Genomic DNA, 121,896 nt, shown 5'->3' with positions numbered 1-121,896 from the left:
GTTTTCTTCTTCATTGGCCTCATTGATATCTGCCGAGAGCTGCATTAGGCCTTGTTGCTTGAAGATGGATTCAGGCAAGAGACCAGAAGGTCTTGAGTTTGGAATGGCAATTTCAATGAGGCTCTCTTCATCTTCATCTTCATCATCTTCTGAGACTGAGTCACTTAAATTCATCATCATCAACATCATCTCTTCTTTATGATCTCCATTATGAACCCAATTAAGCTCAGGATTTTCGCTAGAAGTTGAGTCATTATCTTCAACAGTAGTTTTACTTTCTGATACAAAACCTGAAGGCTCATGAATGAGGCCAAGAACTTCACTTTCTTTGGCAGCTTTTTCTGCTGCAACATTTTGTATTTTCTCCTCAGTCTCATTCTCCAGAGGGTCTCCTGCTACATCCCATCCAGGTTTTTCGTGTTGAACTTGATTCTCCAAAAGGTTTGTTTCCTTCTTCCTCTTGGTGAATGTGACAAGGAAAGAAGTTACGAGAATCAGGATTGGGACTGTAACTACAAAATCGGAAAAGCTAGAGCCTTGCAAGTAAGTGAATACCAGAGAAGGAAGAAGAAACACAACCACAAGACAAAGCAATGGGGGTTTTGACAAAAACAGTGAAGAAAAGCTCTCAACTTTAGCTGGTTTTCCCATGTTTAGAGATCCTAAAATAGCTTAAAAAGACTAATGAAGAAGAAGAACAACAACAACAAAACAAACAGAGTCTACAGAAAATGAAAGCCAGAAGGAGTAGGGCATTTCAAAGCCTTCTTTCACTTCTGTCTTTCTCAAGAACCCAATAAAATTTTGGTCTTATGAGCAAATGATTCTGTTGAAAGAAGCAAACTTAAAGCTTTGGGATTGCTGACCCATGCAAGAAACCAAACACAGACCAAAATCTCACTCAATTGACAATGGTCTTGCATGTAGCACAAAAACTTAAGTTAAAAAGGGGTGGATTTGATCCGGTCTGATTCAATCCCAATTTAGGATAGGTTTGATTGGATCAAATCCATAATATTTAATCTGATCTCAAATTTATTAAAATTAGTGATTAATGTTATCAGAAAATTAAATAAATAGGATTGTCGAAGAGAATGATGAAGTAAAATAAACAATGTCATTGAATCAACGAACAAATTGTTTTCGAATCAAGCTGCCAAATTAGAATACTATGTCAGGATCGATTTGTTTTAACCAAATCAATTCGGATAGGTTTCACCTATGGTGAAGATACTAATCAAAACAGGATTAATACCATCTGCCAAAAAACAACAGTTTCTCAGTAATAATGGCGAACCCATTTGCTTCTGTCTGCAATAAAAACTCATCAAAACATGATGATTTAATTGGCACAGTAGGTATATTCATGGATGCCCACTGCATTGAAGACACCCTTCTGGATGGCGATGTCAGGAACCCATTACTTGTCTGGTTTTCTCAAGCAAGAAGACTCTGGAAACTCGAATGTAACGTGAATCAAATCAACCAAGTACATGGCATTCTGAGTCACTAGCTTCATGACAAAGAGAAACCACTGCCACCATCGTGCCAACAAGAGAGAATGAATATCGATTCTTCCCATGTGCATGTTTAGTATAAGAATTCAATGAATCTTGAGTTAGATTCAATACGAGCCATTGGAGGTTAAATTTAAATTTGAATATGGAATTGATTTTTTGTATTTTAATTTATCTCGAATTAAGAGTCGTTTGGATTTAGTCCAAACCAAATTCAACCTTAAAATTATTATTGTATGGATTGACATCTTAAATACAATAAGGCAACATAATGATGTTACATAACTCGTAAATTATTTTCATTAGATAATATTGATGGTATATGTATTTTTACACCTCAATCTTGAGTTCTAATCTCTTTATTCTTAAAGAGATTGGTCCAACGATCCAAATTGACTCTTGATTCTCAGTCAATCCATCCAAATTTTAAAACATTTTTGCCAAAAGTTGAGGAGCAATTTGCTTTATTGTCTCCTAATTAGATAGGATTGGTGCGTTAGTGGAAGGCAAATGAAGTGCAAGAAACCAAAGTACTATAATGAAAAGATTGACTTGCTCCATATCAATGATCATTCTCACATTGGTAATATATGCATTACCAAATTCTATGTCCCTTTAATATACAATGTATACATTCTGAATTTCAATTTTGGTCTATCAAACATACAATGCAAATAATTGAATTTGAACTGGTTTAGATTAAATTTAGATAAATTATATTTTAATCAAGGTTAAATCTAAGTTTATGATACAAATTGAGATCATTTAGACTCTTTGGAGTAGAATCTAACCTTTCTCAAAATCATCACCACACATCAATCTAAGGTGTAGAACATTGTCCCCAACTAATCACCTGGTACTCTCAAAACTTGAAATGACAAAACTACCCTCCACACTATGACCAATCCCTAAACCAAACCTGTCCCAAGCAAGAGGGCAATCTGGGAATCAACTGATTATACATAAAGGAATTTAAAAATTAACACACCGACCTCATACTTTTCTAGGGTTAGGTTCTTAGGAATTTATTCCTTTTGTAATTTCATTTGGCGTCACTATTTGAGCTCTTATAAAATATACGGTCACAGATTGGCTTTTATAAAACCAGACGGCCACAAATTGCTGGCTTTGGGGTTTGGTGTTGGTGATTGGTTCGATCTGATTGCTCTCTCTCTGGGCTTTTATGCCCTCTGGCCGTTGAAATCCCCATGATCATCAGCGTCTCATGGAACCCTCTCCAGTGTGCACCACTCCTCCGGTTGAAGAAGAAGATGAGTGGGGTATGCAATTATAGTTCCGTCCTTCTCTTTATCCGTTTGGTTCCTCAGAAAAAAGGCTGGAATATTTGTAAAAATTTTGGATTTTTATATGATATCTGTATTCATAATTCATTCTGCTAATTGGGTTATTTTTTATTTCTTTTTAAATGTATTTATGACTTTTTTTTTGCATACAAAGTGATATTTGATGGAATTTATTTTGATCAAGTTTGAATCTTTTAGATTGTGGGTATTGTAATATGTGAATTGTGAAATATGTCATTTGAAATTTATTACTTGATGAAATTTGGTTTGATTTTGATAGTTAGGTGATCTGGGTATGTTGATTCTGATTAAAGGTGTGTAAATTTTTCATTTTTGTGTTGATTTTATATGGGAAATTCATGGTCCAAGGGCCATAGTTGAGGATTGGAAGAAATCAAAGTGATATTGTCGTTTGCATTTGCATTGTAGCTGTGATGGTGTGGTAAGATGAGTAGTGGATTGTTTGTAAATATGTCATTGTTTATATTGCATGGATTGGGCAATGCTTGAGTTAACCTTCTAATTGAAGCTTTTTTTTTTTTTTGGTTGGCCAAATTGAAGCTATAGGATGTTGTAGAACTGGTTGTTTTACTTCCTTTTTTTAAGTATCCATTTTGTCAAATTGGTAGTTTGTATATCTATTTGTTGCTGCAAATTGTTACTTTTTTGATGATCAGAGCTTGGATTTTAAGTTTATTTACTCTAAATCAATTTACATCAGACGATGTTAGTCATTAGTTCTAGGAATTGCCACTAACAAGGAAAAAGTCTACGTTGAGCAACCACCAAGATGGGTACAGGACTGAGAATCCATGAATGAAGCACTGCCCGGAGAAGAAATGACATGACAATTTCGCTCACACCCTATATCGCTTGGGGATGATAAAACAAAACTATTAAAATAGATTATGAGCTCTTAATTAGTTAAGAAGCATCTTGAGTTGTAAAACCCAAAAACAAAATTGTGATGAATTATGTGTCAAAGCAAACAATATCTTGACAATAGGACACGTTATTAGATCAAGATGTTATAATTGGTATTAAAGTTACTTTGTCTGTCTTTTTGAGCAATAGTGGGAAAAACCTCAACGAGGAAGCTGAGTCCTATAAGGAGGTGAATGTAACACTCCTAAACTATCATGACGTTTTTTGGTTACCAATAATATCTTGATAGTAAGTTAGACTATTGAACTAGGATGCTACATATGTATAGTTTCCCATGTTACTTGAAAGTTTAGTTCTATGAGGATCAGATGTGTCTTGCATTGTAGAGGATATTTAGGATGCATTTTTTTAATAGGAAAACGATTAGATATTCTCAAAACCTTTGTGTTTTGTTTCAATTATTAGCAGTTGTACTTTTGCATAACATTAATGCTGTTTTCTATGCACTGTATGTTCACCTGTGTGATGCTTGATGTGCTAGACACTGATGGATTCGTGATTCCAAGCTTGGGAATAGGAGACCCAGATGAAAGTAAACCTGGTGGTGTAGAAGAAGAAATATCAAAACCTCCTTCTCCGAAGGTTAGGCAAGAGCTTTATCTCGTTAAAATGATCATTTTAAAGCACTATAGTTGATATGTTAAAAGTTTTCAACAATGTTTTAGCACTTGATCAGATCATAATCTTTGTTTATTCTACATGTGCAGGCAAAAAAGGAAGAGAATATCTACTTAGGACCACATGGTGCCCCTCCTTCGCAATCAAAGCAGCTGGAGCTGAACTCATCAAGCCGGAAGCAGCGTTTTAAGCAGAAACTGAAGGAAGCAGATAGGCGGACCACTGGGACAGGGCGGGAGAATAAGGTGGAAAATTTGAGAGAGCTTGTGGGCGGTGGAAAATTAGGCATTAACATGTCAAAGGGCACTTCCAAGGATTGGCTAGACCCTCATTGTCATGAGTCTCAGTTTGAGAAGTGGTACCCCCAGTAACTGGAGTTTCTGTTAGCATTAGTTATTTGTCTGTTGACAAACTTGACTTTGTGGCAATCCACCAGCATATGAAGTTATGTATCTCAACAATAATTGTTTAGGTAAACCTTTTGCAATGACAGAAGTTAAATTTTTAGGTCAAGGAATTGTTTTGGTTTCTGGTCGTATGTTGAAGCATCAAGTTGTATTTCTGTTTTATCAATATTGCATAAGGTACAAACTAAAAATTTTCACCCTTGTATTGTATGGACAATTCCGGATGTACAATTTCTGGATCTCATATATCAGTTAGATCAGTCTATCATAATATTCTTAGCTATGAAATTAAAAATAAGATTCAAGCTTAGAAAACTCAGTTATAATATTATAATATTAATAAACTTTTAAAAGTTTAAACTTATTATATCTTAATTATCACAAATTTTATTTGACTTCTTAAGATTTCAAAAGTTGCACGAAAATTTCAATGTCAAACTTGGACTATCAAGAATTAATTAATAAATACATAAATTATGAGATTTAATTAGTTGACACCTCGAGCTCAAGCCATGTGAACTTTCAAGCTCATTCAGCTCACATGTTACATTAACTCAATAGAGCTAAGCTAAACCTCAAGAATATATTAGCTTGACTCGATTTGGTTTGATTGCATTCCTAAATTTAGGTCAAATGTAGAAGTGATTCAATTTGAGTACTCTCCTTGAACAAGGATTACTAATATAGAACTTTGGACCAAAAACAAACACTTGATTCTATATAAAAACCAAAATCGTGTAAAGTTTACATAATCGAAGTTGATGGTAAAAACTATTGTCACTACTCAAATGAATCAGCATGTATACCTACCCTGAAAAAATGGATTTTACTAGATCCTCTGTGTTGCTTTCGGCTCAACACAAGACAATCAAAATTTTGCTAAAGAATAAAGCTAATTATGCTATGCAACTCTTGATAGAAACTCATTTGATGCGAAGGAACTCTAGTCCAGCTGCAGTGGGAGACAAACCAAGCTGAGAAAGATACTGAGCATCATAGAACTTACTCAGATGCCTCATCCCACTGTCACAAAGAATGGTGACTATCGTGTGACCAGGGCCAAGTGACTGTGCCACTCGCACAGCTCCTACACAGTTCATGGCTGAAGAACTCCCTAGGAATAGACCGTCATTCTTCAAAAGAAATCTGGAAAATAAAAGAGGTTACCAAGTTAACGACATGTAAATCTTGAAGCGCGTCTCTTGTTGATTAGATATCATCTTTTCCATAAAAACGAAATTTGTTATGGTGGGAAGAAGCAAAACCATTATTGATTTGATAACATAAACAAGTGTACTTTTTGAACTCAAAATTTTTGTGTTCTTAAGAATGAAAGCATAGCATGGACTGACCTTGACATTTCAACAGCCTCCTTATCAGTGCCTCGAAAAGCTCCATCAAGTTTTGCCATGGCAAAATTTTCTGTTAATCTATTGATACCAATTCCTTCTGTTATTGTGTCAAAAGGATTCTTTAGTCTTTTTCCTTCGGCTTCCTCTCTCGTGTACATGACCCCTCTTGTTACCTTATTAAACAAACTAGAACCGGGAGGATCAACCAGGAAGCACTTGATGCCTGGATGCTTTTCCTGTTTAACAGGTTAAACACTTCAGTAACATTCAAATAATAAAAGAACAACAAATGCAAAGTAGGAAAGAATTCAACCTGGAGAAACCTTGAAACACCAGCTAAAGTGCCACCTGTGCCAGCTGCTGCAACAAATGCATCTAAATGACCACTAGTTTGCTCCCAGATCTCAGGCCCAGTACCCTCATAATGGGCTCGGAAATTCGATAAATTTTCAAACTGATCAGCAAAGAAACCACCAGTACAATCACTTGAGAAGATGGAACTTTTTTTGGCTTCATCAGATCCATGACCATTAATTTGCTCTGGCTCCTTGCCATTCACCTGGTCACCTTTTCTAAGCTTTGATGCAAATTCATTTGCTTCCAATGCACGTCTCCTAGCGATATTGACAAAGTGATCTCTATGCGTGATAGACACTGGTCTTACTCTTTCAACAGTTGCTCCAAGGGCTTCAAGTATTTGAGACTAGTAAATTCAAGACAGACAAAATTCAATGTCTTGCAGTAAAAAGAAAACTAAGGGTAAAGCAGTAATGAAGAAACTAGGTACAGACAGATAACTTCCTCATGCAAAATACCTTAGTACATACCTTCTCAATGGCAGCATCATCGGGGATAACCACATGGCATTTGCATCCATAGGTCGGAGCAACTGTAGCAAGGCTAATAGCAGTACTTCCAGCACTTCCCTCAGTAACTACTCCGCCTCGACTCAGCTTGCCAGATTCCAAAGCCTGTATTGAGCTCAAAACTAGAAAGCTTAACACAGAAAGATTACAAACTATCAAGTTGTTCTCACTTTTCTCAAGTCTCAAATAAATGGAAAATCTCCAATTCATCTATTCTTTTTTTCTTTGATAGATAATGAACAGAAACAATTTACCTCTTCAATTATCTTCACAGCAACTCTATCTTTCACACTGCCTCCTGGATTCAAAAACTCACATTTACCAAGAATCTGAACAACCCAGAAAAGAAAAAGAAAGCAATGTAATATTAAAATCAATATTCCTCCAAACATAGATTAGAAAGAAAATAGCAAACCAAGTATCAAGAAAATATAATAAAAATCTGCATACTATTGGCTCTGTGCATTATGGATTTTAATCAAAAAGAAAAAGGAAAAAGTATCATTTCTACAATATATATGCATATATAGAGGGACCTACAATGGAAATTCCTACATATTTATCATTAACTAATGCAAATTAAAAAAAAAAAAACTGAACAAGTTGCTTCAAAGACAGAATTGATGCTAATCTATGGTGAACTGGTATGAATATTTATTTATCTTGCCTTGGTAACAAAATTCATATATTAAAAGTGGAAATGAGAAAACATACACAGAAAAAAAATTAAAGCTTGAAAACAATAAAGCATGGAATACGCAAGTGTATCATCCACAACAATATAAAACTTGAAATTATTACAGAATGAATAACATAAATCATACACAATACCTATACAAACTTAATAAAACATTACAGAAGTTTATGAATTATACAAAAAAAAAAAAAAAAAAGGATCATGAACCACTACAAGATAACAAAATACAGCTTTGACAAAAGAGACAGAATGAAATCACAACTTGAAGAAAACAAATCATGCACAAGTACCTATACATGTAAGTTACAATACATCACAAGTTCATGAATCATACATCGCAGGTAACAGTACATCACAGGTCCATGAAGTATAAAACTTCAATTTTTAACAGATTGAATAAAATTAAAACATAGCATACACAATACCTATACAAACTTGTAATAAGACATTAAAAAGTTTATGAATCAAAAAAAAAAAAAAGATCTTGAACCACTATAAGTTAACAAAATAAATCTTGATGAAAGAGAGAATGAAATCACAACTTGAAGAAAACAAAAAATACACAAGTACCAACACGTGTAAGTAGCAATACATCACAAGTTCATGAATTATACATTAAAAATCATTTTGAACCATACCCAGAAAACAAAATCGCAGCATCAATGAAACATATCGTACACAACTACATATAAATCAAAGCTCACGAATTATGAATACAAAGAAAAAAATGATTTTGAGCCATACCCAGATAACAAAAGCGCAGCTTGAATAGAGAAACAGAAAAAAAAAAAAAAACTTACTTCACATCCAGTGGCTTCAGAAAGGCTGTTGATACGAATCAAAGGGGTGTTTCCAATGGCATCGACAAGTCCATTTCGTTTTAGTTTCTTCTTCTTGTTGTTGAAAGAGAGGGACAACTTGGTCTTTTTATTGGATTTACAGAGATAATAGTAAGATGCTATAGCTATGGAGATTGCAGCAATAGCAGCTACAATAACTCCTCTGGGTTTCACAGGCGCCATCATGGCGGCTCGAAGCTGAGACCATCGAAGTTGTGAAAGTTAATGTAAGTTACCGGCTACAACCGACAATGATTTGTTCTCCATTTTATTAAAACGACATGTCGGTTTTCTGGGTCGGGTTACCTGCCGATCAAGGATGTCCACGGGTTACCTTAATACTTTCCCTATTTTCACCTCATCTCCATTTTTAATAAAATATTTATTAAAGAATATAACATATTTTTAAAATTTAAAATCTTATGAGCAACTTAATGTTTAAGTACTTAACAATACGTTAAAAAGAGAAGGGATGGAAAAGTGATAAGTTAAGATCTTGTTTCTAATTAAAGGGATTTCACTCATCTATATCTATATTCTTATTAGAGAATTTTTCTCTAAGTTATTTGGATCAAATTTAAATTAAATTATTTTTAATCAAATTTTATTTGTTAATCTCAATTTGATCTTAAATTAATATTTTAAATTTCAAACTATATTTTATTTATGTTTAATTTATATTGAATTTCACCTTAATCTACGGTCACACCAACCATATATTAAAAAAATATTAAGAGGGACTTGTTTTGAACTTAATTACAAAATTTGTTTGAATGTGAAAGTATTCTCAAGTGGAATAACTTTTAAGCTTTGATTACTACAGAATCTACAGAGCACCATTAATGCTTTTTGATCTCATCTTATCTTCCCCACAAACTTACAAAAAGTTCTGATTAAATTCTAAATCCAATTTAATTTTTATTTGAAATTTACCATAAGCTTGTCACATCATCCAAGTGATAGGACAAAAGGGTATTTTTGATATACAATAATTTTTATATTTGAAATGTCAAAACTATCCTTCATCTACTATATCTTAATTCATTTTTACATGGTAGATAGTTTGTCAATTAAACTATATGAATAAATCCTATACATAATTTTATATATAATTAATAACATATTATTATATAATTTAATATTATTTTATTTTTAATTTTAATATATATATTTATGATTTTATTTTTAAATCGTATATAAAATATTACTCATAATTTATATTAACCTATCAACATAAAATTCTCAATACATGCCTTTGGATATACAGAGGAGTAATAAAATTAAATAGACTCAAACTTGAGAATTTAATTGAATATTTAGATAATATATTATCATATAATTATATAATTTTAAATTAATTCTCAATCATATAATATATCATAAATATATATAATATTATTTTTTATATCATATATATTTTAAATATCTAATTAAATATTTTAAATTAAGTATAAATATAATTGCTTTACATATAAGAAATGCATTGAATTTCGTAGGAATCCACTTGTTATAACCGCATGTAGAATATACTTGTTATAAATCTCTCATAAATTTGCTATTTCTGAACCAAAATATCGTTTTAAGCCCACTTAAGCAGTATCAAATCTTTGCATCAGGGGTGGATTGTTGAATTACATTAATTGTTTAATATTATCTAAAAATATATTTAATAATTCCATTTTAAATATTTTTATTAAGTCATACTGATGTCATTGGTTCACACAATTCTGCAAATCAAGTCACTGAGTCAAGACTTGCACCGAGTCTAATTTGGAATTTATAAGTCAATCAACGTCACTTCAAACCCTATTTAGCCTGACCAATTCACTCACAAGCCACCGATTTATTCATTAACCCTTGACAATGAACTCTATTATTTATTATAAAATAATACGTACACACAAATTTAAGTAAAATATATATATATATAAATGATTTTTATTATGCTATTTATGTAACATGATGTAAATTTGCAGAGATAAATCAGTTTTTTTTTCTTATAGTTTTATTTAAAAAACCCATCACAAGGGCAAGTTAGGAAACTAAAAATTTACCCAGCCACTCTAATGATTGAAAGAAAGAATGAAAAAGTGCCCTAACTATTCTCTCTCTCTCCATAAATTTACATTTCTCTCCCTCCCCTTGTCTAAAACCCCATGAATACAAACATATTTCCTCAGAGAATCTCTGTACAAATCCATACAGGTAAATTTACAATAACAATAATCACAATCAATCAATCAGAATCATCCCTCCTCCCTTTTCTCTCTTTCTCTTTCTTTTTCTCTGCAGTTTGAGGCGAAACCCTCCATGGAGATCCAAGAAAAGCTTCTCAGGTTCAAGTTTCATATATTGTTCACACTGGTTTTCATGGGTTTGGCGTTTTCTTTACTCGTTTTCGCTCCAAGTTTCTTGACCATTTTGGCTTATTTCTGGCCTCTCTTTCTCTCCACTGCTTTTTTCCTCGTCGCCGTCGTCTTCTTCGGGAAAACCACCTCCCTGCCCGCCTCCGACTCACATCTCGATCACCACAAAGCCGCCGCCGAAGACCTCCTTGATTACGTTGCCGGCCAACATCAAGCCGTACATCAACCACCAGCAGAAACCGAACCCGAACCTGAACATGAACGAGCTCCTCGAAGCTTCAACCAGACAGAGCCAGAGAGTAGTAGCTCTAGCCAGTTCTAAAATTTTCAGTGTAGCAATCTCTAGTCTTTTTGTTTTTGTTCTTCTCATGTCAGCTACGGAAATGTAGAATATTTTGGGCAGAATAATAAAGAAATTATTTATATATTTATTGGCTTAATTTTCAATATGGGAATTAATACTACTGTTGAAATTAAAATTATATACAGTAAAGTAGGGTCTTTGAAAAATATTCAATTATTGACAGGCATGACTTTGGGCAGGTCGAATTCCCATTATCCGTTCCCTTTTTATTACAGGGATGACAATCAATCCACATATATTCCCGGATCGAACGGTGGTAAGTGAGGCCTATTTTAAGGAGCAATTACCATATCTAATTATAGATGTTGATGATCATGACATCGGTACGATAAGCAATTCATTGTTGCGTAGGGGATTATTGAAGAATTCTATTTTCCACATTTACAAGAAGCAAATTATGAGCAATAATTTGTTCACTATTTATGAGAATTTTTTTATAATCTTTAGAAAATTAATTCATTAATACCAAAAGTACCCATATGTGCTATAAGCCACGTCAGCCCTAAAATTCTTTACTCTGTATGGATTCCTTAACCAATAATAATAATAATAAATTGATCTAAATATTAATATTATAATAATATATTAATAATCATAGGAATTCTCATATTTGTACTGTGGCATATCATATGCATCTCACATGGGTGATAAAGCTGTGTGTTAAGGTACTACGCAATCTATTCTATAATTCCGTCTTTGAATCTGGAACGTTGGATACTCTTTGCGGGCCAGGGGGTTGTCAATAATCAGCTGACTTTAATTGACTGTGGTTTAGGGTCTTGTGGGCCACTCTTGCGGCTGTGAAAAAAAGGCCAAAATACTAATTCCCACCCAAGGTATAGTGAACTTTCAACTCCCACCCCCAACTTTTAAAAACCCAACACCGACCCATAATTTGGAAAACTAACATCTACCCTCCAAAATTAAGTTAAGATTAAGGACAAAATCATCATTTAACAATAATATTTAACGTTTATATTATTTTACCCCCTTAATTTAAAAAACTAACAATTTTTTTCCAAAATTAAGTTTTGAAAAGTGATATTTTTCTCTTACCTAAGGTTTCTAATTTCGCCTATGAATTTTCGACTAATGATGGCCAATCTCTCTCCTTCTTAATGTCGTCTCTCCCTCTAATGCTCAATATCAAACTGACAATATCTAGATTTGATAAAATCGAGACATCTAAACAAAGAGTCGAAACTTTTCGTCTGGATCTTCATCATTCAGAAGAAGTCAGCTTCGTTTGAACAATGACAAAGGTTCAGATGAAGAGATCGGTCTCTTTTGGACCGTGGTCATCATCCAAACAAAGTTAACTTTGTCTAGATAACAAAGATTCAGACGAAGAGTTTCGACTTTTCATCTAGATTTCATTTGGATTCCATCGAATCTAGATATCATTGATCTGATATTGAACACCGAAGGGATAAACTACATCGGGAGGGAGAGAGATTTGCCATGTTAACTAGAAATTCATTGACGAAATTAGAAACCTTAGGTAGAAAGAAAATAACACTTTTTAAAACTTAATTTTAGGAAAAATTATTAGTTTTTCATATTAAGGGGTTAAAATGATGTAAACTTTAAATATTATTGTTAAATAAATATTTTATCTTTAATCTTAACTTAATTTTGGAAGGTAGGTGTTAGTTTTTCCAATTATGGGTGAGTGTTTGAGTTTTTGAAAATTGGAAGGTGGGAATGGGCAGTTCACTATACCTTGGGTGGGGAAGCCTTTTGGCCTAAAAAAAATTCAAGATGTTGCATGATTGGTCGATTGTGTTTTGGCAAGGCATGTGCTCTGTGGACCTTGCAAGAGCATGTTTGTTTTCATTCTGCTTCGCTTAGTTGAGAGGTGATGGATAGGAGGCGTTCCGTTCATTTTGAATTTAAATAAAGTCTAGTTTGAGATTAATTTAAATTTAATAAAGTTAATTTAAGACTCAATCTCAATTTAAAAAATAATTTAATTATTTATGAATTTAATATAAATCAATTTAAATTTAAATATTTAAATTAATTTGAATTTAATTTATTTAATGAAAATAATTCCAATGCTTGCCCTAAACTCAATTTACTCTATCTAAACTCGAATTTAAATTTGAATAATTCGAATCAAATCCAACTTTAATTGAAATAGGTGATTTCTTTTAAAAAAAAAAAGGCCAAACGACTATTTCCCACCCAAGGTTTAGCATTTTCTCAAGTGTCCCCACTTTAACTATAGAAACACCAAACACCCACCCATGGCCGGTTAGATTTAACAAAACCCTAACGCCTAAAAATTTACCTCTTTTTACCCCCTAAACTTTAAAAACTAATATTTTTTCTTAGCCTAAGTTTTAAAAAACCGCAGTTTCACCCTAGGGTTTGGTTTTGAAATCTCCGACGACCTCTCTGGCTCCGTTGCCGACGGCCTCTCCCTCCCGAAGCAACCTCTCTTTCTGGCAATCTCTTTCCTCTCATTTGGAGGTCCGATCGACGCCCGGAGACGCCGTGAGAGATGAAGAACTTCGTCTTCCCGACGAAGTTCTTCATCTCCCACGGCGTCTCCGGGCGTCGATAGGACCTCCAAATGGGAGGAAAGAGATCGCTGAAAGGAGAGGTTGCTTCGGGAGGGAGAAGTTGTCGGCAACAGAGTCGGAGAGGTCGTCGAAGATTTCAAAACCAAACCCTAGGGTGAAACTGCGATTTTTTAAAACTTAGGCTAGGGGAAAATTTTAGTTTTTAAAGTTTAGGAGGGCAAAATTATATTCTATTTTAGTTTATTTTTAATATTATAGTGAAAATGACGATTTTATCCTTATTACCGTTAGAGTTTTGTTAAATCTAACCAGCCATGGGTGGGTGTTTGGTGTTTCCATAGTTAAAAAGGGGATATTTGAGAAAACGCTAAACCTTGGGTGGGAAATAGTCGTTTGGCCAAAAAAAAACCATGCTTCTTGTTTTCGTGAATAGGGATTTGAGCCACGACTGAGACCCATCCAAGCTTAACTCAAATTTATAATGTCAAGTTTGAACTTATTTGAATTGAAGCATAATATTACTATAAGACTGTTATTGAAAAGATAAATAATATCATTCATTATATAAATAATACTATTGAATGAACAAATAAACTAATCTCAAATCAATCCACTTAATTTTAAACCCTAACTTAAGATTGACTCATTTGAGTCAAGGAAGCCCGAGTCACATCCACCTTCACTTGTGAAAATAATATCAAATTGATGTAACGCTCAAATCCATCATGGGCGAGAGAGAAGGGAAGGATGCACAAGGACAAGGTTTAGAAAGACCTTCAATTTATTTCCTCAGAAGAAGGACACCGATTATTATTACAAAGTTCCAAGGAGAACTCAGAAGCAACAAGTACAACCATAACCATGATACATTGACAATAAGAAGTTGACACTGGTTTATGTTACAAGAGGATCAAATTCAGCTCTTGGTTTGTGTATTTTGTGCAAGAATTATATCAGACGTTGACAAAGTTCCAGATTGATCAACATCAAGATCCTCAAACTCCTTCAATAGTAGTGAAATGTCTTCTTGGCAAATCTTCCCCATCTCTCTAAGTTTATATACAATGAACTCCGCTGCACTGAGGAAATAAGCAATACATGCAAATGGGATATAAGTGAGAGACTTGTGGGATAAAAAACATCAGCAAACTAGAATTCAGAATTGAAAACAGGCAAAATAAGCTTACCTAACATCACCATCACCATCAAGATCGGCTGCCTCCAAATCTACGGAAGTTATTTGTTGACTAAGAACCCAGTTGACCAGTTTCATTTGTCTCTTTTCAGTGTTTAGCTGAGCAAGGTGGAGGTAAAATTGACCTAACGATATGGTACTAGTGAGGATCCAAAATATTCCAAAAACACGGCCCCCTGTAGTTGAGAAGCTCTTGTCACCATAACCTAAAGTTGTGATGGTAGAACAAATACAGTAGAAAGAATCAATGAAGTCTAATTCCTCAACTAAGATGAGGAAGACTGTCCCAACGATGATGAGCACCAATATGATGATAACAAACAGGATACATTTGTACCTCACTCCGTTGATTTCAACCTCCTTTAGCATATCCATAGGACCAAGTTTATGACGTATATGCAGGGCCTTAATCAGCAAGATTTCCTGCTTCTCAACCAAATAGTCTGCTGCTTTGCTGAGTATTAGACCTCCCACAGCCATCCCTACAAAGACAAAGGCACAGGCGAGTAGCTTTGAAAGGACACTATCAGGCACAAGGTCTCCATATCCAACAGTGGTCATCGTCACAATGCAGAAATAAACAGAATCTACGATTCCATTTGTTTTCTTTCCCTTGATTTGGCTCTGCATGCTGTAGAAGCAGACGGTGCCTGCACTGAGGTACACACTCAGGTATGCAGCCAACCTTAAATAATGTGGATGGGGTTTCCCAAAAAGGGATTCAAAGCGTGGAAGGGAGTTCAAGCCAATTTCTGCAGGAAGAATATCAGCTAGAGGAGCACTTTTACAATGACGATATCGTCTTGTCTTGGAAGCATTTTCTTTACTTTTTGGAGATGTAGGATCTACTAATCCTGAGAGCAATGACTGCTTTGTATCGTTTGACTCCATTAAAGGATTTGCAAATGATCAGGCAGATCAAAAGTTAAAACTAATTACATCAGTTAGGCTGTTCAAATGCATCTTCCAATAAGTAACATCCAGAAAAAGCGATTACATTTGAACTTTTAAACCATAAACACTGTAAGCAGCAAGCATATATATAAATTATCTACTTTTTGAGCATTAAACTCCCAAGTTATCAATATAATTTACCGTCAAGAATTGGCTTAAGTTCTACTTCCGTTCATCTAGCAAATAAACCATGAACTACCCCTTTAAAACAAGGACTGACCAAATGATTAAAGACCCCTGTGCATCAGAAACAAGAAGCAAATTGTCGGCATTGATTGAATAAATGATTTGCTAGCGCTTCTTTTTCAATCTTTTTCTATGGAAACATTAACTGAAACAACTACAATGGGTCTAAACACAAAAACAACCTTCACCAAACATAATTCCAAGACATTGAAAATTTCATCAGTGGTCATCATGTTGAATCGATGATGATGATGATTCTCTAAATTAAATGCGAGATAACAACATCAAATTTACTTCTATAAGCACCAAACAAAGGAACAGAATTGGAACTATAATCAAACCAAGTAAGCTAGATGGCTTCATAATTAACACACAACAAATGGGTTTCCATAAAAAGAAGTTTTTGACTTCACAACAACTCTACACAGATCGAAATAAACGCTTGTGTAAAAAAGAGTGAGTTGTGTGTTGTGGCACTTACCAGTTGAAGCAAAGCAGCACCTACTTATAAACCCACTACCCAAAAGTGCTTTCAGAAGAAGGTATTCAATAAGCAACTTCCTTGAATTTTCCAGGAAAATTCAAAACTTTAGTAGTTACGCAAGTTAAGCCTCTGTGTACTTATGTAGAGTTCAAAAAAGACTGTTGTTTTGTGGTCTCTTAAACCGACAACACGAAGCCGATCCCTGGGTCGATCTAGGATCTAGGAAATATAAAGAACTTAGACGCTTCTTAAAACCCCTAGATCCGTTGATATAACCGACCCAACCAAGATCCTACGGTCAGCTCACTTTAGACTCAAGTTAATACTCTGCATATAAAGATGGTAATGCATAATTATCCAAACAAATTCATGTTTGATTAAATGAATTTCAGATTTTATATTTAATAATTAAACAAATAAAATTATTTTAAATATAATATTTATATTTATTAAAATAGTGGATCAATTTAACCCCTTTATCCAATTAATGTTCTGGGTCTACAGTCATTATTTCTTGTTAAATATATTATTATCAATTGTCAAATTAATATTTATTATTAATACACATAAATTTTTTATTATAAAATTATTTGATCTCTAATATCATAGTACCGATGTAATCATATACCCAACTAGTTGCTATGCTTAATAATTTGAATGGATTAAGCTTCATTTTAATCATGGAATTAAATTAAGTGTTATTAATATTATATATATGGTTGGATTTGATTTAAACCAAACCTAAATAAGGTTTAGATTAATATCAACAAACTAAGACTCGAATTCAATTTAAAAATAATTATGTTTTGAATTTGATATAAGTTAACTCACTTTTTAAATTAGCTTGAACTTAGTTTGTGTTATGAAAACAAGTCAAATCTTTAACCTAAACTTGGCTAGTTCATTCCTAACTCAACTAGCTTGGGCGGTATGCAATACAGCCTTAACTACATATCAGAACAATTATTTAAATGAAAAATTGGTTGTGGGTAGGTTTCATAATGGGCTTTATATTCGGGCTTATCGACCCCTTAGACATCTCACATAACGGGCCTGGAGCCCATGCTCAGCAGCTCTAGGCCGACTATAAATACATCCGAAATCACTCAGATTTTGAATTTTCACGCACGAAGATTTCAAAATCAGAAAAAAAAAATGGCGGGAAATCGTTCGAGCTCACAGCAACACCGCGATTTGCTTCAAAAAATCAAAGGTCTCAGAAAAAAAACAAACTAAAACCCTTTCGTTTCACTGTTTCAGTATGTGTGTAGTTTTTTATTGATTTTTAAAAAATATTTGTTTCTGTTTTTGAATTTATATTCTTACGTTTATGTGCAGAGTTCACTAGGTCAATTGTGAAAGACCTAAGCGAGGAACGATCACCGCTGATTTTCATCAAACGGTTCAGAAACTACTGCACCAATTCCGACGAAAAGTGGTTCAATTTTGTTTTGTTTTTGAATTTGAGTTTATGATTATAACGATATTATTTTTATACAAAATTTTAGGAGGTGTTTGAAGGATTAAAAATTTGAAGTGAAAATTTTAGAAAGTAATGACTGGCAATCAACTTTAGTTGCTGCTTGGAAGGAGCTTTCTACTATTGAAAGTGTTTTATACCGTAGATGATGTAGATTTTAAGATTAAAAAGCACTTATGCAAACTTTTTATTTATTAATTTATTATTATTATCATTTTGAATTTGAGCTTATGATTACTTGATCATGATCAGTTTGAAAAGTTAACATTTGGAGGGGTAGTTGTCTCTTTTAGTTGATTTTGGCTGCTGTTTCGAAGTGCTCTAATATTGGAAGAAGTGTTTTTTAATAGTCGACAAATTAGATTAGAATCACTTTATTGGAAAATCCAAATAAATCGTTTGTGTGTTTTTCAATCGCAGCTCTTACTCTATGCAGCGCTTGTAAATTCTGATGTGTCAAAGTGGTTTGGTTTTGTTAAAAGTATAACTGTAGATGAAGTAGATTTTTAGATTAAGCAATATTGTAAAAAGCATTTACGTGAGTGTGTTTCCATGCATTGCTGTTGCTCTGTGCAGTACTTGCAGTTCTGATTTGTCGAAGGGATGTGAAATTCTAACACTTGAGAAACAGTGCCACACGCAAAGAATTGGTGAGTTTTAAGTGTGATTAGCATATATAATAACAATTTTGAACTTGTTTGATCAAGTGATTAATGAGTTTTTGTGGACTAAAAATTAGTGGGGTTTACTTTTATCGGTTACTTAATTATTGTTTTTTAGATGTGCTGTTGAGAGTGCTGCTAGTGGTTCAACAACTCCTCCAAGAAAACAGACATGGGTCAAAGAGAGATATATATTACATGCATCCATCTGTGTTTTCAGGTGAATCTATATTATTTTTCAGCTTTAAAAACATGTTTTTGCCATAAGTTGAATTCTATGTTCAGGAACTTGTCAGTGTGTATTGTTGATCAATTGTTGATGTGCTTCCTTATTTCGAACTTTCTATGAAGCATGTTATGATTAATAGCAGCTTTTATTATGCTAGGACTCTGAGTGGGACATTGATTGTCCTCTGATTTGCTTGGTCCTTGCTTTTCTAGTATATCTTTGATTGTATTTTCCAATTTTATGAATAATGTTAATGCGTTGTATAAAATAGGTGAAGCTTCTGTTTCAAAGATTTTAGAAATTTCATTTTAATATACTTGGTCTTCTACTCTAAGCTCTCCTGTTTATTTGGCCGTGTAGAACAATCAGTTGTGGACCGAGCAATCAATGACATATGCATCCTTCTGCAATGCAGTCGGCACAACCTTAATGTGGTTGGTATATCTATCAGTTTCTGAGTTTATATTCTTCTCATTATATGTTACACTACAATGCCGAAGTAGAAGTTAAGCTGACAATTATTAGTTTTTGAATATTTCAGTGTCTGCTTTTGTTTTCGGTTTATGATGATATGTTTCATCATGACATTCTGTTTCTTTGCGCAACAAAGCGTAGAAATGCCTACTCTTTTTAACTAAGCTTTGATTTGATTTATTTTCTTACAACCAACATACATATTTACATGAAAGTCCCATAGGTAAGCACGTGTTTGCTCAGCATTGCTTTTTTCAACATGTCAGCAATTTCTTTTGACTTGGTGATCTGAAGATTGAGTTTTGGTCTGATAGTTGAAATATATCTACGTTAGGAGGTTCAATGGTAGTTGCCCTGCATTTTGCAGTATATTTAAAAGCTGCACCATTAACTGTGGGCCTGTGGCTGAGTAATTTACCGTCTCCTTATGGCAGGTGTCTGTTGGAAAAGGGTGCGTACTTCCTATCAGAACAGATCCCTATAAGATACGAAGATATTCAAACTTAATGCTTTATAAATTCAAATTTATACATAAAAGATGAGTTCAGGAATTTTTTGCATATGGGTTCTCTACTTCTTTATCTGTTTTTGATTTTTCATTTGTGTCCAAAAAATTGAAAAAAGGGCCCAACCGGGTTCGAACCGGTGACCTCTTGATCTGCAGTCAAATGCTCTACCACTGAGCTATGGACCCTGCTTGTAATGTTGCCGCCCAATGAAATTTTAATTTCTGTGCAGTTATAATATTCACATTTTCGACTAACACAATCGTGATCATGAATTTGGTTAATCGGAGTTTATATCACCTATTTTATTGTGTTCTATAGCTGCTCAATTTCTCATTTCTTACATTCTCTTTACCCAAGCTACAAACTAGCAAAACTTGGATGTCCAAATGTTTATTGGTACATTCCACTCTGTAGCAGGTTGGTGATGGGCTGGTTAAGATTCGTGGAAGCTGGAAGGAAATTTGATTGCATAAACAATCTTAACACTGTAAGACTGACGGGAGGTTTTTATGATTTGGTGTGTCATTGTCTAGAATATCATCGTTTATCTTATTGTTTGCAGGCCTACGACATTCCTGTGCTAGTTGAGGAAATTGAAGGCATCCAGACTACTAAGTGTCATTAATTAAAATATCTACATTTATTAATTTTCAATGCCTGATGAGGAAATTTAAAAATATAAAAAATCAGAAGGGATCTTTAAATTCTTTGATTATACCAACTCCTTGTTTTTGGTAGATTAGATATATGATATTGGCCCTTGCTAATGTTGCTTGTGATCAAGAAGACTAACGCATTAGAAAAGCGGTCCTTAATTCTTGCTGGTATGTAGGTATCATTAGTGTGGCACATTACATACTGGTCGTTGAGAAAGAATCAGGTAAATTGTGTTCTTCTCAATATTCATGGTTTCACGCAAACTAACTCAGAAAAGTAATTTATTCTAAGAATATTGCTTTCATTGCTAAATCAGTGTTATTGATTCCTGAGAATGCAGTGTTCCAACGGTTAGCCAATGATCGGTTCTGTGCCAGAAACCGCTGCATTGTTATCACTGTAAGTATCTAAATAAGCACAAACTTCGTCCGTCCTCTTTTTCAAAGTCATTTACAAGTTCATTTTCTCTTGCTTATACAGGGAAGAGGGTATCCAGACATCTCCACAAGAAGGTAGAAAACTCTCTTTGAATAACCATTTTTGCAACCCTTGTGCATTAGATTCTGTTAACCCAATGTCTCCAAGGCCTAATATGTCTCATTTAATTCTATCAGGTTTCTGCGTCTCCTTGTGGAGAATTTGCGTTTGCCTACATATTGCTTGGTAGATTGTGATCCATATGGCTTTGACATCCTGACCACATACCGTTTTGGTTCCATGGTATTATTCTATTGTTAGCTTCACATTATCGAGTTATAACTCCATTACCTTTCATTATTCACTAATGCTATGTGACTTGAATTTTTTTGCTAACTACTCTCAATTTGGTCTGAAGCAAATGGCCTATGATGCAAAATTCTTGCGCATCCCAGAAATCTGCTGGCTGGGGGCTTTTCCTTCGGATGTGGAGACATATGGTCTTTCTCAACAGTGTCTTCTTCCCTTGACAGCCCAAGGTGAGATGGATTATATCTCTGAATTTCAGGAATTGCTTTTTTTTCTTAAATATTGAATTAAATAAATTAAGGGCTACAGGTATTCCTTATTGTGTTATACTTTCTGTATTTATAAAGTTCTCTGAATTTGTTGAATGGTTTTCCTTAAAACTTTTTTTAATGAGCAAAGCTATATATAACATTTTTTACTAACTTATCATATTAACTAATTTAGTAATATATAATTGGTTGATATTGAAGCGAAAGAATATACTATTGCATTATTCAATCCCATCTTGTTATATATAGTTTTATTCTATTTTAAAACCTAATTTGTTATCATCAACTCAGATTATACAATTATGAAGGGTATTGAGTAATTCTTGTATGACCACATTAAACCCATTTGAACATCTAATCTGACTATGCATTTACCTAATTTTATTAAAAAATACCCATATTAGGAGATTTTCTAACATCAAGCATTTCTGATTAGATAAAAGGAAAACTGAAGCCATGTTACAGAGATGCTACCTGGAAAGGGAAGTGCCAGAGTGGAGGTAATTTTTTGTCACAATTTATAATTTTATGTTATTAATTTAATACATTAATAAGAAGTGATGCTTTCCCATGAAAGGTTTGAGCTAGAATTGATGCTGCAAAGAGGAGTGAAATTTGAGATTGAAGCATTGTCTGTGCAATCCCTTTCCTTTTTGTCAGAGGAATATATACCTTCTAAAATTCAAAGTTGCCTCCAAGCATTTAACGGTGTAGGGCATACATGTGACTTCCCAGTAAGTCTTTGCTCAAATGGATGCGTTGAATCACGATGTACGTATACCTTTTCTAATTCAAGAAACAACAATTTATAGTTTTTCCAATATTATGAGTTTTGTCAAAATGGCAATGATTTTGATTTTAAAGGTTTAAAGGTGAAATAATAATATTATATATATAAATGGTGAGATTAATTATTATAAATAAATTGTCGTATCATCATATAAATGTGTGATTAAATTATATTTTAGTTTATAGTTATTTGTATGGTATAATATGTATTTTAAAGTATATTTGAAATTGATACAATATTGTAGGTATGTCGTATTTTATATATATATATATATATATATATATATATATATATATATATATTATTGATATAAATTGGTATACTTGTTTGTGTATTTAAGAAAATTTAAAACTTTAAGAGTTTTTGTGATATTTTTAAGATGATGTTGTAACAATTAATTTTTTTAATTTTTTAAAAAAAGATGTGGGATATTATATCAAACTTGTAAAATTAAGTTTTTAATACAAAAAAAAAAAAAATGTGCTTATGCAGCCACGACTACTGCCACTAGGATGCAGCGAGAGGTGCCCACTTCCACCCCTGACTTTACTTTAAAATGTTTTAGCTCCTTCTGAGTGTTTTTGAAATTGGACTTATCTATTCAATAAGAATTATCACTTCCCTTTTTGTTTAAAGTAGAACACAGTGTGGATGATTGGAATCTCCGCATCGAAGTAGAACAATTTTTTTGTCATTCGTCAATGAACATATGAAATATGGCTGTTTGTGAATTGATAACCTGTCTGTTTGTGTGGTTTAGCTCCGGGAAAAACGTATGTGAATACTAAAGCATTAGTCATATTCATCGCTAACTAATTGTGTGGAGACTATCAGATGAAAGTTGCAGGACCTTGCTAAGAATTAATGATCCATCAATAGGCGGTGTTGGTGTTGGCCTTGGCCCTTGGAAGGGTTTGTTCATGTCCAGTAATCAATATATCATCAAGGTTTGATCTTCCGGGAATTTAAGGTATGTCTTGCTGGGACCTTGAATTTCACTTTCTAAGCTAAAGGATTTCTTTTGGGACTTAGAAATGATACGTCTGGGTTTGTCTGACTTAGTTTGCAATCAATTTCAGTGACCCCACTTCATCAATGATTATTGATTAATTTATTTAGGATCTGGACAACCTTCGTTAGGCTTTGTTGGCACTCTAGGTGAGTTACCTCTCATTTGTTAACTCCGCTCAACTCAAGTTGGTATATTTCCATGTCCATTCTCATTCATCAGCTTGGCTGGCCTCCTGATTAGACATTCACTTCTGACTCATCGATTACATGGACACCTCACCGGAGTCAAGAATGTTAGAAATCTAAGTCCTCTGGCATTATTAATTATGAGCTTTACCGTATTATACCCAAATGGGTTCTGGATCAACGACTGTTTAACCTTTTATAAGTTTGACACCACATTAGAATTCTAAATTCTTTAGGATTGGTGTTAAGATGTTTGGATCCCAACTACTAAAACAAGCCAATTATGTTTGACTTGCATATTCCAAATATATCCCAGCTGTCTCACATGTCATATTTGTCTTCTGGTTAAAATAAAAAAGACAAATCTTATATGTGTAACATTTTTGGTTTAATAATCCGATTCGTTGTCAAAATATTATCTATTTTGGACGCACAGTCTATCATGATTTTATTTTTGGGCTTTACAACTCAAAATACGTCTTAACAGTTGAAGAAACTCACAGACTATTTTACCAGTTAAATTCTCCTATCTCTAACCGATATAGGATGCATAGACAAAATACAGACAAATCCAACATCTTTTTCTTGCTTTGTTGATATGAGATTTGTTTAAGGGTATCACATATATCTTTTTTACAAGATTCAACGTTTTCACTGAGGTTTGTCCTATCATCGTTCAAAAGGATACACAGAGTCGTTCTGATACCATTTGTAATATTTCTGATCCAATAACCTGACTCATTGTTAAGATATTATCCATTTTTGATACACAATCTATCATGGTTTTGTTTTTAGGTTTTATAATCCAAAACATGTCTTAACAGTTTAAGGAGCTCATAGGTTATTTAACTAGTCAAATTTTTTCATCTCTAATCGATGTGAGATACGTAAACAGAATACAAATAGACCCAATATCTTTCATGTGTTTTATTGATGTGAGATTTATCTAAAGATATCACAATATGTGAACATGAGTTAACTTTCATTAGTAAAAACCATAGTTCAAAACACTTAGAGGTGGATTTGTGTCGATTTGGGTTCGATTTGAATCTATTTTTAACTTAAATGAATCAAATTTGAGTTAAAGCTCTAACTTAATAACTCCGCTCGAGTATGAGGCTCATTGACATCACTGTACCGGAGCACTTCTTCTCTAATGGTTATTATTTCTTTATAATAATTCTTCTTTTTCTTGTGGGGCTCTTTTTTCTTTTTTTAGTCACTGTTTACCACTTAAACTGACTTGAACTTGAATTGGCCACTTCAAATTAAAATAAAGCTCAAGTAAGCTTTTGTTTGGGTTCAAATCTACTCTTGTCCGCACTTAAGAATTGTCATATAAATAATTTGTATTTTTCTTGGAGGTAGTTGTTTTATCATTTTACACGGGACTTTTTACGTTTTGTCTAGGCAGAGCCCTTACTTTTACTTTAAGATAGGTAAAGTTTGTAATGATAACCATCTACAATCCCACCAATTGAGGAGAGGGGGCCAGGGAGGCCTTCTAGATTTTTACACGAACTAACTGATGTGTCGAATGGGATGGAGTGACTCAAATTTGTATCATTCAAATGCGAAATCATTGTCTTGAGGGTCCTATTTTCTTGATGAAAATCCTCACAGGGGTGAAAATGAAAGGCTTTGAGTTTTTAGCCACAAAAGTGTCAGAAGCCAGTAGAATCTTGTGCCGCCTAGCTCTTTAACTGACATTTTCAATCACTTTCAACCGGAAAAACAGAATTTTTTTTTAAAATTGTTATGTTGCTGCTATTACATTGTTTTCAAGCTTTTAACTTGAATTGCCTTGATTTAGATTTTTCATAAACATTTTTAGATGACTAAAATTGATTAAATCAAGTTTTTGCCCAAACTTTCTGACTAAAAATGTCTTAATAATTTATTTTAAACAATTTTACAAACGAAAAACGTGTTTTATTTCGTAATTAAAAGATCTAATATATGCATTCAATAATTTTTACATGGATCTACATTTTTGGCTTGGAGGAATCAAACTTGAGTTGGGATAACTCTAGCTTAAGTTAAAGTCAAGTGAATTATCAAAAAATCATTTATAGATTTATCTTATTTGATAACTTTTTATTTTTAATATTGATTTTTTAACTTTTTGACAACTTTTGGATTTCTCCAATGATTTTTTTTTTTTAATTTTTAGTGAGTTTTTTTTTGTCTCCAATTCTTTCTAACAATTTGTTGCCACCTTATGCAAACTTAGGTTGGACATTCTGGATTTGAGCTAAGTTTAATTAGATTTGAATTTACTCTTAACATGGAGCATTGGTAATATAAATAATATTCATGGATTTACATGTCTCTTTTTGTTTATGAATTCATTACAAATCTAAAATGTGCTTGTGAAAATAGTAAATAAACATGATTTGTACTCTTCCACATAAGTCTAGATTTTTATAAAATTTCAACTTAATCGTCTGATGATTGATAGGGGTATATTTGAATTGAGGTAATTCCGATTAGAATCTATATTCAATTTGAATGAATCAAACTCAAATTAAAACTTTAGTTTAATATTTCTGATTGAGTTTTTTTTTTTCATGATTCTTCTTCTCTAATAACTCTTTTTTAATAACTTTTTTCTTTTTTCATAATATTACTATTCACCATTTAAGCCAATTTGAGCTAGTTGTTTTTGGATTCAAGCTATTGGATGCAAAAATTAGGAAAATTCCTACTAACTCTCAATGATGGAAAGAATTTAAAAAAGTCATGTACCCATATCTCAAAAAGCGTTGAACCTTTTTACAAATTGTATAATTACTTACTAATAAAGGGTGAATGAGTAAACCATTGGGCAAAATTTTTCATCAACTCTAGTATTTGAAGTCCCAAAACTATAATACTTTTTTGTATAAGTTACAAGATTCTGAGCGCATCTTTGAATATATGTGTTGAACATATATATGTAGCAAATTCTACTAAGATAATTATCAACATAAACTTGACCTAACATTAGAGTTAGATTTAATTTGAGTTAAATTCGAACAAAACCTAACTTAAGATTAATTTTAATATAAAAATGTAATTTGAGATTGTCTTAAGATCTCTGAACTTAAATTTGAGCTTGAGCAATTCTTTTTGAATATAATCCTACCTAATAGCACTATGTGAAATCTTCAATTTTGCTTGTGATTTTGGCAATAAGCAAGCCAAATTTAACTCACCAAATTCACCTTTGTTAGGGTGGTTTTGTTGCAAATGATGGGCTTAATTCTTCATTGATAAGCATAATTTCACTAAAAACAAGTTCCGGAGTCAAAGGGGAAAATAATTAATTAATAAAATTAGGGTTTAAATTTGTTTTTGTGGCAAACAAAAGTAAGCCAATCAATTCATCTTTGTCTCAGGCTAAAAGCAAGACTTTGAATTGATGTTTTAGCTGTCTAAACCCATCATTTTCCGATGGACCTCCACGTCTAATTTGGCACAGCACTCAATTAGTTTTCTTGTTCAAGCTTATCCAGAGCATTAACTTATTCATTACTTTAATAAAATAATGTTTTAGTATCATATATTATATGATGATATTCTTTTTAATTGTGTAATGGGAATCTCTTTTTTGTCAATAATAATCTGGGTCTAGCCATATAATTTGATAATCATCTCTCAAATTAGAAAAAAAAAAAAAGACAACATGAAACATAAGTTTATAAAATATTGTTAATCACTCAAATAGGGATGAATTCGATTTGAGTTAGCTTGATTCAAGATCAGTTAATTTGTTAATATGAAAAAATTATTTATTTTGTAAACAATATTATTCATTTTATTGATGATTTTCTAATGATATTATATATTAGTTTGAACAACATATTATGAATTTGATTAGAGATTAAGTTGGCTTTTAATTCGGTTAATATAGAACCCACTCTTGAACTCAAGATTCATAGTAAAAAATAGCTAATAAATATATAAATATTAACCTATAATTGCATATTGGAATTGAAAATTCATTGCCCTCCAAGTAATTAAAACTTAATTATCAACGTTTAAATCATGTTATTGACTAATTAGACAAATTATTTTTGCTCTGTTTATGCATTAAACAAGGAGATTAGACATATAACTACAATCAAACCCCAAACCCAAAAAAAAAAAAACAACCATTTTCTATAATACTTACAGGGCAGTAAGAAAAACACATTATATCTCACAAACTTTATAGTAAAAATTAAACCATGACTAATTTTTGCTTAGCTTCAATCCTCAATTCCTCTTTCATTTTTCTGATGAAATCTTCAAACTTTTTGTTCAATTCTTCTGTACTCAACATGCCATTTTGTTCTTCTCTTTCTTCTTCAACTTCTTGGAGGAAATTGAAGCCTGGATCTGGCTCTTTCTCTTTATAAATATTCTCTTGTTCACCATCTTCTTCATTGACATATTTAGTTTCTTCTGTTACTTCTTGTTCTTCTTCCTCTTGTTTAGTTTCTCCTTTAACCTGTTGCTGATCAGCATTCTCTTGTGTTGTTTGATGATCACCACTTTGCAACTCATTCATTGAATTATCTTCAGTGTAGAACTCATTGGTGAGATTGTTGTTGTGTTTGGATGATGATGGTGAGGATGAGTATTTAGAAGAAGAAGCAGTTGAAGATAATAAGCCCGAGAATTTTGCTAGGAAAACCAGAAGTCCATTGAAGAGGAGGAACATGTAGTTCTTGTCTAAGTTGTGGCTAATCACTTTTACAGGCAAAGAAAACCAAGTTGAGCGAGAAAAGAAGAGGGAAAACACAGAGACAGAAAGAAGCAATTTGGTGACTTGTTTTAGAAACTTTGCTTTTGAATATTGATGACTCAAGATCTTCTGGTTTTCATGGTCTTGGCTGATTTGGTGATCCATGGTTGATATCTCTCTCTCTCTCTCTCTCTTAAGTTCTTCACTTTGGGTTTCTTGAAGAAGCAAGATTTGGGGAAAGCAATGAAGCATCTGATGTAATGAGAGAGTTTTGTGTTGGTGTGTGTCAAAGAAGAAACTATGGAGCTCCTTATATAGAGGATTCAAAATTGATAGGGCTACATGGGTTGTGGATAAATTTACAAAAATACCCTTGTTTAAATATACTTTAGAGACAAAGATTTGGATAACAACCTTTAATTGAGATGAGTTGTATATCTATATTATATGATTTTGTTGGAACAACTCTGTATGAAAATTTTTAGGTGTGGATAAATCTCAATTATGTTTTTCCTAATAGACAATATTACACTTAATTTTTTTGTATGGATAATTCAAAATCTGGATATGAAATCTTGACGTTTGTTAGAGGCAATGACCATATAGTTTAGTTCTTCATAAAGTGATACTTTCATCTCAAGATTTTAAATAAAGTTAGGGTTGCCCTTTTTTAAGGGATGCTTACCATATTTCATGCATTGAATTACTTGGTTGTTTTCAAGGGATCCTTTAGGTGTAAGAGTTATCTACATGTCAGAATATTTCAGGCTGACTAGTAGTAGCTTAGGTACATGACCGAGCATGAGTGTACATGTTTTCATTCACTTTGGAGTATTTGGGACCAAGCCCATGAAGGAAAAACGATTTTAAAAGGAATAAAATTAATAATTATAATATCGTAATCTAAATAATTTGGTTCACTGTTAATATATTGTTTATATTAGACACATAATTTATTGGGATTTTGTAACTTAAAATAAATCTTGACACTTAGGAGTTTATATTATTTAATTAGTATTGTTTTAACATTCTTAATTGATATTAGATGTCTATACAAACTTACATCTCTTTTTGAGTTTTATTAACATTTAACTTATGTATAAATGTTATAATATATTTAAATTAAAAATAAAATAATTTTTAATTATCAGATGATAAATTATATTAATATTTATTATTTATAGATATATTTTATTCTGAAAACCGGGAGATATATAATTGTTAAGTCACCCCACTTTGGTACAAGAGACCAGCGAAGAAAAATACAGAGGGTCATTATCTTCCTTGAAGACGAGACAAGTTGCTTTTTATGGTGGATTTATGCTTTCTACTTTTTGAAATTCTTATTTGGACTTGCATTGTGATCTAGCGTGGGAACAGTTTCTATGTGATCCAGTGTGGGAATAGTTTCTACCTAATTTTTGTTTTGGCATTTGGATTTTTGGTGTATTAAGTCTAGAGTATTGATTTTGTATTAACATATTTAAAATGTATTTTTTTTTGTTGGGTAAGTTTTTAGACTTAAATTTTTAATCTAAAATAGTTTAGGGTTATTCTATATTGTTGGAAAAGTGATTAGGTGTAACTGAATTAACATATAAGTGTGAGAAAAAGTTATATCTCTTGAACTAGATTTTGAGATAAGCGGTCTAACAATACTTAATAATAATACAATATAGTTATAATAATTCTAAGGGGTCATAAGAGTGATCGATTAATGTGAAACTTTAATAAATAGTATATTACTCCTCTAGATTATTAGATGATGAAAAGTGTATAACCAATGATCAGATCTGATGTGTCAAGGGAAGACTGTTGGATTGTTCTACGTTAATTGAAAAAAAAGATAGTTTTTTTAAATGAATAAGTGTAAGTGAAAATCTCACATTAATTAGTTTTTGGTTTGGAGTGACCCAATAGCATGTAACTTAGTTCCAACTTCTGTATTATCATTGTAGATGATTAACATTAATTGTTCAAAAGAGCTTTTTTCGATAATCAAATAATGACCGTTTGATTTCGATAATCCCATTTCTTTGCTTTTTCAAGAGACAACAGTTTTTTTTTTTTTTTAAATCACAAATTCTACTATTGGGAAATTCGATTCTGAATTTTCCATCACTCCCATCTCTTTAATTTATATTCCAATTACATGCATATGCCAGCTTCTTTTACAAAAGAGAATCTCACAAACCTTTAAATTTTTTTGTTGTATCTTCAATCTTTTTCTCCAAAACTTTCTTCGAACACATAAAGCATTTCCACAATTTGAACAATGCAAAATGAAATTGTTTGCTTATAAGTTATATCATAGTCACAATCTTTAACATATTCTTTTCTTAGGAGGTGTGATCCCATGCAAGGAAAGGAAATTGAATGGAATTGACCATTAATTTTATTTAAACAATAAAAAAGATAAAAATGTTTTTAAAGTGATTTAATTCGTTACTTACGAAACTATGTTCAGTGTTATATTATCAACTATTCTAATCATAATACAGTTGAATAATCATAATACAGTTGAATAATCGTAAATGATACAAAATAAACTTTTGGAAGCCTTCCCAAAATTCCCTTTTATTTTTTAATAATACCTTCTTTATAGATTTAAGAAACATATTTTAGATTCTACTATATCGAATCTAATTATCTAAAAAGAAGTTGTTGATAATGTTTTTCAAATGAAATTTGAGATAATAATAACATGATTGTTAATCGTATCTATAAATGATAAGGATAAAATATTATTAAATAAATTACAAAATTGCCAAGTTTCATCTTTTTTCTAGGCAAAAGAGCTCTCATCTTAGTTGTGACTTCATCTATGGATAGTGGATGTGATTAATCGCTTCGATGTTGCATGCGTGAGTTTAACCTAGGAGAGATTTGATTTTGATTGCACAACATATACATAGCTCTATGCATTTTAAGTCCAATTTTTCTTCATTCAAATATTCAAGAACATGCTACAAAAAGCAAGAAAGAAGCCAAAACAATACTAAGACAAAATTAATAGTCTCTTAGAGAAAGCCAACATGATAACTACTTTAATTTCTTCACCCAAGTATATATAATATCTCTACTTTGCAGACTCATTGTCACCCACAAAGGTATATGCTAGTTTCATACCAAAACATCTAAATGCTAATGAATTTGGATAATTCCAAATCTAAACTTGCTTGAGATTTGAAGGATTTTATAATAGATTAACATTTTAACTTGTACAAAGTTAATGATCTATCAACCTATTATATTTTTTATAGTAATATGAATAAACTTTGGAAAAAAATAATACTCTAAAAGCTATCAAATAAAATTAGAGAGTTCAAATCCATATATACTTGCATTATAAATTCCACCCATGAAAATTGATGCTCATGACTCAGCGTAAGTATGATATAAATAAACTATTAAAAATTTAAAATTTTGCATTTCCACGCATAAAAATTGTTTCTTTGACTTTAAATATCGGATAATTGATAAATATATAAATTATGAAGTTTAACTATAACTATTGTTCCTTGAGTTGAGCTTGAGAGTCTTTACTTTTATTTTTCTATTTTCCTTCTTTTGAAAGTTTAGGGTGTGAACTTAGTTTTTAAAAATATTTATAGTGTTAATAAAGCTTTCAAGGGTTTTTGGAGATTTAAAAAGTTTGAGGTGTTTTTGAAAATTTTAAAGTTTCAATACGCCTCTAGATAATTTAAAAAATGACTATTACACTCAAAGATTTGACCCTAACTGCAATATTTTAAAGTTTGTTACAGTTTTAATATTTTTTAAAAACTTAAATAATAAATTTTTAAATTGGTAATTATATATTGATAATTTGACATTTATATTAAGTGTTAATGATAATTTTGTAAATTCAATAAAAAGGAAAAATAGTCATTATTAAAAGCAAAATAGATTCAGTAACAAAGTTGGATGACTTGCGATAATTTGACTTTACAAATTTAAAGGGGGGTGAATTGTGATTTCATCAAACCTTGGGTGGAAAACAGTTATTGGGCCCTTTTTGAAGGTGTCAATTTTGCAATATGTCTAAGAGGGGCTATGTGTTGTCAGTCCGAAAATTCTCCTTATTATGACGATTTTGACTCATTGCTTTGTTGCCACATTTACTTTAATTTTCTTGATTCCAACGAACCACTGAGATAATTCTGTGGGTAGAACCCGAAACCTGAACCTGAAAGCTACTTTTTTACCTAAAATTGGGATGCACTTTTTCCTTCAAAAATGACATTCAGGCTGCTGCAGGTGTTGGCTGTTACAAGGATACAAAAGTAACCGTTTTTATTGCTATCTTGCTACTACAAGATTTCAGAATCAATTATCTAATGTCCTTTATTCCTGTATGGACCTTCCCTCGAAGTATATCTGTGTTTTCAAAACCCAACCTGGTTGCAGGGTTGGTTGAATTGGTTACGTTCGTATAACTGTTTGATTGGACTGATCTTACGGTTGCTTGGTTCAATATGGAATCAATCTGATTCAATAGATAGAACATATTTTAGTCTTAACTTAAACCAGATTGAGCAGTGGTGGTCTGATTTGGGTTTTAAAACAGTAGGCTAATTAGACGAAAGAGAGTACAGTTTGTTAAGTGAAAATTAAAATATCTTAAACCTGGGTTCTGATTTTGAGCTGCATGAGTAGGGTATTATGTGGTGCTTGTTCTGGTTGTTTATGGACCAGATGAAATTCAATACTAATGAACAAGCAACTTTGCAGCACATATAATCTTGATTTTTGGCTCAGTTGCAACTTTAGATTCCATAGATTTCAGCAATTTTAACCTTGGCCTGAAATTCTCTGCAAGTTGAATGCTATTTCCATTGTAGAATTTCGATCAACAACATTAGATAGATGGTTCCCAAGTCCCTAAAAGTTAACCAAAAAAAAGTATTTCAAGTTCGAACAAAATTTGCGTCTTTTCTTAATATCAACATTAGATAGATGTTTGTGAAATAACAAAAGGGAATCGAATTTTGGACCCATTTTTTTACTACTAAATGGTAATCCAGAAATTGACTATTATCATCTTCACTGGTACAAGACTCATGGTCTAGTTTCTTCGTCGAACTCTTACTGTACACATTACATAACATCAGAGAGAGACGTTCACAAAACAATCATTCTAAGATTATGCAGAAGCTAGGCATTCAGAGTTGGTCAGGCCAAAGAAATGTGCCCTTGGCAAAAGCCCTTTTCTCCTCAAGGGTGCCCTTGAAGAAACCTAGGCCATATTGCTTCAAAAGCAAGTCCACCTTCCACTCCTCCATCTTCTCATAATCCTCCTTTGTGTACCTTGGATAATGAAGAGGCATTTGGAAACCACCATGTCCATGCTCCTCCTTCACCACTTTCTTCTTCTGGGTACTTTTGAAACTTGCCTCTGGTTGAGGGACCGGAAAATTGAGCAACCATTTCAAGGCCATGGTGTTGATTTGGTTGTTTTGGTCTAAAGCAAGGCTAGGAGAGCAATGGGGGCTTATTTATAGATGGTTTGAGAGGGAAAAATCTTTTGAGGCTAGCATTTCTTGAAGAGATGGGACCAGTTAGTGCTCAACTGCCACATTTAGCTTTAGCCAATGGATTTTCAAAGGGTTGGCCCGTGGTTTTCAAATATAGTTGTATGGGGAGATTTGTCATTGAAATTCATGTAAAGAACAAATGAAAATGTATTTCTCAAAATACAGTGGTGGATTAGTTTTTAAAACCTCGATCTGTTAGGCAAACCGATGACCAATCCGATCAAATCATTATGTTAATGTCAATTTAACATATCTTTTTAATTATTATTATTGGGACTTAAACAACTTCTTCTCATAATAAATATACCTCATCATAATTTTAAAATATTATTTCGGATATATAATTAGATGGTTTAGATTAAAAAAAATAAAAAATAAAAAAATTATAAAGTGTCTTAACTTTTTAGTTGAAACTCGTTATATAGAGATAATGAAAGGTAATATAGAGATTATATCAATAATTATAGAGTTAGATTCAATTTAAATTATATGAGTGCATATTTAATTTTAAATAGAATTAATTAAATTCGAATTGATTTAAATATTTTATTTTAAATCAATTCAAATTGAATATAAAATTAATTTTTTTTTAAATTAAGTTAAATCTCAACTTATTAATTTTAAGCTGATTCTTATAGGTTTAATCTAGATCCTGTTTGGATTTGGTTAAAATCAAATCCTAAAACCCTGATTGATTCTAATATGACCAATTCCTTGTTGTTTTCTTAGGGTAGATTTATTGTGGGCTTTGAATCTTGTAACTTTCTAACTAAGCCCATTTTCTCAAACAAAAAAGGCTCACATTGTTTAATGGGCTCAAATTGATTTAGTCAAGGTCTGTTTCGGTAGCATGGGCCTTCTTACCAGTAGTTTCTCATTTCGTATTTTCTCTGTATTATCATTATGTCCTTGATACGATAAGGGGGTGTTTGGTTTAGGTTTTTGAAGATTATTTTGGTAATTTATTTTTTATTTTTTATTTGATTTATCAGTAATAAAATATTATAATAATATTCTATTATCAATACTGATGTGACAGATAATATAAGTGATAATCTGATTACCACCTTCACCTTAAGTATTTAAAGATTATCAAAGTAATATTGATTTTATTATAATTATATTATTATTTATTAATTTTTAAGATAAAAATAAATTTATTTTTAATTAATATGACAAATAATATAAAAAATATTTAAAAAAAATTAATTCAAAGACATTTAAGTAAAATAATTTACTAGTAATCTTTTATTATCTTTAATCAAACACAATAATTATTTATACCTATCAAATTTTATCAAACATAATAATCATTTATACCCAATAATCTTCTAAATAATCTATTTTTAAGATAATTTTTCTATTTTAATAATAAAGTATTATCTAAACCAAACGTCCTCTAAATAATAAGAAACTTCCAACATCACTCAAATTTTAATATTATTGGTTTGTTAATTTAAATTTAAATTATTTAAAAATATTATTAATATAATAAAATAATATTATTAAAAAATAAATTAAACTAAATTCAAACTAGGCTTTTAGAAATATCCTATTTGAATCTTCTTAAACATCAAGCTGAACTTTCGAACCTAATATATTATTCACCCTTTTGAAAGGAGTGTTTGGAAAATGAACAATATTATGTGTATTTATTTTTGGTATATAATTTATATATACAGTAATATGTCATCATGTAATTGTATGATTTTAAAATATGTGTCACTATATAATAAAAAAATATTCAATTATATAATAATATCTCATTTGTGTATATAAATTATGTACAAAAAAGAAATATACATAGTTTTATTGTTGGAAAATATCCAGCGAATTCTAGCCTGGTATTTCCTAAAACCGAAACACCCCCTTTGAACTGACTCACTCTCTTTGTTCTTGCTAGAATAAACACCCGTTGCAACTTCAAGACCTTGAAAATAACAGAAAAACAAAACAAATAAAAAGCAGAAAATTTTTGTTTTTGTTTTTCCAAAAATCATGTCTTTGAAGGTTGCACGATCTCGAATCGTTTCGAAGCTTAATCGTGGCAACAGTTGTAATGATTTCAGAAGACTTTTCACCTCTATCGTCCCCGAAAAGGAGCCCATCATAGCCGCTCAAGCGATCGCGGCCGATCTCTCGGAGGCGCCGGAGGTGACATTGGCGGATGAGGCGGGAAGGAAGTCTTCGTGGAGGTTTCTCAAGTACGGAACTGTGGCGGCTTTGACTGGTGCTACTGCTGGTGCTGGTTATGTTACCTATGGTAAAGGTTTTTTTTTTTGAAGTAAAGTTTTGATTTTGATTTTCAGGTTTTGGTAGAATTAGAGAGCTGACTATTTGAAATAATAGTTTTTTTTTTTTTTTTTTTGGTTATGGTAAAAGTTTGTTGATTGTTGGAACTTGGAATTGTTCTATTTGATGTTTGGAAGGTAAGCTTTTTGGTTTTTGATCAGAAGAAGAGAGAAAACTGTAACTTTTGGCTAATGCTTATTGCTTATTGAAGTGCATACATTTTTTTAGCTTACTTAAGATTTTTGGAAGGCAAAATAGTTTTTGGCTTGGTTTCGGATTAATTGAAATTTATAAAGTGACTTGTGGATTGCATCTTCATTTGTGGTTTTTTTATTCATTGTTTAGTTTTTCTAAGAGCAATTTTGATGATATTGGATCAAGCCTGAAAGCATTTTGATTTCAGCAATGTTTGTGAAAGAACTGTTGTTTCTATTCGTCTGTTTAGTTTTTTTTTTTTTTTAAGTGGAATATTGGATGAACACTTTTTGAATGTTAAATCTATTGTTCCTCTTAGCGATTTTCAAAATCTCAATGTACAAAAAAATGTTATAACTTGAGTTTTGGTGTATATCTGCAGCATACAGTACAGAGGAAATAGAGGAGAAGACAAAATTGTTGCGAGAATCATTGAACTACTCTGTTGGGGATGATGCATCGGCTGTTGAGGTAAGATTCATAGACCTGTCTGTGCTTTCTGACTGCATTGCTTTCTATTTGGAACTTAAATAGTAACATTCTACTATCATTATCTTGTGCAGAAATATCAAGCAATGCTGTACAATGCTGCTATGACAGGTGGGTTTCCTAGAATATACTTACGTTTGTTATCAACAGTGTGCACTAACCGCTCTAAGCTATGGTTGTCTTTCTGAAGAATTTAGTTTGTTGTTTTACATGGGGCTGAGACATTGTTTTACGCATGTTAATTAATGTGTCTGGAATTGTTGTAATGCTTACTAATAACAAATCATCAGTCTTTGCAAATTCTTTTTTGTGCTGTATTGTTGATGCTTATAACTGAATTTGCTGTTTCAGTTCCTGCTAAAGCAATTGAACTTTACCTTGATCTGAGGACCCTAGTGGAAGAACAAGTTAAAGTGAGTGCTATATTTTTATCTTTAATCATCTTATTTGCCTGTTCTGCCTACTGCTTTCATTTTTGTTTTTTCGTTTTGAACCATAAGTTCTTGATTTTGCACAGGGTTTTACCGAACCAACCTCTGAGAAGCTTCTTCCTGATTTGCATCCCGCAGAGCAACATGTTTTCACACTTGTTCTAGATCTAAATGAGACATTGCTTTACTCTGATTGGAAGGTAAATATTTGATTGGAGAAATGTCCTCTGATGTGTTCCTTAAATTTTGCTTCAGAACCTTTGGTGACTCTTAAAATTGGTTGACATGCCCATAGGTAACAGTTCCGTGGCAAAATTAATGATTTTTCTTGTATGCCTATTATGTCTGTTGGGATAGTCTACATATTATTTTGGAACTAGGAATTTTCAACAAGGTTCAAAGAAACTGAACAAATCTAACATGGTTAACTTTGTTTTGTGTATAACCTTAAATTTAGTAAAAACACTATATATTGTTATCTACTGGTTTTCATATTGATTTCTAATTAGTATAAATAGATTGGGTCAGTAACCAGAGAAGCTGAACCAGCTAAATTAGTTGCATGAATATTGTCAACTTGGATAACATTGAACTGAGACATTGTGTGGTTTGGTTCAGCCTAGTAGTCTTGTATAAAAGGCTCAACTTTAGTCATGTTTCAATGAGCATTAATGATTTGATTTCTAACCGTTTTGCATTTGTGTATTTTCTACCTCTTTGGCATGTAAAGCGTGACAGAGGCTGGAGAACATTCAAACGACCAGGAGTTGATGCTTTCCTGGAACATATGGCAAAGTTCTATGAAATTATTGTGTACTCTGACCAGCTGCCTATGGTAAGTATGATTCTTTTACAGCTTATGACAATTTTTTTCATACTCTTAAATGATTGGTGTTATAAACCATTTTCTTTTGCTTCTACAGTATGTTGATCCTGTTTGTGATAGGTTGGATAGCAATCAGTACATGCGATATAGGCTATCAAGAGGTGCTACTAAGTATCAAGACGGCAAGCATTATAGGGTATGCTATCATATATCCCTTCGTTTCCATCATTTTACCCAGTGACATTCTACTTTCTATTGCCTTTGTGTTATTCCATGTTTTTGACATATTTTCAGTTACCCCCTTTTAGGTGTAATAGATTTTTTATGTCATGTTTATGACTGCTACTTGTATAATTTGGATAGGTGTCACTAATACAATATTTTTCTTGTTGGCAGGATCTTTCTAAACTTAATAGAGATCCAGCTAAGATTTTATATGTGAGTGGTCATGCATTTGAGTCTAGCCTTCAGCCAGAAAACTGTGTTCCAATTAAGCCATATAAGCTTGAGACTGATGATACCTCACTTTTGGATCTTATTCCATTCCTTGAATGTAAGTTTTCTATTCCATTTTCATGCATTTACAGCACAGAACCTTTTTTTTATTATGGGGCAGTTTAGAGAAGCTGGAGTCTTCTGCATTAGTGATGGGAGAGAAACATTTTTAATGCACATAATTTGGACGTATTTACATTCTTCAATTTGCTCTATTCGGGATTTTGGATTTATTATATATGCAAGCTCCTCTTCCAGGGTACATGTAGAAAGCCTCAAGTTGCTTAGCGATATTTTACAGCAGTTTGTTTTGCTCTGCCTCTTTAATTGTATAGACCTGTATTAATATAATACTACTGGGCTGCAGATGTTGCTCGTCATAGTCCAGCCGATATCCGAACTGTATTAGCATCTTATGAGAGGAAAGATGTTGCAAAAGAGTTCCTTGAACGCTCCAAAGATTATCAGAGGTAATGTATATTCATTGTCTCATTGGTTGTTCATGATTAGGTGAATGTGATACACCGAACAGTAATAGTTTATCTGCATGACACTGAAAGTTGATCAAACTATTAAACAACGCAGGCGGATGCAAGAACAAAGGAAGCAAAATCGCATCTGGCGACATTGAGGACAGAGTTTTGTAAATTATAGTTGGAGATGCTTAAAGAAATTCACGCGCATGTTCAAGGACCAATCCAAACAGATGAATATGAGAGGCATCATTTAAGACTGTGACTTAATGGAGTTCATTTTTCCCTGTGTTTGTCAATAAAAACCAGAATTTTGGTTATGCGGCCACTGTTTTCCAATATTAAGGTTCAATTAGTTTTAACCAGCAGGAAATAGGATTCACAAGTTATATCAATTATCAAATTTTGATGATGGTTTGTAGAAAAACTCAGCTATATTATCAAGTTTTGACCATTTAAATTTGTTAAACACTTTCCTTCTGAATTCTGACTTTGGGTGTTTTAAAAAAAAAATCTGTCATCAGGCCAAATCATATCGACTATATCAAGTCAATAAATATACATATAATGTATTCATTAATCTTTTAATTAGTGGCAAACAATTGATGTCACTGGGTTAATCTTCTAATGGGATGTAGAGAGTCTTCGGCATGATTGGTTGATCGGATTGGTAATTGGCATGATTTGGTTGATCACGATGTTAACATTATAAATAAACATATATTCTAGTACATTACTATTTGTGACCTAATTGATTCATCTTTAATAACTAGTTTTAGCTATGATGTGATAGAATTAATTTAACAGTTGAATCATGATTTGAGAAGATATGATTAGTTTAAATATAGGTTAATAGTTTGAATTAAATTGATCATTAAGTCTGAAATGAAACCATTTTATTGATATATTTTTAACTCGTGATCATTACAAGTAGAGGTGTCGATGGGCCGGGCCGCTCTGGCTCAGGCTCAACCCATAGGGCTAACGGGTCAGGCCTAAAGCCCAAACAATGATGGATTTTCGGATCGGATCGGCCCATTAATATATGAAGGCCCAAAGCCCAACCTATATATAAATGGGCCTTAAATGGGCCGGGCCGGATCGGACTTTGAATATTTTTTTAAAAATTATTTAAAATTTTTAAACAAATTATTTTTCAAATTATAAAACATAAATAAATATATATTATAATAATATTCAAATGAATTGAATTCATTTGATACTTGATCTATTTGTAATATTTTGTAATGATAAAATTAAAATAAAAATAAAATTATAAACATAAAGAATTATTATTTATGAATTTAGATATCTTCTGAAAGATAATTAATGAGAGAAAATGAGATTAAAAATATAATAAAATAATTGAGATTAGAGATTTGTAAATGAAAGTGAAAATGAAGAAAAATTAAATAGGTTTATATAAAAAATAAATTAATTAAAAAATTAAAAAAAATAAAGGCTAAGACTTCTGCCTTGCGGCAGAAGGCAAAAACACAAGGCAGAAGGCAGAAATTCTGCCAACTAAAATTAAAAAAAAAAATTTAAACAATATCAGATCTGATCGGGTCAGCCCGCAGGCTTAATATTAAAGCCCGAGGCCCATGGGCCTAACCCGACACGCTATAGTACCAGGCCAGGTTTCTCGTGTCGTGTTTTTTTTTCCGTGCTTCATACCGTGCCTCCATTCAATCTGACTCAATTGACGTGCCTAATTACAAGTTATTGTAATTATATTAGTTGTTAAGACAAACAAAAGCGAACTACATTAATTGTAAAGGTGATTAGGAAGAAATTATTATTCAATATATAATATAATATGATATATCTATCCATTGTAGCCTGAAGTGTTTTCATAGTTTCGTTTCATCTGAATCTGAGTGGTGTGTATGTCACTGTCCAAGTAGCCTGCCTGCCACAACTTCGAGCTAAAGCCAATAGTTCCAACTGGATCCCACTTCAGGCTTTCCTTAAACCCTTTCTTGCTGAAACTAACATCTCTTTATTGTCATCCTCCACTCCAACCAACCTGAAATTCTTGAAGATCATTGATTTGATATCTTACCTTCATTCCAACCATCTCTTACATTATAAATAGTAATACTACCTCATTTAAATATTGATTCATGGAAAACTTCGTGTATATATTTGTTAGTGCACAAATTTGTACCAATGAAAAGTCAGCAAATCCGTAAAATCTGGGTATGAGAACATGAAAAACTAGAATTTGAATGGATGAAAAAGAGGGCTTTTTCTTGCTTTAACCGATGAAAATGTATTTAAAAAATGATTTCCTAATGGCAGCAGTTGATTTATCTTTTCCGGATGTAATCTTAATTCATACTCGTTGTTTATATTTATGATAATAGTGTAATGATAGCTTTTGAAACTGCAGATAAAATAAGTGTATTTCATTTACTGTTGTTGAATTTTAAGAAACCGACTCCATGAAGATAAAATAAAAATTTTATTGTTGATATCTTAGTATAATTGATCTGAATTATCTGGCAGTGAATCTTAATTATCGGCAGATATTCACCAACATACTGAATCATTTATATATAGAAAAAAAAGTAATTGATACTTTTTTTTTTTCTTGTTAGCTTCACCCCACTAAAGTTTTCCCTTTTTCCATGGAATATGATCATGTATGTAATTGTCATCATAAATATTCCACAATGTGAACGGTTTGAATCTTATCAATAAAACAAACTCAACTTGTGGCTCTGCTTCTGTCGTGCCTAGTGACATGGCATACTTAGCACTTGGAAGACTTCTTTAACCTAGTCAATTTCCCATCCTTTCGTCTTTGCGCGTACGCAGAAGGTTTTTTAAGTACTACTGTGTCTCTTTGTAGTACAAACAAAGAACCCACCAAGCCCTTTTTTCTATTAAAAAACAACCTCAAATGCAGGGTTTTATGTAGTGTTTTTTAGTTTTTGGCTGCAATACCAATGTCTCGCTCTTTGTTGACTTTCTCAATCTTGGTCTCTCTCCTTTTTCTAGCTGCTGCTCACAGTGGACATGGCGATGATGATGATGGAGGAGACGAGGCTGAGCCTCACAATCTGCGGTCAAGGCCTTTGATTTTGGTGAAAGTTTGGTGCTTGATTATTATTTTTGTAGGGACTTTTATTGGTGGGGTGTCACCATATTTTTTTAAATGGAATGAAGGGTTTTTGGTGTTGGGGACTCAGTTTGCTGGGGGTGTGTTTTTGGGTACTGCTTTGATGCATTTTTTGAGTGATGCAGATGAAACTTTTGAGGACTTGACTAGTAAAGAATACCCTTTTGCTTTTATGTTGGCTTGTGCTGGCTATTTGTTGACTATGTTGGCTGATTGTGCCATTTCTTATGTGTTTGGGAAGAAGGAGAGTTCTAACGGGGGTGATGTTGAACATCAAGGTAAGAGTTTGTGTTGTTGATTAATATCCTTCCCTGTTTGGCTGATGAGAAAACTTTGTCTATTAACTGAGAAAGTTTCATTTCTGCTGTTGTTTATAGGTGGGGTTGAGCAAAATGGACATATGCACTCATCAAAGCTTTCAATTAGAGCCATAAATTCACTAGGGGATAGCATTTTATTGATTGTGGCCTTATGCTTCCACTCTGTCTTTGAAGGCATAGCCATTGGAGTTGCAAAAACTGAAGCTGATGCATGGAAAGCTTTATGGACAATCTCTTTGCACAAGATTTTTGCAGCCATTGCCATGGGAATAGCTCTGCTAAGAATGATCCCAAATCGCCCTTTGTTGTCTTGTGTAGCCTATGCTTTTGCGTTTGCCATTTCTAGTCCAGTTGGTGTTGCCATTGGAATTGTAATTGATGCCACCACTGAGGGGCCTGTTGCAGATTGGATCTTTGCCATATCAATGGGTTTGGCATGTGGGGTCTTCATTTATGTCTCCATTAATCATCTGCTATCCAAAGGCTATGCACCTCTTAAGCCAATCTCAGTTGACACACCCTATCATAAATTCTTAGCTGTGCTCTTGGGAATTGGAGTGATTGCAGTTGTGATGATTTGGGACACCTGAAAGTTCTTATAATTCACAGCTAAATAGATCAAATTCGTTTCCTTTGGATTGTTCTTTAGTGTTAAAGTGTGCTTTATTTTGTAGCTCTTCTTTAAGAATTGTGTGCTTTGTTACAGTACAACTATGATGATGAACATTTCTTCTGCTCTTGTTTGTCACCATTAACATCAAGAATTTATCCATTGATTTGAGAGTGTCACAAAAAGTCAAGAACTGATATGGATTCCATCGTGAAGTTGATATATAAATAAGAAAGATTTATTCAAGTTATTTTGACTATTAAAACAAAAAAACATGTTAAAAACCTGTAATGAATAAAGATGTTAATCTATACTCAAATAGTTTTAACATACCTTTGGATAAAAACTCAAGTGAACCCACAAACTAACCAAAAAATGCCAGACCCGAAGTTTAAATGAGCTATCCCACATATGACAAGTGTGAACCAGTAACCCAATGGTAATGAAAGGGGATATATAATGTAATAGATATTTAAGTTAGATTGACTTAAGTTATTTTAACAATTGAAACCCAGAACATGTTAAAAGTCCTTCATTAATAATGATGTTGATTCACGCTCCAGACTTTAAAAGTCTCAATATATCTAGCTGAATACATTTACAAAACAAGCATCCCAGGAATTTAAGTTATGTGGAGTCGCGAAGCTGTAAAGCCGAAAAACTGACATAAATGGAAAGACAAGTCCATAATACGGGTATAATATGCGTTCATAATTTATGACAAACTAAATCAGAATGGGAAAAAGGTTTATTATGAAATTTGTCAACAGTGAAAATGATAATGACCTCAAAAAATGGGAAGCTTTTGATGAATAGCTTTAGAAGCAGCTTGTGCTTCAAAACCTGATCATAATAACTACCAAATGAAGAGGTAGAATCATATGAAATGTCCTCAAAAAAAGAACTATTGTATATCAGTACAACCCGAATAGGAGGGAAGAAATGTCTGTCAGTTTATCATTTTAAAGGTCTACATGTAGAGCTTTGTCAAGGCAAAATGTTACAATTATTGGTCCTGCCAAATCACCAACAGCACAGCCTGAAGAAAAAAGCAAGTTTGTGTAAGTTGTTACTAATGATAGCTAAAAGAAAGCGGGCGATCTTCTTACCTATCCACTGACCAATCGAAGGGCGAACAATGGTGGCACCAATCCCTGCTCCAATGGAAGCGAAAACTAGAGATGAACCACACCTGATGGTAACACCAAAAACCTTTTTCCCAAGAAGTTTTGCTTCTTGAGACTCAACCTTATCATCACTCTCTTCTCCAGATTTCATAATGCGAGAAATAGACCGGTAAACTTCAATACCAATTTGGACAATCCATGATGCTGCAACTCCTAAAAAGTGTCCTGTTTTTATCATGTTATGATTGTTAGGAAAGCATGCGTTGGAAAGATCAAGCAACCAAAGGCAATTAATAGAGATGGATATGCATAAGGAATCTAACCTCTAAAAGTAGTTCTGCTAACTCTGACAAAGTAAACGAAAGTAGGCAGTCCTCTTTCAGCCTTCCGCATAGCAGATTTAGGAGCATCTGTACGCAATGATTAAGCCCCTTTGTGTTATATCTAATGAAAAAGCATGGCATATTCTAAAAATATTATAATCAGCTCTTTTACATGTAAACTCACTAACTTGCTGCTGCTCTCCTATTATAGCAATTGGGTTTAAAACAAAACTATATTTATTTCATTATGGAAACAATGTACCTTTGAGAAGTTTCCATGCAGTCCGCTGTGAAACATAGTGGACAGCAAGTCTTTCCAGAATCCGTCTAGTAGTTACAACAGTTGTCTGAGATGGTACAGAAAGCAGAAGTCAACTATTTCAGGAAAAGTTAGAAACATTATCAACTTCTAAAAGAAAAAACGTTTCAGATGTTTCCATCGACATATAAGGTGGCTACTCAACATTTCTCATTATACCTACACTTCTAGGCATCATGAGTCTGATAATGAGGAAAAATGTTACGACTCACCTCACGGGCAATTTGCTTCACTGATTTTTTAAAGGGAACAACCAGATCCACGTGACGTTCTTCTTGAGATTCCTGCAGGAAGTCCTCATCATCCTCTTCTGTGTTCACAGTGGCCTCCAACAGCGGCAAATAGTACATTAAAAATGACCTCAAGGAGGTCATAGCAAATGCCCTCAACTCAAAAGCAGAGAAAAGTGGTTTTAATTGGATGTCATACTCTTTAGTAGTATATTTAATAGCATCATGCTGAAAAAAAATTCCAGGTGCCTTTTGTATATTGGAAATATATTCATCAGTTATCGCAGCACCAGCATCACAGTATGCAACTGGAAATTTAGGGGAGCTGTAGCATGAGTAGGAAGTGTCAATACACATGAACAAAATGCCAGAGGACATTTAATTTGCAAATGTACCAATAATCAACCAAGAAAAGAAGTAATAGCTGATTTGAAATGATAACACAAAGAATAATGTCAATCGAAGTTAATTATCCGCTGAAATATGAACATATGATTCAGATGAAAAAAATTGAAATTGTAAACAGCACCGACAACCACCCCTCAGTCTTTTTTACCTGATCCACTAAAATTATGCATGTGTAAAATCTTGCTTTCTCATTCAAAATTTAAACAAAGAAATTTTTTAATTAAACTGTATAAGCATCAAACTGTAATCTTGTTAGTGTTTCTCTGAAAATTGTCATGCTTCCCTTGTTTAAGTAAGAAACTATGGAAAATGAAACAAATGCCAGAAACACATTCTCTTAATTTTCTCTTGTTTCCATAAGCTGCAACAATGGAATTACAGAGATTACTTAATTGCAAACCACAATAACACAAGGCCAATTTCCGATGTAACTTTAATCAAGACAACAGTAGCTTAAATCTCACATCAAAACAACCAAAACAAATACCCAAACAACTAGTTCCTAATACCAAACCGTTACTTCTAAAACTCACTGCTTTAAGATGAAGCTGAAAATGTGAAAATCTATACGCATACATTTTTACACCAAGTTACACTACAAGAAAACTATGGCTCATAAATTCATAACCAAGACCATGTTGATATCTACCATATCATAACATTCAACAATATTAATATGACAATCAAGATAACCGAAATCGCTGAAACCAACAACCACACTCGTTTAACCTTACAAAAGGCCAAACCCCAACGGTAAACCCAAAACAACCAACCTAATACAACCAAGATTAACCTAATTTCGCCTCAATATACACCTGTCCACCATTGCATACACAAAGGCAAAGAAAAAGAAAACACTCGTACACTGTACAAATGCATATACATGTAACTTTATATGTATCCAAATATTTGAAAACCAATAAACGGACTCACTTAACATGACACATATCAGCATCCCATCACTTTAAACCACATCAAGTCAAATAAAATAAAATCAACCCAACCCAACCCAAAAAATCCAAGATTAACCTAATTTCACCTCAATATAAGCCGGCCACAATTGCATACACAAAGACATACGAGTACACACATACATATAACTTGTTTACATATAAATATCATGTGGGAAAGGGATAGCGTACCCAAACAAGAAGCGGGAGGCAAAAGGAACGGCGGAGGCGGCGGAGGCAGCGGCAGCGGCAGCTGAGAGGAATCCAGAAGAGTGAACGGTCTGAGGTGAACAAAAGCCTGAGTTTTTCCTCCATAGATCTAATACTATCGCTATTCCCGCCATTGTTAAACCTAAAGCATCAAACTTGGATTAAATCTAGTTGTTTATATCCAAAAATAAACACAACCCAGAAGAAATTTTATCGGCTACTTTCGTCTCCGAAAAGAAGAAAAATTCAGTCTTTTCTTTTAACTAATGAACAGTCTCGTGAATAGCTTCGGCACTGTCTAAGTACTCTTGACCAATAAAGATTTAATTTTTTTATTTATTTAGATAATAACAATTTATGATCCCACTCAACTGAGCTTTTGTAGGGCATTGTTTGGAACTTTGGATAGAAAGTTAATGGAAGGACACTTTTCTGATACGCTCGAAGCGAACACAAATAATGTAATATTGATTTTTAACCTTTTCAATCTCGGCTTATTGAATGATATGAGGCCAAATGACTAGTTTCCACCCGTGGTTCGGTAAAAACCTAAAATGCTTCTGTTAATTTTGGGTGTTATTATTAGAAGTAAAATTATTATTTAAAAAATTTATTTAAACTAATAATTAAGATTATTTATAAGCTTCAAAATTTTTATTTTTGACCCATAACTTAAAATTTTTAAGTTTAAAAAATGACCTTTTTCTCCCCAAGTCTAGTGTTTCAATCGCTTTATCTTTTACCCATTTTAGCTACCTCTGCCTTTTGAACACTCTCAATTTCACCCTTTGTTTGATTTCAGTTTCAGAGCATCTTCGACGTTATTCTCCCTTCGTTGTCAACATACTCCTTTGTTGAGATCAAACTGTCGTTGCATCATTCCTTCACCAATTAACAAAGTCTATCAACGACAATATTTATTTATCTCTAGATAAAGATACGATTCATCTTTATCTCCATTAGGAAAAACCCTAGGAGGTATCGTCATTGTTTGGTCTGGAATCGTGTATGGAAAAACTTCTAGAGAATCTATTTGGAATTGTGTTCTTGTTGATTGGTGATGGTTGGTGAAGGGAGGATGCGACGATGATTTGGTCTCAGTAGAGGAGGACGCCAATGATAGAGGGAGAATGACATCGGAGCTGCTCTGAAAATTGAAATCAAAGAGGGGGTGAAAATGAGATTTTTTAGAGGGTGGGGGTGGTTGAAATGGGTAAAAGATATATTGTATTAAAACTCTAGACTTAGGGGGAAAATGTCATTTTTTAAACTTGAAAACTTTAAGTTAAAGGTTAAAAATAAAATTCAAAGTTTAGGTATAATCCCAGTTATCAGTTTAAATAAATTTTTTAAATGATAATTTTATCTCTGACAATAACACTAAAATTATTAGAATAGTGAGTACTTAAATTTTTAAAGGTCAGTAAAAATTATTTTGGGTTTTTACTATATCTCAAGTGAAAAATTATCATTTCGCCAAAGCATAATTGAGGGCTTGCCTAGTGGGTAGGTAACTTTCACTTAGAATGAAATTTAATTTGGTTCATATTCGAATAACTTAAATAAAAGAGATCTAAGATCAAGTAAAGATGGATGAATTATATTTTTTTTCACACGCCTGACTTAGAGGCAAATTTGTTAATATAAGATCTTCTTGGATCTACTTAATCTATTAAAATATGAGGGTTCATGAATTTCCATTTTTTTTTTAATTGGAATTCATTGGATTTGGCTCCGCACGTGTGACGCATCCTCAAGATCCCGCCACGTTCGCAAATTTCCGAACAAAAAATCAAATCAAAGTTTCAAACTTCGAATCGTCTGTCCCATGATGAAACGATAAATCTTCAAAACATCATTGATTTATCGAAGCTTTGGGTTTTTTCGCAGGGTCCGATCCGAAATTTCGATCTTTTTTGGTTGGATTTTTGAAGAGAAAATGAATGTGGGAGATCTTCATAAAGTATGGGAAGTAAAAACGTTGAAAAGAAAACCTGGGGAAGAAGAAGCTAAGAAGATTTTAGACAGAATAGCCAAACAAGTGCAACCCATTATGCGTAAGCACAACTGGAGAGTTAAAGTTCTCTCTGAATTCTGGTAATTGTTTTGTTTTGTTTTTTTTGGTAAGCATTTTATTTTATGTTTGGTTGTCGAGAAAATGAAATGAAAGAGGAAAAAAAATTATGGCCCTTTATTTTTTATGGGTTTTAAGTATGTAAAGTTGTGAAATTGAGGAATTTTATATTCATTTTTATTGAGATTCTAGATTAGTTTTGGTATGACCAGAAGTTATAGCTTAAGTTCATCTCGTGTTTCAAAAAAGAAATTTTGGTTTTTCATGTTAAATGTGATATTATTTTCAATATTGATTATGAAGAAGACAGTAATTTTCTGCTTGAGTATATACTATGTTATGTGGTAGCTGCATTCATGTTTTTTTCTAGTGTGGATTGATGAGAATGAATAAATAAAAAATTTGCAGTCCAACAAATCCACGTCTTCTAGGTATGAATGTTGGACAGGGGCTGAATGTGAAATTGAGGCTTCGGAGGCCAAATAGGGACTTGGATTTCATCCCATTTGATCAAGTTTTAGATACCATGCTTCATGAACTTTGCCATAATGCTCATGGTCCTCACAATGCCAATTTCTACAAGCTTTGGGATGAACTCAGAAAGGTTGTTACTTTCACTTTTTTCCTTGCTCGATAGAAATGTTAGTTAGTTACGGTCCTTTTAAAAGCTATTATTATTTTGTCCTCATTTCTTCGATAATAAGACTGACATTTAGCTTGGTCAAAATCATTGCATTTGGACTGTTCTCTGCAATTAAACATTAATTCATTACTTTCTATATTACATTTGGTGTTTCTGGATCTGGGTACATACAGGAATATGAGGAGTTAATATCCAAAGGAATAAGTGGTACAGGAGGGGGGTTTGATCTTCCTGGAAGGCGTTTGGGTGGGTTTTCTTGCCAGCCTCCTCTTTCATCTCTTCGCCAAATTGCACTAACTGCAGCTGAGCAGAGAGCTCGTTTTGGGTCTCTACTACCATCTGGACCTAGGCGTCTTGGCGGTGACAGCTCTATTATGGCTGACCTTAGTCCAATACAAGCTGCTGCAATGGCGGCAGAAAGAAGGTTACAGGATGATATTTGGTGTGGCTCTCAGTCTTCTGGTGATGGGGAAAGTAGCTCTGATATCTCTGAAGATCTTGTATGCATGGGGCAGAGTACAGGAAAAATTAAGAGCTCTAGTGGTTCTGGTGGACAGGGTGTGTATACAGTTTCTCGAAAAAGAAGTCATGAATCAAATACCATATTTGTTGATCATAGTGCAAATACTTCAAGGCCAACACTTAATCATGATGGCAGATGGCATAAAGTTTGTAGATCAAAGAACACTTCAGCTTCTCAATCTAATTGTAACTCTGACCCTGGTTTTGTGGAATTATCCCAGGCCTCAACTCCTGCATCTATGCATAATTGTGAAGCTGATCGTAGTCTTGAAGAAATTGCAACCTGGGAGTGTGAAGCATGCACTTTATTGAATCCTGTAAGTATCTTAATCACGATAATTGTTTATGGAATTGCCTTGACTTTCTGAAAGCTATGAGAGTCTCATTTTAGATATATAGATGAATATCTAGATCATCAGACTGTGGGAAGTTAAAAGTCATTGGATTCAAACATTTCTATTATTTACCCAGTACCTTTGACAATTTTTAGTCTGACTTCCCTTTCTCTTTAGGGTTCCCATTTTTCAGTTTGTTTCTTTTTTATCTTGTTCCTCTCCCGTCCAATAATTACTTACTTGAATGTTTTATGATGCTGGATTGCTGCAGCCTTTAGCTCCAATCTGCGAACTTTGTACCACACCGAGGCCCAAAGGTTTTGGTGCTGAGAAGAAAACATGGTCCTGTATGTTCTGTACTTTGGATAACAGTTTGACATTGGACCGATGCTCAGCATGTGATCAATGGAGATATTCACATGGTGCTCCAGTGTCAACTCCAGCACCTTATGTTGGCACATGAAAGTTCAATCCACATGGCCTGTGAATTCATCCCTTCTAAAGGTCTAGGACATTCAAATTTCAATAGTTTTTTCTTGGCTTTTGTTGATTTAGCTGTCACATGCTAGCTTGGCTGAAGTATCATATGTTTGTAATTAAACATTTTGGCAATCACTGGATTGTTTTTCTTTACTTAAACGGTGATGATGAACTTAAGGTAAACATGGAAAGCTGATGCAAAATTTGATATTGCTAGAATCAATAGTCATTCAGCTGATACTTGCAGTCTGCATATAGTCATGCAATTTTTCAATAGAAGCACAATGGAAGAACATAAGACACCAGCAAAGAGGCTGAAGAAACATTGGCCTTTTAGTTGTAAAGTTCTTTGTTTATCAGGACTACTGGGTTTAACTGAGCTGGTTTGTGTAGATTTGACTCCAAGTTATGTTGGTTCTCTAGGAAGGATATGATGTGTTTTAAGGGTATGCCTAAAATTTCCTGATTATTTATCCCAACCATTTGTTTTTAGCAGCTTGCTTGTTTTGATCATGTTGTAAAATTGAGCTCTCATGAATGGTTGCAATTGCTATATATAAGGGTAGATTTAAACTGAGCTAACTTGGTCTCAAATCCATATTTGGGTTGAATGAGTTGAAGCTATAACTTGTAGCCCAGTTTGAGTTTGAGGGTTTGCTGGTGATTCTTCACTAGACTTTTTTTTCGATTTTCTTTTTTTTCTCTTTTTCTGATGACTTGTTGTCTTCTTTGATATCACTGTTTACTATTTGAACTGGTTTGATCTCGAATTCAAGTTAGCTTGAATGGGTTCGAGTTGACCTTTGTTAGGGTTTGGCTTTGCTTGGTCTTATGAGTGTTGGATTAGACATAGTTCAAAAACAACTGGAATGCTTGCCACTGCATTTACGGATAAGCACAAGTGCATAAAATCAGACATGGATTTGATCAAAATATATCTAATCTTTTTCATTATTAAGTGCATAAAATCAGACATGGATTTGGTCTAATACAATAAATTGAAATATTGTCTTCTTGGTTGGATCCAGAACTTCATTATTCCATCTCCATTGAATTTCCAGTGATAAATTTCTCATATTTTGAGCAGTGGATTAACTGTCGGAATTCTGGCATGTCTGCTTTGCTTTTTCTAAAATGTTGACTAATCCTTTACATTTTGACTGGAATGACCTAAGGGTGTATCCGCTTTGAGTTGACTTGGTTTGAATGAGCTGATTTTGAAGTTCGAACTGGAGCTTCAGTTCGACAACTCGGATTGAGATCGGTTCGTTTGTCCATCTTGAATTTGAGCTCAGGTTGTTTACCTTAGCAGTAGCCTTCAGGGGACACCATGTTACCCATTGAAGTAAATGATCAAGAACAAGGATTTATATTCCAGGTTTCAACTTGATAGCAACTCATCTGTGAGAAATCAAACTTAACTTGAATGTCCACCATGGTGATCCATCAAATACAGCGAAGGAATCACTAACAGGTAAGCCTGCTTTTGTGAATGGTGGATAAGGGTATATCATCACAAACCAATCCAATGCAAACTGAAAGCACAGTAGACAACTCCATTGACACATTCAATGTCGACAATTGAATCAGGACCAAGCTAAGACAACTCACTCAGCATATGCAGGCACCCTGGGCCATCCAGTATCTCTAGGTCTACATAATCTTATACAATATACCTTCTTTTGGCCCAAAATACATGTTGAATGTTTAGGGATTCACAAACTATTTAAATAATTATCTTTTATTATTTTCAAATGACGTAGAATACATATACTTAACATTTTTTATAGTTTATCGATATAGAATTTGTTTAGAGTTGTTATATTTTTAATATCGTGGGAAAGAGGAAAGATAAGGCCACTCTACCATATCCAAACTATTGAATTTGTTTGTTGAAGGAATAAGAAGATTGACGAAAAAATCTATGGTATGAAGCATATCTTGTTTACAATTTAAAGCATAATTGCTAAAGAAATGAATATTACTCTAAACTTAAAACAAAATAATTTGGTATGCCATTACAGGTTTACATGAAGTGATGGGTTGTTTGTTGTTTAGAAAGACAGAAGAGTTGAAATGCATTTATGGAAATGAAGCCATTTGCTTCAACCCTAAAACAAGCAAAACATAAAATAAGGAAGCTTGAAAAAGAAGCTCAATTGGGACATGACAACAGAAAGAAAAAATAATAATGGAAATAAAAGAAGACATAATAAAGAACCAATATATACTTCTATATGGTCAAATTATGCATTCCACTCAAAGTTGATGAAATTCTTATCAATTTATGTATTTTTTATAATTCCATATAATCTTTTTTATTTTAAATAATTACCAAAAAGTTAATTATATATAAAAACCTTAATCCTAATTCATTTTTGCCTTAAATAATAAATATTTCATTCTCTACTCTTTTGTCAATTCTTTGTCATCATCTTTTATTCAAGTTTTTATTGATTTGTCGTTAACTTGATATCTTTTTTTCTTGTAAAACAAAATTTATCATTACAGAGGATGATAATAAGAAATGAAAAATTTAGTTCAACTAATCGATTATTATATCTAATAGATAAATAGATATGTTAATGAGTTGTGTCATGGTAAATATTGTTTAGAATAAGTGTCAAAAGATACTCACGAAAGTAGAAGTTATAACTTTTAACTCAAAATAAGTTAATTACGTAGTAATACGTTGCTATTAATTTTTAAATTAATAATTATTATAAAACACATTATTTCAATTATATAAAAAAAAAAAAGTCATGGGTCCAAAGCCCACCAAGATGAGTGTGACTGATTTTTCATGGGCTCAACAGAAAGCCCAAAATAATTGTAGTAAAGATTAGGTGCAATTTTGATCATATTTTTGGTAAACAAAATAATTATATCTAATTATTACAAACCAAATTCATTATTCTTCTTTTTCATCATCACTTGCATGCCCAGAAAACTCTCTAAAACTACTCATCAGCAGGATGCTTTCTTTCACGTCCTCTCACTTCATTTTCTTCTTCTTCTTCTTCTTCTGTATCTTTGGTTTCATGCTTCAAACCTAAGGTCTGTTTAACTTCTTGTTAAACCTATTAAACTTGAAACCCATTTTCATTAACTCTTGTTGTGTCTCAAATCCCTCTCAAAATTCAATCTTTGTGATCAAGCTTGAGCGTTTTGGTCAAAACTGACATGCCCATTTCAGTTTCTTCATGTTTCTGTTAGTTAACTCAGTCAAAGCCCTATCTTGGTGTTTCTCCAGGCTTTCAAGCTTGGACTTGAGTTTCCTTGACTTGGTCTCTGATCTGCTTTCAGATCTCCAAACTTTGGATTTCTCTGGGTTCTGGTCAGTTTTTGCTAGTTCTCAGTTCTTATTTGCCAGAATTCCGTAAGTTTGACTTTGAGGCTTATGAATAATAGGGTTACCTGTCAATTCATTTTTTGTTCTTTTTTTATATGCTAAGTTTGTTTTTCATTGTTGCTAGAGTGTGAATTTTGGCTCTTGTTTTGGGGCATGTTTAGCAATGTTAGTGGGGTTTTGGACTGTTTTGGGTATTTTGAGTTATGTAATTAGGGTTTAAAGTATTTATCTGGTGGTTGTGTGAATCTGCTCTTGGTGATTCGTGTCAAAAAATGTCTGTAAATGGTCAATGTTTTGTGGAATGGAAAGAGGAGTTTGTTTCACAGGAGCGTGGGAACCGTGTGGTTCACTATTTTTTAAAGGATTCTAATGGGGAATCTGTGCTTGCTGTTGTGGGCACTGAAAGAAGTGTTAGGCATATGTTCTATGTTGTGGCTGAGGAGTTTGTGAGAGTTTATGGTGCTCAGAATTCGATACATTCTGGTTACAAATGGAGGTCGCGAAGAGAGGTTGTAGATTGGCTCACATCTATGCTATCTAAGCAGCATGTCCAGGGAGATGACTCCAGTATGTATCAGTCCCTTTTGGATTCATGAATTGAAATCCATTCATTGCGTACTAGTAAATTTGAAATATTATGTTATTATAGGATCATAGCCATAAATTAGAATGCCCTGGTAGTAAATTGATAAGAGAATATGTCTTCAGAAACCTGATGCATCTAATTCTATTTTTCTTGACAGAATCACCAAGCCTTGAATCAGCACAACCATCAGGGTCTCCTGAATATCCTAAGAATGGGGTCAGAACTCCAAAGATCCAAATACCCGATGAGATGGTATATTTCTTTTGATGTTCTTTGAGTCATTGATAATTAAATCTTTTGATATTCAGCTGACACCTCCTTGGCAGGGCCGTCTAAGGAGTATGAATGGATGTGATTCAGATATTATGTGGTCAGGCAATGCATGGACATGTGGAAAACAGCTCAAACATTACCGTGCTTTCTGCAGGAATGGAACCACAATAGCGGTAAGCATCTGTAAACCATATAAAAGGGAATACAGAGGCATTTTTAAACTTACAGTGCATAAGGTGAATGTCCTGAGTTTGCTTCCTTATAATCCCTCAAGTATACAAAACCTCATGTGTTACATATTGTGTAAAACTTAGTAGATTGTGTAGAATCAAGATGATACTTTTAATGCATAATTTTTTGGAACCTTGAGATAATTCAATGTCAATAGGGCCTCTACTACATAGCATAAAAGTGATGATGAAAGGAGAGGGCTGATGGGTCTTTTGCGAAGGAACCTAAAATGAATAAGTGTCGTTTTTCGAATATTTATCTCAATAAATGGAAATGTGATTGTAGAGTCACAATGCAAGAATGTACTTGACTAACTTTATTCATGAGCCTCAAGGGATCAATTAATTGATTTGCATTGATGAGTTTCAACAAGAACTGACTAATGTTTACCTGATGTAGTAATTTTACTGGTCTTTTAAGCATAAAGGCATGTAGAAACTACTGTAGTGTTTAATTTTGTATTTTTATTCCCCCATGAATTTTTCTTCTTTTTTCCTGATATTCAGATTCAGTCCTTTGTCTTTGTCATGGCCAAGGGAGAAAATCACTATGTTGCATATTTAGAAGATATGTATGAAGACAAGAGGGGACAGAAAAAGGTCAAAGTGAGATGGTTTCACCACGGTCAGGAAGTTAAAGGTGTTGTGTCTCTGCGTAATCCTCACCCGAAAGAAATTTACATCACCTCCCATGCACAGGTCATTAGTGCAGAATGTGTTGATGGTCCTGCCATAGTCTTAACTCGTGAACATTTTGAAAAATGTGTGGCTGCATTTCCAAATGCTTTGTTAGCCAGAATACATTTTTGCACTAGACAGTTTAGAAGCAACAGGTTGAAGCCCTTTGATTTGAGTAAATTGCATGGCTATTATGAGCAACCACTTATCTCTCTCTTGAACTCAAGTCCCTTCCGGGAGACTGACATGGAAGAAGGTGAACTGCCTCCTGGTGAGAATTTAAAGCTGGGAACCAAGAGGACAAGACATGTTAGGGGGAGTAAAATGGCAGATAGTTTGAGAGTTGAATCTGGGAGGGGTTACAATCTGATGAGGTACGAGCCTTCATTCAAGAACTTGAAATATGGTTTGTCAGGCATAAGTTTGGTTTCCCTCAAGCAGATTGAGTATCAGCCTTGGACTAGTCCTTTGTATGAGGTTGATGAAAAGATAGAGTTGCTGTGCCAAGACAGTGGCATTCGAGGTTGCTGGTTCAGGTGTGTCATCTTGCAGGTATCCCGGAAACAGATTAAGGTCCAATATGATGATCTGCTAGATGAAGATGGATATGGCAACCTTGAGGTATGATATTTCACTTGAGAGCGTTGTCTAAAATATTTTCTCATGTCGATGAACTCTATGCATAAGACTAGGTGATCATAGATGATAGAGTTATACAGTAGCTTTAATTAGACAAAATATGATAAAACAGTTACATTCTCCAACAATGACTTGCTGTCCAGTTCAGCTCTAGCATGAATATGTCTAGTCTAAAGTATCTTGTATCTCCTAGCACACATGTAAGTAAAATCTTTTCTTCAAAAGTTTGAATTATTCTCCTTGTTGTAGGAGTGGGTCCCATTGTACAAAGTGGCTATACATGATAAACTTGGAATGAGGTGCTCTGACCGCCCAACAATCCGACCGGCCCCTCCTAATGTTCAGGCAGACCTTTCACTTGATATTGGGGCTGCAGTTGATGCATGGTGGAGTGATGGCTGGTGGGAAGGGGTTGTAACTGGATTTGACAGTGGTAGCAATGATAATCTGCAAGTATATCTTCCTGGTATGTGTTTATTTTATTGTTGTCACTTTTTTCCACGTTTTCCCTTTATGAAACATAATTGTCATGGTGTATTAGGTGAGAGCTTTTTCTTGAACATGCACAAAAAGGATATCAGAATTTCTAAAGATTGGGTCCGGAACCAGTGGGTTGATATTGAGGCAAAACCTGACATACTCACAGCGATATCTGCAGTTCTTAACCCGGATAATAAAGTTTCCGTGTCCTCAACTGTTGCCAAGGATGTCAAGCCTGGTTGTTTGGATATGTCATATACTGATGTTCCTAGTAGTACTAAACTCGATATCACTGAAGGTGAGAAACCAAAGTTAGACACTTTAGCCAGTTGTGATAACCTAAAAGAAGAAGACATGGATCGTTTCAATGAGGAGAAGCCTGCATCACAAGAAGTTAACAGGGAAGGGGGTGATGATGTAAATGTGAGTTCTGATGAAGTACATGGTGTCCAATGCATTGATGCAAAAGATATTGATGAGACAAAGGATGATAATGACGACAATAGAAGCAAGTCTGATGCTGAGGATTTAGAGACCTCTGAGTGTAACCATAAAACAGCAGAACTTGTGGATGTGCCAGCATGAAATTCAATGCAGAAGTTAGTAAAGCCTTAAATAATGATGATTAAGGTGCTTTGTTGTTGTCTAATTTGATAAGGTTTATAGCTTGGTGGTCAGGATGCTTGTAAATAGTGGGCACTGGCAATGTGGAAAGTCGTGTTTTTTTGTTTAACTTAGTGGCCTTAGATGTATTGTACAGAAATGAGAGTAGAATTTTAGGGTCTAGCTGATTGATTTAGAATTGGTTCTAGTCTGGCATTAGGTTTTCCTTCAGTAAGAAGCTCTCCAATTGAGTCAGCTATCTGCCTTGTTGACTCACACCACTGCATCTTGAAGGTACCTTGTAACACCAAGTATGTATTCTCATTGTGCCTGAATTACCCGTAACTCTCTTATATTCTTGTGAACATTCAAAATTTAGTGCAGTCTTACTATAAAGTAACCAGGGGTGGATTCGAACATAGCTGGCTTGGCTCAAATTGATATTTAGTTTGATTTGAACTGAATTTGAGTTGAAGTTTCAGTTTTATAGTTTAATTCGAATTTGGTTTGAATTTTTTCCGATGATACTATTTATTCAATATCGTCGAAATAATACTGTGTGAAAATTTGTTTATTCAAAATAATACTATTTATTTTATCAATAATATTATTGACAACATCTTTAGTTAATTTGAATGATTTGAGTTCAAATTCAAATTGATTGTTTAAGATTTGAGCTGTATTTTAGTCAGTTTTATGTTTGGGCTAGGTTTTTGGTTTGAATCCAACGGAAACCTGCAATGAGTTCATCTCTGACTCAGAACAGGCAACCGCTTTCATGCTGTGTGAAAATTTTGGTTTCTTCTAACATATGCACTTGAATGTTCTGTAACATTTTAACCGGAAAAAATTATGTGCGGCGGTCTTATCATTTCATTTGATTGAAAATTATTTTAATGGACAAATCAGCTGTGTTAGTTGAGACATGTTTTGTACAAGAAAAATGTTGGTCCTAAGACACAAATTTGCATTTGTTTGTATGATGATAAATCTGTTACCAAACCAAATTTGTTTTTCGATTGGCCGATCAGATCAATAGAACTAATTAGGACTCAGACTAACTATTTGATTGAATCAATTGTTGATTTGGATCCAAAAACATCGCAATTAGTATCATTATACTCATAAATGAGTTGATGTGGACATGTACACGTCAAGGTCAAACTCAAACTCAAGGCAAATGTCCAAGTTCAAAGAGAACATGAATGCATTTGATTATATTGGCTGTTAAGTACAGTTTAACCGCACCCCCACAATGCTGATTTTTTTACTCCTATAACATATAAAAAGTATCTATCCAAACTTTCGAAGCCTATTTTTAGCTTTAAAATAAGCTGAGGATAAGAAAGAATTGAGAAGGTTAAAAGAATAACAGGAAGAAGAAGATGAACACTATAGTCTTAGCCACTGATTTCCATCTATGAATGTCATGTTCAGATAAGGCTGTGCTTCCTCAAAGCTGAAAGACTTCAACCAGGGCACCCTCTGGCTTGTATCAGCGCCCTTTCCCCAACATTGGTATTCACTAAATACAGCAGTCCTGTGGACACAAGGGTTTGTGTTTACATTAGTTAAACCTTCAACAAATTCTTTATCTGAATTTAGGGCTGGATTCAAGCTCAGCTCACTGAGCACCCTATAGGCTTGTGCTCAAGCTCATCTAAGGAGAGCTCATTTCGAGCTGACAATTGAGTTTGAGTGAGCTCAACTCGAATCCAGTTTTGATTTTGAAGAATGAAGAGATACAGAAAAGTTGCCATACTTTTGCCTGTCAGGAACGTTCCAGTCAGTCCATCCTGAGGGAACTATGATATCGTCCATGAATGAATATGAATACACTATTCTTGCATAGCTTCCCCAGGCTCTTCCCAGGTAGATTTTGCCAGTTCCATTGATTACACAGTTGACAAAAGAGAAGCCTGTCTCTTCATCCGGTGAATCCCTGTGGTGGGCTGCAATTGCCCCGGAATTTTTGGCAATGGAATGAATCACAGAATTCTGCACATTTGTTTTTTCAGATTCAACCACCATTTTTCCAAGGCCTGGAATCATAAAAAAAACATAAAATGTTGGACCAAGAAAGCATCTTGGGAAAGAATTAAGAACCTGGTAGAGAGATCTTGCCCTCCCAAAAATGAAATCCACAGTGCCTTGAATGTGACATTGGTAAAAGTAATGAGATCCAATGTCATCCAAGAGAGTATCCTGAGTCCCCAGGATTCTGACTCTGTAGAACATTGCTTTATCACCACCAATTCTCAATGCCACCGCCTGCATTCCCTTTTCTCCAGGAATTGCAACCACTGAATTCTGTCAAACACACCCAGAAAAAACTGAGCATTTATATCATTCAGACCCCCAGAAGAAGAAAGTGTTGTTAACTAGGCAATGGTTTCAAGCTTTGAATTACCTCAAAAGTAACCCCAGTGGCACAAAAATAATCTGACAAAATGGTCACTGAAGCTGAGTTATATGTGCCCAATTCATTGCCATCACTGTCCTTATCAGATGCTTTATCTCCCCAAGTAATTACAGTTTCAGAGACATCACTGTCATTCCCAATGAGGGAAATAAAAGGTTTAGATTGTGGCACTGTAATTTTTTCCCTGCAAAAAACACTAACTTTCTTGAAAAAAATGAAAAGTTTGAGCGGTTATTAGTCAAGAAGATGGCTGAAACCGTTCAAATACCCACGTAGCTAGAAATAAGTAACCCACCAAAAAGTTTGAAACTTTGCAAAATCATACCTGTAAATTCCCGGAAGAATGTAGATTTTGACTCTTTGTGGATTGTTCTCAGGGACCATATCTATGGCGCCTTGAACTGTTACAGAATGCCCTCCACCATTTTTGTCAACCACAAGAACTCTACTGTGATTCAAACTATCTCCCATTCCCACACTCAGCCCTCCTCTTTCAATATCAACTCTCATGTCATCCCAGGTGATAAACTTGACGCTTTCATCACAAAAACCCACCTGAAAACCAGCCAAAAAGGCCACAAAAACCAGACCAAAAACAAGAAAAACACTCTCTGGAAACCAAAAACAGTCCATGAAATTCGAAAGCACCACAACAGAAGAAGCAAGAAGGAGGAAGTTACAACAAGCGTGGAAGGTGAAAAGGTGAGAAAGAAAGGAGAGTAATAAATACAGAAGCACTTGCATGGTGAAGAATAATAACAATATTAATAACAGCATCAACAACATGAATAAGCAATGTTGTGATGAGGTTGTAGAGATAGGAAGCCATAGTAAAAATACAAGAAGAAAGAAAATGAAAGATAATTAAAGGGTGATTAATTAGATGATGATCATGAAGAAGAAGAGGAAGAAGAAGAAGGTGGTGGTGGTTTGTGGATGACAAGTTAAAAGAAACATTTAAAAGCAAGACAGCAGTTTTTTTTGCTCCTTTTAAAGCTGAAGGAAAACTGAAAAAGATTAGACTTTCCAAGAAGGATCAAAATGAACAAGGAGAAGAACATGAACGAACTCTTTACATGAGTTTTGATTGGTTAGGTTAAGATTTGTACTTTAATCACATGTTTAAAATACTCAAGGGGGCCAATTTGCATGTGGAGTTTAAGAATTTCACATGAAAGGGAAAATGAATTTGTTGCAATTACGCGGGTTTTGAGTCTTTTAGCTACTTGGGAATTCATTTGATCGAGATTTGGTTGTAAAATATGCATGGCATTTTTCATATTTTTGTTCTTTATTATTCCATTTTCAAGCTCTCTTTCTCTTTGCCTTTGTTTGCACAAATTTCAAACTCACTTTTCTTGTTTCTTCTCATTTCATATTTTGCTCCTACGCGGGCAAGCCATTGTTGAAATATATCTTCTAGTTCACATTTGAACAATTTATTAATGATGGATAGGAATAGCAATGATACGTGCACATAATTTTGATTATCTAATTGAGTATCTACATGATGTATGACTTGATTACATGATAACAAATAATTTGAATATTTAATTAATTGATCAAAACTATATATACATAATTTTATTGTGGCAATAATAGATATAAACCCAAGTGGAGAAAGGTTAAAAATCATTTATAAATATTCAGGATTCGATCTCAACGTGATGTATCACAATAAAGTTTATCCTCTAATTTATTAGATTCATAGTTGTGGGTCTAAATAATTATGAGCTTTCGAGAGTTTACTACAAAGGTTTTTTTAGATTAACAAAAATAATAGTAATAATAATAGGTATAAACCTAGTATAGTCGATCGTTATAATTGTAAATCAATTACGTTATAAATATTATATCAATTATGTATATTAGAGACTAAGTGTACATGAACATTATCTAAAGCATGATTTGAAAAAAGAAAAAAAAAAGCACAATGAACATGTTTTGTGCGCCTTATGAAGAAATGATAAAATATATAGGGTTAAACAAGCTTTCGAGGATTTATATATTTTACTTACAGTAAAAAACTTTCAAAATCAAGGGTGTTAGTTGACCCTCTAGACTCTCTCCCTCTGCCATGAGATAAACCCTATAATTATTGTTGAAAAACACATATATTATGGAGGATAAATACTAAGCATATATTATCATAAGGGAGTTCTTAGATTTTGCCCATTTATATAAGTACATTAGCTTACAATCATATATTAATCATTATTGATATTATATAGTTTAACTAAAAAAGTAATCAACCTTTACTCTTCTAATTACATTCATTTTGAGAGAGAAAATGAAGAGATAGGATAATTTTATTTATTACTTTCATTCTCCTTTGAAGATGGGCAGATTGAACACTTGAGATTTTTTATTTTCTAACCTACATAGTTGAGAAAATTTTAATGAATAATATTACGTATATAAACTGTAGATATTAATAGATAAAAATAAATTAACGTGTTAATATTATTTTTAATTCAAAATTATTTAATTGTATAATAATACATTACTTTGTATTTATTAGTTCCTACTGCCTTTATGTAAAGTATTATAGAATTTTAATTATTTTAAATCTTAGATTATGCATATGCACTTGCTATGCCAATTAAATTTGTAAAACGTGCTATAATGGGTAATGTTTATTATTTAAAATATTAATGATAATGATTTTAATATTTTATTATTTATATGAGTAAAAAATCATATTTAATTCATTTATAATATTTTAGTTAATTTATGAAATTGACAAAAATAAAAATATTAAGAAAAAAAATGGAGAAAGTGTTTAGAGCAAGCCCAACCAGAGAAAAATTACTTGGGCCTGAAGAAGAATTTGGGCCCAAAACCAGAGCTGATATCTTTTTTTTTTTGGAAAAAAATAAAAAAAATTGTGGGATAATTCTACACTGAACGACTCCAAAGGGAGGGGAAGCAAGAACAGCCGCTGCTTTGTAAGAAAATAGAGAAGGATCGGATTGAAAATGGCAACGAATTCAGTCTCTGCAACAGTATTACCTTCTTTTACAATACCCATTTCTTCAAATCCAAAGTTGTCTTTTTTCTCTTGTTCTTTACCCTCTAAAGTTAATACCTTCAAGCTTGGTACTGCCGTACGGCCCTCAGTTTCTTCATCAACCAGGGTTTTTGCTGCTCCTGAAATCTTGGATGGAACAGAAACTTTATCGCCTGAGGTTTGTTTTGTTGAAGTTATGTTTTTTAATGCTTGTGTTTGGTGGCTTGAAAATGGGGGGAAAATGGAAAATATTTTGGGTTCAGTTGGAAATACTTTTATTATTTGGGTTATTTTAAGTGCTTTGAATGTACTTTAATAATGCTTTGATTGGTTGCTGAGAAAATATGGGAATGAAAAGAATTGGTAGCTGGAAATTGTGGGAAAATGGAAACTTTTGATATCGTTTTTTATTCCGTTTTGACTATAGGTGTGAGTGTAGATGTTTTTAAGTGTGCTCTGTTAATGTTTTTTTTCGGTTGCTAAGAAAATTGGGGAATGACAGGATTAGTTGCTGGAAAATGTAGGAACAACGGAAATTTTTGATTTTTTTTTTTTTTTGGCTCAGTTGGAGCTAAGTTAACTCCAATGGTTAGTGTAACTGTTTTTTCAAGTGACGTTTGTTGATGCTTTGTTTGGTTTCTGAGAATAAATGGTCTGATGCAAGTGTCTGATGTGTGGGAGTGGAGGTTTTTTTGTCTGGTGGAAATATTTTGTTTGGCTGCTGAGGAAATCTCTGAAATAAAAAATATTTTTATTATGCTCAATATAAATTGGGTTAAATATGTTATATATTGTGCTTCATATATTTTGTTTTGTTTCTAACATTGTGCTCATTGTTTGCATAAAGCTTGTTACATGTTAATGCCTTCATATAGGGCTTATGAAATGTGGCAAAAAAACAAACTAGAGTTTGTGCCATCAGAATTGAGCCTAATATGTCTGTTTTATTATGGTGCTGATCTTTTTAATTTTGACTCCAAAGCATCATTAAATATGTGGTTTAGAATTTAGCTTTTTATTTTGATTTATATATGCATTTAATTGACGATCAAATGTCAAGCTTAATGCTGCTATGTTAATTTTGTTTTGGGTGCTATAGGTTGAAGGTTCTGAGGCACTTAGTCCCTCGGTCAGCATGGATACAGAGCAGGTATTTTTCAAACTAGCATTTGCTTTAGTTTTGGAGAGAACTAAAGGAGTTGAAAATAGTGAAAGATTATCTTTTAGTTGGAAACTAAGATAACAAATGACATTGGTCATGTTAACCTAAGACAATTGCTCTCCTTCTCTCTTTCTCTCTCTGGATGCGTCTCTTCGTTGTGATCTTTTAGGTTTGTAGAGATTTCACTTCTTTCGTATGGATTTAATGTGACTTAACTTATCATATTGGCTTTTTGGAAAAGTTTGCTCAGTGTTTTCTGCACCTTTTATTCAGTCTAAAATAATGTCTGTCACACAATTTGAGCTTGAATTTTCTTTAGATTTGAACTTTTCTATGAGGCTTCTTCAAGTTGTAACTCTCTTTGTTAGGCTTGTTCAACTAGTGTTTTTGCACCGGAAAACTCCATGTATGGTTGGATTATTGACAATGCATTCAACTAATTGGTATTTTAGAAGCTTTCAGTTAGAAAGCAAATATGTTTTGTGCTCTATCTAATGTTCAATTTTACCCAGCCAATACTGCATCATTATCTTGCCACCACTTGCCAGGTCATTGTGAAATCATTGTGTATGCTAAACTGTGTTGATTTTTGTGAGGACTATGTGACATGAAAGATCATGTTGTTTTTAACTCAAATCATCTGTTTTCATATGTTGGTTTTCAACTACTAGTTATTGGCCAACCTGATTGCTATCAACAGATATTCCATGAGTCATAGATTCTGGAAAGGGAACTTTTTTGAGTAATCAATGGATCCAGGAGCTGTGCTTTGCTATTTTCTCTGGTTGTTGTGCCATTTTTATTGCTTACCATGGATTAAGGAGAACTGTCATAATTTTCTGAATATTTTTGTTCTCAGATTGCACCAAAACAGAAAATCAGAATCAAGCTTAGGTCTTACTGGGTGCCCCTGATTGAGGACTCTTGCAAGCAGATAATGAATGCCGCAAGGACTACAAATGCCAAGACCATTGGTCCCGTGCCATTACCAACCAAGAGGCGAGTATACTGTGTTCTCAAATCCCCACATGTGCACAAGGATGCTAGATTCCATTTTGAGATCCGAACTCACCAACGCCTTATTGATATTGTACACCCAACTGCTCAAACTATCGATTCTTTGATGCAACTCGACCTTCCTGCAGGAGTTGATGTAGAGGTCAAGCTCTAAAGAAGCAGCGCTGCAGCATAAGTAAACTTCTTGAATATCTATAATATTTTTTTTTATGTATTTCCATTTCACAGTCAGCTATCAATTGTAGATCTGCCTATTAAACCATGTAGTAGAAAAAGATACAACAGTTGAAAATTTTTTGTAATGTGCTTGAAGTTTCTCCATGATATCTGGATCTCTAACTGGGAATTCATATATTTTATGATCCTAGTAGTTTTCCAAATTTCTGATTTAAAGGGAGACGATTTAGTGTTAGTTTTGAGCGTAGGTTGTAAGGTACAGATCATGTTTAAGCATTCATGTTTCTCTTGGATGATCTATAGTGAATGTCGGAAATTAAAAAGCCTGCTCTTTGTTTTAACTAGTCTGCTGTTGTCCGGACACCATTGCCTTGTTCTTGAGATGATTTTCCTTTTTCCACATAAACCACTCTGTAGCAAGCTTGATTGATGATTAACCAGCCTCCTCTCTACTTCTCAATACTCATTCATCAGTATCTTCTCACTGAAAAATCCCAGTTCATGCTAACTTCTCCAGATTGCAGTGAAGCAACATAAACCTGTGAAGCCTCACAGGCTTGACCCTTTTGAGTAACAGAAGTAACTTAACCAAAAGTGAATCAATTCATAAGAATTCCGATGCTGCTTGATTCTGCAGCATACTCAGGATTGAACCTTTTCTGCTTCTACTGGACTATACAGTTCCATGAATTTAAGTGCTTTTCGTTTACAACAGATGAGCCTCGTTCAAATTCCATTATCAAGAATCAATCCTAGTAGGTTATTAAAGTATAGCCGATACAATGTTGCAATTCATCCGTGTAAAGAAAATATCTTTCCTCAAAAGTGCATGACTTTTACTCAAAAAGTTCCCATGTAAAACCGGCAAACTAAAAGCTTTCATGAGTGAAATCTCAACCTCTCTTTTCATATTATCTATGTGACACTTAGATCCTACATCAACAAAGTGGAAGAGATGTTGAATATGTTTGTGTATTCTACATCTCTAGGATAATAAAACAAGAATGATTAAATAGCGACTCATAAGCTATAACATTTTGGGTTCTAAAACCAAAAAAAACAAAATCATGATAATTTGTGTATTTAAAACAGGTTAAATATAGGCCAAAAGAACTATTTCCCACCCAAGGTTTAGCGAAATGACAATTTTTCACTCGTTAATTTTCAAAAACTTAAATACTTACTATTCTGTTAAAATCCATTATTAGGACTAAAAACAAAAATACCTTTTAATTAAAAATATTAAAAAAAAAATAAAATTTTTTCACATTTCTCTCTCTAAGTTTAAAAATTTAACAATTTTTTCCTACTTAAAGTTTGAAATGTGACCATTCCCCCCTAGGGTTTCATTCATTTCCCTTCCTTCTCTAGTGATCAATCTTTGGCCAACCTCCCATATCGGCGCACCTTATAGCCTCTCAAATGAAGATGAATCATTAGGCAATTGGAGGTTGGTAGAAAATTCATCTGCAGAAGCTTGCGAGACGCACAAATGTGTGTCGTATATATTTATGCATCGCCCAATTAGTGCAGATTGACAAGACATAGACGCACATTTGTGTCCGACCAATTTGTGTGTCAATCGATCCGCATAGATTGGTTGACACATAGATCTGTGCAATGCATAGACTTCTACAGACGAATTATCAGTTGGGCTGATGATTCATTTTCGTTCGGGAGGTTGAAGGGCATGTCAGTATGAGAGATTGGTTTTCGGAGAAGGAAGTGAAAGGAATGAAAACCTACGGGGGAAATTGTCATTTTTCATATTTTAGGTAAGAGAAAATTATTAAATTTTTAAACTTAGGGAGGAAAAATATAATAAATTTTTAGTTTTTTAATATTTTTAACTAATTGATATTTCTACCTTTAACCTTAATAGTAAATTTTAATAAAAGACTGTGTATTTGAATTTTTAAAAGTTAATAGGTGAGAATCGTCATTCCATTAAACCATGGTGGGAACTAGTCTTTTGGCCTATTATAGTTGACCCCTAAAAATGGCAGTGTGTTCTTCAAGGGTTTGAGGGGTCAGCGCTTTGGCTGGCTGAGAAAAAGACACAAAAAGTGATTGTGACCTGAGGGTCCGGCCATTAGTGACTGAAGCAGTGAGGTTTTTTGAGTCAGCCTTTTTATCTATCTTTGCTTTTCCTATTCTTTTTCAGCCTCCAAATTTGGATTCGTGAATCACATTCTAGCTCCTTTTTCAGGGATTAGCATGATTTAAAGAGGCGTTTGGGAGCTTTAACTATCACGTTAAATGTCACATTACATATTGCCAAATAAGGTTAGATAAGATCCAAGATATTTGATCTCGAATTCAAATAAAACAAATCAAATTTAAACTAATGATTAGACTCATTTTTATAAAACAAATCAAGTTTGAAACCTAAAAATAAAATTGTAAGGGCGGAGAAGTGGATCCACAAGACCCAAAACAAACAATCTTTACTCGATCGAATTATGATTCAATATATAATATTTAGTTTTTTAGGTAGAAATAGGTAAAACGGAAAAACAAATTCATACTCTTTTATAACCCAAAAAACGATATATACTTAGTTGAATCTAAATTTGATATTGAATTCGATTTCAAATTAAACTAAAAATAATTTTTACTAGGTTTAACTCAATTCAATCAAAGTATCCACTTTTGATTTTTTTTATTCCTTCCAATTTTTTTTATTATCTTAAAAAGTTAGGTGGACGGTTGAAAATTATTTTAATTTTTCGGAAGAATAAAGTAAACATATAGGGCGATTCTTACAGTTCAATTAGGTTCCAGCTTTCTAAGATGTAAGAGCTTACATCAGATCAGACGGTCAACAATCATTGAATTGTGTGACGTCAAAGTAACAGCCACTACTAAAAAATCGCAGCCGTTTAAGGATGAGAAACCAATCACAACCAACCATTCTCGTGGCGGCGCGTCATCGCTCACGTCAACGTGCCGTTAACTTTAACCTCTAATTTACCCCGCGTTATTGTGGTCAAAACAAAATCATTGATTTTTTAAAAATATTTTCACCAATGAATTTCATTTGTGCTTAACGTTGGAATTGTATTTATTTTAAAATAAAATATTAAATTTGTTTAAAATTATAAATTTTGTCTTTTACAATTTTTTAAATAAATAAAATTATGTACATAAATAATATATATAATTTTTACATAAAAAATGATATGTTAATAGATAATTAAATATTATTTTATTTAACTAATAACATGTTGATCTATCAATATCAATTATTTATGGTTTGTCAAAATTATTTATGGTTTTATGCAATATTTTAATTAGGATCATAATTAAATATTAATGCGAATGCAATGCGCAAGTGGTTGGTATCATTATCAATAAAGCGCAAGTGATTACTACTTTATTATTATTAAACGTTGTACCATTTATATTAAAAGAGTAATTACATTTGGTATTTAATTAATTATTTAAATAATATATTATTATATTATTAAATATTATTTTATTTTTAATTAAAATTTAATTTATTATGATTCATTATTTAGAAACTTAATTAAATATTTAAAATTATCTATATATAATTTTATTATTTTTATATGATTAGTTTATTATTTACTCTATATTGGGTATATTTTTTAATTATATAATTTATTATGAGAGTTAAAACCATACGTCAGATTTGTTCACCTCCCCTTGTAAAACATTGTTGAGTAAAGGTTAAATTCAATTTATGTCGGATTTGAGCAAAACTTAATTTGAGATTGGTTAAAGACTAATAAGTTAAGGCTCAAATTTGATTTGTTTAATAAAAATCTATAGTGACAATTCCTATTGTTACTCCTTAGTTTTACTGCTCTTTATATCATCTACTTCCTTCCGACGAGTTCATCTTCCAACTAGAAAATCCAGAGAGTCAAAATATTACAGTGAAAAATCTTTTTTTAAGAAACATACTTGATTCCAAGAAAATCTCATTTTCCATGAAAGTTCAGGTTATAATTCGACCCTCGCCTATTTCTCTATATAATAACACTCTTCCTCCTCCCTTTCCTCTCCAAAGACCTCTCCTCTCCTCTCTTCCATGGCTGCTTGTATTGACACCTCTCGGCTTTCCCAGGAGCCAAACATGTCCACAAACGACGACCATGCATGCAAATATGTGAAAACCTGTTGCCCCACTTTCTCTGATCGTGTTTCTTGCGTACCCTTCAACAAAAGCCACACAAAAACCATACACACACGTGGTGTTGTCAGCGATGATCAAGATCTATGGCTTAAAATCCAGGATGAAGCGAAATCAGACGTCGAACAGGAGCCCATCTTGTCAAACTACTACTTCACTTCAATCTTGTCGCATCAATCTCTGGAAACTGCCTTGGCGAATCTGCTTTCCATCAAACTCAGCAGCTCAAGTCTCTCTGAAGGTACCTTGTATGATATTTTCACAGGCGTGCTTGTGGAGGATGATGAAACGATCATTAAAGCTGTGAAGGCTGATTTGAGAGCGGTGAAAGAGAGAGACCCGGCTTGCATAAGTTATGTGCATTGCTTGTTGAATTTCAAAGGCTTTCTCGCCTGTCAGGCGCATAGAATTGCGCATAAACTTTGGTCACAAGGCAGAAAGGCCTTGGCCTTGCTGATACAGAACCGGGTTTCCGAAATTTTCTCAGTTGATATTCATCCTGGAGCCAAAATGGGAAGTGGGATTTTGTTCGATCATGCCACCGGAGTTGTGATCGGAGAGACGGCGGTGATCGGTGACAATGTTTCGATTTTGCATAATGTGACATTGGGGGGCACAGGGAAAGCGTCCGGCGACAGGCATCCGAAAATCGGTGATGGGGTTTTGATTGGGGCAGGGACTTGTATTTTGGGCAACATCAGGATTGGTGATGGGGCCAAAGTTGGAGCGGGCTCGGTGGTGTTAAAGGATGTTCCGGCGAGGACTACGGCTGTTGGTAACCCGGCGAGATTGATTGGTGGGAAGGAGAATCCTATCAGGCTTGATAGGATTCCAAGTTTTACCATGGACCAAACTTCGCATACTCATGAATGGTCTAATTATGTTATTTAGAGGGCTTATTTTGGTAGCTTGGTTGTGGATTTCAGGAGAACTGAAGTTCTCCATTGGCAAACAGAAAGATTTTCAGGATTTTATGCTATTTAGTAATTACTAATTACAATGAGAAAATGAGATTTTTATGGGAAGTTTTAATTTTGTTGTCTTTTATGGTATGATTTGTTGTAATTTCAGTCCTGGAAATTTTGGTAGTGAATGTGGGAGTGGGAGCTCTCTGTTTTAGAAGCAGAGCACTGGAATCTTTGAGTTGAATAAAAATGGTAAGTATCCTTTGATACAATAGCATTCAGATTGAGAACAATAGGAATGTTAAGGTGGATGGGAAATTGATACAATACGGTAGATGTATCGTATAATTCGATGAACGCTTAAAAATTTAGAGTTCAAATCATCTTTCAACTATCATAAATCTCCGAATCCCTAATTTTCCGATCCTATTTGCCATGTTCATCATCACCTTCATTACATTAAAGGATTTCATAACAAAGAAATCAAGTTTAAGGTCAGCACCAGGGCCATGGAGGCTCCCAATTATAGGAAGCAGGCGCCACTTCATTAACCCTGAGCCTCATCACAGGCAGGCTAAGAGACCTTGCGAAAATATAAGGTCTTGTTATGGACGTACCACTTCTTTGCCTGAGGCTGCTAAAGTGGTGCTCAAATTTAATGATATTAACCTTGCTCGGAGGCCTCAGGTTCTTGCTGCAGATATTGTAGCTTATGACTGCAAAGACCTTGTGTTTTCGCCTTTTGAAAATTACCCATGGTATATAAGTGTGAAGGAAAGTCTCATCGTTTGAGCTTGTTTCTAAAGTGAGAGAGATCTAATAACATTTTTTAAAATCCACACATACTATTAGAGCCAAAAATAGATTTGTTGTGAGAAGTGTTGAATTGATGACCCAATGTGTGATAAAGAGGGAGGTTAGATTTGATTTTATTGCAAGTAATGTAGGAGAAATTAAGAAGATATCAGTACAATTAACTGATGTTATGGAGGTGATTTTAACTTAAACTCTATGCTTTGTTCAACAACATTTTATCTCTATATTTTCTTTTTATTGGACAACAAATCAATTATCTCTTATTTTTAATGATATAACACAATCAATGAATTTGTTTAAATGTCTATAGGATTTGTCTATATTTACTTCCACTTATGTAATTAGTCAATAGTCATTGTCTCCAAACTCCCTATTCCTTATAAAATTTCCTTTCTACTTCTGTTTTCTTTCTCTCCTTTTGAAAACCATCTAAAAAAGTAAAGTTATAAGCCGCTATGATGTAAAATGAATGTTGGGTGCCGTATTTGATCACCTCAACCATTCATTGATTCTAAAGCAATAATATTTTGGCTGTCACATAGCATCAACTTTCTTTGGATGCTGCACCTTACTAATCTTCATAGAAAGGAGAGTTAATTGACTCAATTCATTCTTTCTGTCAGTCAAGCAATGTATCTCAATCTTTCAAAACAATTTGTGAGCTAAACTAGTTATCAAAATAAATCACTATTTTAAATTCCAGAACGGATCAACTAATTTCATTGAGAATCAATATCAAATCCAATCTAAATTTGACCAAAACCTGTTTTTAATATTGAATTAGATTGATTTAGATAAACAATATTGAACTAAAATTTAATTGTCGCATCATATTGGTTTGATTGTTATGTTGATGTTATATAATCAAAACCCCTTGTAAAAATTTAATTATTAAAATCACCTATTGGATTAATTGGACCGTCCTATTAGATCAAAGTCTCATTTAACTCTAAGAACATTGAATTATATTTCATGATTTTTGACATTATTGCAAAGAGTGGTGATGGTGTAAAGAGTTCCAAAGAATTGAAGAATACTATTAAATTGACACTGCTAAAACTTATTTTAAAATTTTAATTATATAATATTAATATGGTGTTAATGTGGACAAACTGGCTAATCAAATAGCAGATCCATCCACAAATTACCTTTTAATCAGGTCAATGTTGAATTCAGTCTAAAACACATTGAAACAAATTCAGTGCCCCTAAACATTACCGAAAATAGTGGTGAGGGTGTAAAGAATCCTGGAGATTTGTACATGAAATTAAGCTTGCATTACACGCTAGAATTTTTTTAATGTTAGATATAACCGATAATCTACAAGAAAAATTATATATGAATTCATAAAGTTATATCATCTATATTCCTTAAAGTCTTCCAAGTTCTAACATAACCAAGTAATCAAAGCTAGCTGTGAACATGCAAACACCTCTTTATGTATATAAATAGAGGAGACATTTGCAACTTTCTATTCTATTATGGAAGAACATTTGCAAATAGTTCCCTGTCCCCTAATAAAGTGTATAAATAGAGGAGACAGGCATACAGCTTAGTGTGACCCAAGACATTTCCCATTCTGTACATCGATTATCATTTCCAGCTTTAATGGAGCTCCAAAACCCTTATTTTCTGATCCCACTAGCCATTTTCTTCTTCACCATCATTGCATTAAAGAATTCTGCAATCAAGAAATCAAGATTATCTCCGGGGCCATGGAAGCTGCCAATTATCGGAAACATGCACCACTTCATCAACTGTAAGCCTCACCACAAGCTAAGGAACCTGGCAAAGAAACATGGTCCTCTTATGCACTTACAGCTCGGCCAGAGAAGTGCCGAAAACAATGATATTAACTTTGCTCAAAGGCCACCTCTTCTCTCTGCTGATGTTGTAGCTTATGGCTGCACAGACCTTGTGTTTTCGCCCTAGGGAAGCTACTGGCAACAACTACGAAAGATGTGCATCAGCCAGCTTATGACTTCCAAATCCGTGCAATCTTTCAGAGGAATCCAGGAGGAAGATGCGTCGATGCTCGTTCGTTTATGTTCTTCGAGAGTGGCAGGCACGGTCAATAAAAACAGGTGATAATATACGAATAAATTGTACTTCTGATATATTCAATTATGTTAATGAAACATAAATTTATACATATCGCCGATTATATATGAAAAAATACAAATTAATATAATCAATACATAAAAAGAGAAATATATATTTAAAATATATACTAACCTAGAAAATCATGTGTTTAGAATATATATATATATATATTCTTGTATGATTATTTATGTATGCTTCAGAATCTCTGTGGCTTGTATTATTTATTGTTCAATATCAGTGAATTATCTCTCTATAAAATTCCTCCTGGCCTTCTCTATCTTATATAGGATACAAAAAAAGGTGGCTTTTTCACAAGGTAATGTGGTAGAAGTGTGAACCTAATGATGCAAAAATTATGTTATACAAACACTTCATCTGATACAAATCAGCCCAAAAGAAAGATGAACAGTACGGTGGTCAAACATGAATGAGCAAACAATAACAAATGTTAAATCCACTTGCCAATTAAATGATTCATGAATAATCAAACACTTGTGCAAAACCCGAGTGCACTTAAGTTTACGTGGTTTACAGGGAAGTAAAGAATGACATGGATTGAGACCAGTTCAAGACCAAACGTGAGTTTATATGACCCATAAGGGCGTAAAATAAAGAATTACATGCATTTGGATAAGTTCAAGATCAAATTTGCTAAAGACAAGAAAAAAGGACAGCCTCAGCCAAATAGTTCTTTTTATCACCACTGCAGGCCACCGATCAGTTTCATTTAACTTAAATATATTGAGAGCCTTATGATCAAGTTCGGATGATAACAGGTAAAACTTAACCTCCCTGTAAGATTCAAGGAAGAAAAAGAAAATGTAAACCCAAATTTATGTTTTCAGTGAATACAAATAGTTTTACTGATTTGTGTTGTAAACCCAAATTTGGGATAGCTGAGGTCCAAATCTACTTTGTGGAGTCCTAACAAACTCTATTAGAGTCCAAGGTCAAGTTCGCATAATTCAATTTATTTTCTCCAATATGACCTTTTTCATCTTCATTTTGGAGATTTCTTTCCTCCTCTTTTGACCTTTTTCCACAAATTCTTCGATAACTTGCCGTTAATGTGAATTAAATTTTCTGAAATTTTTATCAAACTCAAATATACCTTTCTAGTAGATATTATAAAATTATATCCAGTCTTTCTGATGTCGAAAGCAGGAAGAATATATGTAAGTAACAGAAAATTTTAATTTGATTTCTCTTTTCTGTTTTATAGTGTATGGCGTGACGCCCTTTGTTTGAAATCAGAAAACATACGTGACGCAAGCATTTGATAGAAACATTGTCTTGAATTTCTTTGAACTTTCAATGCGAAAGAGGGTGTAAGACCAAATTTGCCGGACGCGGAGGTGAATTTGATTCCACCAAATGTAATGATTGAGCTGGTGAATTTGACTCAGGTTGAATGGTTCCTAGTCCCTAGAATTAGTGTCTGAAGCGGAACCAAATTTTAGGTTAAAAAGAATTCCATCCAGTCTGGTTTAAATTTATTTTTTATTATTAATAAATTATATATATGAATAATAAATTTGAATTATAAATTTGAATTAAATTTAAATTAAGTTAAATCAAATTATATTTTTTTATTCAAATCCAATTTAAATTATTTTAAAATTTGATTTAATAAACTTAAAGTCAAATTTAACCCAAACTATTTTTTATATAAGTTAAACTTAAATAAATGATTATACCAAAGTAAGATAGAGTTTTACTGATAATGAGATGGATATAATTCAAATTCAATTTTTTTTTTTTCTGAAAATTTTGTGGCCACTAATTTTGCTTACCTCTAGGATAACAGACTAGAATTCTTGATCCTAGTAGATGCTTCATGCTTCCATCTATTTCTTGACTGGAAAAATGGTCATCTTAGTCCAATCCCCATTTGTGCTGTATAGTCTTCCCATGGAGCTCCTATTGCGTTTCTTCTCAATCCTAATCACTTCCCTTCTCTTTCTCTACATGGTGAAGAAGATACTGAAGAGAACCAAAACCAGTAACACACCTTTTCATCTACCTCCAGGGCCGTGGAAATTACCTCTCATCGGAAACTTGCACCAGCTGCTGGGAGGCTCTCTTCCACATCACAGACTAAGAGCCTTGGCCAAGAAATACGGACCATTGATGCATCTTCAGCTCGGGGAAATTTCCACTGTCGTTGTTTCTTCGCCTGAATTCGCCAAAGAAATAATGAAAACTCACGACGTTGTCTTTGCATCAAGGCCTCGAACCTTTCTGTCAGAAATCATGTCGCATGGTTCCACTGGTGCTGTCTTTACACCATACGGGGATTATTGGAGACAAGTCAGGAAAATTTGTACTTTGGAGCTTTTTAGCACCAAACGGGTCTTGTCTTTTCGATCCATCAGAGCGGAAGAAGTGTCGAATCTTGTCAGCTGGGTTGATTCAAAAGCGGGATCAACAATTAACCTTACAGAGAAAGTTCATTCTTTGATATATAGCATCACTTCCAGGGCGGCCTTTGGCAACAAATTCGAAGATCAAGAATTGTTCATATCAATTGTAGATGAACTTACGAAAGTTGCAGCAGGGCTTACTGTCGCAGATTTGTATCCTTCCATTGAGTTTCTCCAATCGGTCACAGGAATCAGACGTCATATAGAGAAGTTGCATCGTGAAACTGATAGAATGATGGAAAGAATTATCAATGAACACAAGAAGAACAAGGAAAGTTTAAACATGGGCAAGCATGAAGAAGAAGCTGAGGATCTGGTTGATGTTCTTTTGAGGGTTCAAGAGCAGGGTGAACTTGAATTTCCCTTGACTACTGACAATATCAAAGCAATCATCTTGGTTAGTACTTTTACATGTTTTGCCAAGTTCTCTGCAAATTGCTGTTGGGTTTCTCGAATCCAAAACTAACTCTAGTTTTTTCGTCACACATATATACCCATGTCTAGCTTACTTCCCAAATAAAGTAGGATACTTAACAATACTCTCCTGATTATTCATTGGTTATTAGACTGATATCATTCATAATATACCCAACAACCTCCTCTCAATCAAGTCAACTGGAAAGTAGAAGAGACAAAACCTCTTTTGGGCCCAACCGGGTAAAAGAGTCAGAAACCCCCTCATATGTGGGCAGCCAACCGGTGATGAGATTTTACCATTAAAGAAGATGAAAACATTTCCACGTTTAAGTCAACCGAGGATAGGACTTTGCCTGGAATTACACAGACCGATACCTCTATAAATTTTGGATGAAATTGTTCTTATACCTTGGACTTTAATATCACTTACTGGGCTTTAAAAAGTGCTATTGAGTCTCTTCACCCCAAAAGCTAGCGTTAGGGGTGAAGTCATGAAGTTTTCCTTAGCACTTTTATATTCATGTCCAACTTAGTTTCCAACCTGTGTAAGATAACAATTACTGAACTCAAATAAGTTCTACTCACTATTTAAAATCTTCACTTGCATGTTTATTATTATTATTTTATTTCGTTTAATACTTGATCCTTAAATAATCCCGTGTGAAAATGAAAATATCGTCCTTAATCTACTGGTTTAACAAAGAAATGTACACAAATCGACTGTTCAGGACATTTTTGGCGCTGGTGGCGAGACAGCTGCAACAACTATAGATTGGACGATGAGCGAACTGATGAAAAATCCAAGACTGCTAGAGAAGGCACAGGCTGAAGTGAGGCAAGTTTTTAACAGTAAAAGCAAGGTCGACGAAACAAGCATCGATGAAATGAAGTTCCTGAAGCTAGTCATAAAGGAGACTTTGAGACTACATCCTCCTGCTCCTTTGTTAGTTCCCAGAGAAAGCAGAGAAAGATGTGTCACCAATGGATTCGAAATACCCATGAAAACAAGAATAATTGTGAACGCATGGGCTATTGGGAGAGATCCTGCATACTGGAATGAACCTGAGATTTTCAATCCAGAGAGGTTTCTCGATCGGCCTGTCGACTATAAGGGGGCTAACTTTGAGTTTGTCCCATTTGGGTCTGGCAGAAGAATATGCCCTGGAATGTCGTTTGGACTGATGAATGTTGAGCTTGCACTGGCGATGTTGCTGTACCATTTTGATTGGAAGCTTCCCAGTGGAATGAAGACTGAAGATCTGGACATGACCGAGGTCTTTGGTATAACAGTAAGAAGAAAAGATGATCTGCAGCTTATTGCCATTCCTTACCATCCTTCTACTGCTGCATAAGCCCGAAAGGAATTACAATTTGCATTTTTATTTACATGGGATTTTGATGATGAATATTGAATAAATATGTCTATATGTATTAGACAATATTATAGGGAAGACTTGTGCTTCTTGCAGTGCAGCTGGGTTACTGTTGACTTGAGTTGGAGCTTCAGTAGCTCAAATACTCGTTTGAGTCGACTGTTGTTTAACTCGATGAGCTATAATTCATTTTACTCATTTTATGAAGACCAAATGATTATTTCCCACCCAAGATGTAAATTTAACTTTTTACCTGCTAATTATCAAAAGTTTAAATTCTCATCCATTAATTAAATTTTATTGGTATTATCAATGGTAAATTTATCATTTAAAACTTTTATTTAAATTTATATTTTTTATTATCCCTAAGTTTTTAAATTTTTATTTTTAGATTTTTTCAAGTTTAAAATCTCACATTTTCCCCCTAAATCTAGGATTGCAAACTTTTTTCTTATATAAGCCGCCTCCCCAACGTTTTAGAAAGTTACAATTGAACCCAACTTCCTTTCTCTTTCTCTTTGGCAATGAATTGTTGAAGACGACAGTTGAATCTTTTCCTCCTCCCTTCCCTCTCCCCCTAGTCACCCTTCCTTTACTATCCGATTGTCTTTGTCAAAGATGAAGACAAAGGGTCTTCGTTTGAGACAAAGACTCATCGTTTTCATCTTAGACGAAGACGATTAATTTTTGAGTCTTCGTCAGAAGAAGACTAGTTGTTTTTGTCTCAAAACAAAGACGATTTCATCTTTGTCTTCGACAAAGATGGTAGGATAGCAAAGGGAGGGTGACCGGGAGGGAGAGGGAAGAGAGGAGGAAGAAATTCAATCATCAAACGAATCATCATCGGAGAGAGAGAAAGGAAGTTAGGTTCAACTATAACTTTCTAAAACGTTTTGGGAAAGGGGGGAGGGGGGGCGGCTCCCTTCGAGTTAAAGTTTGCAATCTTAGACTTGAAGGGAAAAAATGAGTTTTTAAACTTAAAAAATATGAGTTTAGGGGTTCAAATAAAAATTTGAAAACTTAGAGTTAATAAAAAATATGAGTTTAAATAAAATTTTTAAATGACAATTTTATCTTTGATAATAATAGATAAGAGTTTAAATTTTTAATAGTTAACAAGTAAAAAATTAAGTTTGTATCAAATCTTGGGTGATAAATAATTATTTGGCCTTTTATGAAATCCTAGCCACATTCATTAAGCTTGAGCCAAACATAAATTTGGTTCTGCTTGTTGACCTTTCTAGAGTGGAGCTCAAATTAACAACTCTCATTTTGAGTCTATAACTCTTGAACTCATTAAGTTAGAGCTTGTCAATTTTGAATACAACAATACTTGGTTCAACTTGATTGTAGCCTTAATCTCACAATATCACCTAATTAGCAAAATTAAAAGAAATTAAAAGTATTTACAATAGTTGTTTGTGTTGCCTCGCTAGTTTTGGAACGCCTCAACATGTTTCACACGAAGACTATTAAAGCAATATATTTATTATTTGTCATGAGAAAAAGAAAAAAAGAAGTATACGCTCTAACAATATTAAAAATTAATGACATGATTTTTTTTTGGTTTGTTTGGTAAATAATGATTGAGATAATTTTTGGTTGACCTAAATAATTTTTGGATAACCAAACTTTATTGTTTTTATTGAAGAGATTGAATTTTTTAGTACTAAACTTGTATTCTATCTCATAAAAATAGGTCTAACGTATAAATATGTATTATATATTTCTTACAACTTATCCATTATGTATTTTATATGCTTAGAATTATTTTAACATATAATATAGCTTTTATTGTGTACCCAAAATAAGAGCAATACTATACATACCTATTTACGTATATATAGTATTGCTCTTATTTTAATCATGATATATATATATATATATATATATATATATATATATATATATATATATATATATATATATATTTATGTATTTAAATACATATGTATATATATTTGTATATGTTATCATTACATAATTGAATAATTTTGAATTAAATATAAAATAATATTTAATTATATACTTAAAATATAAATATATAATATTACTCTTATTTTAATAATGATGATGCATATTAATGTAGTTTATTGTGTTCACTTATATTTTTTTAATCAAAATAATATTTTATTGAAATCTAAATAAATTATTTTTTACATTTATTCATGAGTTTTTTTATTGACTCAAAATTATAGAGAAATCTCATACTTTCAACTTAAACGTTTCTTTTGCACATAGACCAAAATAATAAATTAATCATTGTCAGTGTTTACGGTATCAACAAGTCATATTGGTAAAATAGTTGGTAAAAAAGTTGTAACGGTGGTAATGGGACAATGGAGATGTCGACTTGGAAAAAAGATCGACGCGGAGATGATGGCTCTTCATTGGATGGATCAACATATTGTTTGGCTCATGACTAAAACCCATTTTATATCAAATTGATATAGGTTAACTAGATTAATCGTATTAAAATTGCAATTCAACAGTCAAATTTGACCGATCCGATTATCATATGAACATCAAATTGATATAGGTTAGTTCTCATATTTTTCTATTAAAAAAACTAAATTTTTACCATTTTCTATTAAATATATCAAATAAACACAATTAATTTTTTTTTTTTTGAAAAGGCAGATGATTAGTTTAATATATTTAATAGTATATATAAAGAAAGTTTAATTCTGGAAAACTTGAATGTTGGTATGTTGAGTAGACAAATTTAAATGAAAATAAATGTAATACCCAGATAAAGTCTATAAATAGAGGATATATAAGTTGAGACATTCCCATTCTGCACATCGATTATCACTTCCAGCTCTAATGGAGCTCCAAAACCCCCATTTTCTGATCCCACTTGCCATTTTCTTCTTCACCTTCGTTGCATTAAAGAATTCTGCAACCAAGAAATCAAGATTACCACCGGGGCCATGGAAGCTGCTGATTATCGGAAGCATGCACCACTTCATTAACTGTGAGCCTTAACACAAGACAAGGGATCTGGCAAAGAAACATGGTCCTCTTATGCACTTACAGCTCGGCCAAATTCCAACTCTGATTTTTTTTAATGTTTTCGACAATTTTTTCAACCATTAGCCATTAGCCTGAATTAGATTTTTTGAATTCTAATCGAATTCAAATAAACTCTTATTCAAGTTTGATTATGCTCCACTCCACAACACAAACAGTCATATAAAAGAAACTATTTTGCAATGATCATTATTTTTTTTTTATAATAATAGATATTAAAAAATATTATCCAGCTATTCTCATGTCAAAAGCAGGAAGAAAATAAGTAACAGAAAATTTTACTTTGATTTCTCTTCTCTGTTTTCTAGATGGCGTGCCGCCGTTTGATGAAAATCAAAGCACAGGTGATGCAAGCGTTTGACAATAATGTTATCTTGGGTTTCTAAACAACATCAAGCGAAAGAGTGTAAGTTCCAAATTTGCTGAACGCATACAAAATCAAATTCTTGATACACCTAGAGTAATTATTGAGCTGGTCACTAGATATTATCATCCGTAATCCAATATTTAATTTCATATTTCATTAATAAAATGATATTAGGTGGACGATGACTGTAGTCACTTGTGTACAAGACATAACAATAGATGCTTGATGCTTCCACCTATTTCTTGACTCAAAAATAGCATAAAATTGTCAAGAATTCTCACAGGCCAATCCTCACTAGTACCGCATTGTCTTCCCATGGAGCTCCCGTTGCGTTTCTTCTCAATCCTCTTGACTTTCCTTCTCTTTCTCTACATGGTGATGAAGATTCTGAAGAGAACCAAAACCAGTGATACAACTTTTCATCTCCCTCCAGGGCCATGGAAATTACCTCTCATCGGAAACTTGCACCAGCTGCTGGTAGGCTCTCCACAACATCACATACTCAGAGACTTGGCCAAGAAATATGGACCCCTTATGCATCTTCAGCTCGGGGAAGTTTCAACTGTCGTTGTTTCTTCGCCTGAATTCGCCAAAGAAATAATGAAAACTCATGACCTTGTCTTTGCATCAAGGCCTCGGACTCTTGTATCAGAAATCATGTCTCATGGTTGCACTGGTGCTGTCTTTACACCATACGGGGATTATTGGAGACAAGTCAGGAGAATTTGTACTTTGGAGCTTTTCAGCACGAAGAGAGTCATGTCTTTCCGATCCATCAGAGAGGAAGAAGTGGCGAATCTTGTCAGCTGGGTTGCTTCAAAAGCGGGATCAACAATTAACCTTACAGAGAAAGTTCATTCTTTGATATATGGCATCGCTTCCAGGGCGGCCTTTGGCAACAAATTCGAAGATCAAGAATTGTTCATATCAATTATAGATGAAGTTACGAAAATTGCAGCCGGGCTTACTGTCGCAGATTTGTATCCTTCCATTGAGTTTCTCCAATCGGTCACAGGAATCAGACGTCAAATAGAGAAGTTGCATCGAAAAACTGATAGAATAATGGAAAGAATTATCAATGAACACAAGAAGAACAAGGAAAGTATAAACATGGGCAAGCATGAAGAAGAAGCTGAGGATCTGGTTGATGCCCTTTTGAGAGTTCAAGGGCAGGGTGAACTTGAATTTCCCTTGACCACTGACAATATCAAAGCAATTATCTTGGTAAGTACTTTTACTATGTTTTGCCGAGTTCAAGGTCCTATTTGGTCTCGCTTGTCCAAAAACAAGTTTGAGTTTTTACTTGCACTTGTGTACCCATATCCAGCTTAATTTTTAACTGACGTAGGATACTCAACGATTCTCCACTTATAATTTAGGCCAAATGAGGATTTCCCATTAAGGTTTAAAACAAATTTAATTTTTCATACGTTAATTATCAAAAATCTAAATATTTATCTATATATTAAATTTCATAATTATTATAAGAGTTAAATTTCACAATTATTATGAGAGTTGAAATCATTATGTAAAAATTTTATTTAATCTTATATTTTGAATGACCTTTAAGTTTTAAAATTTTTATTTCTACCCCCTAACCTAATATTTTTCAGGTTTAAAAATTGACTTTTCTCTCCCAAATCTATAATTGCAAAACTCTCATTTTTTGCATTAAACAACTACCTCCAGAGTTTTAAAAAATCTTAGTTTAACCCCTATTCAACTTCGATTTCTAGATCTTCATATTAGATGACCAACCACCTTCACTAGTCGTCTGCTCTCTCCCTCCTGTCTTCTTGGTTGACTGGTCTTTCCTCTCCAACTGTCTTCATTTCAAATGAAGCGGACCGGTCTTCGTTTGATGAAGACTTCGGTGATGAGTCTTTGTTTTGTCTTCGTCTGAGATGAAGACGACCAGAGAGGAAAGACTAGTTAATCAGGAAGACGAGAGAGAAAAAGTTGATTGTTGGTGATGGCAGTTGATTGTTGGAGATGGAGTTTTGGAAATCGAAGTTGAATAGTGGTTAAACTTAGATTTTTTTCAAACTCTGAGGTGGTGACTGTTTATTGAAAAAAATGAGAGTTTTGCAACCCTAAATTTAGAAGAAAAAAGTTAGTTTTTATACTTGAAAAATATGAGGTTAGATAAAAATTTTAAAACTTGAGGGTTATTCAAAATATGAGTTTAAACAAAATTTCTAAATAATAATTTTATCCGTGACAATAATAGTAAAATCTAACAGATAGATAGATATTTAGATTTTTTATAGTTAATAAGTGAAAAACTAGGTTTGTATCAATCCTTGGGTGGGAAATAGTCATTTGGCCAATAATTTATTCACTACCGGTCTAGCACCACTTAAAAAAAAACCTAACAACCTCCTCTAAATAAAATCAACCAAAGAGTAAAAAAGAGACGAAAACCTCCCTCAAACCAACCGGGGATGGGATTGTACCAATAAAGAAGATGAAAACCTTTCCTCATCTGAGTCAACTGAGGATTGAATTTTACCAAAATTAAAGTTAGAATCACACCCACTGATATCTTGATAGATTTTAGCTGGAATTGTTCTTAAATCCTAAGTTTTGTTATCACTTAATGGACCTTGATCTATTGAGCCTTCCCACCTCAAAAGTCAGTTTAAACAGTGAAGCTTTTTCTCACCACGTCCAACTTAGTTCCCAATTACTCAACAATGGCTGAACTAAAATCAGTTCCAATCACTATTTTAAATCTTCACTTGCATGCTTGTTTTTTTATTTACTTCGTTTAATACTTGGTCCTTACATTCCTTAATCTACTGCTTTAACAAAGATATGTACACAAATCCACTGTTCAGGACATTTTTGGTGCTGGTGGCGAGACAGCTGCAACAACTATAGATTGGACGATGAGCGAACTGATGAAAAATCCAAGACTGCTAGAGAAGGCACAGGCTGAAGTGAGGCAAGTTTTCAACTCTAAAAGCAAGGTCGATGAAACAAGCATCGATGAAATGAAGTTCCTGAAGCTAGTCATAAAAGAGATCTTGAGACTACACCCTCCTGCTCCATTGTTAGTTCCAAGAGAAAGCAGAGAAAAATGTGTCATCAATGGATTCGAATTACCCATGAAAACAAGAATAATTGTGAACGCATGGGCAATCGGGAGAGATCCTGAGTACTGGAATGAGCCTGAGATATTCAATCCAGAGAGGTTTCTGGATCGGCCTGTCGACTATAAGGGTACTAATTTTGAATTTGTCCCATTTGGATCTGGCAGAAGAATATGCCCTGGAATGTCATTTGGACTGATGAATGTTGAGATTGCACTGGCAATGTTGCTGTACCATTTTGATTGGAAGCTTCCCCGTGGAATGAAGATTGAAGATTTGGACATGACCGAGGTCTTTGGTATTACAGTGAGAAGAAAAGATGATCTGCAGCTTATTGCTACTCCTTATCATCCTTCTACTGCTGCATAAGCCCGAAAGGAACAATTAGCTGTTCTCTTTAAATGGGATTTTAATGATGAATATTGAATAAATAAGTCTATATGTATTAGACAATATTACGGGGAACTCTTGTGCTTCTCGGGGTGCAGCTTGGTGATTATTGACTTGAGCTCGAATAGCTCAAATATTTACTCTGGAGTCAAGTTTGAGTTGATTGTTATTGGATTTGATGAGCCCACTAAGCTTGAGAAAAATGAATTGACCTATAATTCATTTTACTCATTTTATGCAATCCTGGCCAAATTCATTGAGCTTGTGAAAAACTTAAACCTGACTTTATTTGATGGCCTTTCTAGGGTTAAGCTCAAATTAACAATTCTTATTTTGAGCATGTGACTCTAGAACTCATTAAGTTAGAGATTGTCAATTTTGAATACAACAATACTTGATTCAATTTGATTGTGGCCTTAATCTCATAATGTCACCTAATTAGCGGAATTAAAAGAAATTAATAACATTTAAAATAGTTATTTATGTTGCCTTGCTATTTTGGGAATGCCTCAACATATTTCATAGAGATTATTAAAGCAATATATTTATTATTTACAACTTATCTATTATATATTCCATATAATTAAAATTATTTTAATCATGATGATATATACTGATGTAGTGTATTTTGTTCAATTATACAAAATAATATTATCTTGAAATCTAAATAAATTATTTTTTTACCTCTTTTTAAGAGTGTTTTTATTGACATAAAATTATAAAAGGAACCTCAAACTTTAGAATATTAATTAAAATACCTTTTTTCGGTCTTTTATATATATAACAATTTTTTTTTAAATTATACAAATATAATTACATTTTAATTTAATTTTGTTTTTTAAAAAAGAAGATTTTGTGATTTAGAATTTGTTGGATGAGTTGGTCGGCCGAGCATGGCCAATCTGCCAAGCACTTGTTCAACTAATTTTTAAAAATAAATTGGTTAATTGGGTGTTCAACTGATTGACTAACTACCCGACTGATCTTTTCATTGTCAAAGTCGTTGAAAAATTTTATATTTTTACTTTATATTTCAGTTTTAATTAGATAAGTAAGTGAATTTTATATCTTAACTGAGAAAATTTATATTTAGTCAAATGAATATAAAACCTAAGAGTATTATATATATATATATATATATATATATATATATATATATATATATGTGAGAAAAAAATGTTATTTTAATTAACATCCCTCCAACTTCCAACTTAAAAGTTTCTTTTATATAAAAAATAATATAATAAATTAATCATTGTCTATGTTTACAAAAATGAAAAATCATATTGATAATATAGGTGGTCGAAGGGTTGTAATGGTGGTAGTGTGATAATGGTGCTGTCGCAGGTAAAAAGATTAATATTTTTAATATCGATAATGATAATTTATTTATTTTTTTTAATAAATAACTTTCAACATTATCTATTGTATATTTATCTAAATATTTTATTACGTGACGTTTCCACGGTTGACCGCTGTCTGTCGGCAGACCCGTGTCAAACTTGCGTGCTGATTTTCTTTGGGCCTCTTGGAATTTGTTAACATATAGACAGACTTTCTTTTTGTTTGCTACTGAGCCGTTTCTATCACAATTTGGCAGGAAATACATCCCACGGAATAAAGCATTGCTTATACAGGACAACAGTTTCACTAGGGCAAGTAAATAAATATCCTAAATCTTAGGTGGTTCTAACATCTAAGTTTTCCACAAACTCTGTCACCAGCTCGAACATTTGTCAACCTAATCATGTTTGGTGCCCATAATTGTTGAATGGTAATGATTCAAATTCTCAAATGAATGATTTGAATTTAAGAAAGTGTAAATTCGAAATACATTTTTTTTTTTAAAGATTTATGATAGTGACGAAGAGATTAAACAATAACAGAGCCAGCTGCAGAACAAAGAGAGCAAAATTAGTATTTCTTTATTTTGTAATATTCTTCCTATAAAAAAAAAAGAGGCAAATGGATCTTTAACCCCTTGATCAGTGTTCTGTCGATAGTAGTGTTGCTTGTCTTCCTCATCAATTATCATGGAGCTTCTATTTTCCTCTTTCACCCCGATATGTTTTTTCATCCTTTTCTTGTTCATGGCTGTCAAAACAATAAAGAAACCAAGAGCCTGGAATTCAAGCTCAAAGATGCCTCCAGGGCCCTGGAAACTACCTCTAATCGGAAACTTACACCAGCTGGGTGGCTCACCACCGCATCGCCGCCTCAGAGACCTGTCCATGAAGCATGGACCGTTGATGCACCTCCAGCTAGGTGAAGTTTCCACCATTGTTGTTTCTTCTCCGGAGATCGCCCAACAAGTTATGAAGACCCATGACATCAACTTTGCGGACAGACCCTTTCAGGTTTCCACCAAGCTCTTAACTTATGGCTACACTGATATTGCTCTTTCACCTTATGGAAATTACTGGAGACAGCTGCGAAAAATAGCAACTTTGGAGCTGTTAAGTGCGAAGCGGGTCCAATCATTTCGCTCAATCAGGGAAGAGGAGGTCTCAAATCTCATCAGAGCCGTACGTTCTGCTGAAGGATCAGTGATCAATCTCAGTGATAAGCTTTTCAGATTGACATACCGCATAATTGGCAGGGCAGCTTTTGGAAGCAAATGCAAGGACGAAGAGGTATTCAAATCATGCGTAGTGGAAGTCGTAGAGGCAGCCGCAGGTTTCTTCATGGCTGATTTGTTCCCTTCGGTTAAAGCACTTGAGGTGATAAGTGGAATGAGAGTGAAGCTTGAAAAGCTGCATCGAAAGACTGATAGAATGCTTGAAGAAATCCTGAATGAGCATAAAGAGAGAACGAAAAGTGGCCAAGGAGAAGAAAAGGAAGATTTGGTTGATGTTCTTCTAAGAATCCAGCGTGATGGTGAACTTGAATTTCCCTTGAGTGACAGCAATATCAAAGCAGTTATATGGGTAAGTTTATGTTATATATCAAAGCAGTGACAACAATATTAAAGCACAAACTATTTGAGTCGCTCATCTGTTGTTTACAACTCGGGTCAATTATTGTTGAGCAGAGCTCAACCTTGTTATTGTTTGATTCAGTGAACTTAGATTTGGATATGATGTTAATAAACCCTTACAAGTTTAAAATCTTTTATTTAAACTTTTAAATTCTTATTTTTGCCGTTAAATACTTAAAACAATAGATAAATATATAAATTATAGGATTTATCCATAATTTTTGGATTTTAGCTTAAGTTTGTTATTGTTATCTCAAACTTGAGCTTGCAACTCTCCAGCTTGTGAAATATTGCCTAAATACAATTCAGCTGAGTTTTAGCTAAACAATATTTAACTCAAAATATATGCACTAAAAATGGGTAGGAACATAAGTAGATGTTTATGTGTTATTTTGTGATTAAGTATTATTTTATTTTTAATTTAAAATTACTAAATTACTTGATAATATGTCAGTGTTTATACTCCATATTTTTACTCTTACTGCATGAAGTATGCATCATTGATTTGTATACATGTTCAAGACGTGCGTATGAATAAGTGCTTCATAGATTATTCTATCTAAATTTATGATTATTAATTGCTTCCAGGATATATTTAGTGCTGGTAGTGAAACATCATCCACAGCAGTAAAATGGGCAATGGCAGAAATGCTAAGAAACCCAAGAATACTGAAAGAGGCACAAGCTGAGGTAAGACGAGTTTTTGACAGAAAAGGAAACGTCGATGAAGCTGGAATCCATCAACTCAACTACTTGAAATTAGTAATAAAAGAAACCCTGAGGCTGCACCCTTCTGCACCTCTTCTACTTCCAAGAGAAACCAGAGAGAGCTGTAAGATCAACGGATACGAGATACCATTGAAAACCAGAGTCCTTGTTAATGCATGGGCAATTGGAAGAGATCCCAGATACTGGAGTGACCCTGAAACGTTTTATCCTGAGAGATTTCTGAACAAGTCGATTGATTTCAGAGGGTCGGATTTTGAATACATCCCATTTGGCGCTGGAAGGAGAATATGTCCAGGCATAATGTTTGCACTACCAAATATTGAGTTGCCTCTGGCGCAACTGCTGTATCATTTTGATTGGAAGCTCCCAAATGAGATGAAGCCTGAAGATCTGGACATGACTGAGGCCTTCGGTGTGACGGTAGCCATGAAAAAAGACTTGATGTTGATTCCAATTCCTTATCGTTGTTCCTGATAATAATTTTGCATATATAAGAACATGAAAAATGGCAGAAGTCACCAAAGGAGACCGCTATATTTACATATGGTGTTTCTGGATTTCTAACCAAGTCATGTTCCTACATTTCAATTTTTGCTGCACTCCTAGCAAGGGATACAAATGATCAAGTAGAACTTGAGTTTGTTGTTGTTTGGTCTGAAAAGTTTTGTATTCTTATGACTTAACTCAAGTACAATGTTAATAAATATGCAAAAATTTAAAAATTTTCCCTACAATAATAACATTTCTATTGGATTGCATTGTGAACAATATTGCAAAAATATAAATATTATTTCATAAATTTTTTTTACAAGCAAATAGAAATATAATTATAGTCATAATTAGTGAAAATATAACATTTATATCCCTAATTTATTATATTTTGTTTAATTTTTTAAAATAAATTTGTTATTTTTTCAAACAATCGAATAATATATTAAAATTTTAAAAATTTTGATAACATTTCGAGTTTAAAAAACCCTTAAAATTTTTTATTATCACCTCTAAAATTTTTAAAATCAATTTATTTCAAATATATAATTATACAATATTTACACCTCTATTTATATTTATACTAATGATAATTAATTTTTAGGGGATGAAGGTAAGATTTTGTTAATAAATTTGTAGCATAGGTGAAAAATTAACCCTTTTTTTTTAATATAAAAGGTGGGAATCTCTTTTCATCAGACCGTGGATGCAAACTTGTCAATGTGGCCCTTAGAAAATTAAAGAATTGCATGAAGGCAACAAAAATATCGTCTATCACAAATCTAAATACCTAGTCCTACGCCCTGCCCTGTAAAAGGACATCAAGTCTCTCGCACCCCGTTTCCACATTTTCGTTGCTGTTCTGGGTCAGCTTTCAGTGGATCCAACCACCTGTGAACAAAATCATAGAGCATACTGTCGCATACTTTCTTAATTTTGCCAAGCTGGGTTTAATCCTCCGCTTCAGCAACAAGATCTGATGTGAAACTCTCTCTTTACGGCTTTGGAAGGTTAGTTTTTCTTTCCATATAAAAGCGAATTGTTCTTGTTAGAGTAAGACCCAACTGGGTTTATTTATAGATGTATAACAATCATTTTATCAAACATTTGGTAAAGCATTATTGCGTTTTATAGTAATTATATACCCATCAAGTCATGGAGATTCCATTGGTTTGTGACTGATCCTGTTGATTTTGGAATCAGGGTCAGTTTGGATTGAAGATGAAAGACAACTTCCCGATTGGGAGGAATGTGTGAGCAAAGAATTGAGCTAGGATTGCGAGTAGCTACGGAACTTCAAATTGCAAATGTGATATAGTGATTATAGAATAAATACTTTGATGAAATTGGAGACTTTAGATATGTGTATATATATATATATATATATATATATATATATATATATATATATATATATATATATATTATTTTTTTTTTATTTTCATAATTTTGAAAATGTCAGGCTATAAACCAGATTCAATTATTATAATATAAATATATATTCAAATAATATTTAAGATTTTTTGTCCAGATTTATAATTTTGTAAACTTTAAGTTATAAATGATATTCATGATTTTAAGTCCAAATTTATAATTTTGTAAACTTTAGGTTATAAATAATATTAACGATTTTATTTATAATTTTATAAACTCCAAATTATAAATATGATATAATTACAAATAAAAAATTAAAAAGAAGAATAAAGAAATTAGAAGATTTATAATTTATATTTTATAAATAAGGTATTATTATAGTTGAGATATTTATATTTATAATATATAAATAAAATAATAATATAATTAAAAAATAATTAATATTAAAATATATGTGAGTTAAAAATTTATATAACTAAAAGGAGAATCGAAAGAAAAATGAAAGAAAGATGAAAGGTTGGCGACAAATTAATGCAGAGCGCTCTCGAAGGGGATATTTATTCTAGTTTTACCGCCTCCAGTCCATGACATAAAACAATTTTTCAAGGCCATTTAATACATACAGGCCACCCAAAGTTAATATTGCCTGCCCGATTGGCTCATGTCTTTGTCGGGTAGGAAAATTAGCCATCACATGAAGCATGAGTATGTGGTGGAAAATCCATCGTATATTTGACCATTTCTTTATTTTGTAACAGTGTGCTGTCGATAATACTGTTGTTTGTCTTCCTCATCAATTATCATGGAGCTTCTATTTTCATCTTTCACCCCGATATGTTTTTTCATCCTTTTCTTGTTCATGGCTGTCAAAACAATAAAGAAACCAAGAGCCTGGAATTCAAGCTCAAAGATGCCTCCAGGGCCCTGGAAATTACCTCTAATCGGAAACTTACACCAGCTGGGTGGCTCACCACCGCATCGCCGCCTCAGAGACCTGTCCATGAAGCATGGACCGCTGATGCACCTCCAGCTAGGTGAAGTTTCCACCATCGTTGTTTCTTCTCCGGAGATCGCCCAACAAGTTATGAAGACCCATGACATCAACTTTGCAGACAGACCCTTTCTGGTTTCCACCAAACTCTCAAGCTATGGCTACACTGATATTGCTCTTTCACCCTATGGAAATTACTGGAGACAGCTGCGAAAAATAGCAACCTTGGAGCTGTTAAGTGCGAAGCGGGTCCAATCATTTCGCTCAATCAGGGAAGAGCAGGTCTCAAATCTCATCAGAGCCGTACATTCTGGTGAAGGATCAGTGATCAATCTCAGTGATAAGATTTTCAGATTGACATACAGCATAATTAGCAGGGCAGCTTTTGGAAGCAAATGCAAGGACGAAGAGGGTTTCAAATCATGCATAGTGGAAGCCGTTAAGGCAGCTGCAGGTTTCTCCATGGCTGATTTGTTCCCTTCGGTTAAAGCACTTGAGGTGATGAGTGGAATGAGAATGAAGCTTGAAAAGCTGCATCGGAAGATTGATAGAATACTTGAAGAAATCCTGAATGAGCATAAAGAGACAACGAGAAGTGGCCAAGGAGAAGAAAAGGAAGATTTGGTTGATGTTCTTCTGAGAATCCAGCGTGATGGTGAACTTGCCTTGAGTGACAGCAATATCAAAGCAGTTATATTGGTAAGTTTATGTTCTATATCAAAGCAGCGACAACAATATTAAAGCACAGATGATTTGAATCGCTCATGTGATCAATTATTGTTGAGCAGAGCTTAACCTTGCTATTGTTTAAGTCGGTGAACCTAGATTTGGGTATGGTATCAATCAACCTCTAAGGGCTGTTTGGTTACGGGTAACAAAAATTATTTTGATAATCTATTTTTTATTATTTATGTTATTTTATTTAGTTTAAAGGTAAAAAAAGTTTCAGTAATACGTTATTATCAATGATAATATGACAGTTAATATAAGAGGTAATTTAATTACTACTTTTACCTTAAATATTAAAAAATTATCAATGTAATTTTGATTTCGTTATAGTTATATTATTGTTTATTAATTTTTTTACAGTAAAAATAATTTTATTTTCAATCAATATAACAAATAATATAAAATTTATATTAGAATAATTATATTCAAAGATATATAAATAAAATAATATAGTAGTATTATTTTATTATCTCAAACAAAATACAATAATTATTTATATTTATCTATTTTTATCAAATTTTATCAAATATAGTAATAATTGATACCATATAATTTCTTAAATAATATATCTTCAAGGTAATTTTCTAATTTTGATAATAAAATATTCTCAAAACTAACGTCTTTTAAAAGTTTAAAATCTTTTACTTAAACTTTTAAAATCTTACTTTTTGCTGTTAAATATATAAAATAATAGATAAATATGTAAATTATAAAATTTGGTTATAATTTTTTGATTCAAGATTAAGTTAGTCATTGTTATCTCAAACTTGAGTTTGCAATTTTCCAGTTTGTCAAATGTTGCTTAAATACAATTTAGCCAAGTTTTAGCTAAATAATACTTAACTCAATTGTGACGCGGGTAACACTATATATATATATATATATGTATATGTATATATATATATATATATATATATATATATATATATATATATATATATATATATATATATATATATGTATTAAAAATGGGTAAAAACATGAGTTGATGTTTATGCGTCATTACGTAATTACATGATAATATATCAGTGTTTATACCCTATATTTTTACTCTTACTTCATGAAGTATGCATCATTGATTTGTATACATGTTCAAGACGTGTGTATGAATAAGTACTTCATAGATTATTCTATCTAAATTAATGATTATTAATTGCTTTCAGGATATATTTGGTGCTGGTGGTGAAACATCATCCACAGCAGTAGAATGGGCAATGGCAGAAATGCTAAGAAACCCAAGAATATTGAAAGAGGCGCAAGCTGAGGTAAGACGAGTTTTTGACAGAAAAGGAAACGTCGATGAAGCTGGAATCCATCAACTCAACTACTTGAAATTAGTAATAAAAGAAACCCTGAGGCTGCACCCTTCTGCACCTCTTCTACTTCCAAGAGAAACCAGAGAGAGCTGTAAAATCAACGGATACGAGATACCATTGAAAACCAGAGTCCTTGTTAATGCATGGGCAATTGGAAGAGATCCCAGATACTGGAGTGACCCTGAAACGTTTTATCCTGAGAGATTTCTGAACAAGTCGATTGATTTCAGAGGGGCGAATTTTGAATACATCCCATTTGGTGCTGGAAGGAGAATATGTCCAGGCATAACGTTTGCACTGCCAAATATTGAGTTGCCTCTGGCGCAACTGCTGTATCATTTTGATTGGAAGCTCCCAAATGAGATGAAGCCTGAAGATCTGGACATGACTGAGGCCTTCGGTGTGACGGTAGCCATGAAAAAAGACTTGATGTTGATTCCAATTCCTTATCGTTGTTCTTGATAATAATTTTGCATATATAAGAACATGAAAAATGTCATAAGTCACCTAAGAAGACCGCTATATGTACATATGGTGTTTCTGGATTTCTAACCATGTCATATTCCTACATTTCAATTTTTGCTGCACTCCTAGCTAGGGATACGTATGATCAAGTAAAACCCGAGTTTGTTGTTGTTTGGTTTGAGAAGTTTTGTATTCTTATAACTTAACTTAAATATAATATTAATAAATCTTTAAAAATTTAAAATTTTTTCTTATAATAATAACATTTGTATCAGATTGTATCGTGAATAATATTGTAAAAATATAAATATTATTTTATAAAAATTTTCTACTGAGCAAATAAAAATATAATTATAGCCATAATAAGTTAAAATATAACATTTATACCTTTAATTTATTATATTTTATTTAATTTTTTAAAATAAATTTGTTATTTTTGAAATTGTCAGAGAATATATTAAAATTTTAAAAATTTTGATAACATCTTGAGTTTAAAAAACCTCTAAAATTTTTTATTATCACCTGTAAAATTTTTAAAACTTATTTATTTCAAATAATAATTATTCCATATTAACACCTTTATTTATGTTTATACTAATGATAATTAATTTTTGGGGGGTGAAGGTAAGATTTTGTTAACAAATTTAAAGCATTGGTGAAAAATTAACCCTTTTTTTTTTTTTAGTATAAAAGGTGGGAATCTGTTTGCTTCAGACCGTGGATGAAAAATAGTCAATGTGGCCCTCTTAGAAAATTAAAGAATCGCATGAAGGCAACAAAAATATCGTCTTCGTCATTTTCGTTGCTGTTCTGGGTCAGCTTTCAGTGGAACCAACCACCTGTGAACCAAATCATAGAGCATACTGTCGCATACTTTCTTAATTTTGCCAAGCTGGGTTTAATCCTCCGCTTCAGCAGCAAGATCTGATGTGAAACTCTCTCTTCACGGCTTTGGAAGGTTAGTTTTTCTTTCCATATAAAAGCGAATTGTTCTTGTTAGAGTAAGACCCAACTGGGTTTATTTATAGATGTATAACAATCATTTTATCAAACATTTGGTAAAGCATTATTGCGTTTTATAGTAATTATATACCCATCAAGCCATGGAGATTCCATTGGTTTGTGACTGATCCTCTTGATTTTGGAATCAGGGTCAGTTTGGATTGAAGATGAAAGATATAACTTCCCGATTGGGAGGAATGTGTGAGCAAAGAATTGAGCTAGGATTTCGAGTAGCTAAGGAAGGAACGGTTCGATCTGCATGGAAAGGACCACGTATTATTGATTTAGCAACAGAACTTGGGGAAAATAAAACTAAAATTATTGAAATGGTTACGAAGGATGAAGAAACTCATCATTGGTGTAATAATTTATTTATTGGTATGGGAGGAGTTGGCAAGATTATATGACTTACTTTAGGATGTTAAGTTCTAGGAGATTGCAAACCAAAATTATGGGTATGTGTCTCCGAAGATATTGGGCTGATGCTTGAAGTTTTTAGGTTGGGTTGGGTCTATTGTACCCTGTGCATGTATAAGGTTTTTCACTACATCTAGTTTAGGGTTTTGATAGATCACTAATCACCAAGTATATACCAATGAGTGAAAAAGAGAAAGTTGTGGTCCAGAGGTAAGAGGGCAGAATAAAAAAAAGAAAGAAAGAAGAAAAGAGGCAGAGAAGAATTGTGAAGAGTAGAGAAGAGGGGGAGCACTGACCTCTTGAAAGCTGGTTGGGTGGGGAATACTTGCTGTGTTTTCTGGATTTATATCACTTATGATGTAATGAAATGCTAAATAGAGTTGTGAAACTCTTTATTCTATTTCTGGAGAATCATTCAATACAAATATCAGTTTATATGCACTTGTTTGAGTGTAATGTTACATACAAAATACAAAAGTATCATTAGCCATATACATTTCCCTCGTATTACATTTCTCAGCAATCCTCCAGTAAGCAAGACTTGCGGCAGCAGAGCAGAGTAATTCCAGAAAGCCAGCTCCAAGTCTGTATCAGGTTTTAAAATACTTCATGTGTAATTTGAATTTAATGTTTGTTGTGTTCACGTTGTCTTGTGTTGTGTTGTTTGGATAATTGTTCATTCATGTTTAGATGTTTGGATAATCATTCATTCAGGTTTACAATGCCATATCTATACAATCAAGTTGTAAAATGAGAGGTTTGTGTTGCAGGGCGACATTGTTTTTTCCTGTTTAGCTAAAAAAAATATTTTCAGTTCACATTGTGTTGTTTATATTGCATAATTTGAATGGAATTCTCCTTTTTTGACCAACATTTATTTGTAAAATATTGTTTCAACATAACACAATGGTATATTGGTTGAAAACCTGAGAGTACAACACTAGGGTAAGCAAGTTGACACCTTCCGTTGGTTGATCTTATAGATAAGTGATATTCAAGAGTCCTCCACAGATATAGATTTTATAATGTTGATCATTTTCAATGCTCAGAACTTCATGATTGATCGAGAGGATGAAAATGAAAGTTATGTGAAGAAATTCTCTAAAGGAAATTGGTTGAGTGCAGAAGCACTCTTCTGCATGAAAGTCATTGAGAAAGATGGGTGAAATGGTGGAGACTTGGTCGCACAGTTGGGGATAATGTCAGAATCAATCTTCTGTCGAGGCAAACGCTTTGGGCAGGATTATGGGGTTGAGGAACAATCCCTGATTGATATGCAAAGGGTCACGTAACACTTTGAAATGTTGAATGGTGAAATAGACTCTTTGGGTGAACGAATGGATGCTAGGTTGGACAACTTGGATGGAATGTCGATCAGCTAAGCGAAGAAGTTTAAGAAACCTTTTCTCAAATTCTGTACAAGAGGATGGACAACGCACTGCCTCCTTACGAGCTTACATGCATCTCTTTCATGTTTTTTTCTGCATTCATGACAAATTTCTCATTTTAGGAAAATTTTACAATTCACTTGTTCTATTTTGTTTAGTTGAACTCCTAATGTAGTTTGCTCTAACTTTGTTGAACTTTTGTTAAATTTGGATATTGGATATTGAAATTGTTGGATGTGTTGTTTTTATATGTTGGATAATTAACATTGGGATGTATTTTGTTGAAGTGTTGAATATGTGTTGGATATGTGTTATGGTTTATTGCAATTATTGGATATGTGTTGATGTTGGCTCATTTTCCTTTTTGATTTGTGACAAAAAAGGGAGAAAGAATGTGAATAAATGTTGTTGTTGATGCAAATTTTATGGACATATGCAAAATGCATCTTTTGTGTTAATATGAATGTTGATGAAATGGCATTGATAATGTTACACAACTTGCTTAGTAGAAATGCAAATGAATTGATAATGGCATTGACAATGCAATATATAAAAGAGTCTATAAGCTTCTTGAAAAGGGCGTTTTAAATTTTAGAAGGCTCTTAAACTTGCTTTTGTCACTACATTGTTAGATCCAAGGTGTTCTTGATGATGAAAAAGCAAGTTTATCACTCCGGATATTTTGGTTCAATCAGACATATGAAACCTGCTACAAGCAAGCCTTCCCGTATTCACGTTTTGTTCATGCCTCAATTGAAGTCAGCACTGGATTTTGTCAAAAATTGGTGTGCTTTCAGCATGACTCATATGAAGGAGTGACAAGCAAGTCTTCTCATGCATAATGTCTCGTTCATGCCTCAATTGAAGTCAATGCAAGATTTATTCAACAAATTGATCCACTTCCATGCATGCGATTGATGCATGCCCACGCATGACACATACGAAGGAATCACTTGTAAGACATCTTGTGCATCAACATGTTCAGGTCAACTCTTGAAAAGTCAACATTTGACGCACGTTCATGCATTCAAAGCATGCACAACTATGCATTATTATTATATTGAACAGGTTTCAATCGAGAGGAGTCGAATATAAACTAACGGTGCATAACATTCAAGTTTAAATTAAGTTGAATGCACACCCCAACACTAGCCATAACATTTTAACATCTTGTTTTACAAGATGCTTATAAAAGACAAACTATTTTAGGTTGGAAAGATGACTTCAGATTGTTAGGTTAAAAATTTTATTCCTAAAATTTCTTATGATTTTCTTTTATTAAGTCTAAGCTAATAAAACCAAGATCAAGCTCCATAGGTTTAAACCGTAAAGCTCAAGTCAAAATCATCCAAGTCAAAAAAGTGAGCTCGGCTTCAATTGACCTGTCAGTGGCCTTCATCTTCCAGCCAGATTCTGGGAACTGGAATTTTACCGGAAACTGTATTCTGCAACAAGTTGTGGAAACGACGATGACTTGTCCTTGAACATCTTCGTCGGAGAATCACATTCCTCAACATGTCGTACCCCAAGATATTAAAAAATTGATATTAATATTTGACAACAAAAATACATTCAAAAGTCCTAAATTCATGACTATATATACACACCGCGATTATGAAGCAGAACCATATCATTGTCAAGAACAGAAGTTATCCTATGTACAAACGGTAGCCCCAGATCCTTATACATGATCAATAGGGCCAAGAAAACTTGCACAATTACCATCATGGATCATAAACATACCTAATGAAGTCAACAATCCTTTCAGCATCACACCTGACCGCAATCCAGATCAAACCAAATTGCAATTTTCCAATTCAGTGTGGTGAAACAGCAAGGGTTTCTTATCTGTTTGGTTCGGAAAATTTTCTACTATTATCCTCGGTAAATGATTTTGGAAAGTTAGGGACTTGGGATTCTGTAATTGTATCTGATTTAGTTCAGAGTTCTAGTCAAACATGTATGAGGTCAAAGTGTACTAAGGATAGCTTGTGATTGTTAAGTATTTTTCTCTCTGTACAAATGAATGCATGGTATCATTTTTCTAAAGCTCGTGCTGGACTAAATTTTAGTGATGCAGAGATATTTCACTAATTACCAAGATAATCCGAAAGCTTCATTTTTTTTAATCGAAAAAGTCGTACTTCTAAGAGATGTGTCACTAGCGATAGCCAATGAAGTCTGTCCAGAGAAACAGATGTTCACTTGAATCAAGGATTCAATTATTTTTGTTTACATTATCTTCTTCAAAAATCTGAAAAAAGGGGATTCGATAAGAAAGATTAACTTTTTGTTCGTACTCATCCAACATAAAAAGAAAAAGTTTATGTTCTAACCCAGAAAAGAATGGAGACTAATTATTAAATAAAGCATATTCTCTTCATTTATTCATCCTCACTAATGGATGCAGGTACCAGTTTTCTTCTCAGACCCATTTTCTTACATGGGTTTTCGGCTTCATTACACTTAGTTTTGTTACTTTCGTTAATTATCTCTTGGGTTTGCAAGAAACTGAAAGCTAGTGTTGGCCAAAGTACTGAAGGGTCAAAAGAGAGGTTTAACAAAAGTAAGAGAGTTTTGTGGTATAAGCAGACTTTGTTTTGTTGTTTAGGTGTTTCAGTGTTTAATCTTGTGTTGTCTTTGTTGAGTTACTTCTATTGGAACAGAAATGGTTGGTCTGATGATGAACTGGTGACCCTTCTGGATTTAGTGCTTAGAACACTTGGTTGGGGTGCAATTTCTGTATACTTGCATACCCAGTTCTTCAATTCTGGTGAACCAAAGTTCCCTTTTCTATTGAGGGTCTGGTGGGGTTTTTACTTGTCTACTTCTTGTTATTGTCTTGTTATTGACATTGTTCTTTACTACAAACAATTTACTGTACCAATTCAATATGTAGTGTCTGATGTTTTCTCTGTTATCACTGCACTGTTTTTCTGCTATGTGGGGTTTTTGAGGAAACATGTGGGTGAAGATACTGTCCTTCTTCAAGAGCCCCTTTTGGATGGAAACAATGTAAGTGATGATGTAGTGTCACCAATTAAGACCAAGGGGTCTGATAATGTGACTCCTTTTTCAAAAGCTGGTTTTATTAGTATCCTTACTTTCTCTTGGATGGGCTCTCTAATTGCTGATGGTAATAAGAAAACTTTAGAACTTGAGGATGTCCCTCAACTAGATAGTGGTGATAGTGTAGTGGGGGCCCTTCCAATTTTCAGAAATAAGCTCAATGCAGAGTGTGGTATGGGAAGTGGAGTGACCACACTAAAACTAGTGAAGGCATTGTTCTTCTTAGGGTGGAAGGACATTCTTTTGACAGCTTTCTTTGCTCTTGTAACCTCATCGGCCTCATTTGTTGGCCCATCCCTAATTGACACTTTCGTCCAATACCTCAATGGCAAGCAGAAATTCAAACATGAGGGATATGTTTTGGTTTCTGCTTTCTTTGTTGCAAAGCTTGTGGAGTGCCTCTCACAGAGGCAATGGATCTTTCGGTTGCAGCAAGTTGGAGTTAGGGTCCGAGCAGTCATTATTGCAGTGGTCTACAATAAGAGTTTGACACTTTCATGTCAAGCGATGCAGGGCCACACCAGTGGAGAAATCATTAATTTAATGACTGTTGATGCTGAGAGACTTGGTGACTTCACCTGGTACATACACGATCCATGGCTGGTAATCGTGCAAGTTGGTTTGGCCTTTTTGATCTTGTATAAAAATCTTGGGCTATCATCAGTTGCTACAATCTTTGCAACAGTAGTTGTTATGTTGGTAAATTTTCCATTTTGGAGAATGCAAGAGAAGTTTCAAGACAAGTTGATGGAATCTAAGGATAAAAGAATGAAAACAACTTCTGAAATTTTGAGGAGCATGAGAATTCTCAAGCTTCAGGGATGGGAAATGAAATTTTTGTCGAAGATTATTGAGCTCAGGAAGTGTGAGGCTGGATGGTTGAAAAGACATCTTTATTGTACGGCTATGGCCAGTTTTATCTTCTGGTCTGCCCCCAGTTTTCTGTCAGTAGTCACTTTTGGTGCTTGTATGATTTTAGGAATCCCACTTTCATCTGGGAAGATTTTATCTGCTATCGCAACTTTCAGGATTCTTCAAGTACCAATTTATGCTCTACCTGACACAATTTCGATGATAATTCAGACTAAAGTTTCCCTAGATAGAATTGCATCTTTCATCCGTCTGGATGACTTGCAGCCTGATGTTGTTGAGAGGCTGCCAAGAGGTAGTTCTGACACAACATTGGAGATCATTGATGGGAACTTTTCTTGGGATCTTACGTCTCCTAATAAAACACTGAAAGATATAAACTTGAAGGTGCTCCATGGCATGAAGGTAGCAGTTTGTGGAACAGTTGGATCAGGCAAATCAAGCTTACTTTCTTGTATTTTAGGAGAAATACCGAAGAGTTCCGGCATCCTGAAACTGTGTGGTACAAAGGCCTATGTTGCTCAATCACCTTGGATACAAAGTGGTACGATTCAAGAAAACATTTTGTTTGGCAAGGAGATGGACAGAGTAAGGTATGATGTTGTTCTTGAGGCCTGTTCATTGAAAAAGGACCTGGAAATCTTCGCTTTTGGTGATCAGACAGTTATTGGAGAGAGGGGGATCAATTTGAGTGGAGGACAGAAGCAAAGAATACAAATTGCTCGTGCCATCTACCAAGATGCTGATGTCTATATGTTTGATGATCCTTTCAGTGCTGTGGATGCTCATACAGGATCTCACCTCTTTAAGGTAGAATCATTTCCCAATGCCTTTGTATTACAAGTTTTAACCTCTTTAAGGTAGAATCATTTCCTAATGCCTTTGTATTACAAGTTTTAACTTTTCCAGTTACCTTATGAAAATATGGCCAGCACTTACAGCACTGAGTTACTGGAATTTATTTTGATAAATTTGACATCCAAAAAAACCATTGCAGTAAACTAAATTGGTCTCTTCTTTGTGTAATAGGAAGTTTTACTGGGCCTTCTGTCTTCCAAAACGGTGATATATGTTACTCATCAAGTGGAGTTCTTACCTGCAGCTGATCAGATCTTGGTAAGCTAAGTAACTTGTATTTCTTCTCTCAGTGAAGCACATTACTCACTTTAACCTACTAACTCCACTTATACCTTATTAGGTAATGAAAGATGGAAAAATTACTCAAGTGGGAAAATACAGTGACATTCTAAATTCAGGAACTGACTTTATGGAGCTCGTAGGTGCACATAAGCAAGCTTTATCAGCAATTGGTTCAATGGAGGAAGGACTAGTTTCTGAAAAAATTATGGAAGACAGATGTGGCCCAACTAGAAGTAGCAATGTTGTCCAGAAAGAAGAGAACAAAAATGTTCAGAATGATGAATCAGATGAAATTGCAGAGTTGAAAGGACAGCTTGTTCAGGAAGAAGAGAGAGAGAAGGGTAAAGTTGGGTTTTCACTATACTGGAAATATATCACAGCTGTATATGCAGGAGCTCTTGTGCCCTTTATATTGCTTGCGCAGGTTCTCTTTCAGACCCTTCAAATTGGCAGCAATTATTGGATAGCTTGGGCAACTCCAGTGTCAGAAGATATAAAACCTCCAGTTGAGAGCTCTACTCTAATATTTGTGTTTGTAATTTTGGCTATTGGAGGTTCTTTTTGCTTGCTTGCCAGAAACATACTTGTTGTAACGACTGGGTACAAAACAGCTACACTGCTCTTCAATAAAATGCATATGTGCATTTTCAGAGCCCCCATGTCCTTTTTTGATGCAACCCCTAGTGGAAGAATTCTGAACAGGGTAAGTAAAATTTATGTTACAATATAATTTATTGGATTAGCCAATTCAAATATTACTGTATTTGGATTTCTATTCTAAATATGTTACAAGATTGGATTTACCTTAATTTTTGCATTTCTGAAAGTTAATCCAAGTAATGAAGATTTGTACATTTAACTGCTGTTGCTTTTTCAGGCTTCTACAGACCAAAGTGCTGTAGATTTGAACATTCCCATGCAAATTGGGGGTTTTGCTTTCAATATTATCCAGCTTCTAGCAATCATTACTGTGATGTCTCAGGTTGCTTGGCAGGTTTTCCTAGTTTTTATCCCAGTAATATCTACCTGCATATGGTATCAGGTAATCTTTGTGTTCTCTCCAACTCTCATAATTTATCCTAATAATGGCTTTATATCAAATATCTAGTATCACCACATATTTGCCGTATTTTGATTCTTATTTTAACACACACACACATATATATATATAAAATATGCAGTGTCCTTTATCTCTATGTTGTAGATCTTTCAAAAGCATTTGGAAGAAGTGTTAATAGAAATGTGATTGTGTTCAGTCTCACACTCATTGACATTAGTATACTATCTTATAATTTACCCATTGTTTAACAAATAATTTCTCATAATTTTTCACCATGCAGCAATATTATATTTCCTCAGCTAGAGAACTTTCACGGTTGGTTGGAGTATGCAAAGCTCCAGTGATACAACATTTCGCAGAAACAATCTCAGGGTCAACAACTATCAGGAGCTTTGATCAAGAATCAAGGTTTCAAAACACAAATATGAAATTGATGGATGGATATTCTCGACCTAATTTTCATGTTGCTGGTGCAATGGAATGGCTGTGCTTCCGCCTGGATATGCTGTCTTCGATAACATTTGCCTTCTCTTTGGTTCTCCTAATTTCTGTTCCGAACGGCATCCTTAATCCAGGTGATTGGTTCACCTATCATATCATCAGTTACTCTTCTTGCTATAAGTAGTATAGAGCATTAAACAAACTTTTTCTTCTCTATAGCAATTGCGGGCCTAGCTGTGACATATGGACTCAATCTTAATATGTTACAAGCTTCTGCAATATGGAATCTTTGCCGTCTGGAGAACAAGATTATTTCAGTTGAAAGAATGCTTCAATACTCTAGTATTCCTAGTGAGCCACCTCTTGTAATAGAAGAAAGTCGGCCTGACCCTTCTTGGCCATCCCATGGAGAAGTTAGCATACATGATCTGCAGGTAATTTTCCTTGCTTTATACTATCATGCTTCTATTGTCTTGTCATGTACACATAAACATTTTGGTTGTGATTATGAAATAGGTTCGCTATGCTCCACACTTGCCACTTGTGTTGCGAGGTTTAACATGCACTTTTTTGGGAGGGATGAAAACCGGCATAGTAGGTAGAACAGGAAGTGGTAAGTCAACTCTCATTCAGACATTGTTTCGGATTGTTGAACCTGCAGCTGGTCAGATTATGATAGATGCCATCAATATCTCATCTATTGGACTGCATGATTTGCGGTCAAGACTAAGCATCATTCCTCAGGATCCAACCATGTTTGAAGGCACCGTACGAAGCAATTTGGACCCTCTTGAAGAATACACAGATGAACAAATTTGGGAGGTGGGTTGGCTTTGATTTGATAGTAGAGTGAAGTTTGTACTTTAGTAATAAAAGATGGGAAGCTAACATGTATTCAAATGGTTTTAGGCTTTGTATAAGTGCCAGCTTGCAGAAGAAGTTAGAAATAAAGAAGGAAAACTAGATTCCAAAGGTATGTTTCTTCTTTCTATTGTATTTATAGTAAATTTTTTCTTACCATAGAAAGGCACATGATTTTTATTATATATGGCCATATGGAATTTTCAGTTACTGAGAATGGAGAGAATTGGAGTATGGGTCAGAGGCAGTTGGTCTGTCTTGGGCGTGTGCTACTCAAGAAAAGTAAGGTCTTGGTGCTTGACGAAGCTACTGCGTCTGTTGACACTGCTACTGATAATCTGATTCAGCAAACTCTCCGGCAGCACTTTTCAGACTGCACAGTCATAACAATCGCTCATCGTATAACTTCTGTTCTTGATAGTGATATGGTTCTTCTTCTAAATCAAGGTAATTTGGGTCATTTTCACTATAACATCTTGGTTTGTCGAGAACTTTGCAACTCAAAATACATCTTGACAACTTAGGAGCTTATACATGTCCACGTCTCTTATGTTTTATTGACATAGGATTTGCCTATAGATATTACATTTAGTTTGATGTTCATGACATAAATTCCATTATCATGAAAGATACTGACTTCTTATCCATGTCCTGGTGTAGGGCTCATTGAGGAATATGATTCCCCTATGAAGTTGCTGGAGAACAAGTCGTCGTCATTTGCACAACTTGTCGCAGAGTACAGTCTCAGGTCAAATTCCAGTTCTGATGTGCAATAATCTGGAAACTGAAGGCCTCAAAGTACTCGTGTGTTAACAGTGTTCCACAATGGAAAATGGTAGTATCCAGGCGAGCAAATTAATTAGTGGATGTAAATGTAATTTAAGGAGTCTACTATTACTGATTGTGCTCACTAGTAAACTTCCTAGAAATTGTAATCTATTTGCACATCAAATGCTTAATAAAGCAAATGAAAAAAATGAAATCCGACTCTGCTGCCGCCAATGTTTACTATTTGACAACACAGCGTTGACAAGCTATGAATTGCAAAACAATTGCTCTGCCACAATCTACTCAAATGAAAATATCCAAATAAATAAATAAAGCATTTGCCAACAACTGTGGAGGTCATTTCCCTGTGGCAGCAGTGACCTTCCTGGGTTGTGTCACCGTTGACAGAGTAGGTCTCGCCACGGCAGGATGAGGCAGATTCCCCCAAGGCCGCTAGAATTTTTGGCACTGCCACATACTGTTATCCCTCAACAATTGATTTGAGAAATTTGCGGTTTGATTTGGGAAAGTTAGGGACTTGGAATCTTGTGACTAAATTTCATTTAAGTCAGAGTAGAATCCACTCACGTGCCAGGTCAAAGTCTTTTAAGGGAGCTTGGGCGTCAAGTAACTTTTGGAAAAACACATGCAGGTGTCATTTTTTCCAATATGTCGTGCTTGACTAGTTCTCAAGAGATGTTGGGTATTTTGTGCTTGTCCAACTCTTTAAGTTATAGGTCTGGGGAAAATTAATGATGTCACAGATGTTTACAAAAATCATGGATTCAATCGATTGACTTTATTTTTTATTTTTAAAAGATAAAAGAACAAGATTCTATACAGGGGTATTAACTCTTGTTGCTTAAACCTACATCCACATACATGCATTTCTTTCCTAGACCAAAAAGTTATGAAGCTTTTTCATTCAACAAGCCATGAGATGTTAACTTTCTTCACCCTCTCATCTTCTCTAATGGATGCAGGTACTGGTTTTCTTCTTAAACCCATGTTCTTGCATGGGTTCTCTGCTTCATTGCATTTAGTTTTATTACTTGGGTTAATTGTTTGTTGGGTCCGCAAGAAACTGAAAGTGAGCGTTGCTCATGAGAGTACTGAAGATTCAAAGGAGAGGTGGAAGAGCAGAAGTGTTTTGTGGTATAAGAAGACTTTGGTTTGTTGTTTAAGTGTTTCAGTGTTTAATCTTGTGTTGTGTTTGTTGAGTTACTTCTACTGGTATAGAAATGATTGGTCTGATGATAATCTGGTGACCCTTTCTGATTTGGTACTTAGAACGCTTGGTTGGGGTGCAATTTCTGTATATTTGCGTACACAGTTCTTCAATTCAGGGAAAAAAAAGTTCCCTTTCCTATTGAGGACCTGGTGGGGTTTTTACATGTCTATTTCTTGTTATTGCCTTGTCATTCACATTGTTCTTTACAACAAAAAAGTTTCTGTGCCAATTCAATATGTAGTGTCTGATGTTTTCTCTGTTATCACTGGACTGTTTTTCTGCTATCTGGGGTTTTTGAGGAAGCATGAGGGTGAAGATACCATTCTCCTTCAAGAACCCCTTTTGGATGGTAATAGTGCCAGTGATGATGCTGTATCATCAATTAAGACCAAAGGTGCTGATAAAGTGACCCCTTACTCAAATGCTAGTCTAATTAGTAGTCTTACTTTCTCTTGGATAAGTTCTCTAATTGCTGATGGCAATAAGAAAACTTTAGACCTTGATGATGTCCCTCAATTAGATAGTAGAGATAGTGTACTTGGGGCCTTTCCGATTTTCAGAAATAAGCTTCAGGCAGAGTGTGGTACGGGAAGTAAAGTGACCACTCTAGCGCTTGTGAAGGCACTGTTCTTCTATTCTTGGAAGGACATCCTTGTCACCGCATTTTTAGCGCTTCTATACACTTCAGCCACTTATGTTGGTCCGTTCCTTATTGATACTTTTGTTCAATACCTCAATGGGAAGCAGAATTTTGAGCATGAGGGGTATGTTTTGGTTTCTACTTTCTTCGTTGCAAAGCTTGTGGAGTGCCTCTCTCGGAGGCGCTGGATCTTTCGGTTGCAGCAGGTTGGAGTTAGGGTCCGAGCAGTAATTATTGCAATGGTATACAATAAGGGTTTGACACTTTCCTGTCAAGCGATGCAGGGACACACCAGTGGGGAAATCATTAATTTCATGACTGTTGATGCTGAGAGACTTGGTGACTTCATGTGGTACATACATGATCCTTGGCTGGTCATCGTCCAAGTTGGTTTGGCCTTTCTGATCTTGTATAAAAACCTTGGGCTAGCATCGGTTGCTACAGTCTTTGGAACCATAATTGTTATGCTGGCAAATTTTCCGTTTTGGAGAATGCAAGAGAAGTTTCAAGACAAGCTGATGGAATCAAAAGATAAAAGAATGAAAGCAACTTCTGAAATTTTGAGGAACATGAGAATTCTCAAGCTTCAGGGATGGGAAATGAAATTTTTGTCTAAGATTATAGAGCTCAGGAAGACTGAGGCTGGATGGTTAAAGAAACAGCTTTTCTGTGTGGCAATGGCCAATTTCATCTTCTGGAATGCGTCCAGTTTTCTGTCTGTAGTAACCTTCGGTGCTTGTATGATATTAGGCATCCCACTTTCATCAGGGAAGATTTTATCTGCAATTGCAACTTTCAGGATTCTTCAAGTGCCAATGTATGCTCTACCTGACACAATTTCAATGATAATTCAGACTAAAGTTTCCCTTGATAGAATTGCAGCATTCCTTTGTCTGGATGACTTGCAGTCTGATGTTGTTGAGAGGCTGCCAAGAGGTAGTTCTGACACAGCATTGGAGATCATTGATGGGAACTTTTCTTGGGATCTTACGTCTCCTAATAAAACACTGAAAGATATAAACTTGAAGGTGCTCCATGGCATGAAGGTAGCAGTTTGTGGGATAGTTGGATCAGGCAAATCAAGCTTACTTTCTTGTATTTTAGGAGAAATACCGAAAAGTTCCGGCATCCTGAAACTGTGTGGTACAAAGGCCTATGTTGCTCAATCACCTTGGATACAAAGTGGCACGATTCAAGAAAACATTTTGTTTGGCAAGGAGATGGACAGAGTAAGGTATGATGTTGTTCTTGAGGCCTGTTCATTGAAAAAGGACCTGGAAATCTTCGCTTTTGGTGATCAGACGGTTATTGGAGAGAGGGGGATCAATTTGAGTGGAGGACAGAAGCAAAGAATACAAATTGCTCGTGCCATCTACCAAGATGCTGATGTCTATATGTTTGATGATCCTTTCAGTGCTGTGGATGCTCATACAGGATCTCACCTCTTTAAGGTAAAACCATATATTAGTGCCATTCTAGTTCCTGAAAAATTTTAACTTCTGCAATTAACTTATGAAAATATAGTGGTAATATCATTAGACAAATTTCATATCAACAAAATATGTAAAATGTTGGGTATCTATAAACATCTTACATCACTTTGGAATGATAAAGGAAAATTGGATAAATAGTCTCTGAACTCTTAATTTGTTGAGACATGAACAATATCTTGACGGTAGAGATGGTTTATTGGACTGGGATCCAAAACCACTAGACTAAATTTGTACTTTTCCTTATGTAACAGGAAGTTTTGCTGGGACTTCTGCGTTCAAAAACAGTGATATATGTAACTCATCAAGTGGAGTTCTTACCAACAGCTGATCTCATCCTGGTAAGCACAAAAACATCTGTATCTTTTCCCTCAATGAAGTGCATTGCTCACATTCTTAACCCATGAAATCAACCTTGTTAGGTCATGAAAGATGGAAAGATTTCACAGGCTGGAAAATATGGGGACATTCTAAATTCAGGAACTGACTTTATGGAGCTTGTGGGTGCTCATAAGCAAGCTTTATCAGCAATAGATGCAATGGAGGGAGAACTAGTTTCCAAAAAAAATTCTGAAAGTGTTGATCAGAGTAGCAGCACTAGCAGGGTTGGCAATGAAGAAGAAAACAAAAATGACCAGAATGATAAATCAGATGAAGTTATTGAGTCTAGAGGGCAGCTTGTTCAGGAAGAAGAAAGAGAGAAAGGAAAAGTTGGATTTTCAGTTTACTGGAAATATATCACAATTGTATATGGAGGAGCTCTTGTGCCCTTTGTATTGCTTGCACAGGTTCTCTTTCAGACCTTTCAACTTGGCAGCAATTATTGGATTGCCTGGGCAACTCCAGTGTCAGAGGAAATGAAACCTCCTGTTGGGAGTTCTAAGCTAATAATTGTGTATGCAATTTTGGCCATTGGAAGTTCCTTTTGCTTGCTTGCTAGAAACACACTTGTTGTAACCAATGGATACATAGCAGCGCGTTGGCTGTTTAGCAAAATGCATATGTGCATTTTCCGTGCCCCCATGTCCTTCTTCGATGCAACGCCAAGTGGACGAATTCTAAACAGAGTAAGTGAATTTATACAATAGTGATATGAATTCTGTAAAGGGCTATCTGAATTATGTGGTGGCATGTTTGCTACAAGATAGCACTTAGTTTAACCTTTTTTCTCTAAAATTATACAAAGTGAATGAAAATTTCTCATTTAATCTGTTTTTTTTTCTTTTTTTTCCTTATAGGCTTCTACTGACCAAAGTGCTGTGGATTTGAATGTTCCTATGCAAATTGGGGGTTTTGCCTTCGGTATTATCCAACTTCTAGCAATCATTATTGTGATGTCTCAGGTGGCTTGGCAGGCTTTTATAGTTTTTATACCAGTGATTTCTACCTGCATATGGTATCAGGTAATCCTTGTGTTTTCTGTATTGTGATTCTTATAATTTTTTTTCTCCAATGAAAAATTGCTACTCTAGATGATATGATTGCACTGTGTTGTATCTCTAAGTTACAGATCTCCCATAAACATTTGGAAGGACAGTTAATATCGATATGTCAAAAATCCTATATAGAACAAGAACTAAGGGCATTGGGTCAATATAAACCCAAAGCCTCCCTCTGCCTTATAAAGCACTTTTCAAAGGTAAAACCATAAGACCAATAAAAACAAAAAGGGACAGTACTCCACTGTTTTATGTAGTCTACTATGTGTGTGTGGATAGGCAACATCAACAGTAGCGCCATTTATATGGATAATGTCAAATGTTTTCCAAGCTCTGACTGAAGGGTTGTATCAATATTAAAAATCTTAGATCAAATAATAATCAAGTGCATTGGGTCAATGTAAACCAGTTGTCTTATTTTTTTTTGTGAGATCTTTTTTTAAGAATAAAACTATGAAACTAACAAAATTAAAACAGATGATACCTTGCCACTCTAAATGGCTTACCATCCTTAGATCAGGGCAACATCAACATATATAAATATCTATGCATTCTTTCTTAGATTCGTTGTCACATTACTCTACCTAACTATAGTTTACAATACTTTGACATACAATTTCTCACAATTTTTTACTATGCAGCAATATTACATTTCCTCAGCCAGAGAACTTTCACGGTTGGTTGGAGTATGCAAAGCTCCAGTGATACAACATTTTGCAGAAACAATTTCAGGGACAACAACTATCAGGAGCTTTGATCAAGAATCAAGGTTTCAAAACACAAATATGAAACTGATGGATGGATATTCTCGACCCAAATTTCATGTCGCTGGAGCAATGGAATGGCTATCTTTCCGCCTTGATGTGCTGTCTTCTGTAGCATTTGCCTTATCTTTGGTCCTCCTTATTTCTGTTCCAGATGGTGTTCTTAATGCAGGTAACCAGTTTACCTACCATTTCATTGGTTATTCTTCTTTCTACCAATACAGCAACGAGCTAACTTGTTTTTATTCTCTTCTAAAGCAATTGCTGGCCTAGCTGTGACATATGGACTCAATCTTAACACTTTACAAGCTTCTGTAATATGGAATCTTTGCCAACTGGAGAACAAGATTATATCAGTTGAAAGAATGCTTCAGTACACTCGTATTCCTAGTGAGCCACCTCTCGTTATAGAAGAAAGTCGACCTGACCCTTCTTGGCCATCCTATGGAGAAGTTAGCATGCATTATCTACAGGTAATTTTCCTTGCTTGTTGGTAATACATATCAGGAGTGAGAGTACAAAAACCTTTAATACGAAGAATAGAAAAGCAGTAGATAAAACAATTTTTCATCTGAGTGTACAAGGATCTAAACATCTATTTTGTAGGATACAATAGTAATACCTCTAGGAGAGATATTGAGTGTGTAGATCCTATGTCACTTCGGAATGCTAAGATGGATTGATTAAATAGTATATGAATTTTTAAGTTGTCAAGACACTTTTGGCTTGTAAAGCCCAAACTCAAAACCATGAGTGGATTCAGAGTCACTCTATGTGTTTTATTGAGCAATGGTGTGTTCAAATGAAAATAACCCCCTAAACAGAATTTCACTATTAACCTCTACCTTTCATCTTTCAACTTTTTAGCCTTCATCTTAATTGAATTTTGATCAAATTTTTCAAACCCATTATACTACTGTGCTCCTATTGTTTTGTCGTGTACACATGAACATTTTGACTATGATTATGACACAGGTTCGCTATGCTCCACACTTGCCCCTTGTATTGCGAGGTTTAACATGCACATTTTTGGGAGGGATGAAAACTGGCATAGTAGGGAGAACAGGCAGTGGTAAATCAACTCTCATTCAAACATTGTTTCGGATTGTTGAGCCTGCAGCTGGTCAGATTATGATAGATGCCATCAATATCTCATCCATTGGACTGCATGATTTGCGGTCAAGACTAAGTATTATTCCTCAGGAGCCAACCATGTTCGAGGGGACTGTTCGAAGCAATTTGGACCCTCTTGAAGAATACACAGATGAGGAAATTTGGGAGGTGGGCTGGTTTTAATTTGATTGTAGAATGAAATTTATACGCAGCAATTAAAATGGGATGCTAACATTAGCATAAATGGTTTTAGGCGCTGGAAAAGTGCCAGCTTGCAGAAGAAGTTAGAAAGAAAGAAACGAAACTAGATTCCAAAGGTATGTCTCTTCTTCTTCATACTTGTTGGAATTGGTAACCACTTGATTTATAAGATGTTACACTGAATGCATATGATTCCCCGTCAGTGGGTGCCCTACTACCTGGTGAGCATGCATGGGTGTAGGGGGCAATACCCTGAGCTTGTAAGCAATATTTAACTGTCTTTTACCTATTTCTTATCATGTAGTGGATATGGTATCATTCGCAATTTGAGTTTATCTTATGAAGCTCCATTATAGGATTTCCTTATGGAAATCCTAATAGGGTTTGGTTTAGTAATAGAAGTGTTAATAGGATTTGGTTTAGGTATAATAATCTTAGCATGAATAAATGTTATTTTCTTTTATGATTGTGATAACAATTTTCTAGCAAATAGATTTAATGTAATCAGAGTTGTGAGAAAATATTGAATAGTATGGCCTCTGCCACACGTAGTTTGCTTTTAGGTGAATCAAGATAAATTGCTTGTATTTTTTCTTTCTATTGTGTAACTATTTACTCTATTAATCTCATATGCAATCTTATATCCATTTTCAACAATATGGTTATATGGATATTCCAGTTATTGAGAACGGAGAGAATTGGAGTATGGGTCAGAGGCAGTTGGTGTGTCTCGGGCGTGTGCTACTCAAGAAAAGCAAGGTCTTGGTGCTGGATGAAGCTACTGCGTCTGTTGACACCGCTACTGATAATCTGATTCAGCAAACTCTCCGGCAGCACTTTTCAGACTGCACAGTCATAACAATCGCACATCGCATAACTTCTGTTCTTGACAGTGATATGGTTCTGCTTCTAAGTCAAGGTAACTATGATCAATTTTAGTGTAACATCATAGTTCAATAGAACAGTCCATTGTCAAAATATTGTTTGTTTTAGACTCATAATTCATTATGGTTTTGATTTTGGACTTTACAATTTAAAACGTATTTTAACAACATAAAAACTATCTTTTTATATTTTGTGGACGTTGAATTTCTCCAGAGATGTTACATTCAGATTGACGTTCATGACATACATATCATTATCATGGAAGATACTGACTTTTCTCCATGTCCTGGTGTAGGACTCATTGAGGAATATGATTCTCCTGCAAAGTTGCTGGAGAACAAGTCGTCGTCATTTGCACAACTTGTTGCAGAGTACAGTCTGAGGTCAAATTCCAGCTCTTACGAAAAGTTGGCTGGAAACTGATTGCCAGGGAACTGGTGTATGTTGGTAATGTTCTACAGAAAATATGGTTCTGTATTTTGGCTCTTTGTTGTTTCAAATCGTGTTCCCTGGAAACACTTATTTTGATTCTGTGATAGTACTTCAAACTTCAATAATTTTTCATTTGAGCCAATCTAATTCAAACCAATATGATACCAAAAGTTACCTCTGCATCTTCCTCAATAGTAATCAGCGATATCAAACACATAATAATTGTTAAAAAATATAGGTAAAGATCTTATCACTAATAAACAACAAGAAAAAACCGTGCACGTTATTCTATTCTCTTAGTATGTAAGAACTTAAATCAAAATCACCTAATAACTGTAATTGTTATGTTTTTATAATATATTTGAATAAATAATATATCGATGTTTAATCTATCTTTTTATCTTATAAATATAAAAAATTTATAAGAAGGGAAAGATAAAAACTCTAAGAAGAAGACATTCATTCATTACAAAAAATAATAATAATAATATGCCAAAAATATTTCACTAGTGATAATATGAGATTAATGTGAACTCTTGAACAACAAATTAACCCATATTAAAAACTTTTTTATATTCAATTTATTAATATTTTTACTCTCACACTTAAAATCTTATTTAGTTATTAATACAGTGGATAAAAGAATAAATAATATTAACATAGGAAAATCTCAAATTAGCTAAAATTAAATCCGTCTTACCAAAAACTTCTTAACGTACTAAAAAAATAAAAAATAAATAAGACTTGCTTCCACTTCAACTTCAAGAAAAAAACACTTAATTCATATTTCAAGACATGATCGTTGAAGTAACAAGTATTTAATATTACATGTGAGTAGATCATATAAAAATCTTTAAGCCTGTTTTTGTCACGTATTGTCGTATTAATTAAGAATATTATAAGATATAAATTTAAGTAATTTATACTTAATTTGGAATCTCCATGATTATTTGTCTTTAATGCAAGCATCACATTCCCAACTTCTTGCTAAATAAGCAGAAGCTGGTCAGAGGAATCACTTACCTGTTCCTATCTTCTTGCAAAAGCACTTTTGGCTACTTGTGCAAATTTTGTTCCCTTCTGTTCTTATTTTAATTCTTCTTGAAAATGTATTTAGCACCCCTAAATGTTTGTTAGCTTTCAGCCAACTACCACCTATTTCATAATATGATGTTTATTAATTATTAATAGTTAGGAGTGAATACGAATCAAACCAAATTTGAACATTCTCTAACTCAAGTTTAATTTGAATAAAAAATAATTTAACTCAAGTTTGTCGCAAAATAGATTAAGTCAAAATATCAAAGAAAAATAACATTAAAACAAATGTTGATTGTTTATTTATTCAGATTAGAGTAATACTATATATACAAATATTTCTTATTTACAAATATATATAAATTTATGTGATAATATGTAATTGGATGAATTTGAAATTAAAAAGAAGTAAATAAATACATCATCTGATCATATATAATTATGTTAGTTTGTATAAATAAGATAGAAAAAAATATTATATACGTAGTTTTTTATTTCTTTGTGGTTTTATAAAAATACTTTAAACTTTGAGTACTTATGAGAATTAAGTAAAATTTGTGGTTTATGATAAAAAAGATTTCCCTTTAGAAAGTAACTTGAAAAAGTCTATTTTAAAATGTCAAGTTTGAAATATTTAATTACAAGAGCTATTTACGGGATGTTAAATCATAAAATGAATAAAAATTGTGAATTTGAAGGACTTCTCCTAATGGTCCCAATCACTTTACATTAATTTCCTTTCCTGGACCATGTGAGAGGATCTTTTTGAATTTTAATTGATAGTTTTATGACATTGTGATATTTTCCATCTTCGAATGGACCTATCAAAACAATTCCAAGATGACAAAAATATCACCATCAACCTAATAAAGTCCAAGAATTTGATGTTGGAAAAATAGTACATTGCATAGCAATTTATTGATAGTGACCTATTTGATTAAGGATAGAGACTTTGTGACAATGAGTGGTCCTAAATGGCCCCCTTAACTTTCATAAATTTGGCCAAAATTTTCCAATAATATTTTTAAATGGTTGGATTTGATTGAAGATGACATTAATCGAATCTATGACTCAATTTAAATAAATTAATTTGATTTTTTTATTTAATTATATTTTTTATATTGTCGATTATACTATTCATACTTCTAATGATATTGTTTTTTCTATCAACGATCCTTTAATAATATTGTATATTAGTTTAAATTAGGCATTATGGTATTGATCAAACTTGAGCCAATCTCAACTCTGATTTGCCACAAATAGAATTTATTCTTCACTCTTATAGGCTTTTCTATGACCAACAAGAATAATCTAATAACTAGTCTCTGACTCAAAAAACAAAAGAACCATAAGCCTTAGTTTTGGTGGGAAATAATATGAACTCAAAAGTCACTATTGACATGTTAATAATTTTGTTTAATTTCTTCACCAAAGTGTGAACACGGATCCATCCTATTCAAATTAGTCAAGCACGTGTTTGAAAAATAATACCATGGATAAATATCACAAAGACCCCGCACAATTATTGCAGAACGTCTCACCGTTTTAGTTGTTAAATGTTTTCACTTTGGTGCTTGTGATATTTAAATCTAGCTAAAGTGGGAAAAAGAAAAATCTATCATTCAATGAAGAAATATATATATACGTTTTGTGTAATAATCATGGTTTTGATGCCCTGTTGAATAGGCTGATCCGAGATTATATCAATCCGGTTGATATTAACAATTGGATCGGTAAATTATTTAAATAAGTATTAGAATAATATTTAAAATAATTTAGTCTATTTATAAAAATATTTCCAATATGTCAACAACTAGAACAATTCAAACCATAGATCATAGAGGTCCAAACCAATTACAATAGATTCGATTCAAATTTCAAAACCACGATAATAATTTGTAATAAAATGTTATATTCTAATTAAATATATCCTAATAAATGTATATATTTTAAATCCATGGTAATAATATGTAATAGTACGATATTTTCTGATTGAATAAGTCCTAATAAATGTATATATCTCTTGAGTTTGATTCCATAATTATCTTGTAAATTATAATGAGTCAATTTCTTTACAGTTTTCTCAAGTAAATGGAGAGATAAACATAATTTAGGAAAATCAGAATTTCAATATTTGATCCTGCATCGTATTGTAAATTGATTTTAAATTGAATTGAGCGAGAGTCACCTTTAATTTGTGTTTATCTAAATTAAAAAATCAAATTAATTTTTTAATTTAAATTAAATTTAAGTCTAATTTAAATAAATTTAAATTGAATTAATTTTTTAAAATAAATAAACTTGAATTGGTTAGATCTTAAGAGTTAAAGTCTCTCCAATAACATGATCCCAAAGAATTCAAACAGACTTGGAGTACATAATTTTTGCACAGAATCAGCATGTGAGTGGTGAGCCCGCCGACGCCGACAGATTTGGCAAAACTTTAGGCAGAATTTTCCAATCACAACTCTCGTAGTGGGTGGAGCCCCAAAACTTTTTAGAGTTGAATATGGCCAAAAACCATGTTTGGCCCCAAGTAAATCAATAAAATAATAGAATATTCTGCAGAATTTTCTTGTTGAGCACACAAGCCAATAAAATAAGGCAAAAAAGTATGTTTGGCTCCCAAGAAAATCAATAAAATATGCTGCAGTATTTCTTGTTCAGCACACAACTCAACTATCGGTAGTATGTCAGCAATTTTGTTTTTTTGTCTCACTTGGGAGTAAACTGTCGTCTTTGGAGTCTCTTTGAGATTTATTGTATAATTTTAAGATGGTAATGAGCATTTTTTATTGATCTAACTAATGCTTGAAATAAATTTGGCAACCTAATATCCATAAAACGCAAATCTAATATCAGTGACATTCATAAGAGATATTGGGTATGCACAGAGATTTCACTTTGACTATGTAAATATTAAATTATTAAAATATATTTTACATTAAAAAATTTAAAAATAAAAATAAATAACTTATTGATAATTAAATCGAGAATAATGGTAGATTGAATTCAATTTTATAAAACAATTAAGTTTAAATTAAATTATTTTTAATTTAAATTTAAATCTTAATCTATCCATTTTGAATCAAACTCTAATGACTAAGTTAAAGAATAAGGTTATCAATTTTGAGCTATCTGATTTGAATAGATAAAAAATTAATTTTTATTCGGGTTTGATTGGAATAGAGTCCACGTGGTTTTTGCAAAACCTTATTATTGAGCTATAATGTTCTTAACATTAAAGATCTCATGTCAACGTGAGGTTCAGCCTCTCTCTCCCTCCACGTTCTTTCCCTGGAGAGAAGCCAGTTTTTGTTTCACTTCAGCTTCGGTACTTAGCTCTCTCCGTCTCCCCCGCCTTGGTCGACACGTTAACTATCTTCCAAGAATCCGTCTTTGACTCTCTCTTTGTCTCTTTCAGGCCCTTTTATTTATGTGTATACATAAACACAGACCAACGTAAGTCTTCAATCTTCACAATTATAATAATCCTCAAGCCTTCAAAACACACCTCTTTTCGCTATAAACCCACCAAAAAATGCTACTTTTTGATTCAGCAAAACACGTTTTGTTAACTTTCTTTACACACTCTTCTTCTGCACTCATGTATTCAGGTACTGATTTTCTTCTCAAACCCGTTTTCGTACGCGGGTTCTCCGCTTCATTGCACTTAGTTTTGTTACTTGTGTTATTTCTCTCGTGGGTTTGGAAGAAACTGCGAGTAAGTGTTAGTCGTAGTAGTGTGGAGTCGAAGGAGAGGCTTAAGAACAGAGGGGTTTTGTGGTATAAGCTGACTTTTGTTTGTTGTCTAGGTGTTTCAGTGTTTAATCTTGTGTTTTGTTTGTTGAGTTACTTCTATTGGTATAGAAATGGTTGGTCAGATGAAAAACTGGTGACCCTTTTTGATTTTGTGCTTAGAACATTGGGTTGGGGTGCGATTTCTGTTTATTTGCATACCCATTTTTTAAATACAGCTGAACAAAAGTTCCCCTTGTTGTTGAGAGTTTGGTGGGGTTCTTACATGTCTGTCTCCTGTTATTGTCTTGTTATTGACATCGTTCTTTGCAAAAACCATGTGTCTTTACCAATTCAGTATTTGGTTTCTGATGTTGTGTCTGTTATCGGTGGGTTTTTTTTCTGTTATTTGGGGTTTGTAAAGAGACGTGAGGGTGAAGATACCCTCCTGCAAGAACCCCTTTTGAATGGTAATTCAAATGTAAGTGATGATGTAGGGTCAAGTATCAAGTCCAAAGGGGCTGATAATGTGACCCCTTATTCAAATGCTGGTCTGTTTTGTCTTTTTACTTTCTCTTGGATGGGTTCTCTGATTGCTGTTGGCAATAAGAAAACATTAGACCTTGAGGACGTCCCTCAGTTAGATAACGCCGATAGTGTAGTTGGGGCCTTCCCAATTTTCAGAAGTAAGCTTCAGGCAGAGGGTTGTGTGGGTAGTGGAGTTACCACTCTAAAACTGGTGAAGGCATTGGTCTGGTCAGCGTGGAAGGAAATTCTGATAACAGGTTTACTTGCTCTTTTATACACAATCGCCTCATATGTTGGCCCATATCTCATCGACACTTTTGTGCAATACCTCAATGGGAAGCGGGAATTTGAAAATGAGGGGTTTGTTTTGGTTTCTGTTTTCTTTTTCGCAAAACTTGTGGAATGCCTTTCCCGGAGGAACTGGTTCTTTCGGTTGCAGCAGGTTGGAATTCGGATCCGAGCAGTACTTGTTGCAATGGTGTACAACAAAGGTTTGACACTTTCATGTCAATCGAAGCAGGGACACAGCAGCGGGGAAATTATTAATTTCATGACTGTTGACGCTGAGAGAGTTGGTGACTTCAGTTGGTACATGCATGATCTCTGGATCGTGCTTGTGCAGGTTGCTTTGGCGCTGGTGATCTTGTATAAAAATCTTGGGCTTGCATCGATTGCAACTCTGTTGGCAACAATAATTGTTATGCTGGCGAATTTTCCTTTGGGGAGATTGCAAGAGAAGTTCCAAGACAAGTTGATGGAATCTAAAGATAAAAGAATGAAGACAACTTCTGAGATTCTAAGGAACATGAGAATTCTTAAACTACAGGGATGGGAGATGAAGTTTTTGTCTAAGATTGTTGAGCTCCGAAAAAGTGAGGCTGGATGGTTGAAAAAATATGTTTACACTTCAGCAATGACAAGTTTTGTCTTCTGGGGTGCTCCAACTTTTGTGTCTGTGGCCACTTTTGGCGCTTGTACGCTCTTAGGTATCCCGCTTGAGTCGGGCAAGATCTTATCTGCACTTGCAACTTTCAGGATTCTTCAAGAGCCAATCTACAATCTTCCTGACACAATTTCAATGATCATTCAGACTAAGGTTTCGCTTGATAGAATTGCATCTTTTTTATGTCTTGATGACCTGCAGACTGATGTTATAGAGGTGCAACCAAGAGGTAGTTCTGATACAGCAATAGACATAGTTGATGCGAACTTCTCCTGGGATATTTCTTCCCCAAACCAAACTCTGAGAGATATCAACTTGAAAGTGTTCCATGGCATGAGGGTTGCAGTTTGTGGAACTGTTGGGTCGGGTAAATCAAGCTTACTTTCATGTATCTTGGGAGAAGTACCCAAGATATCTGGTAATCTTAAGCTGTGTGGTACAAAGGCTTATGTTGCTCAGTCCCCGTGGATACAGAGTGGCAAGATCGAAGACAACATTTTGTTTGGTAAGGAAATGGACAGAGAAAGGTATGACAGAGTTCTTGAAGCATGTTCTCTGAAGAAGGACTTGGAGATCCTCTCGTTTGGTGATCAGACTGTTATTGGTGAGAGGGGAATCAATTTGAGTGGAGGACAGAAGCAAAGAATACAGATTGCACGTGCTCTGTACCAGGATGCTGATATCTATTTGTTTGACGATCCTTTTAGTGCAGTGGATGCACATACAGGATCTCACCTCTTTAAGGTTACATCCGTTTCTATCATAATGCTTTACTTCTTGTTGAATTTAGGTTTATTCAACTGATATGTTCATAAATATGTCTCTATACAATAGATGAGTACTTTGCATGCACTGTGGTAATTAGATTGCAAAGTAAAACCATTGCCCTTCGACTTTTATTTACTTATTAATTATTATTTTTAATTTTCTGCTTTAAGGACATATTTAATGGAATTGGTACTTATTCTTCTGTGCAGGAAGTATTGCTGGGTGCATTGAATTCAAAAACGGTGGTTTATGTTACTCATCAAGTGGAGTTCTTACCTGCTGCTGATCTAATCTTGGTGAGCAATTTGTATTACTCTTCTTTTCTAATGGAGTCCATGGCTTCATTTTGATAACACATTAAATCTATTCAAGCTTGTTTTGTTAGGTGATGAAGGATGGAAAGATCACACAAGCTGGAAAGTACACTGAAATTCTTAATTCAGGAACTGATTTCATGGAACTTGTGGGTGCACATAAGCAAGCTTTGTCAGCTCTTGATTCCATAGAGGACGGGCCTGTTTCTGAAAAAATAAGTACTAGCAAAGAAAGTTGTAGCGCAAGTAGTAATGGTGGTGTTGCTAAGAATGAAAAACATCAAGATGTTCAGAATGATAAAGCAAATGATGTAGCAGAGGCAAAAGGGCAGCTTGTGCAAGAAGAAGAGAGAGAGAAAGGTAGAGTTGGATTTTCAGTGTACTGGAAGTATATCACTACCGCTTATGGAGGAGCCCTTGTGCCATTTATATTGTTGGCACAAATTCTCTTTCAGATACTTCAAATTGGCAGCAATTATTGGATGGCTTGGGCAACTCCTGTGTCTGAGGATGCGAAATCACCTGTTGGGGGCTCTACGCTTATAATTGTGTATGTTGCTTTGTCTGTTGGTAGTTCCTTTTGCATCCTTGGCAGAGCAACACTTCTTGTAACAGCTGGATACAAAACAGCCAGTATTCTCTTTAATAAAATGCATCTTTGCATTTTCCATGCCCCCATGTCCTTCTTTGATGCGACCCCAAGTGGACGAATTATAAACAGAGTAAGTGTACATATATATCTTTCTCTGTGATATCAAGTGATTGAACATTGGCGGAATTGTATTTAATATTATCTTCTCTGGTTGGAACAGATTAACATTTTTCTGTCTTTTCTTAAGTCTGTGAATGTCGACATTATACCAGATATTGAATATTCTTCTTTTTTGTGCTTTTTATTGTATAGGCTTCTACTGATCAAAGTGCATTGGATATGAACATTCCCTATCAAGTTGGGGCTTTTGCATTCTCAATGATCCAGCTTTTAGGAATCATTATTGTGATGTCTCAGGTTGCATGGCAGGTTTTTCTTGTTTTTATCCCTGTGATTGCCACCAGCATTTGGTATCAGGTAATCCTTTTGCTCTTGGCAATCCTTCTAAAGTTATGCCAAATTATGGCTTCAGATCAAGTCTCCCTTACAATCTTGACTATTACGGCATGATTTTTTGTATAGGCTTTTGTTTTATTTTGCTTTTCTCTGAGAATTGTTGATGTTCTAGATTATGCATCTGCCTATAATTGCTTGTAAAACATAGTCCATTACAGAATTTCCATGGAAGTTTCACAGAAGAATTAATATAATGTGATTATGTTAAGTCCATTCAGTGGCATATTTTACCATTTTCTGATGGGCGATTTCTGACAGTGATATAATTTTGCAGCAATATTACATACCTTCGGCACGAGAACTTTCACGGTTAGTTGGAGTATCCAAAGCCCCAGTGATACAGCATTTTGCTGAAACAATTTCAGGATCAACAACTATCAGGAGCTTTGATCAAGAAACAAGGTTCCGAGACACAAATATGAAGCTGAATGATGCATATTCACGGCCGAAATTCCATATAGCTGGTGCAATGGAATGGCTATGCTTTCGCCTGGATATGTTGTCTTCTATAACATTTGCCTTTTCTTTGATTTTCCTAATTTCTATCCCAAAAGGTTTAATTGATCCAGGTAATTGATTCAGCTATCTTATTGCTAATCTATTTGGTTATTGTCAGTAAATCTTGGAGAAGATATTAAAGGAACATTTTTTTTGTTATTTTATTTTTAAAGCAATTGCCGGCTTAGCTGTGACATATGGGCTCAATCTAAACACGCTACAAGCTTG

The 121,896-nt window shown here is 33.8% G+C and overlaps 19 protein-coding genes, 1 long non-coding RNA gene and 1 other non-coding gene across 26 annotated transcripts in view; 15 read left to right on the top strand and 6 right to left on the bottom strand.

The window, feature by feature from the left end:
- The first annotated feature begins 2,508 nt into the window (after positions 1-2,508).
- LOC123222277 lies at positions 2,509-4,897 on the top strand. Its single transcript, XM_044645007.1, has 3 exons — positions 2,509-2,797; positions 4,248-4,348; positions 4,474-4,897. The coding sequence occupies exons 1-3, from the start codon at positions 2,743-2,745 to the stop codon at positions 4,753-4,755; spliced, it is 438 nt and encodes a 145-aa protein (XP_044500942.1). The 5' UTR covers positions 2,509-2,742; the 3' UTR covers positions 4,756-4,897.
- Positions 4,898-5,481: 584 nt separating this feature from the next.
- On the bottom strand, positions 5,482-8,869 carry LOC123211830 (cysteine synthase 2). Its single transcript, XM_044630754.1, has 6 exons — positions 8,507-8,869; positions 7,264-7,338; positions 6,971-7,114; positions 6,457-6,846; positions 6,144-6,379; positions 5,482-5,937 (listed from the first exon to the last, which is right to left on the bottom strand). The coding sequence occupies exons 1-6, from the start codon at positions 8,729-8,731 to the stop codon at positions 5,715-5,717; spliced, it is 1,293 nt and encodes a 430-aa protein (XP_044486689.1). The 5' UTR covers positions 8,732-8,869; the 3' UTR covers positions 5,482-5,714.
- A 5,697-nt stretch (positions 8,870-14,566) lies between these two features.
- Positions 14,567-16,907, bottom strand: LOC123195341 (two-pore potassium channel 1). 2 transcript variants are annotated; one of them, XM_044609044.1, is made up of 3 exons: positions 16,620-16,907; positions 14,991-15,947; positions 14,567-14,882 (listed from the first exon to the last, which is right to left on the bottom strand). In XM_044609044.1, the coding sequence occupies exons 2-3, from the start codon at positions 15,887-15,889 to the stop codon at positions 14,720-14,722; spliced, it is 1,062 nt and encodes a 353-aa protein (XP_044464979.1). In that variant the 5' UTR covers positions 15,890-15,947; positions 16,620-16,907; the 3' UTR covers positions 14,567-14,719. The 2 variants fall into 2 exon arrangements, with proteins under 2 accessions (XP_044464979.1, XP_044464971.1); XM_044609036.1 differs by having other exon boundaries at positions 14,991-15,929.
- An 845-nt stretch (positions 16,908-17,752) lies between these two features.
- LOC123217796 (meiotic recombination protein SPO11-1) lies at positions 17,753-23,109 on the top strand. Its single transcript, XM_044638935.1, has 16 exons — positions 17,753-17,835; positions 17,961-18,060; positions 18,679-18,752; positions 18,883-18,984; positions 19,354-19,427; positions 19,902-19,918; positions 20,394-20,463; positions 20,539-20,575; positions 20,809-20,856; positions 20,974-21,032; positions 21,114-21,145; positions 21,248-21,353; positions 21,469-21,589; positions 22,065-22,128; positions 22,206-22,399; positions 22,911-23,109. Exons 1-16 carry the CDS (start codon positions 17,778-17,780, stop codon positions 22,991-22,993), a joined length of 1,239 nt encoding a protein of 412 aa, XP_044494870.1. The 5' UTR covers positions 17,753-17,777; the 3' UTR covers positions 22,994-23,109.
- Positions 20,090-20,161, bottom strand: TRNAC-GCA. The gene has a single exon. It is a non-coding gene; the product is annotated as a tRNA-Cys (tRNA).
- A 10,132-nt stretch (positions 23,110-33,241) lies between the features above and the next one.
- On the bottom strand, positions 33,242-33,824 carry LOC123230138. Its single transcript, XM_044656271.1, has one exon. It carries the CDS (start codon positions 33,765-33,767, stop codon positions 33,492-33,494), a length of 276 nt encoding a protein of 91 aa, XP_044512206.1. The 5' UTR covers positions 33,768-33,824; the 3' UTR covers positions 33,242-33,491.
- Positions 33,825-35,717: 1,893 nt separating this feature from the next.
- On the top strand, positions 35,718-39,533 carry LOC123211545 (mitochondrial import inner membrane translocase subunit TIM50). The gene is made up of 10 exons (XM_044630347.1): positions 35,718-36,126; positions 36,733-36,821; positions 36,914-36,950; positions 37,191-37,252; positions 37,357-37,470; positions 38,001-38,105; positions 38,194-38,292; positions 38,493-38,649; positions 38,959-39,061; positions 39,177-39,533. The coding sequence occupies exons 1-10, from the start codon at positions 35,862-35,864 to the stop codon at positions 39,220-39,222; spliced, it is 1,077 nt and encodes a 358-aa protein (XP_044486282.1). The 5' UTR covers positions 35,718-35,861; the 3' UTR covers positions 39,223-39,533.
- A 2,324-nt stretch (positions 39,534-41,857) lies between these two features.
- On the top strand, positions 41,858-43,245 carry LOC123211415 (zinc transporter 11). Its single transcript, XM_044630135.1, has 2 exons — positions 41,858-42,469; positions 42,569-43,245. Exons 1-2 carry the CDS (start codon positions 42,019-42,021, stop codon positions 43,099-43,101), a joined length of 984 nt encoding a protein of 327 aa, XP_044486070.1. The 5' UTR covers positions 41,858-42,018; the 3' UTR covers positions 43,102-43,245.
- Positions 43,246-43,847: 602 nt separating this feature from the next.
- Positions 43,848-47,002, bottom strand: LOC123209847. The gene is made up of 6 exons (XM_044627990.1): positions 46,671-47,002; positions 45,103-45,445; positions 44,834-44,918; positions 44,572-44,658; positions 44,231-44,473; positions 43,848-44,160 (listed from the first exon to the last, which is right to left on the bottom strand). Exons 1-6 carry the CDS (start codon positions 46,820-46,822, stop codon positions 44,084-44,086), a joined length of 987 nt encoding a protein of 328 aa, XP_044483925.1. The 5' UTR covers positions 46,823-47,002; the 3' UTR covers positions 43,848-44,083.
- Positions 47,003-48,410: 1,408 nt separating this feature from the next.
- Positions 48,411-51,324, top strand: LOC123208870 (DNA-dependent metalloprotease WSS1). 2 transcript variants are annotated; one of them, XM_044626485.1, is made up of 4 exons: positions 48,411-48,785; positions 49,171-49,366; positions 49,579-50,244; positions 50,534-51,324. In XM_044626485.1, the coding sequence occupies exons 1-4, from the start codon at positions 48,628-48,630 to the stop codon at positions 50,723-50,725; spliced, it is 1,212 nt and encodes a 403-aa protein (XP_044482420.1). In that variant the 5' UTR covers positions 48,411-48,627; the 3' UTR covers positions 50,726-51,324. The 2 variants fall into 2 exon arrangements, with proteins under 2 accessions (XP_044482420.1, XP_044482428.1); XM_044626493.1 differs by having other exon boundaries at positions 48,697-48,802.
- Positions 51,325-53,651: 2,327 nt separating this feature from the next.
- On the top strand, positions 53,652-58,004 carry LOC123226107. 2 transcript variants are annotated; one of them, XM_044650593.1, is made up of 6 exons: positions 53,652-54,661; positions 54,838-54,932; positions 55,007-55,126; positions 55,691-56,482; positions 56,750-56,966; positions 57,042-58,004. In XM_044650593.1, exons 1-6 carry the CDS (start codon positions 54,367-54,369, stop codon positions 57,563-57,565), a joined length of 2,043 nt encoding a protein of 680 aa, XP_044506528.1. In that variant the 5' UTR covers positions 53,652-54,366; the 3' UTR covers positions 57,566-58,004. The 2 variants fall into 2 exon arrangements, with proteins under 2 accessions (XP_044506528.1, XP_044506534.1); XM_044650599.1 differs by having other exon boundaries at positions 54,493-54,661; positions 55,018-55,126.
- A 718-nt stretch (positions 58,005-58,722) lies between these two features.
- Positions 58,723-61,075, bottom strand: LOC123219500 (pectinesterase QRT1-like). Of its 2 annotated transcripts, XM_044641501.1 has the most exons (5): positions 60,331-61,072; positions 59,994-60,189; positions 59,690-59,893; positions 59,346-59,581; positions 58,723-59,123 (listed from the first exon to the last, which is right to left on the bottom strand). In XM_044641501.1, the coding sequence occupies exons 1-5, from the start codon at positions 60,789-60,791 to the stop codon at positions 58,976-58,978; spliced, it is 1,245 nt and encodes a 414-aa protein (XP_044497436.1). In that variant the 5' UTR covers positions 60,792-61,072; the 3' UTR covers positions 58,723-58,975. The 2 variants fall into 2 exon arrangements, with proteins under 2 accessions (XP_044497436.1, XP_044497428.1); XM_044641493.1 differs by having other exon boundaries at positions 59,346-59,893; positions 60,331-61,075.
- Positions 61,076-62,891: 1,816 nt separating this feature from the next.
- On the top strand, positions 62,892-65,712 carry LOC123219491 (30S ribosomal protein S10, chloroplastic). The gene is made up of 3 exons (XM_044641482.1): positions 62,892-63,193; positions 64,115-64,165; positions 65,037-65,712. Exons 1-3 carry the CDS (start codon positions 62,984-62,986, stop codon positions 65,346-65,348), a joined length of 573 nt encoding a protein of 190 aa, XP_044497417.1. The 5' UTR covers positions 62,892-62,983; the 3' UTR covers positions 65,349-65,712.
- Positions 65,713-69,229: 3,517 nt separating this feature from the next.
- LOC123219482 (serine acetyltransferase 1, chloroplastic-like) lies at positions 69,230-70,652 on the top strand. Its single transcript, XM_044641470.1, has one exon. It carries the CDS (start codon positions 69,429-69,431, stop codon positions 70,419-70,421), a length of 993 nt encoding a protein of 330 aa, XP_044497405.1. The 5' UTR covers positions 69,230-69,428; the 3' UTR covers positions 70,422-70,652.
- Positions 70,653-75,131: 4,479 nt separating this feature from the next.
- LOC123219471 (cytochrome P450 71D9-like) lies at positions 75,132-77,799 on the top strand. The gene is made up of 2 exons (XM_044641459.1): positions 75,132-76,174; positions 76,923-77,799. Exons 1-2 carry the CDS (start codon positions 75,185-75,187, stop codon positions 77,544-77,546), a joined length of 1,614 nt encoding a protein of 537 aa, XP_044497394.1. The 5' UTR covers positions 75,132-75,184; the 3' UTR covers positions 77,547-77,799.
- Positions 77,800-81,077: 3,278 nt separating this feature from the next.
- On the top strand, positions 81,078-84,599 carry LOC123219464 (cytochrome P450 71D11-like). The gene is made up of 2 exons (XM_044641446.1): positions 81,078-82,191; positions 83,808-84,599. Exons 1-2 carry the CDS (start codon positions 81,283-81,285, stop codon positions 84,429-84,431), a joined length of 1,533 nt encoding a protein of 510 aa, XP_044497381.1. The 5' UTR covers positions 81,078-81,282; the 3' UTR covers positions 84,432-84,599.
- Positions 84,600-86,177: 1,578 nt separating this feature from the next.
- Positions 86,178-93,633, top strand: LOC123198439. Its single transcript, XM_044613164.1, has 4 exons — positions 86,178-87,379; positions 88,018-88,629; positions 90,803-91,711; positions 92,905-93,633. The coding sequence occupies exons 1-4, from the start codon at positions 86,486-86,488 to the stop codon at positions 93,517-93,519; spliced, it is 3,030 nt and encodes a 1,009-aa protein (XP_044469099.1). The 5' UTR covers positions 86,178-86,485; the 3' UTR covers positions 93,520-93,633.
- Positions 93,634-94,227: 594 nt separating this feature from the next.
- LOC123218529 lies at positions 94,228-96,615 on the top strand. Of its 2 annotated transcripts, none has more exons than XR_006502710.1 (3): positions 94,228-94,480; positions 94,674-95,535; positions 95,925-96,615. It is a non-coding gene; the product is annotated as an uncharacterized LOC123218529 (long non-coding RNA). The 2 variants fall into 2 exon arrangements; XR_006502709.1 differs by having other exon boundaries at positions 94,229-94,480; positions 95,991-96,615.
- A 1,893-nt stretch (positions 96,616-98,508) lies between these two features.
- Positions 98,509-104,761, top strand: LOC123209022 (ABC transporter C family member 3-like). The gene is made up of 10 exons (XM_044626732.1): positions 98,509-101,078; positions 101,298-101,384; positions 101,467-102,111; positions 102,286-102,450; positions 102,749-103,043; positions 103,129-103,343; positions 103,426-103,731; positions 103,819-103,882; positions 103,978-104,217; positions 104,431-104,761. The coding sequence occupies exons 1-10, from the start codon at positions 98,730-98,732 to the stop codon at positions 104,544-104,546; spliced, it is 4,482 nt and encodes a 1,493-aa protein (XP_044482667.1). The 5' UTR covers positions 98,509-98,729; the 3' UTR covers positions 104,547-104,761.
- Positions 104,762-105,376: 615 nt separating this feature from the next.
- On the top strand, positions 105,377-112,875 carry LOC123209014 (ABC transporter C family member 3-like). Its single transcript, XM_044626721.1, has 10 exons — positions 105,377-107,860; positions 108,154-108,240; positions 108,322-108,966; positions 109,138-109,302; positions 109,980-110,274; positions 110,361-110,575; positions 111,078-111,383; positions 111,469-111,532; positions 112,096-112,335; positions 112,597-112,875. The coding sequence occupies exons 1-10, from the start codon at positions 105,449-105,451 to the stop codon at positions 112,722-112,724; spliced, it is 4,557 nt and encodes a 1,518-aa protein (XP_044482656.1). The 5' UTR covers positions 105,377-105,448; the 3' UTR covers positions 112,725-112,875.
- Positions 112,876-117,059: 4,184 nt separating this feature from the next.
- LOC123209003 (ABC transporter C family member 3-like) overlaps positions 117,060-121,896 on the top strand; it is a 6,300-nt gene continuing 1,463 nt past the window's right edge. Inside the window, exons 1-6 of the mRNA XM_044626710.1 lie at positions 117,060-119,724; positions 119,958-120,044; positions 120,134-120,784; positions 120,967-121,131; positions 121,445-121,739; positions 121,842-121,896. The exon at positions 121,842-121,896 is cut by the window's right edge and continues 160 nt beyond it. Of these exons, the coding sequence (XP_044482645.1) occupies positions 117,313-119,724; positions 119,958-120,044; positions 120,134-120,784; positions 120,967-121,131; positions 121,445-121,739; positions 121,842-121,896 (3,665 nt within the window). The 5' untranslated portion in view covers positions 117,060-117,312. The remainder of the gene's footprint in view (positions 119,725-119,957; positions 120,045-120,133; positions 120,785-120,966; positions 121,132-121,444; positions 121,740-121,841) is intronic.

Source organism: Mangifera indica, chromosome 1 (assembly GCF_011075055.1).
Source record: "Mangifera indica cultivar Alphonso chromosome 1, CATAS_Mindica_2.1, whole genome shotgun sequence".
NCBI classification, from domain to species: Eukaryota; Viridiplantae; Streptophyta; class Magnoliopsida; order Sapindales; family Anacardiaceae; genus Mangifera; species Mangifera indica.
The sequence above is the reverse complement of the archived record's forward strand: the minus strand, read 5'-3'. Positions and strand labels throughout refer to the sequence as shown.

Bases quoted from the DNA above. Each gene is read 5' to 3' on its own strand.
- LOC123219471 (XM_044641459.1), top strand. From the start codon at position 75,185: ATGCTTCATGCTTCCATCTATTTCTTGACTGGAAAAATGGTCATCTTA. The intron at 76,175-76,922 runs GTTAGTACTTTT...TCGACTGTTCAG, and splicing joins ATATCAAAGCAATCATCTTG to GACATTTTTGGCGCTGGTGG.
- LOC123211830 (XM_044630754.1), bottom strand. From the start codon at position 8,731: ATGATGGCGCCTGTGAAACCCAGAGGAGTTATTGTAGCTGCTATTGCT. The intron at 7,339-8,506 runs GTAAGTTTTTTT...TGGGTTGTTCAG, and splicing joins CTGAAGCCACTGGATGTGAA to ATTCTTGGTAAATGTGAGTT. The intron at 5,938-6,143 runs GTCAGTCCATGC...TTTATTTTCCAG, and splicing joins GAGGCTGTTGAAATGTCAAG to ATTTCTTTTGAAGAATGACG.
- LOC123211545 (XM_044630347.1), top strand. From the start codon at position 35,862: ATGTCTTTGAAGGTTGCACGATCTCGAATCGTTTCGAAGCTTAATCGT. The intron at 38,106-38,193 runs GTAAGTATGATT...TTGCTTCTACAG, and splicing joins ACTCTGACCAGCTGCCTATG to TATGTTGATCCTGTTTGTGA. The intron at 38,650-38,958 runs GTAAGTTTTCTA...ACTGGGCTGCAG, and splicing joins TCTTATTCCATTCCTTGAAT to ATGTTGCTCGTCATAGTCCA.
- LOC123219491 (XM_044641482.1), top strand. From the start codon at position 62,984: ATGGCAACGAATTCAGTCTCTGCAACAGTATTACCTTCTTTTACAATA. The intron at 63,194-64,114 runs GTTTGTTTTGTT...TGGGTGCTATAG, and splicing joins CAGAAACTTTATCGCCTGAG to GTTGAAGGTTCTGAGGCACT. The intron at 64,166-65,036 runs GTATTTTTCAAA...TTTTGTTCTCAG, and splicing joins TCAGCATGGATACAGAGCAG to ATTGCACCAAAACAGAAAAT.
- LOC123209847 (XM_044627990.1), bottom strand. From the start codon at position 46,822: ATGGCGGGAATAGCGATAGTATTAGATCTATGGAGGAAAAACTCAGGC. The intron at 44,474-44,571 runs GTTAGATTCCTT...TGATAAAAACAG, and splicing joins TAGCAGAACTACTTTTAGAG to GACACTTTTTAGGAGTTGCA. The intron at 44,161-44,230 runs GTAAGAAGATCG...TTTTTTCTTCAG, and splicing joins TTCGATTGGTCAGTGGATAG to GCTGTGCTGTTGGTGATTTG.
- LOC123195341 (XM_044609044.1), bottom strand. From the start codon at position 15,889: ATGGAGTCAAACGATACAAAGCAGTCATTGCTCTCAGGATTAGTAGAT. The intron at 14,883-14,990 runs GTAAGCTTATTT...TTATTTCCTCAG, and splicing joins GATGGTGATGGTGATGTTAG to TGCAGCGGAGTTCATTGTAT.
- LOC123230138 (XM_044656271.1), bottom strand. From the start codon at position 33,767: ATGGCCTTGAAATGGTTGCTCAATTTTCCGGTCCCTCAACCAGAGGCA.
- LOC123208870 (XM_044626485.1), top strand. From the start codon at position 48,628: ATGAATGTGGGAGATCTTCATAAAGTATGGGAAGTAAAAACGTTGAAA. The intron at 48,786-49,170 runs GTAATTGTTTTG...AAAAATTTGCAG, and splicing joins AAAGTTCTCTCTGAATTCTG to TCCAACAAATCCACGTCTTC. The intron at 49,367-49,578 runs GTTGTTACTTTC...GGGTACATACAG, and splicing joins TTTGGGATGAACTCAGAAAG to GAATATGAGGAGTTAATATC.
- LOC123219464 (XM_044641446.1), top strand. From the start codon at position 81,283: ATGGAGCTCCCGTTGCGTTTCTTCTCAATCCTCTTGACTTTCCTTCTC. The intron at 82,192-83,807 runs GTAAGTACTTTT...TCCACTGTTCAG, and splicing joins ATATCAAAGCAATTATCTTG to GACATTTTTGGTGCTGGTGG.
- LOC123209014 (XM_044626721.1), top strand. From the start codon at position 105,449: ATGAAGCTTTTTCATTCAACAAGCCATGAGATGTTAACTTTCTTCACC. The intron at 110,576-111,077 runs GTAATTTTCCTT...ATTATGACACAG, and splicing joins TTAGCATGCATTATCTACAG to GTTCGCTATGCTCCACACTT. The intron at 111,384-111,468 runs GTGGGCTGGTTT...AAATGGTTTTAG, and splicing joins CAGATGAGGAAATTTGGGAG to GCGCTGGAAAAGTGCCAGCT.
- LOC123222277 (XM_044645007.1), top strand. From the start codon at position 2,743: ATGGAACCCTCTCCAGTGTGCACCACTCCTCCGGTTGAAGAAGAAGAT. The intron at 2,798-4,247 runs GTATGCAATTAT...TTGATGTGCTAG, and splicing joins TGAAGAAGAAGATGAGTGGG to ACACTGATGGATTCGTGATT. The intron at 4,349-4,473 runs GTTAGGCAAGAG...CTACATGTGCAG, and splicing joins CAAAACCTCCTTCTCCGAAG to GCAAAAAAGGAAGAGAATAT.
- LOC123219500 (XM_044641493.1), bottom strand. From the start codon at position 60,791: ATGTTGTTGATGCTGTTATTAATATTGTTATTATTCTTCACCATGCAA. The intron at 59,894-59,993 runs GTAATTCAAAGC...TGTGTTTGACAG, and splicing joins CCACTGGGGTTACTTTTGAG to AATTCAGTGGTTGCAATTCC. The intron at 59,124-59,345 runs GTATGGCAACTT...TTGTGTCCACAG, and splicing joins AACGTTCCTGACAGGCAAAA to GACTGCTGTATTTAGTGAAT.
- LOC123209022 (XM_044626732.1), top strand. From the start codon at position 98,730: ATGGATGCAGGTACCAGTTTTCTTCTCAGACCCATTTTCTTACATGGG. The intron at 101,079-101,297 runs GTAGAATCATTT...TTTGTGTAATAG, and splicing joins CAGGATCTCACCTCTTTAAG to GAAGTTTTACTGGGCCTTCT. The intron at 103,344-103,425 runs GTAATTTTCCTT...ATTATGAAATAG, and splicing joins TTAGCATACATGATCTGCAG to GTTCGCTATGCTCCACACTT.
- LOC123219482 (XM_044641470.1), top strand. From the start codon at position 69,429: ATGGCTGCTTGTATTGACACCTCTCGGCTTTCCCAGGAGCCAAACATG.
- LOC123217796 (XM_044638935.1), top strand. From the start codon at position 17,778: ATGGCGGGAAATCGTTCGAGCTCACAGCAACACCGCGATTTGCTTCAA. The intron at 17,836-17,960 runs GTCTCAGAAAAA...GTTTATGTGCAG, and splicing joins TTTGCTTCAAAAAATCAAAG to AGTTCACTAGGTCAATTGTG. The intron at 22,400-22,910 runs GTACGTATACCT...GTGCTTATGCAG, and splicing joins TGGATGCGTTGAATCACGAT to CCACGACTACTGCCACTAGG.
- LOC123198439 (XM_044613164.1), top strand. From the start codon at position 86,486: ATGGAGCTTCTATTTTCCTCTTTCACCCCGATATGTTTTTTCATCCTT. The intron at 87,380-88,017 runs GTAAGTTTATGT...AATTGCTTCCAG, and splicing joins ATATCAAAGCAGTTATATGG to GATATATTTAGTGCTGGTAG. The intron at 91,712-92,904 runs GTAAGTTTATGT...AATTGCTTTCAG, and splicing joins ATATCAAAGCAGTTATATTG to GATATATTTGGTGCTGGTGG.
- LOC123226107 (XM_044650593.1), top strand. From the start codon at position 54,367: ATGTCTGTAAATGGTCAATGTTTTGTGGAATGGAAAGAGGAGTTTGTT. The intron at 54,662-54,837 runs GTATGTATCAGT...TTTTCTTGACAG, and splicing joins TGTCCAGGGAGATGACTCCA to AATCACCAAGCCTTGAATCA. The intron at 54,933-55,006 runs GTATATTTCTTT...CCTCCTTGGCAG, and splicing joins TCCAAATACCCGATGAGATG to GGCCGTCTAAGGAGTATGAA.
- LOC123211415 (XM_044630135.1), top strand. From the start codon at position 42,019: ATGTCTCGCTCTTTGTTGACTTTCTCAATCTTGGTCTCTCTCCTTTTT. The intron at 42,470-42,568 runs GTAAGAGTTTGT...TGTTGTTTATAG, and splicing joins GGGTGATGTTGAACATCAAG to GTGGGGTTGAGCAAAATGGA.